Raw genomic sequence first — 144,179 nt, forward strand, 5'->3', positions numbered from 1 at the left:
TTACTCAAGATTCAAAAATATCCCTTAAATATCTTTATAAATTTCTCTGTGTATAGCATCCCTTTCTCCAGTAGTCCTTGAATTTGAAACCATCCCAACTCAGAAAGACCACTGGCCTCTGCTTGAGTTCCTTTGCCTGCATCATACCCTGGAAACTTGACTGCAAGCAATAATAATTGGCATTCCATTCTTTTATTTATTTATTTATTTAATAAATATTCATTGAATGCTCACTCTGTGCCAGGCACTGCTTGATGCTCTAAATATTTCCAGTGAACAAAGCAGAAAAATTTCCCAGTATTTGTGGCTTTTACATTCTATTATTGTATAAGAAAAATGAATTTATTAGAAAGATATCTCTAGGAAGCACAGAAAAATATATATATAGGAGATGTATAAGAAATGCAGAGTCTGGAAAATAAACAAGAGCCAAGGTCATGCACAAAAATAATATGTACTGCACATGCTATTGCTGCTGAGATGAAAAAGCCCTCTAACCATTTTAAAATTCTTCCATTGTTTATTCAAGATTTGATGTTATAGAAGAAAAAATCACATTGGCAAAATGTGATTGCTTACTCCTCAAGTCCTCCAAATCGGGGAGAGAAAAGATCAGGACCCCTTAATTTCCACCGTAGAAGTGAAGCATGATCTCCAGCAAGATGGCACATAATCAAGAATTCCTTAGAAGGAAGATTTGATATGATTAGCAAGGTGGGTAAGGGTAAGATGCCGGGCAGTCAGAACATGACAAAAATTCCCTAAAGTTGCATGGAAAAGTCAAGACCCAGAGAGAGATGACAGTATTAAGAAACCAAAAGAAAGCAGAAGCTGAATTTAAGAGTTAGAGAAACAAAAATAAAGGTCGGTTATTTATTATAGTAGAAAAGAACTAAGCAGCAGAGAGAGAAAAGCTGAGTTCCGCACAGCTAACGTGGTCATTAGGTCAACAGCACTGTTGTGGGCTCCCTAGAGCTAGCTGTGTTCTGGGAAGCAATGACTCATGTTCCCATTGCCCATGAGGACTGGGTTTATGCCAGATATGAGATTTTTCTCTCCCTTTTTATTGCCATATCCATTTACAATGAACTCATGATTAGACACAGACACAGAGTGTGTCTCCTTCTTAACATCTGAAGGAGCAAACCAAACCCTGCTCTGCTAGGTTAATGAGTTATTGAGGAAGTTACATTAAGGACGAGCAAATGCTGAGAGTTCTCCAAACTGTGTGGATTCCTTGGTCTCAGTGGTCAAAGGAATCTCATCCATAATCTTACTTGGAACCTCCACATCTTCCCTTCCTACCCTAGGATTGCGGCTCTGGGACTTCATTTTAAGAGATGCGATAGGGGGGCGCCTGGGTGGCTCAGTCATTGAGCGTCTGCCTTCGGCTCAGGGCATGATCCTATAGTCCTGGGATGGAGCCCCCCATCAGGCTCCTCTCCTGGGACCGTGCTTCTTCCTCTCCCACTCCCCCTGACTGTGTTCCCTCTCTCGCTGGCTGTCTCTATCTCTGTCAAATAAATAAATAAAATCTTAAAAAAAAAAAGAGAGAGATGAGATAGAAGGTAGTAACGATTCGATGACTGTTTCCACCTGTGACTCCCCAGCAGGCATGATTTGTCCTACATAAGTCACTGGGCATGGAAGTTTTTGCCCTAATATTTAGAGAAATTAAATGCCCCACTTTGATTTTTCAAAACGCAGGCAACTTTTGCTGTCTCAGAGAGCTGGACACTGTGGAAGCTTTCTCCAAAGAACAAACTTTCCCCTTAAGCACCATCAGCTGTGAATCAGGAGTTGTAAAGTGGAGAGAACAATTAAAATCACTGACAGCATTTAGTTTCCTGCCAAGAGTATCTTGCCCGGTTCACAGACTGCGCTTAGCTGCCTTCAGTGCACCGAGAACACCCTGGGCTAGCTGGTGGCTCAGCTGGGGACACACTAATTGCTTTTATTAATGAGGAGAGCTCTCTTTTCTCCACTGATGTTTCTTGAACTTCCATCTCATGCTTGGCTGGTGAAGCATCACTACTACAAGCCGAACCACAGTTACAATATTTTTCTCCTAATCGAGATCAGCAGAGCATAATTGGAAGGAGGAAACAGGAAAAAAAAAAACAGTTATATTAGAATTCCTAATAGTTCCTTTCAACCATGAGCATTTTAGAGTATAAAATGCAGTGATTATCAAATGAATTTTAAAAACTACATGTCCCCTCAAGTTCTACACATTAGTACCAGGCGGTTAGATGCTGGCTTCAAAGTAAGGAGCACTGGATTTGGAGTCCAAAGATGAAGGTTCCTGTACCAGTTTCTCGGGCACATTCATAGTATCACTTGATATTACTTTTACTTTCTTTATGGAAAGGGGATAATCCAGGAGCAGGCTGTCTCACAGCTCTCACAATACGAAACAACAACAACAACAACAACTAGAATCTGAAATAGTGGGTACTTACATACATATACTATGCTTATCCTACCAGAAGAGGTTCAAGTACCAATCATTGAGTACACATTCTCCTACCATATGCCCAACATCATGCTGGCCAAAAGTAGTTAGTTCATGTCCCTTCTCTTACCTTTGTCAATGGCTCATTATACAGAAAGACCAGCAGCTTGGTTAATAGAGCCATGGACAATTAGAAAGGAAGATGCTCTCTTGCTCCTGTTTCCAAGAACCAGCATGATCCAGAGTTGAAGAGATTGTCTTGAGGGGGATTATTGTCCCCCTGATAACCTTTTTCCTTCAAAAGAAAATCACTTCTCCCACCACTTGGGTAATAATACAAGAGAAGACCTCAGTGTATCTGGGAAAACATTGCAGACACAGGAGGGAGTGGACAAGGAGGAAGCAGAACAATGGAATGAAGAGGAAAAATAGGTAAAGGGGGACCAAGGAGCGAGAAGGCTGGGGGGGGGGTGGAGAAAAGGCAATAACAAAGAAAATGGCATTTCAGGAGAGAGATGCCAATTTAGTGAGAGAGATCAACAGAGATTGAAATCAACTTAGAAAACCATATCACAAAGATAATTTTTGGAATAAAGGTCAGCCAATACACAGAACTGTGCTAAATTTCTGTTTGGAAAGACATAGTTTAGTCGCAACTCCTATTTATATAGCTTAACATGTAGACCAAGTGATTTAATACCTCTGTAATTATGTATATAATTGACACTCTTATAATGTTTTATTTATTCTTCCAGGGTTGTGTTTATTGCAGACTGTCTCATTTTAGAGTTATTTATGTCCTTGTCTGTCTCCTTTACCACTGAACGGATTCTCCCAGGCCAGAGCCGGGTCTTATTCATTTCTGTGTTATCCTCAACACCCAGCACAGTATCTATCAAGCAATAAAGGTTTAATAAAAGTTTAAATTGAAATGAATTATTTTAAGACTTTATTATCTCGTGTGTGTGTGTGTGTGCGTGTGTGTGTGTGTACACTACATTGTTTTGAAAAATTGCATTTTAGTTTTAACTTCCCAAGTTAGAAATACAACAATAGCGCATTAAAATACCGAGAGGACAAGTCTGATAATCTGGTCACTAAACAATGGCTGGGGAATGATTATCTATTCTTGATGGGATCTATCTGTCCTCAGACTTAGGGAGTAAGGGGAGGAGGTGTGGATTAGAGAATTGATATAGAGGTAATTATCCTTGCCGCAGGTAGAGCAGATCTAAGGAAGTAGCATTGTGTATAGGAAAGAAATACCACACAAGCCACAATCCTTGCTCCTTACCAACTGTAAAATCTATTTGGAGAAGAAGAAAAAGACAACTGAAACAATTCAGCAACTATATAGCAGAAGCAAGTCCTACATATCTTTACATAATGGAAATACCTTGGCAATGAGAGATAGAAGGCATCACAATTGTTCTCCACCACAAAACTAGTTCAGACCCATCCTCTATTTTTTGCTTAGTTATCTTAAGGGAAGGCTTCTAGTCTAAATCTTCCTGAGTAGTTACCTCCAACCTGTTGGTGTTTGAAAACAGCCTCTAGCTCGAGAAGCAGGTGACACGGTAGAAGTGAATAGGGCCATCAGCCAGTGGACGTGGTTCTGCTGGGAGCCTTACGAATATACTGCAGAAGCATTTGAAAGTAACTCATGGTCTCTCTTAGTTGAGAGGAATGTACAACTTCCTGACACACACGATGAAACTGCTTCTCTTCTCTTTCGCTGTATGTGACGATTCTTCACTCAGACGGTGAATGTGTGTAAAGACCAGCGGGTGACACAATTGTGACTTTAGATGAATAGGCTGAAAGCTGAAAGCCCAAGCTGGTCTAATGCACTTTGCATTTTGACTCATGCTGTGTTGGCTTGCTCCTGCTCGTCAGGCTGAGGGAGCCTGGCATCTCCTCTTCATTACAGAGAGTTTCAATTCTCATTATTTTTATGGCAATTTTTGTGTTTTGGACTTAAAAATATCGGAAATTATTTTCATTGGAGGGACAACAGGAGAGACAAGGAAAAAAGGGTTCCTTCACTATATGAACAGGGAAAGCTGTTTATAGGAGGCATTGAAAACTCAGAGGCTTTTAATGTTTTCTTCACTTTTCTAAATTCAAATGAGGATAGTAAAACACCTAAGGATAAAAGGAGAGAGTGTCATACTTTAATGAAGAATAGTCTGTTCCGTGGTTACTCTAGTAAATTGGCTGTGTTCATATTTGAAGTTGCTCATGGTTGTGCTTATGCTACTAGACAAAAGGACTATCATGATAGGGTTTCATACTGAAAACTTGGGGGGCATAGTCCAGTAGTGTGAAGACTGTAAGGAGGATGGAAGGAAGGGAGAGAGAGAAAGTAGGAGGGAGGGAGAGGAAAATAGCTGATTTTGAAATAAAAAAAGACTTTGGAATTCACATGCTTTCTTTTCCAGCTTATTTAAATCTAGGAATACAAATTTTGGAAGAAAACAATTAAATTCACATTGTCAACTACTTACCTGCAGAAGCCTTTGACATCTGGTTCTATCTTTTTCTTCATCCCAAATCTTGCCATCATAACAGTAAACATGAGATAGTAACATAGTAAACATAGATAGAAGCAGGTTTTAGAACCAGCTTCACGGGTTCAAATATTACCATCGTCTTACTTCCTGAGTTAGGGCAAACTGCTAGTCTGTCTGTGTCTGTTACTTCATCGATGCCTCAGTTTCTTCATCTGCAAATCTGGAATGTAACAATAGTGCCTCCTTAGATCGTTGCAAAGATTAAGTGCACTAATACAGCTAAAGCACTTAGAACAGCGACTGACACACAGCAGGTACTCAATGAATTAGACACCCCCATCTCAAGTTGCACTGACCTTTCATTTGACCTTCTCCTATCCGCCTCTCCTTTCAATTTCAGCAACTTACTTCCTGAATCCTTGATCTTCTATTGGATACAGGATGCCTCTGCTTCTAAACACTTAAACTTTCATATTACTGGATCCAACCATGCCTATTATCCTTCCATCTTTCTGACGCCCTGACTTTGGTATCCAAAACTTGGGGATCTACTGTTGACATAAACAAGGTTAAAAGACAAATAACAGATTGAGAGAAGATATTCACAATCTCTACTAACAAAGGAATGGTGTACAGAAATAAAAAGAATTAATATAAGTCATTAACAAAAAGACAAACAACCTAATAGAAAAGTGGTCAAATGAATGGAGAAACAACTTTAAGAAAAAGATGGAATGTCCAAACACATATAAAAAATGCTCAAACTTTGTTAGTAATTTGGAAAAGTGATGAAGTAATGAAACATTCCATATTCCAGAGATTTGTATGAACTCACAGTCTGAATTTACCAACTGTTGGTGAGGATATTTGCTAAGAACTCGCATGTGTCACTGCTGGGATTTAACGGATAGATATTCATTGGAGAACAATTTGGTATTGCCGGACTAGGCTAAGGATGGACATCATTTGTGGATTGGACACCCCTGGATGCTTACCAGGATCCTTCCCCAAGCCTTGCGTTTTTTTACAGAAGCCTGGTTTTGTTTGTCTAGCTATCCCTTTCCCTATGCAGTCATGTGTTCAAGGGAAGAAGGTGCTGCCTCAGTTTCAGGAATGGGCTTGATATTTTCTAAAAAGTAGCCATGTTCCCTTTGATAATGACCCAATTGTAGCCTATAAATTAGAAGAGGAGGTCTGTTGTGAGTATTCTGGGGAAAGATTACAAGTCCTGAGAGATTGCCTTAGGAAAAACAGCCTTCCCTCTTCTGGACACTTGTTTCTCGATGTCATGTTTCCAAACACTGTAACCATTTTGCTACCAGCCTGAGAAGGGACCCACACCCAGAATGGCAGGATGGAAGATGGAAAAGAGTGGCTTCTTAATGTCCTTATTGGGAATCGAATAAACCAAGCCTAAAAAGCCAATACCACCTCAACAACATTTTTTTTAAGTAAAATAATACATGTTTTCATTTCTAAGCCAGATTGAACTGAAGATTTTGCTTCTTATTGTCAAAATCAGCCTATCTATAGCCACAAAACTCCCACTCAGGTGTGTATATGTACAAGAATACATATTGTGGCAATCTTTATAAAATCCCCAAATTGGAAGCAAATTGTCTAGCTTCACTTGAATAGTTCAATACGCTTAGTATAATCATATGATGAAAGACTGAAAACAATTAAAATATATTAAAATGAAAACACTTGATCTGTTACTATAGACATGGTTATGTATCCAAAACAGAATGTAGGGTGAGAAAAGAAAGTTATAGCATAACATTTGTATGAACTACATAAGCTCATAAAACAATACTTTTCTTGGTCCATTTATATGTACATAAGGAGTAAACGTAAAAAACCATGATAAACACACATAAACTCAGAGGAGAAGGGACATGCTAGGGGTATAAAGAGAATTTCAATTTTATGTGTCTTATTTTATTTCCTTTACTAGAGATGCAAACCACATGTGAAGAAACATTAGCATTTGTTAATTCAGATTAACGGCGATAGGGGTATTTCTTACATTACTCTGTAATTGGTAAATTTCTGTATGCTTAAAATTATTCATAATAAATATTTTTAAATAAAATAAATTTTAACATAAAACAAATTGGAAAAAAAGACAGAAAAGAGATACTGGAAATGGAACTGGAGTGGGATCATTTTTCACTATTACATTTTTTAAAAGATTATTTATTTATTTGAGAGAGAGAGAGTGTATGAGCTGGGGGCAGGAGCAGAGGGAGAGAAAGAAGCAGGCTTCCTGCTGAGTGCAGAGCCTGATGCAGGGCTCGATCCAAGGACCTTGAGATCATGACCTGAGCCGAAGGCAGACGCTTAACTGACTGAGCCACCTAGGCACCCATCACTATTAAATTTAAACAGAGTTCTCTTGTTTGAATGTTGTAACAACTGTGAATTTTATTTGCAATCTTGTGAAAAGAGAATTTTGCACAAAATTACACTGCGTCTCTCACTGTATTTCTCTTGTGTTTCAGCTCATCAACTGCCTCAGTGTTACACGATCGTTCCTAGGCAGGATCAACAATATGGTGGATCACTTGGGCCACCTGCACATAAGCATCCCCCATTTCCTGTGTGTCTTTGAGAAGTTCACAATATGTTCAAAATAAATGCCAACATATGAAATTGCTAGAGAACACTGTGCTCCTGGAATTCCTTCACATTCTGCTTGATTATACCCTCCTCAGCTCAAACCAACAATCCACCTTCTCTCTTCCTAAGCACAGCTATTGAGAAGATAATCACCACAATGTTGATTTGTTATGGTCCTTAATCCATCTTGCTAATTTAGTATGGTTCTTAATCCATCTTCGACCTGTCTATGCATGTACTGGGTGATATCCTTCACTCCTGAGGTTTTTATTCTATTAGGGTTTTTTTTTGCATTTATTGTTAATATTCTGAATATTAATTTGTAGTCTGTTTATATGCTGCAAATATATTTTTCTAGTTTATGGCTTGTCTTTTACTTATTAATTTTTTAAAAGATTTTATTTATTTATTTGACAGAGAGAGACAGTGAGAGAGGGAACACAAGCAAGGAGAGTGTGAGAGGGAGAAGCTGGACTGGATTCCAGCACCCTGGGATCATGACCTGAGCCGAAGGCAGATGCTTAATGGCTGAGCCACCCAGGCACCCCTACTTATTAATTTTTTATTCAAAAAATATTTATTGAACATTTATTACCATTTTTCTAGATATATGGAATACAGATGTGAGTTAGACAAAGTCCCACTCTCACGGAATTAATAGTTTAGTGTAAAATATATACAAGGAACAAATATCATGTAGGTATGATGTTATATAAATTTTATAAAGAAAAATGGATTAGGGTAAGGGATATAGAGTGATATAGTGTGCTATTTTAGATAGGGAAGTCAGGAAAGTCATCTGATGACTGACACAAGCTAATATCTGGATTAAAAACATTCCAGTCTGAGGAAATAGAATGTGCAAAGGCCCTGAGGCAGGAGCATACTGGGAGTGCTCCAGAGACTGCAAGAAGGCCAGCGTGGCTGAAGGACTGCACATAAGGAGGAAGATGGTAAGACACCAGCCTAAAGAGACAGCCAGGGCTTAGAAAATTTAGGCCTTGTTAACTATGGACTATGGAGTTCTTTCATTAAAGAATGGAAGCAAGTCAGTATTTTTGATAGGACAGTGATGTAATCTGACTTCCATTTGAAAATGATCAGGTTGGCTACTGTGGAGAACAGACTCTGTGTGTGTGTGTGTGTGTGTGTGTGTGTGTGTGTGTGTGTGTGTGTGTGAGTGAAAGGGGGCGTTGGGAAGAGTGGGAGCAGAAAGATCATGTGGTTGTTAACCGTAGCATGCAGTAAGTAATTTTGGTAGTTTAGGCAAGAGAGGACTGAACCAGGTTTTGGCGACAAGGGTAGAGAGAAGTCACTAGACTAAGGATGTATTTCAAATGTAAAGCTGACAAGAGCATCCGATGGTTAGGATGTGGGATATGAGGAAAAAAGAGAAAGGACAATTCCAAGGTTTTTGGCCTAACCACTAGGTGAATAATGGAGCCCTCTGTTGAGATGGAGAAGACTGGAGGGGAAAGCAAGAAATCACTTTTTTACATGGTAAGTTTGAGAAGACTATTCAATAGCTCACTGCTATGTAGGCAGTGGGTGGAGTCTTGAGTTTAAGGGGGAGGAGGCTGGAGGCAACATGAGTCTGTGAGTCATCAGTGTGTGATGGTATTTAAAGCCATGGGATTCTGTGGAAGTCAGTGTGGGCAGGGAAGTGAAGCTGTCCAAGACCAAGTCCTAAGGCTCCCATATCCACGAGGAAGAGATTGGAGGAGGACCTATCCTGGGAGCTTGAGTGAGGTGTGAGAAAACCCAGGAGCCTGTGGAATCTCAGAAGGCAGGGGAAGCACCTAGAACAGTGCCCAGTGCCCTGTAAATGAGACATAACAATTAGCTGCTATTATCATTTCTCCTTTTGAAGCCCTGTGATTGATTCCCAAGTAGTCCTCTGAGCTCTGATTTCAAATAGGGCTGCATTCCATGACAGTTTTTGTCAGGAAACTATGACAGGATGTATTAGACTCCATGATCAGATTGTAACTGATAGAGAGATGGAATAAGTTAGGATTTAGAAGAAATACTTTATTTGGCAATGTAAAGGTCATTAGTGACTTTGAGAAGAGAGGATTTTAGTGGAGAGACAAAATTCTAAATGGATTGGGCTCTAGAGAGAAGAGCAAGAGGAGAAAAGATGTGCCGACTCCACTGTTGAGGAATTTTGCTTTAAAGAGGAGCGGAGACATAGAGGAGATGTCAGAGGAGGATATAGGATCAAGGGAAGGTTGTTTTATTTTTATAAGATGGGAGATACTTTTCCAGGATGATTTCATGCTGATGGCAATGAGCCAATAGAGGGTCTAAATTAAGAAATCAGAAGAGAGAGGACAATTCTAGAAATAATGTCCTTGAGTGGGTATGAAGCTAGGTTCGACACTGCCTAAGTCTTACCTAACACCCTGGCCCTAGGTAAGAGCACAGATCATTCAACCATTTTTAACAAGATGCAACAAAGCAAAATCAAAAAGTGTAGAGGGAGTAGGCTAGTCGATGTTTCAAAGGGAGCACAAGGAAGTTTGATTCTGACTGATTCCTTTTTCTCAGAGAGATAAGAAGGTCAATAGTGGAGAATGAGGAGGAAGGCGTAGGTATTGGAGATTTCTAAATATAGGAGCACAAGTGAGCTCTTTGGCTTGGGAAATATGGCTTCAGCCCAGAGGGGTCACTGGAGGTGTGTGGTCAGTCTGGTGTTTTTTCATTCAGCCATTGTTACGTATTTTTCTTCACCCACATTGCTTACATTGTTTATGTTGTCTTTGATCATACGTAAGATGTTCTTTTTTCTCTTTGTGTAGGTAACTCAAATTTTCTAATTGTTTTCTCTATAGATTCTGGGATTTGTATATTCTTTTTTGTATATTCTTGAGAAGTCTCCACATCTACCCTAAAATAACTTTTTTAATTCTTCACTATTTCTTCTAATATTTTCATAATAACTATTAACATTTTCTTTTACATAGGTTTTTTTGCGTGTGCATATCTGTCTAACTTCATTTTTCTCAAAACGGATAATAAGGTGTCCCAAAATCGACTTTCAAAAATCCACCTCTTAAATGCCATATTTGCTCATATGCGTGCGTCTATTTTTGGACTTTCATAGTTTCATTTATCACTTGCCTGCTCCTGCATTACTACCACATTGCTTTAATCACTATAGTATATTTAAATATCTGATGGTAAAAGTCACCATTTAAAATTTCTTTCAAAAATTTCATGGCACGCCTTGGGAATTTTTTCCTCCAGATGAAAATTATCTCCCAGATGACTCTAATTCCATACAATAATCGTCTTGTAAAACATCATCTAACATCCTGAAGGGGTTTTGATGGGAATTAAATTGAAGTTAAAGATTAATTTGGGAAGAATTAACATTTACAATCTGAGGACTTTTCACAGAGAAACCTGTGATTCTCAACATTTATTTGGGTCTTTTTTATGTTCTTCAGGATGGTTTTATAGGTTTCTTCAATGAAGAACCTCTGTGGCATCTTAAAGGGCATTTTCTGGCTCTGACACCATAAAACAGAACTCATCTATGATCTTCTACATGGCGCCTTGAACAAATGAATCTCTTGGTGCCATGGTTTCCTTATCTGTTAAGAAAGGATTGTTGTGGGGAATAAACGAGTTAAACCTGTGAAGCACTTAAAACATGCCTGGTGTTGCCATATTGAAGCCCTACAATCTCGAATAGTCCTTTGTGATCTGACCACATCACACCACTGCCTTTCCACAAAGGAGGATGTGTCTGAGCCTTTGCACACATTATTCCACGGTGTCTGAAGAATATAGTTTCCAGACTCTCTGCTTCTGTAACACAGGAGACAGCTTAATAGGGCAGGATGTGGCTTTCAGAAAGATGAGAAAGACTTCTCATGGAAACATAAAAATATGTAAAAGAATTTTTTTTGAAACTGCTCTGTAGTTGGCTATTTGTGTTTGGTACCAGTTTTGGGTTTTTTTTGTTTGTTTGTTTTTTTAGATAATCTAAAAAATCTACATAGAAAAACAGACAAATTTTAAAAAATGTTTTCAAGGTAGAAGGGGACTTTACAATAACTGAGCTGCCTGAATATCAGTGTATTTATATATATAACCAGTAAAGTACATCTTTTGAACCCGCCATGCAAACACATGACATTCATTTCATATTTAACCACCGAAATTTGTACCATACTGTGTTATTTTTCACGTGCATTCAAAATCACAAATAATAGTTAATCACTGAGAAGAGGAGGCTGTGCCAAAACTACTTGGGATTGGTATTTTTTTTTTTTTTTACCTCATGGTTTTTTACCAGAACCAAAGACCTGTGAAACTCTTCATCTGTTAAAATCTATTTTTCTAGGAAGTATTAAATGTTGTTAGTATCAGAAGATCTCTCACAAAAGGCTCTAATAAATGGATACATATATGTTACATGAAAAGTCTTCTTATATATTTTCTTTAAAAACCAGAGTTTTAGACAAAAAGTTTCAGAACATTCTAGGCTGTACTGAGGGAGGTGACACTCTTCCACAGTGGCCATTGGTTGGGGAGGAAGTGAACAGATGGCAAAAAAGAAAACCTACCTCTATATCTCTGACTCTGTTTCTGTTTCTCTCTCTCCACTGAAATAGGGAATATATTTAATTATAGAACCCATGGGTTCTCCTTCATGGAAGTATCTCCTTCATGGAAGTTTCAAACCACTGACTCTAAGAGCCCTGGGATCATTTTTGCTGGCATGTTCTAACTTGCAGGAGTTCAACACATACTACGTGACCAACTGAACTAAGCACTGAAAAGAGAGCCTTGGTCTCTGGAGAATGTCTTTAGAGCATGGTAACTAGGTTACTAGGTCACCACAAAGCTACTTCTGAGAATAAGTAAAACAGACAGAGGAGAAAATAGCCCATGTAATATTAATGCATATTGCGCTGAAGAAAGAAATATGCTCCAGTTGCAGTGTCCTGATGACCTGCTGCCCTAATTTACATGCCCTTGGACTTAACACCCTCCCAAGGCATCAGCCTGTGGTTTCTGCTTCTCTCTGATGTGTTTATTTCTTAAAGTAGTTGAACTTTTTGAAAGAGCAGAATCAACAAGATATATTAGAGTAAAAAACAAAACAAAGTCAAGGCCAAGGGCAGAAACTACTCTGTGATGGTTGCCCGAGGATGGCCAACACCAGAAATCACACTGGGGAGGGAAGAGCACTTCCCTGACCTTCGTTCTGGGTTTTCCAAGGTCTCAGGCATGAAAGGAGTCCCCATCCTTATCTCATGGAGTGGATCCTTTCACTACTCACCAGGAGTGTGGTCTTTGAGGATTCTCAAAGAGCAGAATCTGATGAAGAAAGAGACCTCAGAAAATAGTACCACCACACTTCCATCCCAACAGGGATCCAGAGCCCAGGCACAGTACATAAATGTCTGGTACATTTACTTCTACGAAAACTTAAACATAGTTGTCAAATGGAAAAGTCATTATTGACGTAACCATTGTGAACAGCTTAAGCACCAACCTATGAATGACGATTTAAAGTAAAAATACAGCAGAGGGGGCTTCTAAACCCCTAATAGTGCACCACGTAATGCAATACTCTGCAAAGCCCGAACCCCATACGCTGCTCCAGAAAACTGGTGAGACTCTGAAAAGTAGAACTTACCAAGAAAAAATATTCCATTGAATTTGTTGTTCAACTTATGGTAGTGGACGCCATTTCCTTTCACCCTCTATAATTTCCCTGTCATTTAGTTTCTGAAAGAGCAGTATTCAGCAGATTTTTACAACTGTTTTATTCAGATGGAGAATGCTGGTAAAGGTCACTGTTTCCGGATATCACCTGGTCCTAAAGGAACCTCCTCCAGTAGGGGGCTTCGAGGACGGAACTGGGGAGCCATGGCCTCTTTGGGAGAAAAAGCACGTCCTAAGACAGAGTTCATCATTATAGACATTAAACTGGTTTAGGGTTTGTATTTCCATGTGAATCTAGTCATAAAACATAATTCACACAATTTTAGATTAAATTTGCCCTCTAGTTTGCCAGGAACAAGAACATAAATTATATAATAGGTTATCTCCCTTGCTCAAAGACGTCATCATTTACTATGCCATTACTTTCCTTTTTAGTTAAGCTAATGAAGTTGAACCAAGAGCAATAGTGCCAACAAGAACAGGCACTCGACAAATAGTTGATTGACTGACAGAAATAAGAGGAGGTCCACAGAGAAACTATAGGCACAGTAAAAAACATTGATTAAACCCATCTAGTCAGTTTGGTGTTTGTAGTTTACTTCACAAGTGAATGCAACCCCTGAAATCAATTTCACTACATGGAAAATGTGGGTACACATACTGCACTTGAAAATAAGGATCTATACAATTATGGATAGAGAAACAATTCGAGGGAAATTGAAAGGTTAGTACAGGAAATGGGACAAGATAAAGAGAAGTGGGGAAAATAGGACGTAGGAAGCTCCCCAGCAATGGAGTGAGGCATGAGAGCGAAGAGGTCTGAGGCAGAGAATCGTTTTCCAGTTCATCATTTGCTCTCTTCTTAAGGGTACCATTTTCATTCTGGAAGGGTTTCCTGGATGAGGTGAGTTTTTAAATGAAGGATTTGGAGAAGATGGTGAGACCAGCTGTCAGAGCAGAACATCGTTCTCAGCAGCAGGGGAGAAGGGCTGCATGCTAAAAAGAAACGCAGGGTGGCTGGGAGGGGAGCCTGTGCACCAGGCTGGAAAGAAGCAATGATGGAAATGCCAGCGGATAGGCTGTGGCAGTTAATACGTGGCCGCCTCGGGGGATGGCCGGCCTAACAATAACCACGTCAAAGCACAATTCAGTATCGAGAGGGAAAGACGTTGGGAGGAATTTAAATCAAATAAAAATAAAGACCACCAAAGCATAGAGAGAAGAAGGATATTAAAACAATGAAGGGTGCCCTACCCCTGCCTCCCGCACTGGGTCATCATTAAACTCCCCCTCCCTGCTCCGGATTCTAAAGACACTGTGACCCACAGGACCACTCGCAACCTTCGTTTCCAGAAATAGCAGCAGGTGATGCAAACTTTCCCACCAGGAACCAGATATTTTTATCTCTCTGTCATCCTCAAGGAAAAAATAAAAATAAGCATGGCTTGTGCTGTCGAGTGCGTCCTGTTTGGAAGGCATTCTTCTGAGCACTTCACGGATGAACTTATGCTATCCTCGGAACAACTCTGGGCTATAATTATCCCCATTTTTTGGTTGAGGAAAAGGAGGAACAGAAAAGTAACTCTCCCAGAGTCACACAGCTAGCAAGCAAGGAAGCCTGGATGCCGACCCAGGTGACTGGCTCTGGAGTCCAGCTTCGTGACTCAACCATGCTACTGTCTCCAGAGAATTTCAGCACCAACGCTGACTATGACCTTGGACAAGTTGGCACTGCCTTCCAAAGACCACCCTGTCATACACAGACAGGACACATACATGCAACTCGGGTTGTTTCTACGAGGTGCACGATGTGGGTGCTGGAACGTACACGCTTGCGCCTAGGACCTCAGAATAATCTGGCCCACGTGCCTTTCAAATTTGGTTCATTTATGAGAGCTCTACCCTAGTCCTAGTTCTCAGGGAAATTTTGATTGTCGTCTCCTGTCTCTTTCCAAATTTGAGCACTTGGTAGGCTTTTTATGAATCCTAGTGTGCTATCAGATTTAACTTTTAAAATAAGACCATCTCTTCCAGGTTCCTAAGCTAGATAGCCAAGCACCCGGGCGTACTGCAAAGGTTAGACCTTAAACTTGTCTGGATTTTCTAATTATTGTTGTATTTTCTTCCCCTAAAGCATAGTATTGGGTTTCCGGATTTGCAAAATGTGTAGAATGTGTTCCTCTGTGCCTGTCCTTTTGCAAGCCGTGCCACCCATTGCTGATTTCCAGGGTCGTGTCATCTGAGAGTAGCGGCAGTACAACAGACGAGGGCTGTGAAGGTGGTAGAGAGGAAGAATAATAGGATTTGTGCTAACTGCAAAAAATACATAACTACGTATTCTGAATAGAGAAATGATATCTGAGCAAATCAATTCTAGAAGACCCGAGTCTTTCACGAGAGGGAAAAAGGCTGATGATGAGAAGGGATGCATTTTCCGTTAATAATTTGGTAGAGGTCTTCCCGCTGAAGGCAATATGCACTGCTGAACGGCTTTTCCTATTCTCCAGCCCTCAATCCATCCTTGTGATAATTTTGGAACACAATGTAGCATCTTCTGTCTTGGCTCCAATAAACTGCAGTGTTTGCTGCTCATCTTCTTTAACAAGAGTTCTTATCCTTTTATAAAAATGGACATCGGAGTGTAATAGGCCATCTAAGCCCCTAAAGATATCTGGGGTTGAAGGAAGAGAAAGACTTACAAATGAGGCAATAAAAAATAAATTACACAACATTAAATTTACTAAGTAAGCAAGATAATAGAGTCTGAAAGCCAAAGGTGCTGAGTGAGCAAGCTTCCACTCCGTTCAGATCTCAGTCGGCTCTGATGTGACCTGCATGCTAATCCCGCTGTGCGGAAGATGCATTGGTGAGCTGGCCCTCATTATTGGCATTCGTTATTCAGTTTGTATGAGATCTTTCATTACTAACCTTCTCTTTTCCAAAGCCTATAACCGAGTGGTAAAAATTTATCTCTTCCGTTATTTTTAAAGGACCGAATTTGGCATACAAATCCTAGGGCTTAAAATGGAATTTTATTTGAGGAGAAAATTGGGCTGCATTTGAGCGAGACTCTATTAAATATTACCCAAGGTTACTAGCTTAACTGTTAAATCTAAGGATGAGAAAAACAGCTAATACCATGAGGAATAGTATTTTTATTTCTGAATGCACAATACAAACAGACCAACAACTATGTGAAAACACTGATCTGGCAATTTGGGAGCCCCAGAAGATTCCATTCCTTTTGAGGCACTCAGAGAAGGTATTTCTGGGGATGAGGGATTAGAGTAAAGCCTTACAGTATATTCTTCATGTTTAAAAAAAAAAAAAGCCAGGAGACTTAAAAATGTGAACAGCCCCCAAGCGAAAACAGAGCTGAGGCAGATCTCATGACTTGGTTGGTACCGGAAGGTCTAGGGCAGTGCAGGCGGGCTCATTGCCCATGTGCGTCCGGTGAACAGACTTGTGTGGTATGACTTCTCCCCAGCGAGCTGGGGTCCTCGATGCCATTACTGGACATCAGGTCATTGACCCAAGACAGCATTTCTCAACATTCTAAAGCTCGTGCCCCCTTTAGATGCACTTGGCAATCTTGTCATTCCCCCAAGACTCTTGTTTCCCCCACAGGGCTCCGGGTTGAGTCGTTAAAATGGAAATACAATGGCCAGTCCAGCACAAGACTTCTCATTAATTTACTTCTCACGAAGGAGATTAGACATATGAGATCCTTTTCTAAGAGCAAGTTGTAATTGGAGGAAAAGGAGTTTGAGGGGAAATGACTCTTACTGTGCCAGATACATAGCAGGGTCTCAAAACGTTAGCTCTCCAGCTGGGTTGCTGTGGTAATGATGGAGAAAGGGAAACCAATGTTTCCAACCTTACTGGATTCTGTACATACTGACGATTTTTACTCAGCCGGTATCCGACTCTAAGTCTCCAGCAGTGATGAGGAAATTCCCCCTCAAGAGAAACTCAAGCAAAGAGAAGAAAGCTTATGAAAGACAGTTAGTGGAATTATTGGCTCTAATATTTTGCATGAGGTTATTTTTTTCCTCAGGGTGTTAGTACCCTGAATCTTAATTTATTTTATTATTTTATTTATTTTGCATGGCTGTTTCTTCCTCGGTCCATTTGCATACAAGCTCTTTGAGGACAGAACTGAATCTCCTTCAAGGCATCAAGAACCTACAGCCCAGAGCTCCCAGCCCCCAGGGTTGGTTCATCAGACCCAAGATCAGTCTTTGCTCCATGTGAGAGCGCCTTGCTCCCCTCCCTGTAGTTTCGAGCAATGCCAAGTACACAATTACTTTCCTTAGATTACTTTGGCATAGTTTGGGTATACAATAAATTGGTTCAAGTTGCATTTCAAGTTGAGTGGAAAAGAAATATATACCCTTTCTGGTCCATTTGCCCAGCAGTAGATATTCTTAGAATAACATGAATGACTAATAACACAAATTCTAAATAGAGCACAAGACACTCTATTCAAAGCAATATATGTTGACCATATCACTAATAAGTTTTGAGTGTCTTTAATTTATTGATCTATTAGGAACTGGAGATAAAGGAAATCAATTGCATATGAATTAAAAAATAAAATTACTTTGTTAGATATGATTAATTAGAAAGGAATTCTGGGGACACCTGGGTGGCTCAGTCCGTTAAGTGATCGTGATCTCAGGGTCCCGGGATTGAGTCCCCCATCGGGCTCTCTGCAGTAGAGAGGCTGCTTCTCCCTCTCCCTTTGCCTCTCCCCCCTGCTCATACTCTCTCTCACTCTCTCTCGTGCTCTCTCTCAAATAAATAAAAAATCTCTAAAAAAAGAAAAAAGGAATTCTAGCCAATGTGGGGTGCCTGGGTGACTCAGTCCGTTAAGCATCCAATTCTTAATTTTGGCTCAGGTCATGATCTCAGAGTTGTGAGATCAAGCCCCATTTCAGGCTCCACTCTGGGTGTGGAGAGCAGAGCCTGCTTAAGATTCTCTCTCTCCTTCACCCCAGCTCCACCCCCCACCCACTCACATGTGCTCTCTTTTTCCAAAAAAATAAAATAATAATAATAATAATAATTCTGGCCAGTTTGAAAAGATTTCAGTTGAAGGCCATTTTCTTCATTTCTGCATGTTCTTAGACCCCAGGGACTTACGTGTAAATCTGTTAATGAACAACTTGCATCCCTAAAAGCTTGCTACACCCGAAATAGTAAGCTAGCTATGTGTCTACGACTTATGAACACAGAGCCTAGGTGTGCTCAAATTATTATTTCTTTATACCTCTTTTAGAACCAAAATTCCTAGCCAATGAAATCATTTTATTTCTTCCGCAAAGGAATTTGGAGTGAAAAGAAAACATTATTATAACTGGCCGTCATCACATGCGCATGGCTCCATGGCTGGCATTCCACATTATGCTAGGCTGACCTCAGCCCCCAACCACTCAGCAGAGCTCTGCTTGAAGTACAAAAAGTCACACTGAAAAGGCAAACCTTAGATTCAGAGAGACGGTGGGGCCCAAATACCACATCATTCTCCAGGTGTCAGGAAAGAGACCACGCATCCAGCCTTCCATTCACTGTCACACTGGACCACATCAGTCTCTATCAAGGGTAACCAGAGGCAGCAGTGACATAAAACAAGACTAAGTCACTGAGAGGGCTCTGGAACACCAATATCCCGCCCCCTCGGACAATGCCTCAATGGCCCTCCTTATCTCAGAGGAAGACCAGCGTATTCACCCGTTTATTCAACAAACACTTACTGAGTACTTACTGTGTGACGGGTTCACTGAAGTGCTCAAACAGGGCTCCTTACAGCTAGGAGCTCTTTATTTAGCATAGGAGATTGCCATGGAACCACCGATAAAATATTGACTAAGAGCTATATTAGAGGCTTATTCTGTGTTGAAGACACAGAGAAAGGAATAAGCAAGCAGTGATGTTTTGGAGGAAGAGGAGGGACCGGAGAAGAGCAAGAATAAAGAAACATCGAGAGCAGGGTTGAAAGCAAGGCACATTTTTAGCACATTTTGGCAGGAAGCATAGGAATTTACTAATAAGTTAATTCACACTCTGAGTGATATCATGCTTTTTCTGGATGTCCCTTAAGAGTCTCAAACTGAGGGGCGCCTGGGTGGCTCAGTCAGTTAAGCATCCGACTCTTGATTTTGGTTCAAGTCATGATCCCAGGGTTGTGAGATCGAGCCTGGCATTGGGCTCTGAGCTCAGTGTGGAGTGTGCTTGAGATTCTCTCTCTCACTCTCTCTCTGCTTCTCCCCACACTCATGTGCGAGCTCTCTGAATGAATAAATAAATAAATAAATAAACAAACAAATAAATAAATAAAATATTTAAAAAATAAGACTCTCAAACTGAACTGACTACCCCTAACCACACACTGACCCACACTCTCTGCTTAATTTCCCCACATTGGTTTTGGTGTCATTAATCAGTCATATCAGGTCTTGAAACCGAGACAGTTTTGATTCTGTTTCTCCTGTATACCTCGCATCACAAAGTCTCTAGGATGAACTCACTTTATTTAAGAAATATCAACTTGATCCATCCCCTCTGCTTCTTCTCCATGTCAAGCCCATGTCAACTTTGCCAGGGACCAGGCATGGTAGACTGTCTACTGTAAGTTGCTTCTTAGCAAGGAGCAGCAACATGCTTTCAGCCTCCCACTGTACTGGATGCCCCTCTGTGTAGGCCGTGGTATACCCATGCCGCACCATTATGGTGCCCCCAACCTGCCCTGCACTGCTCATGCCCCTACCTTGCTCCTATGTTCTGTTCGGGGGCGGGGGGGTATGTTTACATGTGTGCTCTGTGCTTGCCACCTGGAAATCCCTCCCTTGTGCTTAAATCAGCCCCCCTGAGCTGCCTTTTCATGTGCAAATTTGCATTCATTACTCTAGTCCATGGTAAATGCCCTGTCTCTGATTTTTCTTACTTCTCTTACCCATGTATTGAATAGAACGCAACACAATGCATTGTAACAAGTTACTTGAACAAGCTGAAAACAGTAGGATACAAGCAGAAAGTAACTTTTTTTTTTTTTTTTTTTTTTGGTCATTACTGCCTTTTAAACTTGTACTTTTGGATAGGTTGCTATCCTTTGTTCCTTTATGTAGTGTTGGGGAGATCCTATAGTTTTCCAGTCATTCTCAGGTATTAACAAATGGTGTACTTGCAGAAATTGAAAGTGTAGACAAATCTACTTCCTAGAATAGATTGTGTCCTGTGGGGGCTTGGAATTCTGCAGCAGGGACATGAGTGATTGGTTTCTTTTCTTCTCTTTGTTCCTCCTCTTTTACTCGCTAGCTACTTGTTTTGGCCCTTCCTTGTTTGGTTGTAGGGAGCACAAGGTAATGCAGGTGACAGTAGTGACTTCAGAAAAAAGTTCCAGTGTTACATGGCTAATGTGGTTGTATCCTGGGGTCAAGGTCAGTCGTGCATGTCCAATGACCAATGTCTCTTTGTTGTGTGGGGATTTGGTAGAATCTTCAGAGAACCACCCTGCCTTTCCTCTGCTACCCGGGGCCATCTCACTGTCATTTCCTGAACAAGCTAATCTTCTTCCAGCTGGCTGCGAACGTCTCTCCTTCATCCCCAGCTCCTGGCCATCCAAGCAACAGGACCTGACGCTGATGGTCACCTTGCTCCGCAGATGACCAACTCAACAGAAGTATTTTGAAAGCACAATTTTAATTTTAGAATAGTTTGAGATTTACAGAAAAGTTGCCAAGATAATACAGAGAGTTCCCATATATCTCCTGTTTAGTTTCACCTATTGTTAACCTCCTACATTACTATGGTACATTCGACACAACTAATGGACCAGTATTTATACTTTACTATTAACCAAAGGCTATCCTTTATTCAGATTTCCTTATTTTTAAAACTCTCATGTCCTTTTCCTGTTCCAGGGTCTCATCCAGGATACCACATTACTTTTAGTCCTCCTGTCTCCTTAGGCCTCCCTTAGCTGTGACAGTTTCTCAGACTTTTCTTGGTTTTGATGAGCTGGACAGATTTTGACAAGTATCGGTCATATCTTTTATTAAAATGTCTTTTGTTAAAACTTCTTGAGGTGTGCCACAAGTATTGGACAGGTATTTTGTAGAATGTCCTTAATTTTGATTTGTCTGATATTCTTTCATGATTATACTGGAGTTATGAGTTTGGGGGAGGAAGACCACAGAGGTAAAGTGCCGTTCTCATCACATTACATCCAGAGTGCATGCTATTACTGGCCTTGATCACCTGGCCGAAGTCGTGTTTGTCAGGTTTCTGCAGTGGAAAGCTACTCTTTGTGTTTCCCCTTTCCACTCTGTACTTTTTGGAAGGAAGTCACTATTCTCAGGCCACACTGAAGGAGTGGGGCTTGGGGGGTCATGTTCCATTACTTTGAGGACAGAGGAGCTACAGAAACTAACTTTCCTCTGCATGGGAGATTTGTCTAGTCCCATCCATGTGTTTATGTATTCAATCATTTACTTATATCACTATGGACTCGTGAATAATTATTTTGTATTTTGGGTTGCAATCCAATGGAATCTTTTTTTTTAATTTTTTTATTTTTTATTTATAATGATTTTTTATTTTATTATGTTAGTCACCATACAGTACATCCCCGGTTTCCGATGTAAGGCTCGATGATTCATTAGTTGTGTATAACACCCAGTGCACCATGCAATACGTGCCCTCCTTACTACCCATCACCGGTCTATCCCATTCCCCCACCCCCTCCCCTCTGAGACCCTCAGTTTGTTTCTCATAGTCCATAGTCTCTCATGTTTCATTCCCCCTTCTGATTACCCCCCCTTTCTTTATCCCTTTCTTCCCCTACCGATCTTCCTAGTTCTTATGTTCCATAGATGAGAGAAATCATATGATAGTTGTCTTTCTCTGCTTGACTTATTTCACTTAGAATTATCTCCTCCAGTATCGTCCATGTTGTAGCAAATGTTGAGAACTCGTTCTTTCTGATAGCTGAGTAATATTCCATTGTATATATGGACCACAACTTCTTAATCCAGTCATCTGTTGAAGGGCATCTTGGCTCCTTCCATGATTTAGCTATTGTGGACATTGCTGCTATGAACATTGGGGTGCATATGGCCCTTCTCTTTACTACGTCTGTATCTTTGGGGTAAACCCCCAGTAGTGCAATGGCTGGATCATAGGGTAGCTCAATTTTTAACTTTTTAAGGGACCTCCACACTGTTTTCCAGAGTGGCTGTACCAACTTGCATTCCCACCAACAATGTAGGAGGGATCCCCTTTCTCCACATCCTCTCCAACAATTGTTGTCTCTTGCCTTGTCTATTTTTGCCATTCTGACTGGCATAAGGTGGTATCTCAGTGTGGTTTTGATTTGAATTTCCTTGATGGCTAACGATTTTGAACATTTTTTCATATGTCTGTTAGCCATTTGTATGTCTTCATTGGAAAAGTGTCTGTTCATATCTTCTGCCCATTTTTTGATTTGTTTATTTGTTTCTCGTGTATTGAGTTTGAGAAGTTCTTTGTAGATCTTGGATACCAGTCCTTTATCTGTAGTGTCATTTGCAAATATATTCTTCCAATGGAATCTTTTTAAGACAACTCCAGGCTAGTAGCCCTTTGCAAATTCATTTGACCCAGAGGAAAATTCACCCATCTTTGCCCCAGCAAGCCGTGGACGTTTAGGCCATCCCAGCATAGCCTTCTACTTCTGCTTGGGTTTCTCCAGCTAGCCTGGGACCTTCAGTGTGTCAGGTATGTAGCCAGGCATCCATTTCTACTTCTCCCACCTCCATGAGACACGTACCAAGTAGATTCTTGCAAGCTCCCTCATTTGGCCAAGGCACTCAGATGATTCTCTCTAAAGTAGCAAATTCTTAGACCCCATCCCAGACCCACTGGATCAGAAACTCTGCGGCCGAGGCTCAGCGGTCTGGATCTTACCGAGTCTGACATCTGATTCTGATGCCAGCTGCAGTGAGGACCACTGTGGTGAGTAGTTCATGTGTTCTTGCCCCGACTTGACTATAAGCTCTGTTAGAGCCACCAACCAGCCAAGCACATAACTTGACACAGAGCAGGAGCTCAAACAATGAGCTGCGATTTTGTTCTACATTTTTCTCTGCTATTAAAATTGCACTGCTTTATTTTCCAAGGGCAGTATTAGCTCCTTGGTGTTGCCGGGTCCTGGGTGCCTCTCCATCCCCTAGAAGTTCCTCCAATTCCCCCATACCTTTTATAAAACTCTCTTCAGTTAAAACTTCTTGAGGTGTGCCATCTGTTTCCTGTCAGAATCCTGATGGATACCATGCCTTAAGAGTATATTCATTTTTGTAAAGGACCACAAAAAGAGTGCCTATTCCAAAGAAGAAAATTGCTGATGCTATACTTTTAGGTTTTGGTTATTTGAGGATAAAGAACTTCCCAATGCTATTCTAAAGAAAGAGCTGAGTTTATTTTCTATGTTCTGTGTGCCAGAACTATCCCAGGCCATTCTACATTGCCTATTTCATTCTCACAGTAATAATTATGAAGTTTCATTATTTCAGTGTTACTGGGAATCCAAGCTCAGAGCAGTTGTGACTTGCATCAGATCACAAAGCTGGACCGTGGGAGCTCCAGGCTGGAGTATCTGTCTGATGACCAAGGCAGGGTCATTAAGCCCCCGGAGGCCCCACGCATTGTCCTTTGCACAGCTGACCCCCTCAAACACTATACAGGAATGGGGCTGCTGGTCAGGCCGGTCAGGAGGCAGAAGATAAAACCCTGGAGATACCTGGAATGTAGCTTCTGCTTTGGAGACAATGGCAGGGAACTCTGGGGGGGGGGGGGGGGGGGGGGAGGTGGCTGACAGGACCACAGGGAAGGATGGGGCAGGAGAGACATAAGAATTCAAGGTGAAGGGCTTGAGTGTCACAAAAAGTGTGTGGTTTTCAAGGATTAGGCTGTGAAGGCAGAAAGAAATTGTACAGTATTGATAGATGAAGAAAAAGGACAAAAACAGAGCATTTTACAACTAAATGTCAGTAAAAAGAAGCAGGTAGGGAGACAAATACAAGGATGGTACAGGTTAACATTCGGAGAGTGAGCTCGATTATGCTAACTTGTCAACTCTCCTGGCCAGGGTCTCTCCTGGCCTTTCTACCCCTGGGTAGAAGGTGGCAGTCACTGGAATGGCCAGGGAAGCGGTGCTTTAACCATTATCATGCGAACTATGACACATCTCCTGAGTATTAATGCCAACCCCCCAAATGGGCACAGTAGATCTCAGATTGAATCTACACTGAACCCAGCAAGCCTTGGCCGTCTGTAAACAGTACCAATAAGAATATGCCTGGGAACGTGCCTTGTAGTGAGTGGTTCATCTAACCATCATAAATAATGCCTGTTGAATAAATGGGAAAGGGAGTTGTAGCTAGAACGAAACACCACCTTCCTCAGCAAGGGGGACAGAAATGGTGACCTTTCACCCCAACTCCGTGCCCCGTGCCAGTCATGCCATGGAACCTAAACCCAGTGGAACTTATCAGACTGTAGCAGAGGGGTCGGACAATATAGAAGCAACTTTTCCAACTGCAGGAAGTGCCGTAAAAGAAGTAAACAAGATAAGAGGGAGAATAATAGGGTGGTCAAAGCACCCTGAGGAAGAAACATTTGAGCATGGGCCTAAAGGATTCCAGAGACAATGACAAAAACTGACCATTCAAACTACATGAGCAAAGCTTTTCAGATGGAGAATGCAGTCAGAGCACAGGCTTTACACTGGGAACTCTCTTGGTACCTTCCAGTGCATGTGCCAAGCATGGAGTGCATGGGGGGTGGCGCGGGGTGGGGGGGGCAGAAGATGAAGCTGGAAAGAAGTGTCAGTCTGAGACCATGTATGAGCCTAAGGGGCACTAGATCTCTCTGCAACCTGATACTATGATTCCATCCAAGCCGTGGGGCTCTGAAGAAGAAGAAGAAGAAGAAGAAGAAGAAGAAGAAGAAGAAGAAGAAGAAGAAGAGGAGGAGGAGGAGGAGGAGGAGGAGGAGGAGGAGGAGGAGAAGAAGAAGGTAGATGCACTTTCCTTTCTTTGCGGGAGTCAGCTCCAGCTCCTGCTCCTGGCAGGCTGTCCAGAGCCTTGGCAGGTGCAGGCTCCCTTGACTTTATAAATGGGCAGCCTGTAGTCAAGAATTTCCAAATGTGATTAAAATGAAACTGCCATTGAAATCAGGTTTGGCTGCCTGTCTCTCTGGTACTCAGAAAGAAGAGCCCCTCCTGGACCTGGCAGGCAAACTCAGTGACATTGTTTGGAATAGATTGGGGAAGGGCTGCCAGGTAGACAGGAGATTTCAATAACCGTGCAGCCAAATTAGTAATTAGAGGGACTGGGGACTGGGGACGCACCATGAAAAACCCTATGACCTCTCCATTGTTGAAGTCATTGAGATAAATGAGCTCTGAAAACAGTGCTTCATTTGAGAAAGCGGACGTACTTTATGATTAACTCCTTATGAGGCTGGCTAAACACTGTTCGTTGAAATCAGAAAATGATAAGTTCTTAATAGTTCTTTTGGCCGGTTCATCCCTTGAACGGTTCAAGAGAGGAAGCACTGGCCCCACATATTCTACCTCAATAGAGAAGTACAGATAAAGTACATTTTCCTGGAGGGTTTCAGTTTGAATCCAAGGCCAGCAGACCGAATCTCTACAATTTCCTCTCTCCGTGGTTCCTTGCGTCGTGGAAGAGATGGTTCCAGAACGATAAACAAAAGTAATGCTTTGAGTAAACGGATTGTACCTGTGCGCGAGAGTAATGAGGAACCACAGCCAACACAGTAGCCGCACGTTTCCTCCGTGGCTTTTTTAATTGAAACTGATGGAGCTGGGGAGCTGACTGGGTTTTGCATAAATCATCATCGGTAATACACTTTCAAGGGTAATCACAACATTAATATACCAAGCAGGAAGTGAAATAATTAAAATTTAGCACATTGCAGTATTGAAGTTTCTAAAATTAATCTAAAGCACCCTTCCTCGGTACAAATGAGCAATCGCTTCAACCCACAGAAAGGGACATTCAAGGAAATACTACGTTACGTACACCGTCCGCAACAAAAAAAATTTCCACTCTTCTTTCTACCTTGCAATCATCTGCGTGTATTTTAATTGCTTTTCCTTCCTTCTCTGGTGGTGCTAGGCTTTTTTAAAAAATTCATTTTACCTGCCTTTAAGCTAAAGACGTGGCATAAACCATCTAAAATAGAAATCCTGTAAATCTGGGGGTGTTGGAGAGAAAAATTGTTCCCCTATGACCCTTAGGAAGATAATTCCAGCGCAGAGAGTGAATATGGATGCGTACAGTGGGGAGAAACCTATGGTGATGAGCATCTCATTTCAATATATCTGTGTAAAACGTAATAAAACATCCAGGCTGGGTACCATAGTGAGCCACAGGGGTGAGATACTCAGTGGCACTAAATGGCTCACTTGTCCTGATAAAGCAAGTATCTATAATGCCTCACATCTGACAAAAGGTAATGAGCAAGAAAGCTCCCTGTTGTAATATATCATCTCATATGCAGACAGGTTGAACACAGCAATATTTTGCAGCCCCCCCCCCCAGTGTGTGCAGACTAGGAACACCTTGACCTAAAAGTACAAAAATAGCAGCCGTGGCACTTGCTTTCACCAGGATGTGGGGAAGGGGCTTCCCCCAATGGGCTAGATTACCAGTACTCAGCATCCCAGGTAAAAGCTACCCTACTCCCAAACTTAGGTAAGGTTGGCTCCGGGGTCTCCTAAGTCACCTTGAGTTTATTTCTTTTCTCCTCGATATCACCCCTTCCACAGGGAGTTAGCCATCTCCCGGTGTCTGGAGAGAAGAGGAGGTAATGGAGTTCCCATCACTGTTGTAAGAGTTACTTGAACAGGGAACTTCATCTGCACTTTGTTAACGAGATGAACCCCAAAGAAGAATTTTGGTTTTGTGCTAACTGGTAGTTCATCCTTTTCCAAGGAAGATTTGGGTTGTTCTTTTCCAAATACACTGATCACATCTGCCACTCCCTTGTACATCCTTCCTAGCAAATGGCCCGTGGCATCTTGGCGTTAAACTACCCAGAAACACTTAGGGTTATCTGCTTCAGAGATTTATTCTTACTTCTTCTTCCAGATCATTCATAAGGGTTGAATTATGTCAGTCCTTACATCTATCCCTGACAGACTTCACTCTGACACTCATCCTGAGAGTTCTTAGTAAAGTTCTTCTGAGAGGTCAGGTTCAAAGAGATAGAGGAATTTCGAATGGTGGTATTTTGGACGCTAGAGAAGGGGTATTGGCAGTGAGAGATGGGATAGTGTCCCCAATGTCTCTTACATCACGCTATTCAAATTGTGCTTCCAATGCTGTGCACCTGGGGAAGCCAATTCTGACGACCATTTGAAGCAGACGCTGCCATTTCCTACCTTGAAAAATCCTCTGGTGGGTTTGGTTACCTTCAAGTGATGGGATATGTGAAAATACAGAGTAAGGAGAGCTGTCAGTTAAAGTTAGGTTTCTAAGGATCACCTGGCCATTGAGAATGCCCAGTAAACCATGACCAAAGAAACTGCTTCATTTGGAAAATAGTAAGAGCCGTCATCAGATTATCTTAATGCTTTTTTGAATGAATACTCTTGCATGTTCTAAGTGCAATTCCTTCTGTTAATACCAGAGCACCCAAATGCAAACAAGTCCCATTTAAATTCGGTAGGCACAATCTAAGCATACATCGATGCCAGTATCCTTCATCAAAACTTCAGTATCTTTAATTATCTCTCCAAGTCTTACCTGGTACATATCCAAAAGCTTTTGTTACTGTTCAATCTGTCTCAACTTCCTAGGATTTTCAGGGAGGAGAAAAATTTGGGTAATATAGGTGCCATCGATTCATATCAAGTCGAAATATACTGATTGAATGTCTACTAAGAGGGAAAAATGGAAAGTGGAAAACAGAGAGGAAAGAGGTGGAGGAAAAGAAGGGAAAAGAGGGAGAAGAGAAACAGAAACACAAGCAAAGGAAGAAGGAGGAGGAGAAAGAGGAGGGAAAAGGGGCAGAGGGAAGAAGAGCAAAGCAGGGAGCGGAAGAAGGGAGAGGGACAAGAACAGGAAGGAGAAGAAATCAAAGTAGAAACTGTGCTCAGCTTCACTAGGCGACACTATTGGGACCATCTTCCCCATCACCTTCCCACACTTGCCTGTTGCCACTCACCCTCCACGCCCGTGATGATGTCCTTTATCACACTCATGAGTACGTTAGAAAAGCTACAGTATTTCTAAAACTTTCATCATTTGGTTCCAAAGGAGTCAACTATCAGAGGGGTTTTAACCAAGGGTCTAGTTACTTCCCTTCCAGGAAATGTACAAAGTGTCCTGTTTGTAAGTTACCGTGATGATACAGGAAGAGTCATTTTCTTCCAGATTTTATTTTGGTTTTGATCATGTTGAATTTTGATAACTTTGCCATCAAGCATAATTTTAAAAATAATGTAATTATGGAGTACATAGCACAGGTGAAATGTAATTATTTGGACTCCTAGGAAATGAGCTCTTACAAGCAATGTAGCAACTTGAAGGAGGATCAGGAAACCATGTGTCATCCTCTGATTGAGTGATGCTGCCATCTGTACTGGGCTGAATCCAAGCAAGCAACCAGCCAGCCAGAAGGCTAAAGGCAGGATCAATGAGTTGCAACCCCAAGGAATATCTGGTTCCTTGATGTTAGGCACAGTAATTCCATAAATGGTTAGAGCCAGAGTGTCTTCAGAGAAAACATAAAAAATGAGTTTACTATTTCCTCCTGCCAGCTGACCTTCTCTACTTTGGCCCTCTCGCACAAGAAAATGTAAGGCATGACCTAAAAATAAAATAGTTGTTATAGACTGTGTCCCCCCAAATTTATGTGTTGAAACCTAATCCCCAGTGTGACAGTATTTGAAGGTGGGTATTGGGAGGTGAGTAGGTTATAAGGGCAGATACCCCATAAATGGACTTAGTGTCCTTGTAAGAGAGACCTGAGAGAGCTCCCTTGACTCTTCCTCCGTGCGAGGACAGAACCCTGTGAGAATCAGGGAACAGGTGCTCACCAGACACCAAGTCTGCCGGCACCTTGACTTTGACCTCCTACCTCCAGAACCGTGAGAAATAAATTGTTGTTAAGCTACTCAGTTGATGATATCTTGATAATTGGGACTAAGGCAATAATAATTTGGGAAGTAAAGTTCTCCGGTAGACAATGTGTAACTTCAGAACAAGAATTGGCACGATGCCTGGCACAAAGCAAGTGTTCAATTCAATAAATGACTTCATTCTGGACCAACTTGGGATTGGAATGGGGACTGACTCCAACCTAGAAACTGGACCCAGAGATGACCAATAGTTCTGAGTTTTTCCTCCCCTAAAGCCAGGGAATTTTAGAAGCTAGTTCAGAGACCTAGTCCTCAGGGGATGCTCCATACTAGGTGGCTGGACTAAGATGGGATGAGTGGGATCTCGGTATGTGTTTGCCATCTGATAAAATTAACCTTTGTGCCCAAATTTTAAGTTATAACTTGCTTTAGTTGACGCAGACAGCAGAAGTACAAGGGATATGGAAAAAGAACAAGCAAACTGCCAATATCTTTAGAGCATTCCTGAAGGCTTCTCATGTATGATGCAAATTCAGTTTTCCTTTGAGCTTCGATCTTAGTTTCACCTAAAAAGGAAAATGCCTTTTTATTTGGCTTGTCTGCAATTTTTAAAACTTATTTTGTAAATATTTTATCATATTAAAACAGTATATAATGAGGACTCTATGCCTCTTGCAGCAGAAAATAATTAATAATACTTGGCACTTAATGGCACTTTTCATCATTAAATCTCTTTGTAGACATTAATTAAGGGAAAGATACTTCATCTCTTTAAAGTTGCTGTTACGCTCCCATCATTGCATTTCATGAATATCAGTTGCAACAGGAAGTGAAATATGTAGAATCCAAAATAAAAATCTGCCAGGGGTTTGCTTGATAAGTAAAAATAAGCCTTTATATGCTTTCTATTGTACTCTGTGCCTTGAATTAGGTTTGTAAATAACTTTTATTCATGGCTCTATCTTAAAATCTATTTTTTCTTTGATTACAACTACTGTGATAATGTATTAAAAAACAAATATTTTATAAAGTACTTTGAATTATTCAAATGTAAAACCTTCACGAATAAAGGCACCCAAAGCACTCCTATTTGTGGAGAGAGAGTTCAGTTGGCAAAGTCAAAGCAGCCTCCTGCTTTTCTATCCTGGAAAGTAGGAGGTTTATTTGGTGAAAGAGACAATCCTTTTGATCTTTCTTCTTCCACCCCTCCAAAGGGACAAAATTTATTCACTTTTGGGGCCACACCTACAGTCTTATTTCAATGGTCCTCTTCTTCCAGAACTCTCCTCCCATTGGTTTCTGATGTCTGGATTTTTTAAGATAATCCTATTATTTTGGAATTTGATATAATAAATTTCGTCTCCTACTTCTCATGTAAAATAGCCTCCAGCAGGCCCAGAGCTCCAACCTCTTCCCACATTTCCATCCTCACTTGTATTTACCTGTCTTGGAGACTCACTGCTCTCTCACCCAAGCTCATTCCTCTGCCAACCCTTGGAGCTTCCCTTTCACTCCTCCAGCAATCAAGATGTTTAACTTTGTCTTTCACTTCTCCCTCCTTACCGACTCCATGCTGGAATCCTTTACGCAAACCATACCAGTTGTATACATCCCCTCTAGGTACTCTCTTGTCTTCCTCTTCCTGTTGGGCTTCTTACAAGAGTAGCCTTCCATATGAGTGGGCTACATCAATGTTTCTGTTTTCTCTCTTTCCATCCATCCTTCAGATGATATCAACTTCTTTCTGCCCTCACAACCCCCTGCACGGTGGCCTCAGCACCCAGCGAATGAAACCAACCATCATCTAACTGCCATGTCCAGTAGGTGTCTTCCACCCACCACCTCCTCCTTTAATATCATTCTCCTCTGGTTCCCCACATACCTGTTGAATGCTCCTTTTCTGTCTTCTTCAGGGTTCTCATCTCCCTGAATGTTAGCATTACTACGAATTTTGCCCTATGAGTTCTAATCATTGCCTTCCCCCTCTCTGAGGGACTTCATCAAGCCTAGACTGTAACGGCCACTTGCAACCACAGTTTGGACATGTTCTACCCCATTCTGCTCTTTTAGCATCCTGTTTCCTCTGCCTGGGGTGTCGTTCAGCCTGGGTAACTCTTTATCAGTCTTCAAGACCAGGTTCGAGAATTCTCAAATGCCCTCTCTTTCTTTTCTCCTGTCCCCCTTCTCCTAACCCTGACAGCAGTGTTTGCTCCCTCCTCAGCCTGCCATAGCTTCTTCTATGTGTGTGTGGGGATGCGTGGATGGAGGTATGTGTGCGTGATATGTCTACACTTGAAGATATCTCGAGGAAAGGGATTCCAGCTTAATTATCTTTGCATTCTTGGCACATAGAGTAGTTGGGATAAGTCAGGCCAAGATGACTATTTTGTGTTAGGGAATGAGAGAGAATAATAATGTGAATTTGGTTCAAGGTTGCTTTTTCTTTGTTTTACTCTCAAAGAGGCTAACGAACAAAGCAAAGGTTATAAATCAGACAAGAGTGTTGGGAGAGAATGTAGCTCCCCATTGCTTCTCTTTGTATCTCACAGAGGTACGCCCACGTCTTGGTGGTGTTGGCAGGCCACACAAGGTGAGGCGTCTGCCAAGTCAGGGAACCTGAACACGTGCATGAATTTGTTTTCTTTTGTATCCACAGCCATGTCTGAATCCAGAAATATCCTTTCCCATTGTATAAGAAAACAGATTTGCAACTAGCTAAGTGAGCAACCTCCAAGTTAATAGTAGGTTCCTAGCCTCCAAATGCTTGCTTTGCCAGTACTGGGTCAAACTTCCCTTACCTATACTTATACTTTAGGGCTGAGGAATTTTACATGTCCATTTAGCTGTTTTTTGTGGTTAGGTAAGGCTAACTTTATAGGAGTTTCATAAATATTAAATGAATGAGTTAGCAAATGAGTAAATGACCATGTGGTTGAAGTAATGCGTTGACTGTGTAATCCATTGCCCTGTAACACACTGGCCGCGGGGATAACTCAGGAGTGCTGGGTATGAGTAGAAACAGCTTCTCATCATGGGTTACTTGAGATAAGCAGCTATCTGAGATAACCTAGGGTCACCAGTCTAATAAGACCAGTTGAGTTTAAGGAATGAGGTTTCCTTTTGTCTATCTCTCACTATAATTCTGATATTACATTCTATCTTCATACTGCTTCCCATTCAGTTGTAAAAGGCCAACTCAACTGTGGTGATGTGAACAATGACTTATCATGAGTCCATTAAGAAATACCCTCGTGAAGGATCTAAGAATGGAGTGGATGAATGTGTATGTTTATGCATATATGTATGTAATTTCATTCATATAAACTCAAAATTCATTCTGTTTAAGTTGAACTTTGTGTCCTAAGAATTCTATTTTAGGTAGTATCGTTTTTGCATGCAAAGTAGCAGCATAGCTACTGGTAACTTCTGCAAGGATTTAATAACAACTTACCAAATGGCTCTAGAGATACAAGAGAAATATGGTTACCTAAATAACAAATTACCTTTAGAAAGCCTTCTACGTACCAAGGACTATGGAAGGCCAGTCTTTGGATTCAAGGACCTTACAAACCGTATTGATAAGGCAAACCGTATCTACATGAAACATTAAGGAAGAGTATATTTAATCATATGTTAAATTATGTGATGCAGGTGAAATGCTATAGACTAGGGATGACGTGGGAGCATATCATCAGCCAGCACATCATTGGGGAGCAGCAGGTCTTTTGAAGTCGGGCAGTTCTAGGTTGAAGTTCAGTACCTGCCAGGTAATTTTAACCTCAGGTAGCACTTTCCTCATCCCTTTAAGTGTCAGTTTCTTTAACTATGGCGGTAATTCATCTATTCTGCTGACTGGCCACTTCTGCACCCTGAGTTTTCTTTCGTGTAACGTCACTGTCAGAACAGGTGAGGCAATATGAATACATTAATATTTTATTTGATTATGATGATTATGACCAAATCAGAGAAAAATGCACATCATCTCTTCCCAGAAGGTGCTGTGCCCTAAGGCTCAACCCAACTCTTACACACAAAATCCAGTCACCCTCTTGACGATCTGATGCTTTGTCTGTCAACCAAACTCTTCCTAAACCTGTCCCTCTGCCTTCTTCCAATGGTGGAGCCAATGTGGCTGCACATTATTGCCCTTTGATTACTATTTATTTTTTACCTGCAAATGTAAAATTATGACTGTTATGTGGAGCCAGTCCAGGAAAGACAGGAGAAATATTTCCTAGCAAAAAGAACAGTAAATTCAAAGCTTTGAGGCAGAAACAAGTGGTACATATTCAAGGGGAGAGGAAAAAAGTCCAGTATATCTGGGACATAGAAAGCAAGGGAGGCAGTGATGGGAAGTGGGGGTGTGAGAAGTAGGCAACAATCTGATCAGGCAGACAAGTTAGGAAATATGGGTTTCTCCTAAGAACAATGCAAAGCCATGGGAGGTTTAAGCAGTGAAGTAACACAATTAGATTCATGATTCAAGGCTCATTCTTACTGTTTGATCTTTATAAGGGAGAGTGAAAACATGTAAACGAGTCAGGATATAGTTTCCATACTCTGAGCTGGAGGTGATGGTGTTTAGGCTAATATTATGGCAATAGAATGCAAACAAAATACAAGATACATTAAATATACATTTCCAACAAATGTAACACATTGACCAATATAAAGGCCAGTATCACTGGGAAGTGAGCAAGAAGAGTGATGGGAGGGTGAGGTCTGAGAGGTAGAGAAGAATCATATCAAAGAGACTAAGTTGGGAAATGTGCTGTGATGTTTGGCAGAATCTATCGTCAAATTGGATGTGGGAGTCAAAGGGAAAGAGATGAACTAAAGATGATTTGTTTCCCAGTCTGTGGCCAGAGCAGCTGAACTGCTAGTGGTATCATTTGTGGTGAAGACAAAGTCCTGGGGAAGAATTGATTTTGGCAGGTGGAATCCAGAGGTCTGTTTTAGACATGATAAGATAAATAATAGTAACTGTCTTGTATGATTGTTGGAGCAACTGAATGACTGAATGTGTATAAAGCACTTGGCCAACAGGACTTAGACACAGTAAGAACTCAAAAACTATTGTTACTTTCATTGTCAACAGTATTATGCATATAACTATCTTCACCAACTGGGAATTTACTAAAAGCAGCTCCATTTTCCCATGACTTCGCTAACCCATCATTTATGGACACCAGCAATGCATGCTGCATTTTGTAGAAAATGTTGGGTTGGCTCCTTTCCCTTATGCGCATGCCACCAATTTTTTTTGTGAATGGAAGGAAGTGAAGCAGTGGTAAATGAAATTTACAAAGCCCCTATGCAGCTGATTTCTTTTCTTTTTTCTTTTCTTTTTTTTCTTATGAAGATTAAAGGTTTTTCACAGATGGATTACATTCTTTCCATCGTTAGTTAAGCCCATCTTAGTGAAAATCCTACACAGAAAAATATCTGAGAAAGGCAGATCAATCTGACTAGGCAAAGAAATCTACTTCATATAAAGTCAGAGGATCAGAAAGGAATTAGAGGTAGAAGAGAAGAACCAGGGATTTCCCACCCCCCTCCACACCTGCCCCCACATCTGCCTCCACCTTACCTCCACCTCCAGATGATAAACAGTCACCCTCCTATGACATGTCCATATACTGAGAACGGAAGAGCAACACAGACAATAATCGCCACCCACAACGACACATAACTTCCACTTGCCTTCAGGATGTGAAAGGCACCAGGACAGCTTCTGTGAGTCAGCTGAGAGGAACCAATGATTCAGACCCATCCTCTTTATCAACATCCCTGAAGCAGAAAGCAAAATGAATAACTAGCAATAGATATCACTTCCAGACAACCTGCCTCTAAAAATAAAAGCTAAAAAGGACAAACATTTATCTTGAATGTGGCCCTGGGTTTGTCAGGGCAGTGTGTAGACAAACGTGGATATAGTTGGCCATTCTTACCAAGGGTCAGGAAGGAAGGACAAACGAGGGAAATATTGCTGCAACTTTCTTAAGGCCAATCGCTCTTCAGAACACCTGAATGCCACGTGCAACATCTCAGATGTTCCGTGGATGACCGTCAGTTCACAGGAACTGCCAGAGGAATTTTTCAGGAGGACTGTGATCCAGTCCAACTCTTAGATCCTTCTAGGGTTCTCACTGGCTGGTTACTTGTCTGCCTTGCAAGAGGCTAAATTTGTCATTTTTAATTGACAAGAAAAGTCTGAAATCCGTCAAAGCCAAATGTAAGAAGGGCTGAGAGTCATTGAAAATGCTACTAGGAAAAGGTCTGTTCCCCCAAAGGGCATTTTGCTCTTAAGGAAGCACAGATGAGGCAGACATGTTTGGAGTGTGTTTCTTTCTGTGGATGTGGCTGTTTCCCACATTACCTGTACATCATGTAAAATGGCATTTCCTCTGGTAATCACGCGTTTTCTTTCAGCTGCAGAGGAACTGTCTGTGTGCAGGGCACATGATTGTCAGCTTGTGAAACAGTGCTTTTCGGGAAGCTTAATCCAGGACCCCTAGGGTCCAAATTTGTTTCCTAAAGGTCATATGTGTTTCTTCTTCAGATGATAATGCATATCCCAGGGATAGCACTCTGTAAGTTGAATCTTCAAAGCTCCAAAGCACAAGTACTGAACATTTAAAACTGGGGTGTCAAAGTAACCATTAGCAAAAGAGAACAGGCAATCCATCCACAACGCTCTGCACCTCTTAATAACAACAGGACAATAAGGGGGCAGGGAGAATTTGCATATTTAATATATATGATCTGAATACGCACATGAGAACAGACTCAAAGATGTAAAGTTGAATACAGTAAGACAACGAGCGGAAGCAAAGAAAGTACATTGAGAAATCATTGTTCCTTCTTTTTAATTAGAGAAAAACTTATTCATCTTAAAGTGTTAACCTGGGTCAAGCCTTTTTCCAGGGAGTTAACTATGCCAATCCTCTTAATTATAATCACACCAATCTGTGTGATAAAATCTCCAGAAAGCCTGCTTAGGCATTGTTCAGTTAAGGAAAATGTATTATGCATGCTTCAGTGTCCCGAACTGAAGGTTTATTTAAAGCTTTAAATAGTTTCACGCTCATATTATCACTTTAAAGAAAGACAAGAAATAGACCAAATAAGCTTCCTGCCTCCGACCTTCTGTGGTGGTGCCGCCCAAAGATTTGTGAGCACAACTCTCCTTTTAAGTTCCAAAACTTTATTCCAGGATCTTCCTCTTTAGCAAGATGGAAACTGTGACAGTCAATGGCACCAGGAATCAAACGAAAGAATGACAGAAACAATGGCCATAACAATTCCTCTAGGTTCTTTTCCTGGCCAGTGACAGTCACTGTTCAGGCTACAATTCAGAACCCAGGTGCGAGGAAGAAACTCTCACGGTTCCAGAATCTTCCAGGTGTTGAATGTTAGAATTTTCTCAAAGATCTTTAGTCCACAAGAGCAACGGCAGGGTAAGCAAAGGCAAAGAATGTGGACACCATGTGAACATTTATACCCTCCTGGGCTCTGCTCATTGTCAACTATGGCCCATGAGGGTCCTATCTTTACCCCCTTGGGAGGGATAGGAATGTGGGGACCCTAGATCCCCGCCCCCGTACACCAGCGTTATCTCCTGGAGATGCAGGGAGTTAGGGAGCTACTGTGTTTTGTTATAATCAAAGTCACATGTTTCTCTGCCATATGCTTGCTCTGTCCTCTTTATTAGTCCCAAAGATCCTGTCAGATGCACTTGGTAGAAGAGGGATTAGCCAATGAGAGCTGACACACTCCATTCCAGAACCAGAGAGACTCTGACAGATTCCTCTAATCCATCTGTCTGCTTTTAGGAAGGGCCCTGGGATGTCACCTGCACTGCTTCCTTAAAATAGGGAGAGTAGTTCTAGGATATGGCTGGTGGCTTGTAGCCCACACGCTCAGTTCTCAATGAGAACTCATTGTGCACAAAGTCTTGCTCTGTGACCAGTATTAATGTTGGCTTCAACTGGAGGATCCCTAGGAAGAGTTGTTTCTTGGATACGTGTCGTATTGAGCCACCAAGATCTTGAGTAACCAGTTTTAAAAAAGAACACGTAACCTGAATCAGTTCCTGTTTTGGAGACATGTTTGAGGTGTTGTAAGAAAACACAAAGGGAATTGTGTATTGAACCAAGTGATTTGGATTTGCTCAGCTTCCTAGAATTGAGGGAATTGCTTGGCTTAAATCAGCTGGTGTCAGCAAAGTGGGGAGTCTTAATGAAACTGGTCTTTGAGATACTGGATTTTAATGACCAAACTAAAATATCACTTTCAAAAGTTAATGTTTCAAATCCATATGGCTTTTGTGGCTGTTCATGTCTCTGCTAAAAGTTAAAACAAAATCACATGTGTAGACCAACAGGGGGCAGACGGGAGCCAGGTGCCAAAGGAGAGACTGAACCTGTTTGTCAGTTGGAGTGGCCAGAGGAAGCAAACAGCCCTGACAGGGATTCTGTTCTAGGCAAGCTGACAGACCACTTCCAAGCGGTTCCACCACATTTGACTTCATCTAGTCCAGATCATCAAGGTGAAGCTGAAACTCTCAGGAGAGGGACCAAACTCTCCCAAGAAGATGTAAGGGGTCAGGAATACACAGGATCCTCCCCACTTGGGTCCCTACTGTTGTGGCTAAAGAGAAGAGGAGCGATAGGGTAATGTGGAGAGGTTATTCCAGAAACTATGTCTGAAGTGGTCACAGGACATAACCATGAAGCATTATTGAGGCTATCAGATATCAATGTCCAGTCTAAGAGGTGTAAGATCAAAGAGGCCTTTATGCACAGATCGGGATACCTGGCTTGGAACCCTTCTGTAAGGCGGGCAGAACCTGCCAATAAGCCAAAGGTCACCTCTGGCTCTTTTCTTACTCTCTATTGCACAGACACATAAAGACCTAGAAGTCATTATAGAGACCACAGCAAAGACATTTTCCTGTTCTTTGAAGGAGTGAAAAGCATTAGGCGGGTAGTATTTACTTGTTGTGCCTTACACATTTTACTCTTGCAGAGGTAAAGAAACTATGAGAAACTAGGGCAGACGGGCTTAACCCCTGTGCTCTAGTGAGTTCACTGGGAGCTTCAAACTCACCTTTCTCTCTTTGTGCAAGCCCATTGGAGAGCAGCCATCGGCCCAAACCAAAGGTTATGAAGAAGTGCTCCAATGGGCATGTGCACCCTAGAGTACCATGAATGCTGGGCAGCAAGGCACCTCATGGGTTGTTTTAAACAAGCCACAACAGGCTATGCCCTGGAAGGCCTAAGAAAGTTCCTCCTTGAATTTGGTCACAAAATATGGAGGACAGGTGAATTGCACTCTACAAAGTCAAGTGTGGTTTTGTCGCACTTACTGGTTTCCAGTGTGATTCATTTGTCTCAGCAATTGGACGTCTGTGCCCACAAAATGGAGGGCACCCAGCCAAGTGTGGGAACGTTCTGATGAAGTTCGGAATTTGTGTGCAACATTTTCCATGCTCGGCTGAATTACTTGTGGAAAGCAAGATGCTGCCTAATGAAAAAAATCCCAGAAAGAAGCATAGGATATATTTTCCTGGGATTACTGGGACTACGCAGTTTACTTTTGCCTGTAGTCACGGCTGAAAAGATAAAGAGATGACATTGCATAAGTTGTATTAGTGCCTTATTTTTTAATTTTATTTTTAATTTTAACCCTCCCATAGCCTCTTTTTCTTCTCCCTCATTTTGCCTTTACAACTTCCGGGTGAAAGGGGAAAACTGATATTACATAACTTTCAATGGAGGAAAATCACACATAAATAGGTTAAAAGACTTGCTTTAGGGTTCCATAACTCCAATTGATTGTGTACCAAAGGGGTCTTGGCAGGAAATTTGGATAATTTAAGGAAAATTTAATGAAGTGAATTATTACAAAGGCGTGACCAAAAGTAGAGAAATAACTGGGGGTTGTGCAAGAGGCTGAGGCTGGTAAAGGCCTGGTAAAGGGGCAAGATGAGGAAGCAAATACCCTAATACCCAGAGGTCCCTAATAGGAGGATGAACTTCAGTCAAGGGAAGCAACCAGGCCAAAGCAAGCCTGAGTGGCAAAATTCAGTTAATAAACACCCAACCCAACTCTCTTCCATAGCCCCTCTGGCATGCTGCTTGTGTCTTCTCCTCTCCTCTCCAACCATTGACCAGACCCCGCTGAAAGCCAAAAGACAAAGAAACCTATCAGGGGAGTCCAAAGAATGGAGTCTTCAGGGAGCACTCCTGGGAAGGGAGACTCTACAAAAGATGGTCTGTTGAGCCAAGCCTTCTGATTGCTCGTTCCAGGATCCCTCAATGCCTCGTCTGCCATTCACTGTTGTTTCCCAGATAACAAAGGATAGGTGTGTTGTAACCAGGGTTATAACCATCCTTGCTGGTGACTGAGTGATTACATTCCCTGGGATAAGCCTGGCAAAGATAGGCTTCTGCTTTCAGTTCAGCCTAATTCAGAAAGCATGCTTGAGTCTTGTAATGTGAGCTACGTGTGGGGTAAACTCTTATGAGAGATCACCAGCTAATACAATTACCATCCCCTCTTACTGTTCTCTAAAGCGCTTTCTATGTTTGGTCTTATCCCCAACACATACACACACCCACACACACGGACACACACACACACATGCACACACAGAGCAAGGCACATGCACTCAAGAGTTCACATAGGAAGACAGCAAGGAAGCACAGCTTCTGTTTCTGGCTCAGATGCTACAAAGTTAATTTTAGTTGGAAAACTCCTTAACAGACTTCCAGGAAAATACCACCCCAAACAGCAGAGCTCCTATTAACATCTGTCTGCTGTTTGCTCAGTGACACTGCATGCCAATCTCTAAGTCCAGATCCTCAAGTCTTTCTCTGAAATTAGTCACTTGATGAGGCTTATGATGATATCAAAGCAGTGGTTACTGAAAGGAATTGTTACATGTGTGGTGGGGGGGTGGTAGTTAGGGAGCAAGTAAATATAAGTACACATGGATGGATGGATGGATGGATGCGATGATTGGATGGATGGAAAGAGGGGTGGATGCATGGGGAGGTAGATAAATGGTATTAGCTGGAAGATGGAAGAATTAATGTGGAGGAAGGATTTACCCAACTCTCCCTTCACTATTCTTGGTGAAAATGAGCATGAGGTCCCTCTAAATCCTGAGAAGAAGGATTCAGAAAATAGGCTCTGGAGTCAGAGTCTTGGCTTTAAATTCTGAGCCAATAAGTGGAGCTTATTGTGAGTGAAGGCACTTATAAGCTGAGGGACCTTGTCTGTGCCTCTGCATGAAACTGTTCCTCCCACTGCACACTTGGCCGGCTCTTCGGCGGGTGGTACAGGAATGCAGTGGCAGTGACAATTACCTTAGGGCGATACAGGGATAAAGATCACCCCGTGACCCTTAAGTCAAAGCCCTCTATTAAAATCAACCTTTTCACTAAAAAAAATAAATAAATAAAAAATGAAATCATGCCTGAACACAAATTTCTCAGACAAAAATATTGAAGTAGAAATTGCACTCAAATATCTGTGACCAGATTGGTTAGAAAATAAAATAATGTTTCAAAGAATTTTCTCATCTATTGATGATGCATATAGAAGGCAGCAAGCTGTATGGAGAAGCTGGAAGTTAGAAGCCCAGCTCAGGCATTCAGTTCTCTGTGAGATCTTAGCCAATCTCCGTAACCTCTCTGAGGCTCTACCAAAGGTGGATGAACTGGCAGCCCTCCGGCCAAAACTGTCTAGCGGATGGGATTCCTTTGGACCACACATCGTTTTAAACACAAGTGAATCAAGATTTTAGAGTTGGGAGATTGCACCAAAACATCTAGATTTCTAATTTCATTTGGTAAGTAAGAAGCTCCGACAACACCGGACCCATATTCCTACACAGCACCCACTCGGTTGCCCCCTTCAGACTGGGGCAACCTTCTCCAGATCTCCTGAGCCCCTATCACTCCCTACTGGCCACCAGCCACCTGCTTTTACTGGCAGTACCCTCTGGCTACCAAAGCCCTAGGAGTGGCAATCTTTGCTCTCCTGTATAAAAATAAAAGTGGTATCTAAGCTGGGATTGTTGGGAAGAATACATAAAATCAAGGGAGTGAAGGGCCCAGCGCACATCTGACATATGATAGTCGTGGGACACAGATCACTCTCTTCTCTCCACTGGGCATTGATTCATTCATCCAATAAACGTGACCTGTTCACTATATGCCTGATAATGTGCTAAGTGCTAAGGATAAGGAGATAAATATAACACACAGCCTACCCTCAAAAGGCTTGCATTCCTGTAAAGGGAGATCAATCCGTACACATATATAACAGCCATTCGAGCAGTCTGTTCCTTCTTTCCAACCTGCAATGCTTCCCTGAGGGCATGAGAAAGTAAAGAAAACTTTGGAGAGTATATAAATGATTCCTTAAAAAATACTGCTCAAGATAGCAAGGGGTGCTCTCAGCCTGGAGTAAGGAAATCTCCGAAGGGAGTTCTCTAAATCTGTTAGTTTTACCAGATTAGACATGTTCTTATAAAGTTTATTTACATTTTATGCTTGAATGGGAAATTGCAAGGTCTTATAAGATCAAAGGACCTTGACAGAACACTTCAGTCCTGCTCTCCCTATTCTTCCTGACTTCAGAGAGATGAAAATAAAACCTCGCTCCCAGTGTGATGGAGGTAGTGAGCGGAAAATGGGAGCATAAAAGCCCAGAGTACTAATTGCACCTCAATCTCAATTTTAATATCAAGCAACTCTGGATTTGGGCTTGCAGAAATCCACCTGCCTGCACCATGTACACTAGAAATCCCCAGACGGCCACAGCCTGCTGCGTGTCTGGAAGGATACGTGCGATGTGCTATGGAGCACGGTCACAAGACACGTGGTAACAGCACGCACGCTGAAGTCCCAATGTGCCCTGAGCACCCTGTCTCTCTGCCCACAGCTTTCTTCTGCTTGCTCCACGCCATGCTCGGCTTTCATTCTCAAAATCAGCTATTTAGTCAATTTCACCCCTTTTCTCTAGACGTCTGAGACCAGTTTGTAAACATTTACAGTTGGCCCCAATAACAAAAGGAAGACTTCTATATTCGCCAGATTTCCAGGACATGAATGTCAGGCCTTGGATCTTATGTTCAAAAGCTCTATTCTTTCTTAAAAAAAAAAAAAAATCATTATGGTGTAAAGAATACGTGTCTTGGAGATCTAATAGATTCAAGGATAAATCCTTGTTCTCCCAATTATTAGCTCAGTAACCGTGGAGAAATGATTCAACCTGTCTAAGCCAAGTTTTCCCCAGTGTTACAGTTTGCAGTAAAGACAATGAGTAAATCACAGCAGACCACCGGAGCGCCTGACAGAGAGCAGGCACTTGGAAGTGGACTTGTCCATTACCATTCAAATAAAGTATATTATTGGTTCTATGTTGTAATAGTGATAGCTCTCCCTCATATGCCTGCCGAAGATGTGCAGGCAATCAGCTGGATGATTTCACATACACTTACTAATCTTTGTAGGAAACTATTGATCGTTTGAGAAACCTTTACTCTGAGATTCAGTCAGTGCTTTGTGTGAATTAACCTTCTCCATTCTTATAACAACCTATTATTATCATCTTTGTTTAGTAAATGAGACTAAGGCACCAAGAGGTCAGGTAACTGGCTCAAGGTCACAGACAGTAAGTGGTGCAAATGGCGTTCAATCCAGTTGGTTCTCTGGGCATGCGTGCTCCTACCTGTCAGACTACCAGCCAGGGAGCAGACCGCCACGTCAGGACTACCTCGCACACACGTGTGCACGGAGTCTCCCCAGTGTATTGAGACAAGGCTCGTACAGCCCAAAGCAAACAGTGTGAATCTCATACTGCGTGAGTCGGGGCCATAATGGTTCAGCGCTCTGTGGAGAACCCCCCTAGGGTTCGAGGCCCGAGACTTTGCGTGGAACTGCCCAAATCCTGGAGTGCGGCGAAGGCTGGACAGGGCTCATAGATCCCACCACGTAAAACGGAAGGAATATGTGCCATACTTACGTATTTCTTATTCTCTCCCCTCCCCCTGATACGCTATTTGTTCACTGGCATCTTAGGGGAAGAGACTTGAAGATAAACACCCAACCCTGTAAATGGTGCTGCGTCTCTGTCCGCTGGTTAATTCACTGGTATTCACCACACCCGTAAGAAGGTCCCAGGACGGCACCAGACGTCCAGGAGTCCCCCTGGAACCTGAGGGACTGGGGGCTCGGGAAGATGGTCCGCTCCGAGAGGAGGGAAACGGTCTGCCCCGGAATTCCGAGGAGACAGAACGCGCCGCAGCAGAAGAGGAGGATGTGGGAGCAAAGAGGGTGGGGATGTGGAAAACAGCTCTTCTCGTTGCTTCTCCCTACGGTCAGCAGCATTTCAGCCCCCGCGCACCATCCCCTGAGAGACACGCAGCACACTCCTCTGCGCCAGATGATCTGAGGAATTCCAAACACACGCACCCACTCACCGTCACCCTGGTTCCAAAGGTCTTTGAGCCCAGGGCTGCCCGCCGCTACCCCTGAGGTCAGACACGCCAGAGCAGCAGCTCACGCACGCACCGCCCTCCCTGCCCCAGCCTGGTCTGGCCTCTCCTGGGCCCTCAGCGTGCTCCTTCCACTTGGCTTGAGCGATCGCATACATGAGGCGGCACCTCCGTTCTGCACCCATTCTGCCCTAGCCTCCAGTCCTTCCTCTGGAAACATCGACACGGGATTACTTGCGCGAAGCGTAACAGAAGACATACCGTGCTCCCATTCTCACCAAAGCATTACTGCAAGGTTGTCTGCCAGGTGAGCCCCAGGAACTGAATGCGGATGGCCAGGTAGTGAGAAGTGGGAGAAGAGGATCCACTCTCCCAGGCCAGGCTTGGGAGCAGTGCCTCAGCATGTCTGAGGGAGCACAGCCATGGGAGGAAGGCCGTGGAGGGAGGGAGAGGAGGCAGCCAGGCAGCCAGGGCCCAGGGGACACCTCTGCCCTTGCAGCCAAAGGAGAAAATGGGCCCATCCGCCTTGGTCCGACTCTGACTAACTACCCAAAGTCCCTCAACAAATAACTGCTGAATTGACTCGAATTGACCTGCATCATAATTCTAGGCACCACACCAGAAATTACTTTCATTTGATTCTGTTTTGTTTTTGGAAGCAGGCTATATAGGGCGGGAGAACATTCTGGTGTTTTTGCTACCTGCCCGGTGAGCCCAGAGATGATCCCTGAGATCTCGAAGGCTGACATCACAGGACTGGCTGGCTCGGTCTGATGCTGCGGCAGGCTGCTCTGAGCAAGGCTGTTTTCTGCCAGCAAGGTGTCGGGGTGTGGACACGCGGGCTGGGGAATGTGATTCATAATCAGCAGTCTGCCTGTCAGGTGCTTCTCTGTTCATCCTGGGAAGGAGCTGAGGAGAGAGGTGTGAGGGCTGCTGAAGGAAAGGGGGGTGTGAGCAGGGCCAGGGGCGCCTCCACAGGATGCAGGCCCCCTGCCATCTGCTCGCAGAGCCCTGAGCTGTGCCAGCCGCAGTGTGCTGGAACACAGAAGCCGTGCTGTCCAGGGTTATTTTCAGCCCCCTCCCCACCCCACCGCTTATCGTGACCTGCTTTTCTGAATTCAGCTGGGAGGCAGTGCAAGAGCATCGGGTAAGCACCGGGGCTCACTGCTGGGGCCGAGCAGCCACAGAAGCCCTGCTTCCCCTGCTCTACCCCAAGCCTCCTTAGCAAAGTTCTCTAAATCCGGGGTGCTCAGACTCCGATCTGTGGACCGGCAGCCTCCAGGTCACCTGGGAACTTGAAATACAGGAGCTCAGACCCCACCCATATCTGCTGACACAGAATGTACCTTTTACAGGATCCCCAAGTGACTGATATGCACATTACATTTGAGAAGCATCAGCTCTAGGTGAGTTCCTGATGTAAACAGGACCAGTTCTTATCACAGGGTTCGAAGAACATCAGGAATGCCAATCCATCCCCAACCGTATCCCAAATTAGCTTTCTCATTTGTCTCGAAATGTCAGAGATTCATTCTCGTAGACTCTCCCTTTCATTTAAGCAGTGCCATTTTTATAAAAGTTCTAACACTGCCCGGGAGGGAGAGTACACGGGATCCCCTCTTCTTAGTCAAAAAATTAAGAAATTTGGGGCACCTGGATGGCTCAGCCGGCTGGGCATCCAACTCTTGATTTTGGGTCAGGTCATGATCTCAGGGTGCTGAGATCGAGCCCGGCCTGTGGCTTCATGCTGAGCAAGGAGTCTGCTTGGGATTCTCTCCCTCTTCCTCTGCTCTTCCCCCCTGCATGCATGCCTGCGCACACGTGTGCACTTTCTCTCTCTCTCTCCAAAATAACCTTTAAAAAAGATAAAGAAATTTTTTTTTATTGAGGCTGTATTAGGTGCAACACATAATACCAGATGCTAGGGATAAATGAGATTAGTGTAAGTTAATCAGTTTTCCTGGATATAAGGAGCTGGTCATTCAGAGAACAGCAGGCTTCTTTCTGGAAGGAAGGATTATTCAAGGGACAGAAGAGTGGGCACTCCTAAGACAAGTGTGACTCTCAACTCTGTCTTGATTTGACCCAAGTTGCCTCTCAGAGCTCATCAAGTTGTTGAACCGACCCTTCCATTTCCATTCAAAACCATCCTTTGTCATTTCAACTTAATGGAAAAACCCAATGGCATTTTGAAGACAAAATGTCCAGGTGCATATTTATTTTTAGAAGGAAAAGGACCACACCACATCCAGTCTGCACAAAAACGAGTGAGCCATGACTGTGTATACTGACGCTGTCAGCAGTACCTCAGAGGCGGACAGAGAAAACTCTCCAGTGAATCGGCAGTGGCCCCAATTTATTCTCTCCCAGATAACACGCAGCCAGTGTACTATGGGTGCAGAATTCGTGCCAACACCAAACATACTGGCAGGAAAAGCAAAACCTCCCCTCAAGGTTTCCGACTTGGTTTGAACATCTAAGAATCAATAACATCTATTTGGATTTTTAAAACATCTGGGATGCATGGTGATTTGTTTACATTTTCTATTAATTGCATCAGTAACTGAATGAAGTCATCTTTTAATGAAGGAGAATCCTCTTTGTGACCTAATGACAGCAATAATCACAGTTCCCGAGTACTAATTCTGTGCCAGAGGCTACTGAAGTGCTTTACAAGTTGGGAGTCAAGTCTCCTTGGGACTCTCATGTTGCTACATGTCTTGGAAGCAGAGGCACCGACTGTTTTCGTTCTAGATAATTTTTTTTCAAGATTTTTGTCCAGCAAACAGCTTTGGAACATGGATATGTGGTCTCCCTCCAGAGCAAGGAGCATCTGTGCTTGCTGTCCAACACACTAACCATAATGTCTCCCTCCGAAATAACGACTGAGCTTGCTACTGCCCACCCTAAAAGATGCAGGCTCCCTGAGCTCAGAGTTCTTCTGGAAGGAGCGCACCATGTGTGTGCGGGTGTTTCTGTCTCGCTCTGTGGAAACTGGGCTTGGAAAACAGCATAAGAGAATGCCATTACTCTGGCTACTGCTTTTGCTGTGAGTCCTAAAATCCTTTGTCTCTGACCCCGGAGTCTCACGTCTTCTACCAGCATCTGTGAAACTGTGGCAGGAGAAGTCCTCAGATTGCAGTAAAATCAGACTCTTCCCAGTTCCTGACGAAGTAATATCTCACTTACTCCTCTGAACAACCTTGAGAAGGCACTATCATTGCCACAATTTCACAAATAAGGAGACTGACTTGGTGTGTATTCTCCTAGGTCGCATGTAATCACTAAATTATATTGACATGTCCACAAGGGATCCCGAAATTGAGATTCTATCCTGAGAGAGACCTGCTTTCCAAGAAGTATTGTCTTTTCCATATCTCTTTTTTAAATACTGCAAGCACTGTGGGGAAGAGTAGTATATTGAGTTAACTAGTATGCTTAGTATACTAAGTTTCTATCCCCGACACCTTGTTACGAGTTAGACATAGCCTCAGATGCAAGATGCTGAAAGGGAGCAGAGGGATACAAAAAGAAAAGATAGAAGACACGATTTTGCTTCCCTATTTTTGACTAGTGCTGGTCCAGTAACTGCCCAATTCTCTCCATCATGGAGAGGAGAAAGAGTTTGAGAAGACCGCAGAGTTCCTCTGCAGGTTTACAGGGGTGAGTGTGGCTGAGAAGCTGATTGATCTACCTCTCTCTGGGAGCGGCTGCGCACTCAGCCACTCCACTGCCATGTTCCCCAGTGCAAAGATGGTATGTCCCTCCATCTGTGACACCTAGAGGCTCAAATCCCTTGAGGTGTTGACGTAAATGGGGCTCTCCCAGGAAGACGTACAATTGGCCACTATTATTTGTTGTCTGAAATAACCTAGATAGTTCAGTGCTCTCCTAAAAATCAGTACAGGAACACTTCTGCATAGATGCAGGGAGGCAAGGCATGATGGTGAACTTGAATATATACTATGTCTGTCATTTCCAAACTATAAACACAAGGCTGAAGGTTAAGGTCCTGCATTCACTCATTCATTCACCAATTATCTACCAAGTACCTTGGTATGGAGTTCAACAGGGGATCCAGAGATGAATGACATATAAGCATTTATCCCACCTAAAAGTTTATAATTTAATACAAAATTAAGACGAGTACTCAAATAATAAAACGTTATAGACTAGGGAATGCATAGCATGAAAATAGACAAACCAAGCCATATCAGAACCCAGACCAGCAAATATTACTGGGGGCATGAAGCTGGGGACAAAATCTGGGTTTTTCTTAGAGGATCGGTAGGATTTTCACAAACAAGGATGAGAAGGCAGAACATTCTATGTTGAGGGGACAATTTCAGCAAGTGATGGGTCTGGGAGAAGCAAGTAGCCTAAATTGGCCAGAGTATAAAGTACAGGAAGGTGATTAGTGAGAGAAGAGGCTGGAAAGAATGTTGGGGTCAGATGGAGAAGAGCCATGATTGCTGGACGGAGGGTTCAAGACTGTATTCCAGCAAGATTCAGGAGCCATTAAGTGTAGGTTGGCCAGGAGTGGAACATAACCAGATGTTATAGAAACTTAAGGCTCACGAGAAGCAAAAGTTCTCATCTGTAAAATCAAAACTTGGGGAGAGGGCTCAGGGCAGACATTAACAAAACAAAGAATTATAATTTGCTAAGCCAGATAAGAGGAGTTACTCTTTTGAGGTGGGGGAGAGGGGGTAACTTTATTTATTTATTTATTTTTAAAGATTTTATTTATTTATTCGACAGAGATAGAGACAGCCAGCGGGAGAGGGAACACAAGCAGGGGGAGTGGGAGAGGAAGAAGCAGGCTCATAGCAGAGGAGCCTGATGTGGGGCTTGATCCCATAACGCTGGGATCACGCCCTGAGCCGAAGGCAGACGCTTAACCGCTTGTGCCACCCAGGCGCCCCGGTAACTTTAGCTTTTAGTGTCATTCACTTGCAGTTTGCCCATTCTCTTAGTGTTCAGTTTCAAATGACATTAACCAAGCACCTGTCATATTTTTATGGGAGTGTTTGGCCCCTTCACAGAAGAATTAATAGTACTTCAATTAACCATCATGTAACAGGGCCAGGCACAAAGTAGGTGCTCAATAAATATTTTAATAAGTTATACTGATGAAGCATAAAAGTAAATTGAACCTCCAAAAAGTCAAGACCAGATGCTAATATTTGCAACAAGTATAAAAATTTAGCAACACCATTCATTCTGTTTCTGGTTGAATGTCTTTATCCAGAGCTAATTATCTTAATAGTCTGGTGATAAATGCAAATAGTATTTTTTTTCCCCAGCAAATGTATATGACTTTTAAAATTGCGAATTTTAATACCAGAAAGCCAAGCTTACTTAACACTTCCGTGTGCCTGAGACATCAATGCCAGGCATATGACCCTATTTAAACAAACAATAATTAACTCGTCACACAAATTGTAGTAAAAAGAACTAAACTTAAACAATCTGATATATTTTTTCTCCCTGCTGCAATGCATTTTAGTATATATATATATATTTTTAATCAAGAGCATATATCTCTATGTAGGTATACAGACCTCCAGAAATAGATAAGCAATATAGTTGTAAAGAAACCAAGGAAATTGTCAAGTCATAAACAAGCCTGTGAATCTATAGCATTCTTCATCATATTGATTAATGCAGACACATCAAGAGTTACGCGTCTTGGAATGCTGAAGCTTGTGTCAATAAAATAGTGAAACTGTTAAACCTTTGCAGACAGGTTGAAAATGTGATTCCTAAAGTAGTGTCTGTTGAAATTTTAAATAGTTTAATGAACTTAAAGGAGAGCAAAGATTCATTCTCAAGAGCATTGAAGTTATTTTATCTGCTGTGGAGGTTTAATTAATGACTTACCTGATTTCCCCAAACTTTTAAAATTGATGTTTTCACCACTGGCTCCAGCAGCAGCTGACCTTGTCGCCTGCAGCAAGCTGACTCCCGGGGTCCCCCACCCCATGGCTCACAGTAAGGCTAGCAAAGACTAAGGCAACCGCAAGCGTCTTTGGCTGTCCTACGGTGTAGTTTAGAGGGCAGGGGATCCCGAAATAAGCTATACGTTTCTTCATGGATGAATAGTCCCTATGAAAATATAGAGAAAGAGGAAGAGGCAGGCCCTTACATAATAATTAGCAATAATTCTCCTAGCACCAGCAGAGTCAGAATCAGGATGGTCCGTAGACAGGTCCTTTGAGCCAGAAAACTCTGCGATTAAATCTTGCTTACCAGCAGTGTGTCTGTGAATAAGGACCCCTGAATCTCAATTTTGTCATCTGTGAAATGCAGAGAATCAAGGGGCATATGTAGCAGATGTCTTGTTCTGGGGTCGGAACGGCCTCAGATCTCGATGCTGACGCACCGTCGAGAACACAGCCTGGCTCTGGATCTTGATGACAGCTGCAAGTCCCTGGAAGCTCGCAAGACTTAGCCCTAACCTATATCACGACGGTTGTTTCAGCTGCTTAATGCAGAGAATCCAGACCTTCGTTTTCACCATTGGCCCTGCGCGCACCTTTATTTGTTACCTTTGGAAAACATTTGACAGCCGAAGCAGACAGAGCAAAGGCGGCGGAGGGCTGTGTGCAGGACAGGCGCAAACCGTAAAAGCCTGCTTGTCTTCTGCGACGAGCTTCATTTGCTCTTCTTTTGAAGGATGTTTATTTTATTTCAGGTACATGAGTTATATGGATTAGGAATGTCATACACAGAATGTATAGGTGATTTAAATGTTGTGTATGAACGCTTATCCATGCACTTCTTTACACATGAGCTGGCAGGTCCTTCAAAATCTAGATGAGTAAAGCTGTACGCTTTTATTGAAGTAACTGTCATTTGCACTGATTTTTGCTTAAGTGAAAAAGGACTTTATCAATAATGTTCATTCCATCATTTCAATATTTTGATTATATATGTCTTTAAAATTTTCTAGAACAAACTTACTAACAAAATTATATTCAATAAAAAGGTATGCTTTATGTGAGCACGACATAAGAATTTTGATAAACCATCATACATCTGGGGTTTTAAATGAACTTTTAGGAGTCTGGTTTTCTCTATAATTGGATTTGATAGAACTGCTTTTTAATAGAAGGTCAATAAACAGAGCTACTCCCTGCTGGGGGCTCTGTGGCTGCATTGTAAGCACAGTGTGTGAGTGTGTGTGTGTGTGTGTGTGTGTGTGTGTGTGTGTGTGTGTTGTGGGTCGGGGTGGGGGTGGGGCTTCCCCAGAGCAAGAAAGGAAAAGGCATTGCTGAGCCAGGCAACAGAACTACAAAGGCCTACCCTGCCATTCAGGGATCCTTGGCTGTCAGAAACTGGGCGAAGTCCAACTTTAAATACCATTTTTAGGAACACTGAACTTGATACTTAGAAGTGGCTGAGATGGTAAACTTTATGTGTATTTTACCACAATAAAAACAATTGAAAAGAATAATAATAATAATAAAAAAGTCCCAGCTTCACTCAGGTATGTAGTTGGAAAAGGGGGGAGTGTTTTAATACTGCCTTTTCCAGATAACCGTGCATATCCTGTCCGCTGAACCCAAACTCAACAAAGTGATTTCCTAAAGGTTAGTTGCAAAGTAGAATCTGAAACCTTATCAATAAAGTTTTTGTATCCTATTATATTTTTTTAAAAAGATCTCTTAAATTGCTCATAAAGGACACAGAAAGCTGTACTGCCCCATTTATGCTAGCCACCAGCCACACCTGGACTTTGAGCACTTGAAATGTGGCCCATGTGACCGAATAATTGAATTTTAAGCGTTATTTCATTTTAATGTATTTAAATAAATTATTCAAAAAAATTTTTTGAAGTTTCTCTAAAGGAACAGCTGAAGGATACCTTATTCAGGTGATTCTTAATTGAAGCAAAGAATTTCCCCAGAGGTCTCTAATTTGTATTTTACCCAGAAAAGAAAGGAACAAGAATCATTCCCATTGGAAAAATGAATCATCAGAGAGTGCACAGCATGTTGGGTGCAGATGTCTGCTTCCCAAGAGAAACATTAGCAATGATCACCCTCAAAAGAAAGGGAAGGGGTAGAAATAACAGCATCAAAAGGAAGATGTCCATTTTCAAAGTGCCCTGCAGATATTAACTCATTTTGCATGGTTACAATACTGTTATAGAAAGATAATCTGCATTTTACTGATGAGACAATAATCAAAATAAGAAAAAAGCCCTGCCATCCATATATGTGTGTGTCCATACATAGATTATAATATCATAGATATATATATCGTGTGTATATATATGTACACATATGTGTATATACGTATATATATGTGTGTGTGTATATATGTGTATATATGTATATATATGTGCGTGTGTGTGTGTGTGTGTGTGTGTGTATATATAGAAGAAGCTCAGAAGTTTCCCCATTCTGGTTTCTTGTTTGTTCGTTAAATCTATTTATGCATGATTTCAGCAAACCTCATTTCAGCCAATGGTTTTAGTTTCTTCCCTCAGCAGATCTCTCACGAAAGCCGCTAAGAGGCTGATTGGAATTATATCCTCTCCACTCTCTGGCGGAAGCGCTAGTGCGTGATGCAATGGCCAAAGCACCGCGCATGGGAGGAGGAGGAGAAGCAAGGGCACTGGGAACCCTCTGACGGCATAAGCGCACCCAGAACAACCCGCAACTGACGGCGGCTCCTCACGCCGACTGCTTGCTGCACTCTCCAGCAAACCCGGCGAAAACCATAAGACCTCCGTGTTCCACACGCTTGTTCTGAAATTGCTCAACAGACTGTATTGGGCGGTTAAATCAAAGCCCGATTTGCCATCGCTGCCAATCAGATTCCCCTGGTAGTCTCAGCTATCTTTAAAACAGATTTCCATGGCAACTAGTTTAAAAACAAACTTGACTAGCCAGCCTCTGCCGTTCTGAGGGCCGGAAGAACCCGAGTGGCCTTTTCTTGCCAGAGATCTTGTCTGCCAGGCGAGGGCCTCTGAAGCCACGCAGAGGAGAGGGAGAGCCCCCCCGCCCCCCTCCCCCCCACCGGGGCACAGGACAATCATGGAGCCTCCCGGGGCCTGCGCCCCGCAGCGTTCACGTTGCTGCCAAGTGAGCAGGTTGGATTTACCATCGTCACTGCTTCTTTCCATGAGGCCAATCTCCTCCACCTTCTTCCTGAGCTTTTGCAAACCCAGCCCTGTAGCTGGAAATCCCACCTCCTGCCCCTCTAGTTTTTTCAGCTCTGCGCTAGATCCTAAGACCAGTCAGAATATGATTGTTTCAGAAGTGAGGGACAAAAGCGTGTTGGCTCTATGGGAAAAAAAGGAGGAACGAATTTCTCAGGTATGCTGTATTTCACAACTATCTGGCCTTTTCATAATTTACGTGTCAGTTTGGGTTGAGGCTTAATCCAAGGACTCTGGCACTCCTGAATTCTTAACCTTTTATTAAGAGAATTTTCTGTAGATCTGGCGGTTAGGAGGAGACCACAGCGATCCTCTCTCAGGGCCAAGGAGACACATTAACGGTTCTGAGCTAGTTCTTCACTTCCAAGACACTCAGCACATTCCCAGGTACTCTCTGTAATCTCCCCAGGATGTAGACCCAAGTATCATTAAGTCTAGTTTTCTCAGATAGGGGTGGGGATGGGGGTGGGGGTGGGGGTGGGAAACGACTTGTAAACTTCGGAGCAGAGCTAGGTCTCTCCGTGCATGGCGCCGACAGCTGGGGCCTACAGTGCGGTGAATGGGGACCACTGCACAAATGTATCATGTCCTCTACCACTGAGAGGCTGTGGACTCCCACTCCTTCAGTTTGAGATAAATGAAATGTGTATCTTCAATCATAAAACCCTTTTTTGAATTAAGGCGAGATAGGTATAAAACAATTGATAAAAACAATACTGAAAAGAATAAAAAAATACATCAGTAGATCAAGAAACTCACCTTGGAAGTCAGATGTAGGCCCTAGGATGTTGGGGCAAGAATATTTTACTGAAAGGGAAGTGGGAGAAAAAATGATCTAGGATTTAAGAGAACAGGTCCAGGTTGGGTCCTCACACAGCAGGTTGGGAGGGAGACTCCACAATGGCCGAAAAGGATGAAATGTGACCTCAAATGCTCTGCTCAGGACTCCGCTTGCATGGGTTTTCAATATACTCTCTCTGATTTAGGGCCCATCAATATGTGGCTGGTGTCCATTTCAGCTATCTCCATGATGAATATTGATCACCATCATAGACCACTCATTCATTCAGCAATCCTCATTGATCATTAAATGGCTGGAATTAATAGATTAGCCAATGGAAGGTCTATTCATTTAATGCATAGGCGGAGACAGTGAGTCTATGGGGAACCTGAGTCTTGGATCTCTCACTACTGTGTAGTGCCTCATGACTCCCGGTGAGTATTTTTATATGCGACTGTATATACTTCTGTATATACATATATGTATATACATACATACAAGACTAGTATATATATGTTCATATATATGAAAAGTGAAATATAAGGTATCTAGAAAACTTGCATTAATTTGAACATCAATCTGGAAATTGATGTAACTCAAAGGGGGCCACAGTGAGACCTGTTTTTGGATTACCTAAAAGCCTTTATTAATTGTATAAACAGAAATTCAGGAAGAATGTGTAACGTGTTTGTAAGAGGAAAATAGTTTAAAGTAATTCAGGATTCCAATTTCAAATTATTGATATACCAGTTAAAAAGCATTTCCTCTTTTGCAAACAAGCTATTCCTATTAGTTTATCAACATAAATCTCCTAAGAACACTGTTTATCTGGATTCTAGTATAATGTGTTCTTGGATAGTAGGAAACCCAGCTTAATGCTAACCGAAGCCTGGTACTTGGACTGGGAACTGTGGACGCGTGAGCTGGGCTGATGGGGGGGAGGGGCTACCAATCTGTTTACCTGGGTTGACTCTTTGGGGGCATCTTAGTTGAACAGGATCCACAATGGAGCAGTGGGTGATGAGGAGGACAGAGACACGTGTCTTTAAGAACCTACTTCTCTGGAAGCCTAATGGATAGTATCTAAAACCTGAGGAGGGCAGAGTGGTAGAAGGAACCTGAAAGACCTATTTCCAGCAGTGACTCCATGAGGCATCTGGCTTTGATCTCCTTAGACGGTGCATTGGGTGATGAAAAGGAAGGAATGGTAAGGAAAAAATTCTTCACCCTTGCTCATGAAGCGCCCATGATTTCATATCATTGGTGATTCTGGAGAGAACAAGGTGGCTACCATTTGGAGGTACTGAGGATGTGTTCATGAGTACATGGCTCTCATAAATATGAGAGTCCCAGATATAATCATGGGTCGGGGACAATGTGGAGACTAGAGAAGGTACTTGAGGATAAAGAGGGGTATGGCTTAATGATTCAGCCAAATATGGCTTCTTACAATTGAAGTGGCATTTTTTATATACATAATTGATATTTCACAGAAAATGTGAGCTATCCCTGAAAATAATAAAACTAAATTTCTTTTAAAAACTATTTGGAAGGGGTACAATATAGTGAAAAAAGGCATAGGCTTTGGATCAAAACTGAATTCAAGCTCAGACTGTCTATGATTATCTGCATGACTTTGGGCAGGTTGCTTAATGTGACTGACTGCTAAAACCCATTTCATCTCCCTAGTGAGCACACACCTCAATGATGTCTCCCAGCCTCTCTAGCAGCCAAGAGTGTCCATATAACTGAGCTCTGGCAAATGTACCACAGATTGAACTAATATATGGCACTTCCAGGTTTGGGCCATTAAAACTTCTTGTGCCCAGGAAGCTTGTATTAACTTGAACATCAGTCTGAAACTGATACAACTCAGAAGAAGTCAGACTGAAATCCAATTTGGGGTTACCTATAAAGCTCTTATTAATTGTGTGAATAGTATTTCTAACAGGAGCTTATTGGCCCAATATGGGCATCACTTATAATATATGTGACCTTAGGTACCATTCTTAAGATTTCTGAGCCTCAGTTTCCTTATTTGTAAAGCATGTATAACAGCCTATGCCTCGGAATGCCAGGGTGGCTCAGTTGGTTAAGTGTCTGCCTTTGGCTCAGGTCATGATTTCAGGGTCCTGGGATTGAGCCCCACCTCGGCTCCTTGCAGAGTGGGAAGTCTACTTCTCCCTCTCCCTCTGCCCCTGCCTTGTGTTCTCTCTCTCCCTCTCAAATAAATAAATGAAATCTTAAAAAAAAAAAAGAAAGGAAAAAAAAAGAAAAAGAGCCCATGCCTCACAAGGCATATGTGAGGAAAAAATGCAACAACAAATGTAAAAGTATTCTTTCATATTTGGAGTTCCATAAAAATCTGTGGTTTGTTATTACAGATTACCATTTTTAAACCCACAAAAATAAGCAGGTTTAATGCAAACATTATCATCCCAAACGGTATTTGATTTTCCACTCCACTAGCAAAGTTGCTGCTTTTTATTGTACTTGTTTATTATTATGCTTTTAATGTGGGTGAGTACAGGTGACTGACATTACTTTTCCGCATTCTCGTGTTTTTAAGTTGATGAACTAACTGTAGTCATGTATTTGACGTGTCCCATTTTCTTTTTATTTTAAATGAAGAAAAAAGACATTGCTAGCAGTAAATCACGTATGCCCAAATTGAACTTGGCGGGTCAAGAAAAAGTAAGAGCCTCACCTTCCTGTTGTCAGTGAAATATCCTTTGGAGAGAAACGCATTTGGGACCTGGGGTTTCATTAGGATCAAACCAAATCTTGGCAGATGTCAGTTAAGCAAGCTCTGTGGTGAATCTATGATCCACTTTAAATTTTTCAATATATTCTCTTAATTTTACAATTTATAATGTCTGAAAACTCCTCAAATGAATTTTATTACCGCGAATTGGAAGTTATCAAAAAGTAAGGCCTTCCTGGAGTTGCATTTGGTATGTTCCTCACATCACCATACCATGGCAGGCATGGAGGTGCCTATTTTTCTCTGGATAGGGAGCTAAAACTCTGAATATTTAAAATACTTATGCTTAGGTCCTGAGGAAGAAAATTGCAGTCCTTAATATCTTAGAGGAGATCAATGAAACTATTCAATAGACGATATTCTGGAGTTGTGTAAAGGAGAGTGGAAGGAAAATTTTCACTTAATCATTCAACAAATTATTAAGGTATGGAACCCTAACCACGTGGCCAGAACCAACATCACCATTAATGTCATGTTGATATCATGTACCCCCAAGTATGATGTGGTAAGAAGGCCACTCCGCCCTCTGTGGTATTTTTGGCAAAGAACCAATCTATTAATGAGAAAAACATCGGACAAAACAGACTGAACAACAATCCACAAAAATCTCTGACCAGCACTTACAAAACTGTTCAGGACATGAAAAATAAGGAGGGACTGAGGAATTGTCATAGATCAGAGGAGAACAAGAAAACGCGACAAGGAAATACAACGCGGTATCCTGGACTGGATCTTGGAACAGAAGAAAAGGTCATCAGTGGAAAAACTGATGAAATCTAGAGTTTGATTAAGAGTAATGCACACTGGTGGTTGCTTAGTCTTGACAAATATACCACAGCAATGTGAAATGATTACATTAAGGGAAAGTAGACCCAGGTAAGAGGTATATGGGAGCTCTCTGCACTATCATTGTTGTACTTCTATACGTTTAAAATTTTTGAAAATAAAAAGTTTATTAAAATAATGTCTATAATTTTAATAAATAAAAATAAAACATTTAAATACATCTCAGAAATAAATATTTAATTAGGATTTTATTTTTAGTTAAAACATTAAAATAAAATTTTAATAAATAAGTGTACATTTATTGTTTTTTAATAAATAAATTTCTCTTTCTCTCAGTGAGAACTTGCTCAATTTTGATTTCCATCCTAGAAGTTTTCCTCACTAAATGGTCTAACCACGGAAGAGAGCTCCGGTGTGTCTGTCTGGGACATTCATCAGGACACTGATGCTCAAGACTCTTTATACCTTACTGAGGGGTCCTTGTACTCACCCCCTATTATATTGGGCACAACGTCTCCCAGTTTCAGGTGTTTTCTCAGATTTGCTGGTCATGAGCAAGTTAGGGACATAAAGATGAAAGAAAAAGAAGATCCAGATAAAAGTAAGAAGAGAAAATAGAGCCAAAAAATCTCAGAAAGAAAGCTGCTCTACTTTTTAATACTATATGACAACATCAACAACAAACCAAAGTAGGGTATTTTAAGAAGTTCAAAAAGTTATTTTGTTCCAGAAATTCCTTTAAAACTTCAAAAAGTTAATTTCTCAAAAGTGAGCAACAGAAACCAATCAAAATCGAATCCCAAACTGAGCTATTAGGAGATAAATAAGAAAGAAGAGAATAACATCTATCTGGACCTGCCAGAAAGTCATGCTGACCAAACAGATAAAATCTGTGCCTACTATTCCAATACAAATTAAAGGACTGAGTAACTGACATAAGACGTGAAAGAACAGCATAAATTAACATTAGAAAAATTCTGAACTGAAGTGACATAACTCAATAAAGAATTAGAAATAAAAGAAAATCATTTCAGACGGTTAAACTCATGGTTTTATCAGGTTATTAAAAAGAATAAAAGAGGAAATAAGGATAATAAATTATACCTGAAGAGAAACAGAAGGTGAAAAGAAGTATTTAAATATCAGGAAAAAAAATGAAGAAAGAAAAAAATTCAAGAAAAAGTGATAAATATTGACAATAAGCAAAAACCGAAGCAAAACAAAAAGGATAATAGAAATCTCTGAAGAAGAAAATGAAAATGAAGAAATACTAAAAATTAGAATTCAAGAAAACTCAAATTAAAAATAGATGAAAGTATGTATTGAATAAGCCCGTTATGCACCTGATATCAACCCAGAATGATCAATAAGACACATTCTTTTACAATTCCCAGACTTTAAGGATGAAAAAAAGAAGGTGTTTTGGACATCTAGTCTGACAGAATAAGTGACTTATTAGGGAAATTAGACTGTCATTAGACTTTTAACAGTGATGTTCTATACAAGAAAATGGAGGAACATATTTGATACACTCAAAGAAAGAAATGTGAATGTTTTATGTCCAGTTGAACTGACTTTCAGATATACATTGTACAATGCATTATAAATATGTGGAATATCGTTTTCAAGAGATCTTGAAGAATCTTCTAGATAGCAAGCTCAACGAAATGAAGATAAATTGAGACATGGACATAATGACTGGTGATAAACAATATACTTACTTGAATAATTAAGATTAAATGAGGGCTAAGAAGAAGACACTGTCTAATGGCTATATGCTTTGACAACTATTATAATTATAAAAATATGAGAGGGAGGAAATTAGGACTAAAAATGCAAAAAAATGGTAACTCTTTTATTGATGAGAGTAGTATTGATGTTTTCATTCTGGATTGTTCTGTGGATAACATGGGATGAGGTAGATGAGTACTTCACAGGATGCTTTGTCATTCTCTAGTCCTTGAGAAGCGAAATTCTCTATATTGAACAGTAAAAATCCTATAGCTTAAATTTTAATTGAAAATGTCAGAATGAACAAATGAAGTATTTCATTTTTAAAATTTTTCCTATCTTCTAACTCTGCCCGCTAAAAAGGCATAGAAAAATAACAAACCCAGTGGCAATGAGTATCTCTTGGTGCACAGATTGTGATCATGAAATACCATTTCTCACTAAAAGGAACCAAGCATTTTTGGATAATGGCTGATTTGGAGAATGATCCTAACACATCTTTTCATAGATGATAACAAGGAAACTACCAAAAAACTACTATTTATCTAAAGGATCCAGGCACTAACTTGAATAGGCTTACACTGGAAAAAGAGGGGCCAATTTAGGCTTCAAAAAAGATAATAGTTAGATGGATTGAACCTGTCAAGTATATTTAAATTTGTAAGTTCATAATAATACAGAAAAGTTAGCCTTCGAAGAATATTAAGAAATAAGTTCATTTTCTTGTAAACTGGTAAATAAAGGCATAGTATCAACCATTTACCCTTCCTTTCCTATACTTTCCTATACAAACTGGTGATGGGAAACCAAATCATAGATGAAGTGAAGTGTCTCTTCATAGATTATTTCACTGTTAAAATGAAGTGAAAAATCTGAAAATCACTATTTTGCAACCTTCAATGAATTAGTGGATTCATTAATAGACACTGAGCATCATCAAAAGGAGGATGAATAGATATTTTGTGCCTCAGGAGGAAAGAACATACTACTATCTATAATCTTGATAACAATTGTTGAAATTGGGCTATGTGTACACAGAATAATGACCCCCAGAGGTTCACCTTTTTTTAAAAAAATGATTTTATTTATTGACTCACTTGAGAGAGAAAGAGAGACAGAAAGCTGGATCGGGGGAGGCGCACAGGGGGAGGGACAAGCAGACTCTGTGCTGAGCATGGAGCTGAACTCTGGGCTCAATCCCATGACCCTGAGATCATGAACAGAGCCAAAATCAGGAGGCTTAATGGACTGAGCCACCCCCAAAGATTCACCTTCTAATTCCCTGGATCTGTGAATGCATTACCTTTATATGGCAAAAGGGACTTTGCAGTTGCCAATAAGTTAAGGATAGTGAGACAGGGAGATGGGAATATGCTGAAAGATAGAATGTTGTTGTCAGAGATAGAATGAAACCCAAAATTAGGATTATAAAGAATCACAATGTACATACCAAAGTGGAATGCCCTAGAGATAAAAAGCTTCCAGGACAAACAGAAACTAAAAGCATTTGTGATCGCTAAACCAAGCCCTGCAAGAAATATTAAAGGGAATCCTTTAAGCAAAGAGAGAGCCCAAAAGTAACATAGACAAGAAAGGAACAGAGACAATATACAGAAACAGTGAATTTATAGGTAATACAGTGGCACTAAATTCATATCTTTCAGTAGTTTCTCTGAATGGGCTAAATGCCCCAACCAAAAGACAGGGCATCAGATTGGATAAAAAAGAAGACCCATTGATATGCTGTCTGCAAGAGACTCATTTTAGACCCAAAGATCCAAAGAGACTCTGGATGGAAAGTGAGGGGGTAGAAACCATTTATCATGCTAATGGACATCAAAAGAAAGCTGGGATAGCAATCCTTATATCAGACAAATTAGATTTTAAACCAGAGACTGTAGTAAGAGATGAGGAAGGAAACTATATCATAATTAAAGGGTCTATCCAAGAAGAAGATCTAACAATTATAAATATTTATGCTCCTATTATGGGAGCAGCCAATTATATAAACCAATTAATAATAAAATTAAAGAAACTCATTGAAAATAATATAATAGTAGTAGGGGACTTTAACACCCCACTCACTGCAATGGACAGATCATCTAAGTAGAAGATCAACAAAGAAACAAGGGCTTTAAATGACACACTGGACCAGATGGACTTCACAGATATATTCAGAGCATTCCATCCTAAAGCAACAGAACACACATTCTTCTCAAGTGCACATGGAACATTCTTCAGAATAGATCACATACTGGGTCACACATTGGGTCTCAATCGGTTCCAAAAGATTGGGATCATTCTGCATATTTTCAGACCACAATGCTTTGAAACTTGAACTCAATCACAAGAGGAAATTTGGAAAGAACTCACATACATGGAAGCCAAAGAGCATCCTACTAAAGAATGAATGGGTCAACCAGGAAATTAAAGAAGAATTAACAAAATTCATGGAAACAAATGAAAATGAAAACACAACTGTTCAAAACCGTTGGGATGCAGCAAAAGCGGTCCTAAGAGGAAAGTATATAGTATAGTGATACAAGCCTTTCTCAAGAAACAAGAAAGTTCTCAAATACACAAGCTAAACTTATACCTAAAGGAGCTGGAGGAAAGAAAAGCAAATAAAGCCTAAATTCAGCAGAAGAGAATGAATAAAGATTAGAGCAGAAATCAATGAAGTACAAACCAAAAGAACAGTAGAGCAAATCAACGAAACTAGGAGCTGGTTCTTTGAAAGAATTAGTAAGATTGATAAACCCCTGGCCAGACTTACCAAAAGAAAAGAGAATGCAAATAAAATCATGAATGAAAGGGGAGAGATCAAAACCAGCACCAAAGAAATACAAGCAATTATAAGAATATATTATGAGCAATTATGTGCCAACAAATTAGGCAATCTGGAAGAAATGGATGCATTCCTGGAGACATATAAACTACCAAAACTGAAACAGGAAGAAATAGAAACCTGAACAGACTCAAAACCAGCAAGGAAATTGAAGCAGTAATCAAAAATCTCCCAACAAACAAGAGTCCAGGGCCAGATGGCTTCCCAGAGGAATTCTACCAAACACTTAAAGAAAAATGAATACCTATTCTTCTGAAGCTGTTTCAAAAAATATAAATGGAAGGAAAACTTCTAAACTCTTTCTATGAGGCCAGGATTACCTTGATCCCCAAATCAAACAAAGACCCCACCAAACAGGAGAATTATAGACCAATATCCCTGATGAACATGGATGCAAAAATTCTCAACAAGATACTAGCCAATAGGATCCAACAGTACATAAAAAAGATTATTCACCATGACCAAGTGGGATTTATTCCTGAGCTGCAAGTGTGGTTCAACATCCACAAATCAATCAATGTGATACACTACACAAATTAAAAAAAAAAAAAGGACAAGAACCATATGATCCTCTCGATGCAGAAAAAGCATTTGACAAAATACAGCATCCTTTCCTGATTAAAACTTCACAGTATTAATATCATAAAGGCCATATATGAAAAGCCCACAGCAAATATCAATTTTAATGTAGAAAAACTAAAAGCTTTTACCCTAAGTTCAGGAACATGGCAGGGATGTCTGCTATCACCACTGCTCTTCAACACAGTACTGGAAGTCTTGGCCTCTGCAATCGGACAACAAAAAGAAATAAAAGGCATCTGAATCAGCAAAGAAGAAGTCAAACTCTTACTCTTTGCAGACGACACGATACTCTATGTGGAAAATCCAAAGGACTCCACCCCAAAATTGCTAGAACTCAAGCTCGAATTCAGCGAAGTGGCAGGATATAAAATAAATGCAGAGAAATCAGTTGCATTTCTATACACTAACAATGAGACAGAAGAAAGAGAAATTAAGAAGTCGATCCCATTTACAATTGCACCAAAACCCATAAGATACCTAGGAATAAACCTAACTAAAGAGGCAAAGTATCTGTATTCAGAAAACTGTAGAACACTCATGAAAGAAATTGAGGAAGACACAAAGAAATTGAAAAACATTCCATGCTCATGCATTGGAAGAACAAATATTGTTAAAATGTCTATGCTATACCTAGAGCAATCTACAGATTCAGTGCAATCCCTATCAAAATACCATCAACATTTTTCACAGAGCTGGAACAAACAATCCCAAAATTTGTATGAAACCAGAAAAGACCCCGAATCATCAGGGGAATGTTCAAAAAGAAAACCAAAGCTGGTGGCATCACGATGTCTGACTTCAAGCTCTATTACAAAGCTGTGATCATCAAGACAGTATGGTACTGGCACAAAAACAGACACATAGATCAATGGAGCATAATAGAGAACCCAGAAATGGACCCTCAACTCTATGGCCAACTAATATTCAACAAAGCAGGAAAGAATATCCAATGGAAAAAAGACAGACTCCTCAACAAATGATATTGGGAAAATTGGACAGCCACATGCAGAAGAATGAAACTGGACCATTTTCCTAAACAAAAATAGACTCAAAATGGATGAAAGACCCAAATTTGGGACAGAAATCCATCAATATCCTAGAAGATAACACAAACAGCAATTTCTGTGACCTTGGCCACAACAACTTCTTGCTAGACACATCTCCAAAGGCAAGGGAAACAAAGGCAAAAATGAACTATCGGGACTTTATCAAGATAAAAAGCTTTTGCACAGCAAAGGAAACAGTTGACAAAACCAAAAGACAGCAGACAGAATCAGCGAAGATATTTGCAAATGTCTTATCAGATAAAAGGTTAGTATCCAAAATCTATAAAGAACTCATCAAACTCAGCACCCAAACAAATAATCCAATCAAGAAATGGGCCGAAGACATGAACAGACATTTCTCCAAATAATACATACAAATGGACAACAGACACATGAAGAAATGCTCAACATCACTTGGCATCAGGGATATACAAATCAAAACCACAATGAGATACCACCTCACACCCATCAGCATGGCTAAAATTAATAAATCATGAAATGACAGATGTTGGTGAGGATGCAGAGAAAGGGGAACCCTCTTACACTGTTGATGGGAATGCAAGCTGGTGCAGCCACTCTGGAAAACTGTATGGGGGTTTCTCAAAAAGTTGAACATAGAGCTACCCTACAACCCAGCAACTGTATTACTAGGTATTTACCCCAAAGATACAAACGTAGTGATCCGAAGGGGTACCTGCAACCCAGTGTTTATAGCTGCAATATCCAATAGCCAAATGATGGAAAGAGCCCAGATGGCCATCGACAAATGAATAGATAGAGAAGATGTGATATATATATACAATGGAATACTACTCAGCCATCACCCCCCCCAACAAATGAACTCTTGCCATTTGCACCAACATGAATGGAACTAGAGGGTATAATGCTAAATGAAATAAGTCAATCAGAGAAAGACAATTATATGATCTCACTCATGTAGAATTTAAGAAACGAAACAGGATCATAGGAGAAGGGAGGAAAAAATAAAACAAGACAAAATCGGAGAGGGAGACAAACCGTAAGAGACTCGTAATCATAGAAAACGGACTGAGGATTGCTGGGGGAATGGAGTAACTTGGTGATGGACATTAAGGAGGGCACATGATGTAATGAGCACTGGATATATATAAGACTAATGAACCACTGACCTCTACCTCTGAAACCAATAATACATTATATGTTAATTGATTGAATTTAAATTTAAAAAATCTAAAAATATTTAAAAAAAAGAATCACAATCATTGATGCAGACTTTCTCTCTCAATCTGGGTTCCCCAAGAGAATGAGGCTTTAAAACCCTCAGATATCTAAAACAAGGGATGCATTAACTTCACTGCTATGTATCTAGAATGGTATTAGTTATGTACCGTCCTTACAGGTTTTGAGAACATAGTCTCTCGAATCATCCATAACATTCTGTGGCTCACATAAGGAAACTCTCTTGAGAAAGGCTGGAGGTATGGCCATGGGAATAATTGTCTGAAGTAGAGGATAGGATTATTTAAAAAGTTCAAGGGACAGAGGGACCAGGGTATTGACATGATCATCTACATGTATTTTGAATTCACTGGGAGTTAAGACAAGAATAGTATTGGAGCTGAAATTATTGAAAAGGAGAGAGGTGACCCAGGAGCAGATAGATAACAACAACAATGGAAGGTACAGGGCAGTGTGATTTCATGATGGGAATACAAAATGAGTTTTCAGGGAGAAGGCAGAGGAAATAATCAGAATGCCGCCACAAGGACAAAGGAGGCGTTGGAGCCTCTCCCTCCCCCGGGCCCAGAGGCAGGAGAACTGTAGACGGTAAGACAGCCACGACTTTAGGGGCTTCAGGAAAGCAGGGTCCTGGGGATTGGGGGAGAGAGTTGGGTCTTTAGCCAAGGGTGGAGAAAACATTCAGAAAATAGAGGAAATAGAGCATTTTACTGACAATGGACTGTGATTTCCAGAGAGCACAGCGGAAGGGATCAAGAATTGAGGAGGGCGGGGAGAAGCCAGCGGCATAAAGCAGATCCAGAGTCTTACAGGGATTACAGTGTGGGAGACGCTAGGTGAGCTGGTGTCAGGGGCTGTGGTGGCTGACATAGACGGGAGTAGAGGGCTCGGTAAGATTAGGCAAGCGGATCCAAGGCAGTTCATGAGGGCGAGTGCTGGGGAAGAGGGACACGTGGGTTTCAAGAGCCCCCTGATTCCAGGAAGGCCTAAGTGGTCTTGGATCCAGACTGTATTGCTAGCTTATGTAATTATAGGTTTAAATTTTGGAGCATTGAACACCTTTTCAAGAGTCTTATGAAAATGATAGATAATCTACTCAGGAAAAATGTAGATAAACTCAAAATCGTGAACAGAGTTTCAGGGTAGGGTTTTCAGACCTAAACACGTCCATACATCTGTCTCACCCATTCTCGTTTTACATCTGTGAATTCAAGTTAGGAAGAGATGAGTTAGACTCTGCTTTTTTCTGTGACATGATTAAATGACATATGCTAAATTTAAAGGGAGAACACTTTGTTATCCCTCTAGAGAAACTTATTTGCATTTGAACACAGACATGCTAAAGACAAAAGTTAATCCAAAGGCACTGTGTTGGGACAGGAAGACAGCTAGGCTGACAGATGAGGAGGGTCTCTTAAAAGTCCAGCAGGGAGGCAGTGATCCACTTTGCTCCCACCAAGGCATAGCCTCATCACTTAAGAGAAGCCTATGTGGGTGGGGGGTGCTTTATAAGAACCATACAATACAAAGCAGGGCCCATGGGTGGCTCAGTTGGTTAACTAACTGCCTTCGGTTCAGGTCATGATCCTGGAGTCCTAGGATCGAGTCCGGCATAGGGCTCCCTGCTCAGCAGGAGTCTGCTTCTCCCTCTGACCCTCCACCCTCTCATGCTCTCTCTCTCATTCTCTCTCTCTCAAAGAAATAAATAAAATCTTTAAAAAAAAAAAAAAGAACCATAAAAGCAGCAGAAACAAACACAGTTCCCGCCCTTGAGAAATAGAAAACTCAAGACCCTGGTGTCAGCCTGAATATGTACCTTCTAGTCTTCCTCTGCCTCTCCATTATGATCTTGGCTTGGTCACTTAATCTCTCTATATTTTGGTTTTAAGAGCTGTAAGATGGGAATCACAGTTTCTGCCTCCAGGAAATTCAGGGAAAGTGGTAATCTTGGAGATGTTAGTGTTAATTCCAATCAGAGTGGCTTATCCAAGAAGCACCTGTTTTCTTTCCTAGACTCCTTGGCTGAGTGCAAGAGCACAAGAGCAGGGAGAACAAAGCCCCTTGGGAAAAGAGTCACAGAAAATTGCTGGTGCCCCAAATCACATTCACCTGAGAAGAGGGGATGAGGAAGGAGCTTCTCTCCTGTGGGACTCACTCTAGCTGGGCTTGACAATTCAGAAGATAAATTCTTTGTGGACAGCTGAGAGCCAGGAAAGCCAGTTCTCATGTTTTAAAGGCAAGTGTTGGTGTAGCAATCTGTGAAATGAAATGTTACATATAAATAAGAAATGGAGTAGTTCCTGGGAAGAGAGAAAGCTAGAGTAAGATATCTCAAAAAATGCTGGCTTCTAGGTCATTGAAATTAAACAGACATTCTGTATTTTAAGTTATTTGCATACTTTAGAATCCAAGCAAAAGATTAAAAATGCTTTTCCTAAAATGGAATGTGCAATTTATTCAGATCCTCAATTAATATTTGGATTACTTGAATTAAAAATTATAACATCTACTCATACTAATTTTGCCCTTTTAATATCAAATGAGATCATATTTTAATTCTATAAACTCCAAACAGACGAAGAATTCAAACGTCATTGGTAGCTCACCTAATTTTTAAATGACATGATTGATAGTTGTTTTCTAATTTGGAAAAATACGATTTGCATTTCTTCGTAAGCATTAAGGTTGGAGAGGCCTTTTATTTGTCAGAATGATAAACTCTGCATGCAAAAGGTTACAAAGGAAGTAGCAAATTGGTGGATTGACATTTTCATCTAATTTAACACAAACATAATTGCAGGTATAAAAATCTGAAATGGAAATAAATTAGAATTATGCTCCTGCCATTTTGTATTGTCTTTCCGTGGGGGAAAAATAAAACCACATTAAAAATTAATCCATTGACTTGAAAGAGCAGATATAATTGGGCTTGGAGGCCAATAAATGAAAAGCAAAGCTTTGAGACTTTTTGTGTTTTTACTAACCTATCTAGATTCAGGCTTTCCGATTCTTGCATGAGAGTTGATTTGGCATAATAAACACAACAAACCAAAACCTTTCGTCTTCCTCTGATTTTCTTCTTTAATTGGATTTCTTTGTTTTTCAAAAGGCTCATACTTCACGTAGATGGAGTTTGTTGGCCTTTGGCACCAACAATCTGTCACACAGATTCCAGATCAACCTGGGAAATTTGTCTTAGAGGTCAGAGGGGGATTGCTGCTGAACGGTTATCTCTTCTGTTGACATCCTTTTTAGGAGGGTGGGATATTTATTTCAAGTCAGAGATCATACATTTCCTCAAATCAAATTTTCAAAAAGCCAGGAAACTCAATATCTAGTAAAGAAAAAAATTTCTAATTACAGATGGAATCATCTTATGAGGTAAGAGTAGACCTCGAAGTTCTTTAAAAGTTAATAGTGAACTAGAAATGGCAGAGCTGAGATTCTAAACTTGGTGTATTAGACTTGAATAAGCAGCTAAGAAAATCTAATGAACTGTCTGATATCTATTATCTAGACTTTGTATCAATCACTTATATATACACCATTAAACAAACCACCTATATTACATACACACCATATGGTTTTTTCACATGGCATGTATTTTTATATTATATAGCCACATGTATAGCCAAGATGAACCTTAAAAATTAACAACAATAGCAAAAAACACAGGAGGTGCAACTATTCAACATCAGCTAACTGGATTTAAAATAGAAGCCATGTAACTTCACCTTAAGGCTCTACTCTCTGGGCACGATTTTGACGTTAGCTTGCACGTGGCTTGGGACAGAACAGAGCAGAGATGGCAGAGTGGGGACAGACACAAGGCACCAGTGGGAAGGGGAAGAGCAATGGAAGCAGCTCCAGAGAGTAGCTGTGGGGAACACGGAGCACTCCCCGCTTGCACTCACGTTCCAGCTCCCACGAAGGGAAAGGAGTCGTGGCTGGAGGGACACGGTGGGATTTACATCCTGGTTTACACCTTGACACCTTGTTAAGCTGAATCAACTCTAGTCAACTTGGGACTTCATCTGCGCACTGACTCACTTTCTTATTAAATTCCTATGCTCTCTAGGAACTGCTTGGCTTCCTGGCAATCATTTGCACGCACCTTTCCCTGAAGATGATGTGCATGCAGGAGAGAGTTCTTCGAGGCCCCCTCCGTGGCCTCCCTGCTGCCCGGCACCACTCGGGCTTGCTGACCGGGAGCAGCGGTGACCTCTGTGGCTGGCTGGCCCTGCCACAACTGTGGAAGGAGGACAACCTTCCCTCTTGTAATATTGCCTCATGGCTCCTGCGCAGCGTCTCGAGTCAGGCTGCCTGGACTCCAGTCCCAGCTCTGACCTGGAGCGGCTGTGACGTTGAGCATGTTGCATGAATACTGTGTCGCGGTTTCCGTATCTATAAAACAATGGGGGGAAGTAACAGAACCTGCTTCTTAAGCTGTTATGAGAATTAAGATAACAAACGTAAATCCTTAGAAGAGTATGTAATAAGCCCTCAAAATATGTACCTGGTTAATACGTGCAAGCTTTAGAGAATGTTCCTTCTAAAACTCACAATATCCTACACTTTGTCTGGTAGCATGAAGACTCTCACATCCTCTTAAGTAAATTCCAGATGCTATTTTCCAAAAAATTCAAGAATCTTGACAAAATCCTAATACCACTGTCAAATAAAATACAAGTATTTTATTTGTGGCAGAGTGGTATTACCTCTCTGCTCAAAATATTTAGTGTCTGTTGGCATTTTCATAATTAGGATAAGTAAATGGTCCTCTCTGTCACTTACCCTGAAGGGGTGGGACCAACATAACAACTGTGATTCTATAAGCCACATACACAACATTTTGGGACACACATTGGCTGTAAAAAAGTCATCCTTGCATGTATCATTTCTCATGATATGCCCCAAATTTCAGTCATGACACTTTTAAGCTCCTACGAAGGAGAAGAACTGTATTCAAAGAGTGACAAGCTAAATGATAACATAAGACAGTAGTTCAACAGATGTTAGATTTCAAGAAATATTTCATGAGCATCTCTCCGCAAGACATAACTTAGAGGAACTGCAGGGGACACAGTCCAGAACAAATAAATAGCAGGATATGTGCTCCAAGAACTCAGACTGGTGAAGGGTACCGACATATATATGGATAGTTCTAATTCAAGAAGCCTCTGGGGAGCACTAAAATAGAAGCAACTGCCAAATGCAAGAGGAGCAGTAAGACTCTTGAGGACAAGAGAAGGATGTGTCGAAGAGAGAGGAGTGTTTGGGAAAGAAGAAAGAATGCAAACAAGGACACAGAAACAGGGATGCCCAGGGATGCCCCAGGGCGGATGGGGACGCCTCCATGAGAGAAGGGCGTGGGGGAAGAGTATTAACGATAGATGGAGCCGCCACACTGATGGCTGGCTGTGTGCAGAGGCTGAGGAGGGCTGACATGAGTCAGAATGAAGCAGGAAATCATTGACGATTTTTAGTAAGAACAAGGGCATAATCAGAATGTTTGTGGGAGTGCAGCTCAAGTGCAGGGTGTAGCAAAGAAGACTAACATATGAGTCAGAACATTTGAGTTCTGGCTTGGTTTGAACATTCTCGTTCACACCCCGGCTCCCATCTCTCTAAACCTCAATGGGGTAATAAGCTCTGCCTTCCTCCCAGGGCTCTTCTTGTGAACGGGAGCTTGGAATGAAGTAGGGTAGGAGGGTTATGAGGGTTACTTGGTGGTGGGAGAGACTGCAGGCAGAAGGACCCCTGAGGACCCTATTTACCAAATCCAGATGAGCAGTGAGAACCCAGGCTAAGCCACGCAGAATAACATAGGATGTCAAAGGACTGGACTAGTTGTTTGGTTTTTTTCCCCCCCTATTCTCAGATAAGTTATTCGTGCATTGTGTTTTCGTATTTACCCATTCTTAGAGTTTTCTGTTTGGGAGGTGTTAACATTGCCTCAAGAATAGCGTGTTTATACTTGCCACCACTTCCTCCTATCTTTGTGAGCAGCTGTGATGTGAAAACAGGTATCACATAAGTAGTTTTATGCTTAAGTTCCCCTCCTGCACTTTCATTAGAAATCAAATAAAGTATATTCACTTTATTAAAAGTGAGAATAGGGGCACCTGGATGGCTCAGTCAGTTGAGCATCTGACTCTTGGTTTCGGCTCAGGTTGTGATCTCAGGGTCATGGGATTGAGTCTTGTGTGGGGCTCCCCACTCAGTGGGGAGTCTGCATCTCCCTCTGCCTATGCCCCTCTCCCCTCTTGCACATACTGTCTTTCTAAAATAAATAAATAAGTCTTTTAAAAAATAAGAAAAAATATGATTAAATTTTACCATATTGTGAAATACCATTATTTGAATTTTTTATCCTGAATCTCCCTATACAGAAAAAATATATATGTATATATAAAATTATATAGCATATCGGGGCGCCTGGGTGGCACAGCGGTTGGGCATCTGCCTTCGGCTCAGGGCGTGATCCCGGCGTTATGGGATCGAGCCCCACGTCAGGCTCCTCCGCTCTGAGCCTGCTTCTTCCTCTCCCACTCCCCCTGCTTGTGTTCCCTCTCTCGCTGGCTGTCTCTCTGTCTGTCGAATAAATAAATAAAAAATCTTTAAAAAAATTATATAACATATGTATATATAAAATGTATATGCATATACATAAACTATATATGCACTGGTGTTTTTATATACTCGACTTGTTTATGTTGCTTTCATTTTGAATTCAATTTCTTTGGACTCCCTTTCTATCAGTTGGGCATTGTCTACTTCCTATTAGGATGCACAGAAGTCCTTCCGCACCTCTATTTTCTCTCTCCTTTTACAACTCCTAGGCCCTGCCACAGGCCTTTATTAATGGTCCTTCAGAGGGGAATCCATCTCTAGTGGCGAGCTCCGGATCTCACACACAATGCCGGTCTGTGCTGCTTGCATATGCTAACAAACAAGCCCTTTCTTCCCAGTGGAACCTGTCACAGAAATATACATCTCCGAAGCGGAACTAGGAAGCTGGCTTTCTAAGCTGAGGCTGTAGATTTCTAGGTGCCTCTGTATTTTATAGTGATCCTATTTTTACTCCAAAAGGGGAGGGCTTGTCCTGTATCACCTGACTCATTGTACAACAATCCACCAACCGCAGTCTTCGGCAGCCTGTCTCAGGGCTTTCAAGCACCCTGTAAGGAACGTTTGGGCATGTCTTCTTCCATATCTTGGGGAGAAAAGAAACACTCAGGACTTATTTCGCCTAGAATATATGCAAAAATAAAAGACTCCTCGGGCTTCCGACAACTTAAATCAACATAGGCTTCATGGCTTTTAAAATGTAGAGTCTGAAAATATTAATAGATGTCACCAGCAGAGACATATCCTTCATTTTCCAATCTCTGTACATTACTTTATTACAATGTAAATTGGCAGCTGATTATTACCACGTTATTACTCAGATCACATACAAGTTGGCAGCTAATTATTGTGTGAGCTCCTGGGATGTGGGGAGAGGAAGTCTAGCATACAACCCCATGCAATTTGTATCCCCACCCTTGACCCCACTCATTCCTTTATCTAGCTCCATTTAATCTCCCATCTGCACAAACACTGTCACACACGGGGATGCAGGCCTGAGCACATACAGAAGAAGCAAGTTGGAAATGGTACCCTCTCAGAGATTAGGAAAAGTACCCCGAAGCCCCCAACTCTCAGTCCCTTCTCTGCAAGCAATAAAAACTTGGGCCAGGAGATGTGAGGAGGTTTTCTAAGTTTTAGTCTAAGATCTTATGTTGGCAAAGTTAAGTCTCTCATATTATGTCCACCCTCAATTGTGTGATAAAGCGAGGAAGAAGTGTGTCTATATATGGAATGTGCCAATTACTACTTTCTTCATTCAATACTTTCTTTGTCAATATCAAATACAACACTCATCTTTTCTAGTCTTAAAAACTGATTGTAATGTTTCTCATGAAACCTCTGATGGTCTTCCAAAATTGTTCCTATTCTCTAGACCCAAATGCAGTATTATCTTTCCCTGTTCACTGAACACTCATTACCCATGTTGTCACTTCAGACATCTTTCATAATTATTAAATATGGCCAGAAGAAACTTTGGTTCCAGATTGATGAAGAACAAGTGAAGTCTAGATCTTTCCAATTTCAGAGAAGATTATATTTTCCAACAGAACCATCTTGATCAACCCTATCAGTATGTACACCTCTACCTGATTAAAACTCTGCTTATCTTCCATGTCTTATTTCAAGCCTCATTTATCCTCAAAGACCTCAGTAAAAACACTTTAATCCACAGAGATTATGTCATTTTCTGAAAATGTGTTCCTTGGGCCACCATTTGGAACCTAATAGACTTAACTTGGCAGATACCTGTCTTTGCACTAAGATGGTAACTTTCCCAGAAAGGAACTGATTTATTTTTTCAGTGCTCCAGAGAACCAAGAAAACTTCTCTTTCTCTCTCTCTGGTGTGTGTGTGTATGTGTGTGTGTGTGTGTATGTAATGGCTCAGGAAGAGACAGACAAATAATTGCTCCCACAATATCTAATCTACCCTTCTTCTTCATTAATAGAACCCTCAGGTAATATTTAGCTGGGCATATGGCTCCATGGGTAGAGGTAGAGACTGTATTTCCCAGCCTTCCATACTTCTGGCTATGAAATGTGACTAATTTCTCTCCAACTGGATAGAAATGGTGTGGTAGGCTGATAACAGCTCCCCCAAATACGTCTTTGTCCTTATCTCCAGAGCCTTGGATTGTTACTCTTATTTGGAAAAAGAGTCTTTGCAGATGTGACTAGGAATCTCGAGGTGGGGAGATGATCTTGGATTATCTGAGTGAGCTCTAACTCCAGTCACAAGCGTGCTGATAAGAGAGAAGCAGGGCAAGATTTAATACACATAGAGGAGAAGTTAACGTGACAAACTTTTGCTGGATGACATTTTGCTGGTGCTAAAGACATTAGGTGTGTGACTTCATGGAGTCACACAACCATCCTAGCTGAAGCCGGAAATGGAGATGCGATTATCCAAGGAAAATATGTAGAGGACCTAGTTGTCATTAATGTGAATTTAAGTGGCAGACATAGCAGACCCACAAGGTGTTAAAGAATGTTATACCACCGGAAACACTGCCATCTTGGGCTGAAATGTACAGAGACAGAATGAAGCGTAGTAAAGTTGTTAGACTTGATCCAATAAACCATGGCCAGGGTAGAAAGACCACATGGTGATTTGTATGTATGAGACCCTTTCAGAAGAGGGTTGTTGGGGTACCAGTCATTCCCTCCAGATGGGATAAGAAAATCACCCTGTGTGGTCTGGCCAATATGCTATCCTAACATAAATGCTATCTTATTCCACCAACATTTACTATGTGCATTATGTTGCTGGAATTTTGTTAGCTCCTCCGAATATGGTGATAAATAGGTCAAGGGACTTTCCTTTTAAGAGCTCTCACTTTTGAGGTGGGAGATACACAAATTAAAATAAAAAATGACTCATCTTGCAATATTAGTTAACAGCTATTGATATGGTGCCCTGGAGACCCATAGGTCAGAATGATTAAGGAAAATGTTACTGAAATCATCACAGGGGAGGCCACAAAATAAATGACATAAATAAAGTCTTTTAAGAAATAAATAGTCTTTACTGGGTGGAGAACAGCGTTTCAGGAGAAGGGAACAGTATGGGCATTATGTTATCCATGCAAAAGCATATGGTTATTTGGGAACAAAGAGTATATCAGGGGAATACCTGTATATCAGTACAACAGGGAGGTGGAGAGTGAAGAAGAAAAGACTGTAATGTAATTCAGACTCCAAATAATCTAGATTTTGTCTTGTAGCTGCAATCTTTTCTACTGGAAATAAGTTATTTCTCTGAATCCCCTTACAGACCATATGGTACTGGCTACACCTTAGGTATGAAGTCATCTGCTGGCCTTATCTATTCTAAAGAATATAAACAAATAAAGGGAAAAATCTATTGATTATTTTCTGTATCTTTATTGTATTTAGCACAGTGCTGTAAATATAATAGACAGTCAAGAATTAAGTATGTCAGATAATAGTGTTCCTTGCTTCTGGATTATAGAGATAACGTCTTGATAATTCCCCTAGAATACCTATAACCTCCATTGTTTATTCTAAGGAAGATAGGAAAAGTGTCAATTTATTAGTTCAAGATGACACTGCAGGCAAAGGCCAAAGAGGAATGGGAGCCATGTCTCAAAAATGCTGACCCATGGTTAGCGTTATCGAGCACGCTGTCTTTTTATTGAATCCTGAAAGAAATCTGAAGTTTCTAGCAGTTATAAAAATCTGTCTCACTGAGATAAAGAATTATTTTTTTGCCTTAAAAGGTTTACTGAGAAGAATAAGGTTAAATATAACCACAACTAAACCTAAATGTGGTTTGGCAATGCACATGCAGAAATGGCACTAAATCAACAATAGAATAATATCACCGCTGACTTACCTAATGCTGATAAACGCATCGGCTGACATTGAACGTTAGAACTGATGGCAGCAGAAGACGCTGAACTTGTAAGCCCTACCACATCAGAGGGGAGATGGCTCTATGCCAGATGTGCGTTCCTTTGGAGGAAGTATTTTCAAGTTTCAGTTCACCCGGGCCATTCGAGGTAATCAAGGTCTTAACTTGCCATTAAAGTGAGAAGAAATATAGCCAAATTAAGAACAATGAGGAGTAAGTCATGAGGTGCTTCCGGGGTGACTGGATAACTCACCCCATGCTATTCTTTTTTTTTTTTTTTAAGATTTTATTTATTTATTCGACAGAGATAGAGACAGCCAGCGAGAGAGGGAACACAAGCAGGGGGAGTGGGAGAGGAAGAAGCAGGCTCATAGCAGAAGAGCCTGATGTGGGGCTCCATCCCATAACACCGGGATCACGCCCTGAGCCGAAGGCAGATGCTTAACCGCTGTGCCACCAGGCGCCCCCCGTGCAATTCTTTAATAAAAGGCAGATACACCTTCAAATCTTTGTCTACATGGTTCAGTCATCTCAATGACACGCTATTGGAGCCTTCCTTCTTCGTCTACTTTAGGCATGTTTCTCCAGTTCTTGGCCAGTCATTCTAATGACGAAGAATAAACAAAGCATCTGGGTTTTTAATTAAGATTTTTCCATTTCTAACTCAACAAGTATGACCATTATTTTAATCCAATTATGACATCCTGATAATAAGAGATTGGCTTTACTCCCTCTTTTCTTTACATATTTTCTTATTTTCTTATTTTCTTTCTTTCTTTCTTTCTTTCTTTCTTTCTTTCTTTCTTTCTTTCTTTCTTTCTTCTTCTTCTTTTCTTTCTTTCTTTCTTTCTTTCTTTCTTTCTTTCTTTCTTTCTTTCTTTCTTTCTTTCTCCTTCCTTCCTTCCTTCCTTCCTTCCTTCCTTCCTTCCTTCCTTCCTTCCTTTCTTCCTTTCTTATAACTTTTTCATTAACAGATGTTCCAGCTGACTTTAAAACAACAATGACAACATTTAGAGATGAAACAAGGAACAAAAAAATACCATTCTTTGCCTTTATTCTCATTTAATATCTAATTTGTGCCAGTAACAAATAAGGTTTCGGCACTGCTCTCACAAAGTGTGCTGGGTATGACATCCTCTTACCACAGGCATCCTATTTTCTTAAAATAGCAGATCAGCCACTATGAACTAGTTTTCCCTTCTAAACATCAGTGACCAATATTTTACTTTACTTCTCCATGGCACCAAAAATGGTTGTCTGTTCCTTTCTCAAAATACTTTCTTCTCTTGACTTCTATTCTGTTCTTGGCTAAATCTACCTTTGGGGACTTGTCTTCTTCATCTAAGCTCTAAATGCTGCAGTTCTCAGAAACTGCATTTTGATACTCTCTCATCTTACTCCTAAGACTCAAATTATCATCATGTATTTCTCAATTTTTATTTCTAGAGCGAGCCTTTCTTTTAGACACGTAAATGCAACTTCTGTATTTCTGTGTTTCCTCATAGCTGTCTCACAAGTATTTTAATTTAACCTGAGTCCAAATATGTGACTTTTGTCTCCAGATCTGCTGCAGTTCCATAGTTTCTTGTGTCCTTTAACAGCACCTTCTGCCCAGCCGCTCCTGACAGCAGTCAAGGTGTGACACTACTCCCCTCAGCCCATATGTGATCAAGTACCAAGTTCCCAATTTACAAACACTTCGAAAACAATCAGAGGTTATTTTTCTCACTTAAAACATCTGGAGATAGGGACGGTTAGCATTGGATCAATGGCTTGACACCATCAGAATCCTTCATTCCTGTTACCTCTTTGTTGCAAGATAATTATCCATATGGTGAGCATTAAAAGCAGGAATAAGAGGGAAACACAAAATTTATAATACATAGTGTATAAAATGTATTTTTTAAAAGCAGGAGTAAAAGGGAATGACATCACTACCCTATCTGTAACTTTTATCTGTAGCTTTCCCAGAACTTTCACAGTAGCTTTCTGCTAATGGTCTCCCAGCCAGAACTCATCACACCCCTCCTTCCCTGCAGCTACAAGGGGGATACAGATAAGCAGTAAAGGAGAAGGTATGGTCAGCCAATTTCTATACACAGAGGAGGACACAATGGAGCAAATGTCAAGTTTGCACTGAAGCAAGGTCTGCTTGATTTTCCTGGTTTTAGGTATCTTTCGGCTGTGCAGGATATTCTCCATTTGTCTTCCAGATTCACTTTCCACCCTTCTCACTCTGCTCTCAGCCCTGGGAGTTTGACCACGGGAGTTTATAGTGACAGGGAGAGGTGAACCAGGAAGATTTCTTGGGGCAGCAAGAGAGAGTCTGCCCTGGCTCCCTCCCTGCCAGACCAGGGCTAAACCATTGCTATTCTCTGCTCTGGTTTCTGCCAGGCAGTCCTCTCCTACAGCTGAGCTCTCCTTGGGTTTTGGTCATGACACACCTGCTAGTTTCTGGCTCTGGTGCACTTAGCATCACCTGTTGCTTTTCCTTACCCGTGCCTGCACCTTTGTAAATAGCCCTTCATTAAACCCTTTTCAGTCATCCCTGGGAGTGTGCCATCTGTTTCCTGCCCGGTAGAGTAATCAATACTGTAACATTGCATTATTCATATTCTTAATGATAACACCACATCCCGATATACAGAATGAGATGGAAACTCTGGCTGAACGTGGGTGTGGGAAAGGGAACGGCTGATATCCCTGCTGTTCGGCAGTGAGAGAAAACCTTTGAAATTCCCTTTCCTCCCACCAGATTCTTCACAGCCACTGAATGGGTGGAAAATGTGTCCTCCCGATAATTTTTCTTCAATTTAGAACATTATCAATTTTTCTTATTCTTCAGCCCAGCTGAAGAAGAAGGAAAACAGCACATTATCTCATAGGAGAAGAAGGAAAACAAGGGATTTAGCTTGATGTGGGAAGCCACAAACCAGAAACTGTGGCTGACCGGCTATTCCTTTCTAAAGAGCAAATAAACGTCTTGAACGCGTGTGCAGAGAGCGAGTACTCCTTTGGAAGTGCATACTTTCCGATATTTCTAAAATCTTTATGACATTCCTTTTGACTCCTCCCTATCCTGTCTCTACTAGTGGATTTGTCTCCAAAATTTGGTTTCTTTCTTGTTCACATCCTTTAACAATCTCTTGGTGGGGGGTGGGGGGAATGGAGGGTTGATCCTTGTAATCCCAATATGAATGTGCTAGAAACAGAGGAGACCAGGAATACTAATCCATTTGCATAATATTATTTTTTTCTACACACACGACTCCTGCCAGCTATTAATTAGATCTAGGTTTTCTGTTTTCTTTTTCCCCCATGCTTTGTATATTATTGTTAATGCCTACATTTAATAGGAATAAATAAGTACATTTCTGGAACTTTAATGCCTCATCCTCTGGCTACTATAAACCAGCCCCTCCTGTTTCTTATATGCTCCTCTTTCCCCAGCTAGAGTTTTAGACCGTAATGTAAATGTCTATATCTTTGGACAATCCGAGATATAGTAGTAGACAGGGTGTTTTCTGGGGAGGAGGGAGGAATAAAATAATTCCTTGGGAATAATATAAATGTTATGATGAGAATTTTTAAAACATAAATATTATAAAGAATTTTCATGGTTTTCTCTGCCAATGAATAAATAAATCATATTTCTTTAGGCATTTATCAGTATGCTAATGAAAATGTTAGGATACAGTCCGGACAGTCATAATAATGAAGTATATAAGACCAATTATACTGTAGCATTCTTACAGTATCTGAGATTTAATTTCAATGACTCATAGGCACAAATATACTGGTATGATAAAAACACAGCTTTTAAAAGTGGAAAGGATTTTAGTATGGTAGTTTAACTATTATTTATGAATAAAAGAGGGTTATCTTTTAATAACCGTATCCCATGATCAGGGAGGAGTTGACTTTTCTGTCCTGATTTATTTGCCATTGAGTATGACAGATAAGGAAGGCTAGAACCTTGTGGAACTGGAAGAAATGGTCAGGTACACCTAACCAACCCTCTCATTTTGTGATGAGGAAAGCAGGACTGGGGAGGTCAATGGCTTGACTCAGGTCATGCATTTTTTTGGGACCAAAACCTGGGACAGTTTTGTTCAAAGTCTAGTCCAAAGCTTATTTATGTTAGGCAATTTCACTTTTTTGCCTATTGGATAAAATGCAGATTCCTAGGACCCACTGCCAGATTTTCTAATGAATCTTTAAGTATGAAAATATTAAAAATGGCATTGTGCCTCTGTCTGTGTCCTTTTTGTTTTAACAATGGTAGATATATTCACTACACATGGGCAAATCCTGCTTCATCACATTGCCGTAAGTACTTGAAAGGAAAATTTGTAGTTTAATGTATTTGTTTTAAGGTTTTACTATCTAAATTTCTATGCTTCACCTTTATGGGGCCCATCCTCTAATGAAATGTTGATCATTTCAGACTGGGTCTAAGAATTGTATTAGAGTTCGCCAGAGAAACAGAGGCTGAGAAGTCCCATGGCTCTATAAGCTGGACTGTATATCTCTATCTATCTATCTACCTATCTATCTATCCATCCATCTATCTATCTAGACTATATATCTATAAGCAGGACACCAAAGAAAGCCAATTGTGTAGTTCAAAAGGCTGAGAGTCAGAGAGTAAATGCAAATTCCAGTCCAAGTCTGAAGTCCTGAAAACCAGGGTGCTGAGAACAGAAGATTGATGCCCAGCTCAAGTAGTCAGGCACAGAGAGAATCCTCTCTTCCCCCTCCTTTTTGTTTTATCCAGGCCCAGTTAATTAGATGATGACCACCCACATTGGGAAGGACAATCCACTTTACTCAGGCTACCCATTCAAATGCTAATCTCTTCCAGAAACCCCTCACAGGCACACCATATTCAACTACATTGACGTATAAAATGAACTATCACAAGAATCAAGGATCATATTTTATAAGTTAGGATATCAATATTTCTGGAGGGAGGATAGTAACTAATCACTAAGATTTACACTTACATGTCTGAAATTAAATGCCCAGCACACCCACTAGCCTATGAGATTTTTGAAAGTAAAGGCCATATTTTAGACTTACGTCTCCAGAATCTGGGTGAATGTCTGGCACATATTGAATGTATAATTACTATATTTTCTGAAAATATATATCAGTCTATTAATTTAGAAACTCAGTGTAAACAATTACTTTACTCTGGTACTTGGATACGTAGCCAAATTAAAACTGCTAAAACAAAATGATAATTGGTCCTCACACATACAGCACTTAGCTCTTCAAAGGTTAATTGAATTAAACTGGAATAACTAAGTGTTGCACTTTAGATTTCAAATAATAATAATTATTGTTATTACATCCACATTTGACATCAAATTAACAGGTGTTTTGACATCTTAAATGATAATCACATTTTCAAATCTACCGTTCAATAAACTGAACTGCTACTAGTGACCTGAAATATCAGAAAGATTTTTCTCTATCTTAGTTTCATTTGTTACATAATATTATCTTGTTTGGGGTATGCAAAACTGTGGGCCACATAGTTTAAATATTTTACAACAAATTTGAAAACCACCTTGTTGACCATACAAAGGAATGCCCATGTTTCAACTTAACTATTTGATGATTTTTCCAAGTATCTATCTCTTCTAAAATTATTTTTTGAAGAAGCTATTTGACACAAACCAATTTATTATAGTACAAATGGTCTCAAAATATATCTTAAATTGATTTATTGTTTGAAACGGAAACTTGAATGGGATGGCAAACAACACAATTTTAAATGGGAATGTTACCTATGTTTTTTTAGCTTGAATGACATGTGATATATAAGCAAAAAGCATGAAGTTAATATTAAATAATAACAACAGTATAAACAAAAGCAATTTAAATTTTAGTTGCTATTTGTTGAGTGGTTACTATATGTCAGGTAGTGGCCTAAGAACTGTATGTGCAATATCTCATTATCTCATTTTGATCTATTCAACTATATAAATTAGGTACCAATTTACCCTCATTTGGCAGAATCTTGAAAAGCTTCACAGCCCTTCCAAAGTCACTCAGGCTTTAAATGATATAATCAGAAATATTAAATGGAATTTACAGGTTGAGTAACCTCAGATAGAAGCACAGGCCTACAGAAAGGAATGAAAAACATTAAAAATGGTAATTATGTAGGTAAAACTAAGTGAATATTGACTATAAAATAATAGCATGTAGTGAAGTTTTATATACACAGGATTAAAATGAACAATGATAATGCTAAATGGGGAAAGGAGATAAATGGAGTTAAAGTGTTTTCAGAGCCTTGTGTTGTCCAGAAAAATATAAAAGTATACATACATTTATACGAGGTTTTAAAAACCGAGCATGGGGTCCTAAGTGATGCGTTGTTGAGCATCCAACTCTTGATTTAGGCTCGGGTCATGATCTCAGGTTGTGGGACTGAGCCTTGTGTCAGGCTGTGTTAAGCACGGAGTCTGCTTTGCTCCCTCTCCCTCTGCCCCTCCCCTCACTCTTTCTCTCTCTCAAATAAATAAATAAATCTTTTTAAAAAACCAAGCATGCATGTTTTAATCTCATTGCAATTAAAAGAAGAATAAAAATAAATTCTGTAACTAGAAAGCTAATCGAGCAGTGAAATTACCTTATTAAGGAAAAAAAACAGCACGTGAAACAAAAATAAAACAAACGATAAGTGGCATATTTTATGCCAATATAACAGTAATTACATTAAAGATAAACTGACTAAATTGGCCAATTAGATGACAATGATTGTCAGATGAAATGAAAAACAAAACAAAGCAAAACCTTTACATTGCTTACAAAAGACACATCTTAAATATAAGAGCACATAAAGGATGAGAGTAGAAGAATAAATAAGGTTATATCGTGCAAAAATGAATCAAAAGAATGCTGCTATAGCTATACTAATATAAAAAGACAGAGTTTTGGTGAATAAGTAGAAAATAGAATAAAGTATATGTAATTTTTTAATAATGAAAGAGGAAATTGTAAAAAAAGAAAATGAGGAAATAGTAATACTTTAAAATTAATGTGCTACTATTCACCTAATTCCAGAATATACTATAAAGCTGTTGGCAGAATATAGAGGAAAAAGACAAATTCAAAATCATAGTGGGCAATTTTAACATATTTCTTACCATAATTAAAAAGAACAAAGAAAATATTACTAAGGATAGAGAAGGTTTGGAGCATAATTATCAAATCTAACCTCAATTTATTTTGCATCCCTCACCTACAGATTTCATATCCATTTGGAGTGCATTGTACATGCAGTATTTAACAAAATAAACCATAAGTTGGGCCCAAATGCAAATCTCAAATTTCAAGGACTGAAATCATACAAAAAATGTCCTCTGAACCTGCTGGAATTAAGTTAGAAACCAATTTATAAAGAGATTCTATGGGGAAAACTAGCAAATGTTTCCTAATTAAACAATTCATTTCTGAATGACTCATTCAGATTCAGCGAAAAAATAATTTTAATCTAAATAACACTGAAGTGCATCAAAATTAGTGGGATGCATCTAAAACCATACTTCGAGAAAATTTTATAGCCTTAATTGTACCTATTAGAAAAGAACACGTTGAAAATTCATGATCTAAATATCCACAATAAAAAGTGAGAAAAAGGATGACAAAAACAAAAGTTGAGCAGTGAAATAAAGATACTTGCAAGCATTAACGTGTTAGAAGGGGAAATACAATAGTAATAATAATAATAATAATAATAAATAATGAAGCCAAAAGTCAATTCTTCTAAAAAACTAATAAAATAGGCAAATTTCCAGCAAGTTTAAACAGGAAAAAAAAAGGAAAGCATAATTTAGCAATAATATTAATGAAAAAAGGTATATCATTAGAGATCCCACATTTATTGACAGAACAATAAAAAGGTACTAAACAAAATTTCATGTCAATAAATTTGAAAATTTAGATGAAATAGACAAATTAATTGAAAAATACAATTGAAAAAACAAATCAAGAAAAAAATGAAAATTTGAATAATCCCACATTTGTCAAATTAAATTGAATATCTAATTTAAAACCTTTACTTCCACCCCACTGAAACAATTTTTTTAAGCTTTAGGCTTAGATAGTTTTACTGATGAATTTTGTCAAATATTTAGGAGGAAATAGTACCAAATAACACAAATTTCTCCAAAGAATAGGGGGAAAGGGAATATTTTTTAATCCATTTTACAATGCCAGTATAACCTTGATACCAAACCTGCCAAAAGAAAGTTCAAACTGATATCACTCATGAACAAAATTGCAAAAAACCCTAAGCGAGATACATAATAGCAAATCAGATCCAATTATATATAAAAAGGAGGGGCACTTGGCTCAGTCAGTTAAGCGTCAGACTCTTGGTTTCAACTCAGGTCCTGATCTCATGGGTCCTGAGATCAAGCCCCACATCAGGCTCTGCTCTCAGTGTGAGTCTGCTAGGATATTCTCTCCCTGGGCTCCTTCCCTCACCCCCCCCCCACCAATAAATAAATAAATAAATAAATAAATAAATAAATAAATAAATAAATCTTTTTTTTAAAAAAAAGGATAATACATCATAATCAAGTAAGATTTATTACAATAATGCAAGGTTGGCTTAATAGTAGAAAATCAATCAATATAATTGATTATGTTTTAAAGGAGAAAAACATAATCATCTTAATATATGGAGATAAGTCATTTGATAAAATTCCATTTCTTTTCAATATAAAATCTCTCATCAAAGTAGGAACAGAGGAGGAATTTCTTAATTTGATCAGTGATATCTAAAAACCCTACATCTAACTTCAGTATAAAGGTAAAGTATTGACTGCTTCTTCCTTGAAGCTGGCAAAAAAATAATTATGTCAAAATTGTACTTGAGTACTGGCCAGTGCAGGAAAGTAAGAACAAGAAATCAACATTATAGAGATCGGTGGGGCGCCTGGGTGGCTCAGTCATTAGGCGTCTGCCTTCGGCTCAGGGCGTGATCCTGGCATTCTGGGATTGAGCCCCGCATCAGGCTCCTCTGCTAGGAGCCTGCTTCTTCCTCTCCCACTCCCCCTGCTTGTGTTCCCTCTCTCGCTGGCTGTCTCTCTGTCTGTCAAATAAATAAATAAAATCTTTAAAAAAAAACCAAAAAAACATTATAGAGATCGGAAAGGTGGAGAAAAGTCATTATTCTCTGAACACATGATTATGTATGTAAAAAAAAAAACCTCAAAAGACTCTATAAAAATAATAAGCGAATTAACAAAGTCTCAGAATACAACATCAATTACCAAATCACCTGTATTTCACTGAAGTCATTATGTGATTGGGGCAAAAAACAACAAATTGACCAATAAAATAGAAAAAGACCCAGATATATAGTCTCTTGATACATAACAATGTTCTGTTGCATTTCAATAAAGAGTGACCTTTTCGATAAATGGTGCTGGGTCATTTGGACATCTGCATGAAAAAGAAATAAACTATAACTTCTATCTCACATCATACATAAAAATTAATTTGAGGTGGATCATAGACCTAAAAGAAAAACAGTAAAATTTCTAGAGAAAATGAGAGAGCATATTCAAGACTTTGTGGCAGGCAAAAATTTCTGATGTAAGACACAAAAACAGTAACAATAAAGAAAAGATTTATAAGATGGACTTCATTAAAATTAAGAACTTTTGTGCATCAAGAAAAAAAAACATTAAAATAGTAGAAAGGCAAATCACAGAATGGGAAAACGTACTTATAATAAATGTACCTGACAAATGACTCATATCCAGAGTATATGTAAAGATCTCCAAAAAAGAATGAACCAATTTTTTCAATATGCAAAAGAGATATCAGTCACTTCATAAAAGGGGATACCCAAATGGTCAATAAATATATGAAAAGATGTTCAACATCATTAGTCATCAGGAAAATGCAAATTAAAATTACAGTGAGATACCAACATACATCACCAGAATGGCTAATCTTAATAAGACTTGTAATATATTTTGAGAAAGATGTAGAGCACCAGGCACTTTATACATTGCTTTTAGGAGTGTTCACAGGTACTTTGGAAAACACTTTGGTAGTCGCTACTAAAGCTAAACATTAATATCTCTTATGATCTAGCAATTCTCCTCTTTGGTACTCACCCAAGAAAATTAGAGTTTATGGTTACAAAAATGACATATATAACAATGTTCATTGCAGGGTAAATAGTCTCACTTCAGGCCGCTTCTCCTTCCATACAAAGGATATGATCAGATGCACTGCCAACCTTTCTATCCATTGGGAAGAGTATCCCTCCCTTCTGCCTTTCAAGGCAATTCCAGGGTGACTATAATATGGCCACCATCTATTTTGGGCTTGTATCTATTTGTAAGCCAAGATTGAGATTTTTTTCCTTTTCCGTTAGTTTTATAGGGTTTGTCATTCAGCTATAGATGCAAGGCTGAGGGAGCTACATTTACTTTGGACGCCTACAAACTTTACTAAAATGGTATATCTGTGAATCTTTCTAGGATTTATTTTCCACCTTCTGGACTCATATGTCTTACTATGACTTCAAGCCATCTCTTGCTTGTTCTGCCAGATCAACATGATGTCATCCATCTAATGATGACATCATTATATTCAGGATACTCACATGGTTTAGATCTCTTCAGACTGCATTATGATACAGGGTGGGAGAGTTAATATAGTTCTAGAGCTAAACTCTAAATGAATGTTTAATCCATGAGAATAAGCACTGTTTCTGAAGGAGAAGGCATTCCAGTCTGTACACGTTCACTAATGCACAGGTTCACTAAAGAACACATTCATTCACTTAATCAATGGCACCTTATCATGTACTAATATTATTAATATAACTTAGCAACAATACCATCTAGCATGGCGGCCATGATCAGTGCTACTAGTTGGTTGAACTTGCAGTTCTCCAAGATCTATCTTTTTTCTGCAGGAGGCAGACCAGGTAAATTAAATGAAGATGATAGGGACCACAACCCTTACATCCCTCAGACTTTAATGGGGTTGCTCATCACCACCATTCACCCTGGGATGCTAGACTGATTTTTATTTGCCATCTTGACTGGGGTTTGGGACAGGTTCAGAGGCTTCCATTTTGCTTTCACCAATATGACAGTACTTAACCCACAAAACAAAGAGTTACCCAATATCAGGGTATATACTGCCCAGGTATATATATTGATATATTGACAAGTCTATCAATCACAATGATTACTTGGGGACTGGGAGAAATTATAGTCAGTGGATTTGTGGACCTAGCAGTCCCATTGTAAGTCAAACATCAGCTAGGATTCCACTTTTTACCTAGCCACTATATGCTTCCCCTCTAACAAGGGACCGTGATAGCACATCACATCTCTGGGTATCAATGTCAATTCATACTTTTTGTTCAGTAGTCCTTGAAATATCTGGGTATCCCCCTTTTCCCCGTGTAAAATCACCCAAGTAAAGCGGCACAGTTACCTTTGGGAAAGAACGGCAGGAATCATCACAGTCTATATTTACGATACAATGGCAGTGTCCTTCCTCCTGGGGACCTGGGCATCCCTTCAGTCAATAGATTCCAGACCTTCTTACCCTCCAGTCTTTCCTCTGATTATAGATGTGAAGCAGATTTCTCAGTAGCTTCCAATCTCCTTTGCCTCTAGAAACACCATTTTTTTTAACCATCTCCATAACTCCCTACAGTTCATGAACATTTTAGAGATGCTGGTGTCTCTCTCATCCATGCATTCCTGATGGCCTTGGTGAATGGTATGTCCTCTGGGTCTTTTTGTAAGAAGAATCCTCTGGTCTTTCAGCCTCACATATTCCCTCAATGTATATTCTAGTGTGCCAACATCCCTGAGCTTTTTATCCCTTTCTACGTCATCTGCCATGGCACTCAGGCATTTCATCTTCAACAACAAAGGCCAGCACTCTCTCTATCCTTCTTAGACCCACCCTAGAATTAAATCTTTCCTACCTTCTGGTGTCCTTGCCGGAATGTTAAATCCTATATTTCAAAAAAGTGTCCCCAAATCAACGAATTCTTGCTTATCAAATCTTACTCTCCAGGCCCCTTGGTCAAACACCCTCAACATCCAGGCCCAAGGGTACTCCCCTGGTTCCTGCTAGTATATGCTACCTAATTCTTGCTGCTCCTTTGGGGTACAACATCCTTCTTCACTTTCCATGTCCAGCATATCCCAGCAGGTTACCCTGGAATTTAACCCTGCTTTTTGGCCTGACATCCAGGACAGGTGGTGAGAAAATTCCTGGGGTGGTGGCGGGGAGAAGGGGCACCTGTTGTCTTGTTGAGAAGCTTCTGCAATGTCCTCCCACATTGGGAAAGTGCAAGTTCTTAGAAGAGATGAAGACCATTTCTGTAAACAGTGCAGGTCCAGGGGAGTCTACAGAGACACAGTCATCAGGGACATCCATTCAGATGTCCCCAATTCATATTTCAGAGTCTCAAGTTTTTAAACCAGTAACCCGGGCTTCATGTGACACAACTCTAACTAAGTCCTATGTTTACTCTTCTGCTATAGGACACGAGGGCCTTTTTGTAAGCTATCAGATTGTCACATATCTTTTAACTTTTCATGAACCATCTCAGCTCGTTAACCCTCTACAAGCCATCAATACAACTTAGTAGTAACCAGCCAACTCCACTGTCCTTTTGCATTGTTCCCCCAGTGTCTTTCAAATGTTGGAATCACTGCAGTGGTGAGGGTATTCCCTTCCACCAGGATGTTTCTCTCGGTTTTCACTGGTAAAAACCTTAAGAGCTGGCTCACCACATTGTGTCAGGAACTATCTGTGCCCCATATATCAGTCCCAATGAGGTCTCCACCAAGCTTCTTCCTTGCAGACTAGATGGTGAGTGATCTGGTCCTCAAACTCTATCTTTCTATCTCTTTTCCTGGTACCAACTCTCTCTATTAGGGCCTTCTGGGAAGGAGACACCATGATAGAATTAGAAGCATGAGAGATTTATTAGAGAAATGCCTGTGAAGGTAAAAGGGGGAGAGAGCAAAAGTCGGTGGGAGAGCCTCAACCACAATGCAGGTCAGACCCCCACGAAGAGAGAGAGGCACAGATGAGAATTTGGTTCGAAGAGTCTCAGACTACAGGGTAGCTCTTAGAAGATCTTGGCCAAACCTGTGGGGGGCCCCCAGAGCAGAGACTGGCCATGAGAGGAGTCCTGGATAGTGCAGGAATGGCCTGCTCTAGAGTTTGGGCCTTGTGTGGTCATTGGCTGGGAGCAGCCCAGGGAGGGAGTTGTCCTAGCATGGACACTATGGTAGATAGCAAAAGTATGGCAGCTGGAGACTGTTGCTAACTCCACTCCTTCTAATGTGCGCTCCTGAACGGGATTTGAGTGAATAGAGCATTTGAGTGCTTAGAATCGTCCATATTCTGACCTAGGAGGTGGTGAGGTAGGTGTGTGTACTTTGTGATAATTAGTAATGTACATAGGACTTGAGTACTTTTTAATGCATTTTATACAAGTATGTATGTTATGCAAATAAATTTAAAGACGTCAAGTAAAAAATTGACGCTACCATTCTGAATATTCTTCCTTGATATTCTAGAAATAAACTTACCCCTAGAAGCAACCATCTAGTGAATTACAAGTAGTTTTGTTTTTATGTGTGTTATTTAGAGATTGCCTCATTTCTCCCACCACCCTGTACATTCTCAAAATAATGAGTTATCTCTGCATGCTTTATAGTAACTGAAAACAAGGGCTTCCTTTTTGAACTGCAAAATTCTTAGAACATCTAAACTTCTGAAATATCAATTTTCTTCATGCAAGATTTTAGTCTATATTGAAGCACCAGGCTTAATGCATTCTTCTGGAGTTTCTGCCCAGGCCTAAGGTCTGATTGCTGCTGGGATGGAAAGAGAGTAGCTGAGATTTGAAGTCCTGTTGTGCAAAATCTATAACAGCTCCAATGCCTTAGACAAAACTTGGATCAGTAGCCTAGAATATTGGCCAAGGTAATGTTCCCAGTCCTCTGACATAATCTCATTATCTGCCTGCTCTGATAGCCACAACACAGAGTCTTTATCTCAAAAAAAAAAAAAAATCATAGTAATAAATGGAAACATGAATAGCATGGTGTGAATTCAGAAAGCAGTGACTATATTTGGATGTAGGATCCTTTAGTTTTACCACTTTGGCACTAGGACCTCTGCTTTAGGTCTCAGAAGACACTCTATTGTTCTGGTCGCAGCTCCCTCTCTCCAAAAGGAAAATCAAGACATACTTTAAAAAGCAAGAAAATTTTTCCCTCTTCAAAAAAGAGGATGTAAGAAGTACTTTTCGAACTTTCCAACTATAACTCCAAGTGAATGTTTTAGAAAAATAAAATGTAGAAAACCAAGATGGAACGAGAATAATTGTCTTTTTAGTACTATTGGATATTCCATCCTTCTCTTTTCCAAATTTCACAAATGCCTCTTAAGTAATGAGTCTCTTGTTAATACAAAATCAAAAGTAATACAGAATTAAACTTGTTGTATCTTGAACAATGACCCTGAAATCCCATAAAATGAAATTATAAGAATCATCCCTCGAAAGTGTGTTTTGATGGAACTATTTTTCAAAATGCAATTAGAAAGTTATAGCTAACTTAATAGTTATGACATAAATTCAACACAAGATTTTTAGAGGGATATTTTTTTCTTTCTATCAAAGCCATGTTATTTAAGATTAATATGACAAAAAAACGTGCTCTATTTCTGTCCTGCCTCTGTCAGCGAGAAGTTTTAAAGCTGGCTGCAGTGGCTTTTCTAAGACAGATGCCAGACGCATGTTTTGAGGCATTTGTTAAATAAAGCTGCACGTCATGATCTGGCCCCAGTGGAAAGTGATGTAAGGGAACTTTTTGCTGTTGACAAGAGAAGAAAAATTTGGAAGAAAATTTGTAATATCCTAAGAGAAATTTCATACATCATTGGAAACGAAGGAGAGTAAAGCTAAAATAGATTGGGCTTGAGCTCTTTTTTTAATCATGTCAATCCAAAGCATTCCAGCCAGTAGTCTGAACACACCACAGATGAGGGCAGATTTACCACCTGACTTCACTGAATAACAATCTCGAAGCTTAAAGGAATCTTTGTAAAAGGGAAATAGTGAAGCTTAATGCATTCTGGTTTTTTTCTAAAGGCAGTATGTTGCTTAAACATGAATTCTCAGAATGTAAAATGTAAAGATAAAGAAGACTATCTTGAATATACAATGCATTAGCAAACAGGAAAAAAAAAATCTGAAATAGTGCCTGAAAAAGCCATGGAGTCTCTCTACAAGGAGAATGCAGAATGAAAGAAACGCCTGGGGCTTTGGCCTGAAGCTATGTCTATATAACAAGACTGATTCAATTATTCTGTGGCTGTTTTCTTTTTTGTTTAAAATAATCCAATAGCTGCAAAATCAATCAGAGACTTTCATGGTTTATGTGATCCAGTTTTCAAGATAGAAAAGGAAATGATAACCAAACTGCATTTGCTGATAAACCATTTCTCTAACCAGAATTTCCATGATGAAGGTAAGTGGGGAAATACTTGTTCTTTTTAAAACTCTTTTCCTATCCAATTTACCCGGAGTGCCTGCGAACCAAGTTAATAAACAAACGACACCCTTTTCTGTTTTCAGGCACAGGTCTAGAGAAACTGTCATCTTCGATGGACTGCTGTAAAGCTAACTGCTTCCTGGAACCCGTGCTTCATTCTCCATGAACACTTGGGGCATAATCTATAGAGAAGAAGAATGAAATCATTGAGTTGTACTTCTTCCTTTTAATGGAGAATATCAACCTCATATAATCTGGGAGTGTGGAGGAGAAGGGCGTTTGTGCGATGGAGAATCAACCATAGACGAAAGGGTCATGTCCCCAGTCGATTTTAGGAATTCCTGAGCACGCTCGTTGTCTTGCATTCTGGTCTCATCATTTAAGCTTCTGAAAGCAGGTTTTGTGAGTCAGTCATCTCCGCTCCACGGGTGCTACTATATTCTATAAAAATGGACTCCAGCAGACACAGCTGGCACCTCCACCTTTGGAAGACCTTTCAGACTGAGGTTGCAGTTATGCGTTCTACACAGAAATGGAAAGAACATTTTTCTCCTAAACTCTGTGTGATATTGTGTTACCCGGGCCTAAATGCAGTATTGTGTGTGCCAGGAGTTATTCTAGGCCTCTTGTTAAATCGTCCCCATAGTCTTTCAGGAATCAGGTCTCATCTCGTGGGCCAGCTAAGGAAGAGAAACAGCCTAGCTCTCATCTTCCCACTCAGCGTTTCTTTCTGTTTCCTCGCCCTTTGCCCTATCCTCCCCACCGCCAAATGCCTCTTTCAGCCAAAATGGAAAAAAAACAAAAAAACAAAACCCAATCAACCAACCAACCAAACAAACAAAAACAGGAAAAACCATCGTGCATGGCAAGGGCAACTCATGAGGAGGGATGAAAGGCCACTGACCTGACAAATCCAAGTCCTACGTGGTTGTTTATGCTGTGATGTGCTGTAAGAAATTGCCCTGAAAAAGATGACTCCTGCTGGGAACTAGCCTCCATGCCATTGTGTGGGCACTCCAGCCACGCAAAGACACCAAAGTCAGCTTGGTTGCTCATCAGCTCAACTGAACTTTATAAACGTCTAGCATCTCTGGAAATCTTGATTCCTTGTGTGGGTGGAAAGTGGATGGTGAAGGATACAAGGAGTTGGTACCCAAAGCCTTTTCCAAGACAGAGGGCAAATGGAATAAAGTTGAATTGAAATCAAGTGTCAGTTTTAGTGTTTTCATTTTCTTTGGGTGAATACCCAGTTGTGGAATTACTGGATCATATAGCACTTCTCTTTTTAGTTTTTTGAGTATAATGTATAAACTTGCCAAATCCCTGTGTAACTAATGTAACATTGGGTGTCAACTATATTCAAATGAATTTTTTTATTCAAGTGTCACTGTCTGTTTTGCAGATTATAAGCTATGAATGGGCAACCAATAATGAAAAATAATAATAGAGACAGAGACAATGAGGCTGTATTTTGAAAATAATGAATGAGAATTTTTCTTTTGTTTTTCTAAGTTCATGGTCTTCATCTATGTTGGTCCAAGACAACCATCTGTGTGGGAAATCAAGATTTGTTCCAGAGAGAATGAACAGAGAAAGATTGAGGTTATACTTTGCTCCTGACACTCAAGATATGAACTTTGAGCAACAGAGTGCCTTACTGATACTCTAAATCCCTTTATTCCGTATACTGGAGGATTGTACTCATTTTCTTCCCTGATGGTATAAAGAAAATAATCCTTTTAGCTAAGTTCTGACCAGGTAGCAAGTCAACAAGGCTTATAACAAGGCTTATAGTTCTATGGCAGACCAAAGACAGAAGAAATGGGAGATAGGAGCCCAGAGGATAAAAGAGACCAGAGAAAAAGAAAGTGAGAAGGGGAAGGCCCTTACAGGGTATGACTCTTACATTGTGTGATAGACATTGCCTGTCCTCTCATGGCTTCGGCCTGGATCTGGTGTGTATATCAAGCATCAGATAATTGACTTGATGTTCAGACTGAGGGCAGATGGGAGCTCCTGGGACTCCCATACATAAGAATGATGTTTTATAGCTGTCCTCTGCTAGCCTTGTTCACAGCCACATCAAAATCATCTTGGTTGTTTGGCAGAGTTAGGCTGAGGCAGGCCTGAGTTTTTAGCTTCCCTGAGCCACCCTTGGTTCCAAGCAACACAGACAGGACCTAGGTGTACCTGAGAATCTGGACATGGCAGAGAGCAGCACCTTCCCCAGGGCTAGGCAGCTTTGCAGCAAGGACCATAATGTGGCCCAGAGAGGAACACACAAGGATTCATAGCACCCGTAAGAGAGTGTTTGGGGGACAGGTCATCTACAGAGGACAACATATACGGACCAGGAAGAGAGAAGAAACAGCAGCTAGAATGCAGCACAAAGGTATACAGGACAAGAGACATCACTCCAGAAGTCAGGGAGCCAGGGAACATCATGCCTGGTTTTGCCTCCGCCATGAGATCTTGTAGGTCTCACCATGCCCACCGCATACCCAGGTGACCTACCTCACACCAGGTAGAAAGTCAATGAAATGAAGCTAGGTGCTTAGCAGTGCTAAGCACTGACAAAAGGGAGGGAGAAATAACTTGTGTCTTTTTCCCCCCAAAGGACTGAACTCAAAATGCATTCTAGGTTTGCAAATCAGATTATGTTTTAACCAAAGTATTAAAGTCAGTTGTCAATTGCTTCAGTTGGTTTGTTCCCAGGTGATCAATGGCAGGAAAACTAGACTGGTAGTAGAAAAAATAAAAGAGCTATATGTTCTCTGTACATGTAGCTGAAATGTGAGTGAAAATTGCAGTCCTACTCTGTAGCTTGATCGTATGAGAACTGGGAAAAGATGGACAAACATGCAGAAGGACTGGGCATTTTTTGCCTCATCAAGATGAACCCCTGAATGAAGTGATTCATGACAATAATGAGGAATGACAATGTTGAATCGGTTCCAATATGCATTTTTCGAAAGAATACGTAAAAATGGAATGAATGTCACTAATTAGCTCACTCGAAGAGGCAAAGCCAATAGCACTAAAAAATTGCTCATGCTGAAGTCCTAGTCAGTGACTAAGCAGTAAATATATCTACTTCCTGAATCATGGGCTCAAATCAGGAAGTGACATTCATTAGTGCTTCTCAGTATTTAGTCATATCTAGGCTCCTGCCTCAGATCTCTGTAGCTGCATAACTACTCTAAAATTGGCAAGCATTTATTATCTTACAGTTTCTGAGGGTCCGGAATCCCAGAGTGGCTTAGTTGGGTGGTTGGGAAGTCTAGCTCAGAGCCTCCATGACATGGCGATGTAAGCTGTTGGACAGGGTCTGCAATCATCTAAAGGCTGGGGCTGGAGGATCTGCCTCCAAGATGGCGCACTCCATGGCTGTTGGCAGAAGGCCTTAATACCATATCATTGAAGCCTCTCCACAGGACAGCCAGAGGGTCTTTCTGTCATGGCAGCTGGCTTCCCCAGAGTGAGTGATCTGAGGAAGTGAGAGAGAGAGAAGCAGAAGCCACAGTGTATTTTATGGCTTGACCTCAGAAATAATCTACCACCAATTCTGCAACGTTCCATTGGTCACAGAGACCAACAGGAACACACTTAGGGAGGTGATCACACCGGATGTGAGAACCGGGAGCTGGGATCATTGGGGAGGGGAGGCTGCCTACCATGACTCCTTTAAAAGGGAAAATAAATTCAACAAAGCACCAGTGTTGTATAAATTATTTATATTACTTGAACTTGCAAAAACAGGAAACTATGTAGAGACCCCTTTGACATAAATACGTTGTATAAACATGGGCTATAACTTTTTAAAGCTTTGTTTGTTGGTTCAGAATAATCAGGCCTCATAAAGCCCCACACTTTCTCAATCCTGGGATATAAATTTTAATAAGGTGTCCCTTGATATCTCTACAACTGTCTTGTTTGTTCACTTGAAGATAAGTTTCACATTGCAGTGTTATTGAAACCTGCATTAAGTAGATGTCTAATCCACTTACTGCTAGAATCAACAGAAAATTCTGCACTGCTTTTTTACTGCTATGCTTTTTGCTGATGAATGGCTGCAAGTTTGCCTGTGCAAAAATGCAATCTGCATAATACATCTGCTCCCAACAGAAATAGGGCGCTGGCTGCTACAGCACACATTCTTTGGATTTTGGCATGCCTATATTCTGTAGGGCCCCAAAATGATTCATTTCTCCTATCCCCTTCCTGATTCGAACCACTCTATAATCTTCCTTTTCAGGATGTTATGATATCATTTGCCTCCCCTCAGCACACGAGAGAGCATAAATGAAAAGTGCAAAGCAGTCACTGAAATCACGGGGCAGGGCACAGTTTTCAGGCGGATCTCAAGATGGTACCCAACATGCTTGTGTTTGTTACTTAGAATCAGAGAAATAAAAAGGGGACCACGACTCAAGACATACCTATATGACTGTTTTCTCCACATGCAGCTGCATCCTAAGGTCTCCATTTATACTGAGATGCACGAGCAAATGAAAAAGTAGTGGTGTTTACCTATAGACCCATCAGGCATGTTACCCCAAGAGAGAGGCACACGAAGGTCTCCCTGGAGAGCCCCGCTGTGTCGCCACCTCCAGTCCACGTCTGCCTTGGTCCTGCTGGTGGGAGGATCCTGCCAGTACCCAGAGGCTTTCTGTTCTTAGTCTCTCGTTCGTATGTTCATCCTGCTGGCTAGACCGAGGCCCCCAGTTCCAGCCAGATGGCAAGTCAGCATTTCAAAGGCATAACTGAAGGGCCGAACCACAGTAGATATTAGAATCTGTTGCCGCCATAAAGTTGGCTTGGCTTTGGAAAATAGTATCCATATGTTTGAGGAGATTTCTGAACCACTTGGCTCTTCATTTCCTTCCACCATCCAGAAAATACCCTCCGGGCCCCGAGGCCGTCTTCACAAAGGATTCCTTGGCTTTGACACTCCGCGTGGCTTTTAAGGATGATCTGGAGCCTCTGACCCAGACATCTGGACGGTCGGCCACAATCTGTGCCGATCTAACAGCCTCTCAGAAATCGGGGCCCGTCTGGGCAGAGAAAAGAAGCCTCACAAAATGGCTTCCTCTGGGTGCCGAAGGCCCCTCGGCTCTCACCTCACGCAAACCCGGGAGAAGGAGCCCTGGCGTTCGTGTCTCCAGCTCTGTCTGCTGGGTGTATGCACTGCAACGGACACCCGTGCCATACCGGACAGACACAGCGCATGGGGTCTTCCGGCTCATCCCCGCTGCTGTCTGCTCCTGTCTGCTGTTAGGAGATGAATGGCCACTTACTCATTGAAAGGGACAGACAAACAAAATCTCTCACACACACTGCTGAATGGGCACCCATTTTTGGCATCTGTCAAAGTGATGCAGCAGACAGAGAAAGCCCCCACCCCCCAACCCCGCTCTGCTCTCAGCTCATCCGGATGTGGCCTGGGGTACTTTCCACAAGGACTAGAGAGCGAGCCGTGGGAAGCAGCGTGTGCAAGGTGCTGCTGTTGACTTTGCCCCAGTGCCTCTGCTTTTTAAAAACATCCCTTCAAAACACTGAAGCCTTGAGGGCATAAATGGCTGGAGACAAAGAGAAACTGCTTTGTGAAGACATCCCTTGGGACCATTGTCTGACGTACTCAGCTTCCGTGTGGGTGCGGAAGTTCCTAGAAATCCATTTTCCGGAGGGTCCTGCTCCTTCTTTACCGTTGAGCTGCTGCAGGGCATCTGCTCTAAAGCAGAACGGGGAGGATGAGGAAAGCCTCGCAGCAGCGGAGCCACAACGGAAGCGCCCACAGCAAAAGCCAATCTGCCAGCAATAATCGTGGATCCCCTGGGCAAAAAGCCCAAGCAGCTCGGTGACAGTCAGACTCCCCTCTCGCTGCGAATGCAAATACATCCTAGAGATATCACCGAAAGGGATCATTAAAAGTGAGCTGCGAGGCTCTCCCGTCAGCTGCTTGCCGACAGGGCTGGGAGGAGGAGCCGGTGCTGTCTAAAATCTCATTAGACCCGCCACTGGGAAGTAGTTGAAAGCATTACGTCATAAGGTTGTCAAGGTAACTGGCCAGGCTGCCTCTTGGCCTCCTGTGGTCCATGATGACGTGTTCTCCAGACGAGGTGAGGAGTAGAGGGGTGGCCTGCGGCCTGCAGCAGCCCAGCTAGCATCCCAGGCTCAGAAAGGGGACAGGTATACTGGGATGTTGCTTCCACACTGGATCCTGAGACGGGGCCCAGCCGTCTTGCAATGTTTCCTATCCACTGGGTGCTAGGGAGAACTATTCCTGGTGTAGCCTACTGCCCAGAGCTCCAAAAGAGTGCCTCCTGCCCATCACCAGCCTGACAGCTGCAAGAGGCTACAAAGCTCAAGGACAGCAGGAAAGGCCCTCCCAGGGGGCTCAGGCCCCGGCTTCCTGTTGCCTCTAGAAGAGGACCTGCAGAGTGCCACAACCGGAGTCTCCTTAGACAACAGCAATTTATTCTCTTCTAGATGTGGAGGCTTGAAGCTTGAGGTTAAGTTTACCAGCAGGGCCGTGCTTCCTCTGAAGCCTGCAGGGCAGGATCCTTCCTTGCCCCTTGCAGCTTCTCACTGCCCCAGCTGTTCCTTGGTCTGCAGCAGCCTCCAGCCTCACGGCGCTGCCTTCCCTCTGTGCATGTGTGTCTCTCCACGATGGTCTTCTCTCTGTGTCTGTCTCCATTTCCCTCTCTTATAAGGACACCAGTCATATTGAGTTGATCTCAGATTGATTATGTATTCAAAGACCCTGTATCTGAATAAGGTCACATTCACAGGTGCTGGGGGTGAGGACTTCAACCTGTCTTTCTGGAGGACACGATTCAATCTCTAACAGGCCCACTCTTTACTTTGCGCAAAGACAGGTGCATACATCGCATTCCCGGGCCCATGGTAGGCCAGACCCCCACCTGGCTGCCTACCAGACTCACTGAACACCAGGTAGAAGGTCAAGCCAAAGTCAAGCTGTTAAAATGGAGCCACTGAAGAAATGAAGCACAACACTGTGGCCTTGGAAACCAAGGTCGCTTCATGATTCTGAACTTGCCAACAGCTTCCATACATCGTTGTTCCTGTCTCCCTTCCTGCGGCTCTGAGGGAAAGTGTTTGGGACAAGGCGCTCTCAATAAAATCAACTGGGAAGGGTTTCCCTTTGTGTAATCACCAGAAGAACATACAGGATGGTTATCCTGGCTTTCTGGTCTGTAATAGTCTCCATGATCTCTAGACCGGGCCAAGTTTCCTCAACCTTATGAATCATCCATCCTTAGCCATCCAGAGTCGCTTTTCTGGTGAGATATGCTTGTCTTTTCTCTCTTGATAGAGGCCGTTCTTTTAAGATCAGCAAAGTGCTTTTGCATTGTCTTAATGTCAGAAGCCTGCCAGAACTCTTTAGAATGGTGGTTTTCTCCTGAATTGGAGCAACAGGGAAGCATCCCCAGTTGCACTCCCAGAAACATCAAAGACCTGGAGACTATGCCACTCCCCTCGTGTGCTTTCTCCAAGGCCTGCAGAGAGGGAAGCTCCCAAGATTTTCGGCAGTAGCTAATGCTGTGTGGTTTGAAACAGTGCTCCTAACAATTGGATTAAGGCCACAGATGGAAATAGCAATTTTCTTTCTGCAGATGAGGATATGGTTAATTTCAGGTGAGCAAAGGTTAATGGCCGAATGTAGCAGAGTTTGAACATCCTTCTCACAGCCAAGGGCCGGACAAAGATGCACGGAGAGATTTGGTGTGCATCTGAAAGTTCTTTCCCGCATTCTGGGATTATTTCTCCCACATCCTGAAGCCAACTTGGTCCTAGAAAAATTGTGTCATTTTACCACTTGCTGGCTACTTTATATATATTACCTCACGGACCCTTAAGGAGATGGCATAGCATAATGGCAAATTAACTCAGGCCCCAGAGTCAAATGGCCAGACTCAAGTTCATACTGCTGCCTTTCACCTCCCCATATGACCATAGGCAAGTCAGTGAGTCTCTTTGTGCTATGAAAAGGGAGGTCCAAATTCCGACGTGATAGAGTGGCTGTAGAGATTAAAAGAAATAACCAATAGGAACACTCAATAAATGTTAATTCCTATTATTGGGTACTGTCATTTTCCCCACTTTATATATTACATCCCACTTTTAAAAGAAACCTGAGATTCAGAAGAGCTAAATAACACTTTCCAGTCACACAACTAATTGTGGGGAAGAGGTTCCAGTCCAAGCTTTGGCCAGTGGAAGCCCCCTCATACACAATTTGGCTAACAATTGTTGCCTGCCTAACAATTTGAAGCGACATTGTTTTAGGGGTTCCTTGACCTCCGTTTTCAGTCCAGACTTCTGCCTTTCAGTTTCCTTCCAGAAATACAGTATCCTCCTAAGTTCCCCTTCTGCCCAGAGCCCAGAGCTCCCCTTTAAAACCCATCTTCCCCAGAGAGCACCACATAGCTCAGACCCAACCTCTTCCCTCAGCTCCTCCCCTGGCTGTCTAACGCAAGAGGGGCCACGCCTGTCTGCTCAAGTGTCAACAGCCCAGTGGTGGCTTAATGCCTTGTCTTACATTTATTCAACGATAGCATAAAAGACAGACTTTCAAGCACTGTAACCCAGGCACTATGTTGGCACTGCTGATACAACCCCAGTTTATGGCCCCAGTCCTCACAGAGTCTCTTATCTGGAATGGAAGAAAGACACATAGATCATGAACTGTTACCCTCCAGGCAAAGTGAGCTGCTGTCGATGAACTGCGACTTGTGGGAATGCCAAGGTGGGGCTGCTTTAGCTAGGTCTGGAAGACAGTCTGATTTTGCCAAGAGGACATGTGGCAAAAGCATCCTGGCAAAGAAGAAAGAGCCACCAATGACGAAATTGGTATAAACTTAAGTAGCCGTGGGGGATGGGCCAGTGTGGCTGGTGTATGCTGAGCCTGAGGGAGAGTGGTGGGATGTGGCTGGAGACAGAGGTAGAGCCCAGATGGGGAGGTTTTGAATGCCTACTGCCCTAGTGCTTTGGTTTTTCTCCTGCATGCCACGGATTCTCAAACTTTACCCTCCATCAGAGTCACCAGAGGGCTTGATTTAAAAAAAAAAAAAAAAAAAAAAAAAAGCATATTTCCACCCACCCCGCAAAATGTTTTGATTCAGTACGTCTGGGATGGGGCCCGCACGCTGACGTTTCTAACATTCTCAGGTAACACTGAGTCGGCCGCTTCTAGGACCGTGCTTTGAAGATTATTGCAGCAGACAGCGGGTTAATGGAGAACTCTCTGGAAACATTTGCATTTTAAGTTGAGGCACCTTGGTTTCTCCTTAGGGAAAGCTATCCGGGAACCAGTGGGCATGCTTAGCTCCTCCTTCCTGTCTGTTTTCTCCTCTACTTTTGCCTGGGCTGGGCCACCACAGATTGGGGTGTCAGCACAGCACCCCACTTTGCCCAGCAGCAATGCCTTGAAAAAGCCAGAGTCATTTCTGGTGTTTGTCTTTCCTGAGCAAGGTTCCTCCCACCCATGCCAGAACACCACTTGCTGGCTGAGGGTCACTGGCTCCCCCTGCTGTCCCACCCATACCCCAAAGTGGTGGCTAATGGTTTCTGCAGGGTTGGTTGTTGTTGCTGCTGCCTGTGAATCGGAATGCCTCAGTTCAGCCTTTCCTTATATAGCTGCTGGGATCAAAATCTCCTTCGATGCCTCTTTCCAATGGGAAATAATCCACGTTCCACCTAGGGTATTAAAACTCCCTCGCAAAAGCAAACAAAATGTCATCTTGAAAAAGATAAGTCATTGAGGAGTTGGAAATCAAACTTTAATGACCTCTGTGTACCTCTTTGAGCTCATATCTTTCCTTTCCCCTCTCATTCTTCCCAGGCTAGCCGCCATGCTATTCATCTGACATCCCAAGCAAGCTTGGGGCTTTGTATTGGCTACTCCTTCTGTCTGGAATGTTCTTCCCCCTATGTCCACGTGGCTCACTCTTGAGGTTTTTGGGTCTTTCCTCATTGAAATCTGCTCTGACAATCTGGTTAAAACACCGAGCCCCTTACACACACACACACGCACACTGACACACACACACTGACAGACACACACACATATACTAGGCCCCCTAATTCTACTTCATTTTTCTCCATAGCGCATATCACTACCTCCCATACTATGTATTTTACTGATCTATTTGTTCACAGTCTGTGTCGTACCCACTAGACTCTAAGCTTCATGAACACAGGACTTCTAGTCTAGTTTGTTCACTATGGGTACCTCACACCTAGAACAATACTTGGAACACACAATAATAGAAACAGGATATATTTTTTTAAGATTTTATTTATTTATGTGACAGAGAGAGACAGCCAGCGAGAGAGGGAACACAAGCAGGGGGAGTGGGAGAGGAAGAAGCAGACTCATAGCGGAGGAGCCTGATGTGGGGCTTGATCCCATAACGCCGGGATCACGCCCTGAGCCGAAGGCAGACGCTTAACCGCTGTGCCACCCAGGCGCCCCAGAAACATGATATTTCTTGGATGACTCAGACTGGTTCTCCTACACCCTAGTTTCAAGACCTGGGCTTGTTCAGTAACTGCCTTGCCCAGAATGGCTAATCAAGCTACTCTAGATCTCTTATTATTAAAATGAGAATTACATGTGCCTTACGCAGATTTCAGAGCTTGGGGAAGATAAGCCAATATCTAAATTATGAAAAGGCTGTGAAACATGAACTGTACTACCAATGCAAGTTATTTTTAATTATTTTCCAATTTCCTCAAAAGGATATAACAAATATATTCAAAGAAGCCATTACTCTGACTCATATTTTTTTTCAGGCATACTTGAATAGGCACTTTCTTTGTTTTACTGCGTTCATAAATAACTCTTTGTATGTGTTAGAGAAATAGAGATGTGAAAGCTTCTAACAGTGAAAAAATAAATAGAAATAAATCAAGTGTAAGATTATGCAATTGAGTATGTTTGGTTAATGTATAAACACTAATGAGTGGCATTAAGTTACAAGGCAATTCAGGGGTTGTTCGCTCAGTATCATCTGAGTAAAATAATGGGAAAAAAGTAAATGTTCATCAATTTTATTAATATATATAGCTCAACTGCCCCGGGCCACCCAAACTACAAGTTTAATGGTGATCACGTTGACATGAATTCATAGAGTCTGCTGGCCTACGTGATTACAGGCTCCCTACGTCACTTCAGGCCATCTGCAAAGACTGTCCCAATTAGTCTGAGGATGTCTGCCGTATTTCACATTTGCTCATGGTTATTTCTCGCAGGGTGTTCTACTGCACGCTGCTTGTTGATGTCCACACCTTCGGCCCCTAAAGAAGATGCTGCGGGAGCAATGCTTTAGGGCCTGGAGAACCAGATCTCAGTGCTCCAGAGTTTTCATAACCCCCGAAGAACCCCTGGTCTTACCCGAACTGGAGTCAGATTTCAGAGTGACAGGTTGGCCCCTCTCCTTCGGTCTTACACCTAGACCCTGGGGATGTGCTAGGAAATGACAACTGAAAAGCCGATAGCCTCTTCCCTTGCTTCACGTCATTCATTTTAAGGCATGTCTTGTAAAACGGCCGTTATCAGAAAGCATGCCTTCATATGAGCACCGAGAAATCCTTACTGATTTACAAGCCATAAATAGACTCGATCTCAGATTTCTTGAAAGCTTTATTGTACTTTTAGTGGTGACTCTGGTGAACTAACTTCTCTAACAAACGGACAGACCATTGAAAAGCAGGAAGCAGGTAAAATACATTCCCCGGCTTCAACACCACCAGCCACGATTACACCTGGATTGTCATCAGTGGTGCTGCACACGTGCGTGTTTTCCAAAGCGTTCCTGGCTTCCCCACAGCCCGCTCTGCACTCTGGGCAAGTGTGGCCCAGCTGGGCTTATTTTCTGCTTCCTTTTCTCTGGCAAAGAAACGTTTGTGCAATTCGCCATTCAAGCAGTAAAGAATGACTCTCAATCTTTTCACGTTTGATGGGAAATCAAGATCAGGGCGCCCTGTCTCCTAGAGAAACACAATGGAGGGAACATCCCAGGTAACAGTCCTCGTGACTATTGTTCCTCAGAGGAATGCTGCCCCCACCCCGTTTCTCACCATACAGGCCACAATGCCTCCACTCCACGCCCAAGCGGAGTGTCCGTGGGCTTTGTGTATACGCTCGTGGGGCGGAGTCCACCCGCTAATAAATGCATATTCTCTTCTCGACCAACGCATCGGAGGGATCCTCAAATTCAAATACCGTAGAACCTCTCTTGAAAATGTATAGCATTTTATTTCATTTTTCTTGGTTTTCACGCGCGCACACACACACACAAGCACACACAAGCACACCATAAATTTACCTATAAACAATGATTTGTATGATACCTGTGAACTGCATATTCAGTGCTGAAAAGACCAAGTGGGGGCGCCTGGGTGGCACAGCGGTTAAGCGTCTGCCTTCGGCTCAGGGCGTGATCCCGGCGATCTGGGATCGAGCCCCACATCAGGCTCCTCTGCTATGAGCCTGCTTCTTCCTCTCCCACTCCCCCTGCTTGTGTTCCCTCTCTCGTTGGCTGTCTCTATCTCTGTCGAATAAATAAATAAAATCTTTTAAAAAAAAAAATGAAAAGACCAAGTGTTATCAGCCCAGACTGGAAGTCACTATGAGATTCAGCCGCACGCTGCAGGCACGTGAGTTGGTAGAGTCATGAGAGTCATTTTGAGTTAACGGGAGTTTTCTCTTTCTACCATACATTTAAGGAGAAAACATAATGCCACCAGCATTATTTAACTCCAGGCTTAAATTCAAAATCTCGCTGTTGTGTCTTGTGAATAATTTAACAACTTTACATCTTATAAATTAAAAAAAAAAAAGGTGGTAAAACAAGAAAAGGAAATGACAGAAAACTGAATTCAAGTTACCTTCTTTGATTTCTATTTTGTTTTTTTTTTTAAGATTTTATTTATTTATTTGAGAGAGAGAGAAGGAGCAGGGGGAGGGGCAGAGGGAGAAGAGGTAGCAGACTCCCCACTGAGCAGGAAGCCTGATGTGGGGCTCCATCTCAGGACCCCAGGATCATGACCTGAGCCACGCAGGCGCCCCTTATTTTGTCTCGTAGTTAAAAGCAAACCGACTGGGCTTGAAGGAGATGTTGGATCTAGGATTGAAAATGACAACAAAATGGAGAAGACAGAAGTGGGGAGATAACATGTGTAAGGAAACTTTACTACTCACAGTTTTGTCTTTCCCTGGGTACTATTATTATAACCTACTTGTTTGCTCAAAGGTCCAGCACCTTGTCTGGAGCCCGAGACTGATTTGAGAAAAACTGTAAGCCATATTCCTGCTCAATTACAGTCTGATATTAGGGGTTTGGAGAAAAAACAAGGCACATATAATTGGATTCAACTCTTGCAGGACATCAAAAAAAGGAATTTTCAAGTCATTTCTTGTATCTGTTCAAATTAGCATACGATCATGTCAGCCTTTTTAAATAAAAGTTTTTTTAACCTTTAGAACAAACAAACAAAAAATAGGTTCGTGGATAATTTAGAACTTTTTGTGAAAGTGTAACATTGGTGTGTATTCTTTGATTTAGTTCCTTAAAACTCATGGGAGGGGACACCTGGGTGGCTCAGTCGGTTAAGCGTGTGCCTTTGGCTCAGGTCATGATCCCAGGGTCCTGGGATTGAGCCCCCATCAGGCTCCCTGCTCATCAGAGAGTCTGCTTCTCCCTCTTTCTCTGCCCCTCCCCTCCACTCCTGCTCTCTCTCAAATAAATAAAATCTTAAAAAAAAAAAACAACCTCAGTAAATTGAAAAAAAAAACCCCATGGAAATTAATGTTTACCTTGTTAATTCCTTTTATATCTTGAAATTTCCTTTTAATATAAAATTATTTAATTGCAAAGTAATAAACAATTATTCTTTAAATCCTTCCATTTACCTTAATTCTCTTAAAAGTAAAAAATGTGTCAATAAATGTTTAATTTTTTGATATTTTTATTTACATACTTTCTTTGTTTATAAGAACTTTCATCAGAAGTAATTCCAAAGTCAATACAAGTTGAAAGACATTCCTGAAATGAGAATAAAACAGTTTAAAATTTGGCAAAAATGAGCATAACATCTCAGTTCTAAAAAAATAATACAAGTGGCTAAGTATTGTTTTCCTGTTAGAGTTATCCAGAGAAACAGAACCAACCCGATTCTGTTGACCCTTGAACAGTTGACCCTTGAACAACACAGGTTTGAACTGCACAGATCCACTTCTATATGGATTTTGCGCAGTGCTGCAAACGTATTTGCTCTCTTTCTCATTTTCTTACCAACATTTTCTTTCCTATAGCTCCCTGCATTGTAAGAATACACTATATAATACATGTACAAAATACGTGTAAGTCAACTACTGGTGTGGTCAGTAAGGCTTCTGGTCAACAGCAGGCTATTGGTAGTTAAGTTCTGGGGGAGGCAAAAATTATGCACAGACTTTCGACTGTGCAGAGGGTTGACACTCCTAACCCCCAAGTTGTTCAAGGGTCAACTGTACAGAGAAAGAGAGATCTTAAGGAGCCGGCTCACAGGATTGTGGAGGCTAATAAGTCTAAACTGGTTACGTTAGGCCAGCAAGCTGAAGACTCATTTTAGAGTAGGTATGGCAGCCTTGACTTTGAAATCTGTAGGGCCAGCGATCAGGCTGAAAACTCAGGCAGGGTTTCTATGTTGCAATCTTCATACAAAGTTCCTTTTTGTTGGGGCTCATAGGTTTGGGCCCCATGTTGGGCTCCACATTTGGGCGTGGAGCCTACTTTAAAAAAAAAATTCTTTTTTCTTCCCAAAACTTCAGACTTGCTCGTAGGGTCTTCAACTGATTAGGCGAGGCCCACCCACATTGTGGATGGTAAAATGCTTTACTTAAAGCCTGATTGTAAATGTTAATCACACTTAGAAAACATCTTTATAGCAACATCTATATTGGTGTTTGACCAGAGAACTGGACACCATAACCTAGCTGAGTTGACACACAAAATTAACCATCACAGTCCTAAAAGCAGCTTGTGTGCTAAGAGTAAAGGTAAGAGTTGGAATTCCCTTAACAACTACTTTCCCACAAGAAGCACTATCCATTATTAATTATCCAATATAGAGCTCATAGAAATAGACTTCTGTCTTCAAGAATAAGTGTGTGTGTGTGTGTGTGTGTGTGTAAAAAAGGGAGTTAGTGAAATGATTAATAATGACTTTGAGCTACAATTTCCATTAGATTATAAATTTTAAAGGAAGTATCTTTTATTCACTTGTTCTTCTTAGTCTAGGGGACTTGATGTATAAATAAATTTATATTACTGTTAAAACTAAAAAAAATCATTGTTAAAAACTGTAAAAAAAATATTTTTTAAATTAAATGGCTGCCTGATAATGGTGGCTTACCTTGTAATAAGCTAACCTCTATACAGATAATTATTACAAATTCTGTTTAAAACAAAAAATGATTTCAAGGCACAGAGACCCCCTACAGCAGACGCAGGCTGCAGGTGGAGAGGAGGTGGCTTGTGAAGAACGGGACTGCACTGATCGAGCCACATTTATATAACTTCTCTACCAAGGACACTCCTTTCCCTGGGAAGCACAGATGCTTAGAACTCAAGCAGAAAGTAGCATTCTTATGAAGTGCTTCAATTCTTAATGAATTGCCACTGGAAATTAAAGGGGAAATCCTGGAAAGGTGACAGAGAAATGGGAGGCAGACAATCTGGAATCTACTTATAAACTACCAGCAGGTGCGCCTCGGTCGTGCAGTCAGTTAGGCATCCTATGCTTGGTTTCAGCTCAAGTCATGATCTCAGGGTCATGGAATTGAGTCCTGCGTGGGGCTCCATACTCAGCGTGGAGTCTGCTTGTGATTCTCTCCTTCTCCCTCTGCCCCCCCCCCACTCCTGCTCTCTCTAAAGTATATAAAACTTTAAAAAATTGTAAAATAAAATAAAAATAAACTGTGGACAAATAGTTAGCTGACCCTGGAACTGTACATGCCCAGAGAAGACTGCAGACGGTCCTGCAGAAAGCAGCAACTAGAAGGCTAAAAGGACTGGGTGAATGTTCCAGCTGTTCCCTAGCACAGAAAAGGAAGAACTTAGAGTTTGAGTCCTGCCAATAACCTTGTAGACTAGAAGGAAAAACCTGAACTATTAAAAGATTGCAATCTACCACAGCCAATATGACGTGTCTGTGGTTTTGGTTTTGTCCCAGAAGACCAGATCAGTAATAAAGTGGGTAAATGTGGTCTAGACCACATCCGTGTGAGATTGATGTATCACCATTTGGTGAACCATGATGAAGAATAATTGTCAGTGGAGTCTGAGCCATGATCAATCTGTGCCAAGGGTAATAAGGTATTTTCATTAAGATGCTATCCAGTAAAATAGGGAGCAGCTCCTTGCTTTTACAGTGTGACCAAATGGGAGAAAGAGATATAGTGAATCTCTAATCATAAAGATCCAGATTCAAATGGCCTTGATAAATTGAGGAAGTGGTTAGAATTTAATAGAATACGATTCCATGGACAAATGCTTAGGAAAGTGGACCAGAAAGTATAAAAACACAATAAAGCAAGTGAGAGACTAGGAGAGTGGTTCTTAAAATTTTAGTCTCAGAACCCCTTCATTCCCTAAAAAAAACTATTGTGAACTTCAAAGAGTCTTATTTGTATGAATTATAGATATTAGAAATTAAAATTGAGGAAATTTGAAACACATTTAATCATTTCAAAATAACAGACATTTCATTGTATATTAACACAAATAACTTTTTTTAACACAAAAAAAACATTTTTATGCAAAATAAAGTAGTGGCTGGCAAACATGGCATTATTTTACATTTTTGCAAGTCTTTTAATATCTGACCTACTAGAAGACAGCTGGAGTCTTGTATCTGATTTTATAGTCATATGTTGAAATATCACATACCATGGAGCTTCTGGAAAATTCCACTCTCTCCTCATGAAAGACTGAGTGAAAACTACAAATAACATCTCAGTATTATTATGAATGTAGTTTTGAATTTGTAGACCATCTGAAATCGTCTCAGAGACTCCTGGAAATCACCTTCACAGAGAGTTCACATGGAACGTGGATATTCTCACACTCTTGGTCACTTGCGAGACTGTCTTTGATGTATTTTTTTCTAGGCCTCCTTATCACCAGTCTTTCAATCTTCTTTCTTACAAATTTCAGGCCATCCCACAGAATCAGTTATAACTTTCCAGGAATCTATATATCTTCACACCTCTGGCCATCTCCCTTTCTTAGCAAAGTGAACAACCAGATAGACATATCACTTGAGGGGCGCCTGGGTGGCGCAGTCGTTAAGTGTCTGCCTTCGGCTCAGGGCGTGATCCTGGCGTTATGGGATCGAGCCCCACATCAGGCTCCTCCACTGGGAGCCTGCTTCTTCCTCTCCCACTCCCCCTGCTTGTGTTCCCTCTCTTTCTGGCTCTCTATCTCTGTCAAATAAATAAATAAAATCTTTAAAAAAAAAAAAAAAAAGACATTCACTTGAAGTTCTGACCACTGGGAGAATTTCCCTCTGGGTCACCTCTTAGTCACAGGCGTAAAACCGCAGTATCCCACTTTGGACTGACTTCAATGTATTGCACAGAAATATCTCAAAAATAGACCAAATATTCTCCTCAGCTCTCACGGGGTCATAGCTTCAGGAGGAAGGAGAAGTAGGTAATGCAGCAAAAATAGATGCACTGGCAGTATGAGCCACTGGATCCTGCAACATACTGGTGCCTTCAACACCTACTCAAAGTTAATTTTATAATTGATGATGATCAACTACCCGAATTTACGGCTCAGTGTGTCATATGATATCCTGCTTATGATAGAAACTCTATTTGCATGGTCACGTGGTATCTCTAGGGCCCAATAGCAAACCAAGTGTTTTTTTCTTTAAAAGAGAATAAATGTTTTCTGAAAAAAGTGCAGTTCTGCTCCAAAACTCGAGGGATTGCACTGTGATTCTCCTAATGGATCTTTCCACAAGATCCCCAGAGTACCCCAATCTATCATAGTGGATTTCGAACAATGTTAGATTCACTGTGATATAAAGTCCAAGTAGTAGGGCTGCTTACAATGCAGCTGGGTTTGCTTGCTCCCAAATGTAATAAATAGTTGCCTTCAAAACCCCCAAAGCTCCTTTCTTCAGTGGTGGGAGTTTTACAAACTTGCTTTTCACTTTGGATGGAATATCCTAACATGTCCTGTACTACAGGAGTAACCAGAACTTTCTCTGAGATGACAGGCACCTTCATTTTCATTGGGTTTATATTCCACCCTAGACAGGAATCTACCTTACCAGGTGTAGGAGCCTATGGTGACGTAACAAATCGCTCCAAAATGTAGTGACTTAAGTCAACAATAACCATTTTACTCTTTCAAGCTTTTGGTGAGTCACAAATGTGGGAAAAGTTTGGCTGGCCAGTTCTAGCTCCGAATCTCTCATGGAGTTGCAGTCAGATTATGGCTGGAATTGGAACGGATGTGTGGTGAAGCAGCTGGGGGAAGGCCAGCATCTCTCTCTTCACGCAGTCTCAGGTCTGTCCGGATTGTCTTTCCATTTCCTTGTAGCACCGAGTCCTTTGGCTTCTACTGCAGGTGAAGGCTTGAAGCACAAATACTCTACTAACTAAGGTGGAAATTGTTTCATATTTTATGACCTAGCCTAATAGGACACATAGCACCACATCTGGATAATGCAACTAGAAAATGCCACCCAGCTTCAGGGAAGGGAACATAGACTCCACCTCTAAGTGGGAAGACTGTCAGAATCCCATCATAAGAAAAGCAGGTGGGGCTGGAGATAATGCTGCAGCCATTTTGGGAAAATACAATCTGTCAAACCAGGAATCAAGGGTATGTGCTAATTCCTGTTGAAAAGGTGCTGTAACATGGTATTATTAATACAGGAGACCAGAGTGATGTGGACTGATGAGATGATCACAGTTTAAATTACGGCAGTCAGGGAGAGACCTGCACTGTTTTGAGGTAACATGGCAAAAGTGTACTGCTGTGCCTTTCAGGTGAAAGTAGATCGCTTCTGATATTCTCTGTTTATTAGAATACTTTCAGAAAAGCATTTTCCAGAAAAATAGCTGCATCGCAAATGTTGGGAAGTAATGATTTGTTATATATATTTTTTAAAGATTTTATTTATTTTCTGACAGAGAGAGCACACACAACTAGGGGGAGTGGCCGGCAGAGGGTGAGGAAGAAGCAGGCTCCCCACTGAGCAGGGAGCCTGATGTGGGACTCCATCTTGGGGCCCTGGGATCATGACCTGAGCCGAAGACAGATGCTTAACCAACTGAGCTACCCAGGTGCCCCAATGATTTGTTTTAGAAGAAAGACTTCATCTAGAACAATAGATATAATTTCAGTCACCACCTGATTGGTTTATAATAGTGTCTGCTCATTCTCCTCGACCCTTTCATATTTTCCATGGAGAAATAGGTGACTTGTTTGGGAATAAAATAGACATCTCTGAATATTTTATGTCTTTGGATGTGGTGCTAATGTCTGTTAAAGTTTACCTTGGGGTGCAGTACTGCTTGTATTTGACTTTTTCAGTTTTAAAAAAATTTTTAATTTATTATTTTTTTTTCAGGGGGAGAAGGGTAGAGGGAAAGGAGAGAGAGAATCTTAAGCAGGCTCCATGCCCGTCATGGAGCCCGACACAGGGCTCAATCTCACAGCCCTGAGATCAAGACCTGAGCTGAAATCAAGAGTTGAACCCTTGGGGCGCCTGGGTGGCTCAGTCATTAAGCATCTGCCTTCGGCTCAGGGCGTGATCCCAGAGCTCTGGGATCGAGCCCCACATCAGGCTCCTCCACTAGAAGCCTGCTTCTTCCTCTCCCACTCCCTCTACTTGTGTTCCCTCTCTCGCTGGCTGTCTCTCTCTGTCAAATAAATAAATAAAATCTTTTTTAAAAAAAAAGAGTTGAACCCTTAACCAACTGTGTCACCTAGGCACCCCTATATTACGCTTTTTTAGAGGTGCAGTTATGGAGTCTTACATTTGCTTCCCCTCCCATAATCGCCTTCACTCCTTTTATCAGAGAGTTACCGTGGGGAATTTTCCAGCAGCCAAGTTTGTCTTTGCAACTATGCCTTCAGGAACCAAAGAAATAACTATGGAATCCAAATGTACGTGGACATTGGAATCCACTGCGAGACAGACTTGGGCCCAAACTCCACTTAACCCCTAACCTCCAAAAGTTTGCACCTCCGAAAGCTTTCACAATGACTTTCTGTGTCTTAAAGGATTCACATAATTCAAAGCCAGTGGTCAATAATCCCCACAGTTCTTGATATTTATTTCCCCAATTCAGAGTTTTTCTGGCAAGTATCTATAAATCTCTAAGGATAAGTAGAAAAAAACTTGTATAGTATATCATGATTTCCATGTCTTAGGGTCTTTATGCATGGATTTGTGCATTGGTTCATATCTGGGAATTGAGTGACCATGACTCTCACTCACGTGCCTCAAATCACACCTTTATTTCCAGATTTACATTTGTTTGTTTGTTCGTTTTGGGTTTTATAAATTAAGCAAGACTTTACAAGCCTGCCCATGTTCTAGAGTCCTAGGGATTCCATGATCAATTAACCACCAACAAATATCCTTATGGGTCAAATAATTGTGATTACTGCACTAGCCTACTATTTATTTCAGTAACAGATAGTTGTTTTCTAGTGATTAATTACTGCCACTGGAACTCGGCCAACTGGAGATTCCATCAAACTCCAAGTCAGAGAATCTGTTTCAAAGCCAGGATCTTTTGAAGTTTTCACCTGGGCCTATCAGAGACATTTGTTCCCGAGCATTCTTCGAAAATATTTGTTTTTACATAGTTAATACATATTTTAGTCCTTAGTAAAGGAAATGTCCTTGGGGCCCTATCTGGATACATGGTAAAGGGGAAGATGAAAAATCAAACTCATTTAAACTCAATTAAAAATTGAGCAAAACTCAATTAAAAATTCTTATCTCCCTAAGCCTTTGGATTCCTCCTCTTCGTTATCTAAGGAATTTCTGGTATCACAACCTCATTTTGTATAGGCATCGTTGAAACCAGCTGGAAACAGAAAAAAGTGGCGCTTTGGTCCAATACTGTCTCACAGTGGGCTGTCCGTGTCCAATAACCCCATGATTATTTCTTGAGTGTATTGTATTGTACTGCAAAACCCAGCAAACTAAGAATTACTTTTTCCATATTACTTTGAGGTTAAGGTTTCGAATACTAATCAAATACACTTGTGCTGACTAGAAACACCTAGGGAAGATGTGAAGGAAGAGAGAATAAAAGTAGATCACTAACTATATACGATATAAAAGCCATTAAAGGTTGAAAAGCAAGTATCAAAATAAATTGAGCTGACACCCAGACCTTTGAAAATTTTTATCATAAAGTATAAAACTGAGATTTTTCTAAATTTTCAAATCACCCAGAGCAAAAAAGTGAGGGTTTTCTGGAGTGTTAATAAAATGAAATAAACTTTGCTATGTTTTTTTATTTTTCTGTATACTTGGTAATATACATATTAGCATAGTAGTACAAATAATTTACAAAATAAACATAAAGAGAAAGGGTATTTGCTTTAAAAAATTTACTGATGGAGTATATTTCCAAAAAATTTGAATACTACTGATCTAGAAGAGAGAGCACTATACCAGAAGGCATCATGTACAGTACTTCAGTTTAAAAAGCAAGCAAAATGCATATATATATATTTATGAACTCATATATGCATTCACATGTATATTTCTGTAAGTGTTGTCATTGTTAGAAAATCCTGTGCCAATGGCCCAACTTTAAAGTCCTCACCAGATATGAACATATAGCTCCTTACTTAAATATTTTGAAAGTCATTTATTTTCATTCACTGAATCTATGATTTTGGCAACCACTGCCATAACAATGGTATACGTTAAGAAAAAAATTTATCAATGTTCTCCTTCAAAAGAGATTTGAATAATATATGTAACAGTTATGATAAACAGTGGACCAGAAGGACCAGGTAAATCCTATCAGACACTTCAAATCCTGAATTGGGTTTTCAGCCACATTCCTAAGTAGGCAAAACCCTTCTTATTAAACAAAAGGGCTTAATCTCAAAGATGAATGCTTCTAACTTTCATTCCTCATCATATGGTCTTGTGATGGGTAGAATAGCAGTTCTGAAGATTATTTCTGTAAAAATAATTCTGGAAAACATGTAAGAAAAGACTGCAGATCTTTTATATTAATTCAATTACATCAATGAATATTAGGCAAATTCAGATAGTTTTCCTAAGAAATATAAATCACCTAATAGTAATGCATTAAGACAATGCACATAATACAAAAAATATAATACCCTGTACAGTACTTTTCAATAACCTTTCTTATTTTCTTAAAAATGTAATTGGAATTGCTGAATAGCTAGAGCAAATCTATTTTTGCCTCAGCCACATTTTTTTAAAGTCACAATTTAATAGAGATACTTTACCCTCAATCCCCCTATTCCTCAAAAGTTTTATACTTTTTCCTTGACATTTTCATCACCCTACCAGAGTAGAGATGATAAAACTTGGAACATAAAATCATCAGACAAAATGACTTCATGAAGAGATACTCAAATCATAATAGGATATGGATATTGAATGATTAGGATTTATAAATATCTAATATATTTTAACAGACTCTTCCCAATTTTTTTCCCAACTCTAGATTGATTCTTAAAAATGTAATTAAAAAAACTAAAATAAAGTGCAGCACTGCATCTGCTAACCCAAAATAAATCAGATACATTGAAAACTTAGACTAGAGGAAGACCACCTAAGGGGTAAATGTGTCTCCTCAGAGATAATTCACTGTATAGAAACCGACAGAAACAAGTTTAAGACATTTGTTGTGCAGAAGCCAATAACCACCTCTACCCATCTGAATATTGCTCACTCTGAGATATGCTACTTTGAACTGATGTGAAAAATTTGCAAACTGTGTATTTCAGTCAGATTGGCTAGCCTCTAGACTTATTTTTATTGCTCCAATACTATCTTTTATACCATGCAATATTAATTACATAAATAGCATATATCTGAGTAACAAGGGGCTTTACTGAGAGTAACTAGATAGTACCTTATTATGAGTACTGTCATTCATAATAAATAATCAACTACTCTTCTCTGCCAGGGATCACAAGTTTCTAGTCCTAGAAGGCGAAGGACTCTGTTTCCTCCTATATTTTCCTACGGTTTCCCTTATGTTCTTCCAGGGACAATAATGATAACAAAGCAAGAGCAACCCAACACTCTTACTCAATTCTTGCTAGGGGGTGCCAGAATTTTAGCAATTTCATGTAGTACTTACTCCCAGAACAACTCAAGGAGGTAGGTCTTATTCCAGGGCTCTCGTACAGGTGAGGAAATGAAGCCCAAGAGGAAGTTAAGCAGATTACGCAAGGTCAAACAGCTGTCAGTGTCAAACACCCACTTTGAGCTATCTGATCCCAAAGGTCATGCTCCTAACCACTACACTGTATTGCGCATCCTGGAAATTCAATGCCATAGCTGATACCAAGGGGAGAAGGGCTTTTACCGAGTCTGATGTTCATCTCTGATTCATTTTCTCTTCTGTACAATTCTAATAAGGACATGAACCGTCCTGGGCTGAGTTCTTTCCAGACCTCTCATGCTGCCCAGAATCCAGACCCTCTCTCCAAGGCTCATGCAAGCCCAGGATGGAAGAAATTTTGGGGATGGTTAGGAGAGTATGATTGAGGAAAATAAAAATTTATACAGTACATTTTCTCTCAGGTAAAAGTGGACAGATATATAGTCTTTAGTACTTTATAAAACATACATTAGTTAAGCAAATTTGATCTATAAAAATAATGAATTATAAAAATAAAGTGATATTTATAAAGAAAGCTTCATTAAAATTTCCCTTTGAACATCTAAAATAGTATCTACCTATGGCTATTATTCAATGAACAGATTTTTGTAGCATTTTTTAAGACACAGCATATTATTTGTTTACCAATGTCAGGAACACATTTATTTCATAAATATTTCCTATTTACTAAATGAACTCAAGTACACTTTTTTTATTACCAGTTTAAGATATTTAACAATTAAAAGATGAGAGAATGTTTTAAATTGCATTTTTCTCAGTGATTTGCAAGAAATTCAGCTAGAGATGGCTATGAAAAATGGGTTAGTTTTCAGTGCACTATATATAAGTAAAATTAAACAAGAGGCGGCTGGGGCTCAGTTGGCTAAGTGTCTGATTTTGGCTCAGGCCATGATCTCAGGGTCCTGGGATGGAACCTTGCGTTGGGCTCCCCGCTCAGCAGGAAGTCTTCTTCTCCCTCTCCCTCTGCCCTACCCCCTGTTCATGCTCTCTCTTTCTCTCTCAAATAAACAAATAACATCTTTTGGAAAAAAATAAATAATATTAAACTTGTCAACAGATAAGACTAGTACTAAATACTAGAATGGAAAAGAAATATTAATCTTTCTTAAATATTTATTTATTTATTTAAGAGAGAGAATGAGAGAGAGAGAGAGAGAGAGGGAGAGAGAGCACAAGCTAAAGGGAGAGACGGAGGGAGAAGCAGACTCCCCACTGAGCAGGGAGAGTCCTATGCGGGACTCGATCCCAGGACCCCAGAATCAGGACCCCAGCCGAAGGCAGTCGTTTAACTGGCTAAGCCACCCAGGCACCCAAGAAATATTAAATAGTTTTGCATCAAAATAATGCTGTTTGGTAAATGATGTCAATTAAAAATTACTGTTTTACTTCATACATTTGTTGAATTTCTCAAATGCATATACCATATCTAACGACATCTTTTCACACAAGTCTTTTCTTCCTTATCAAACTTCACATGAGCAGCAAGTTCAGGTATCTGATATTCTAGAATAACAACTTGATCTTTTCTGAACCCAAAACAGGACCAGAGTTGGGACTTTCCCGTGAATGGAGTCCTCAGTGGGATATAGAAAAAAAATCCCGCATATTTGATCTTTTTCTTCTTTTTCAGTACAATATAATCCTAGAATAGCAATCCTGGCCAGGATCTCAACTTTCTGTAGGTATATGACTGTCCATGTGTCATAAAAGCAAGGGTTCAGTTAAACTTTCACAGTTCCAAATACGTGTGTTCTTCAGGAAAAGTGACAGTAGGCCTTAGCAAACTCAATCTCATTGAAAATTATTTTATAAGACACCTAATAAAAATGTGTTGATGTGAAAACTTGTGCAGAATGGACAGAAATACAAACTAATCCAGTGAGCAGACAAATTCTGGGCTATAGAATGCAAGGTGTTTAGATCCATGGTGAGTAAAATATGGCTAGATACCCCTCTCTTTGGTTCATCCAGTATGCACATTTTCATTCCAACAGTTCATGTTACATTGGTACTGTTTTGTTATTTTCCTCATTACTGGTCTGATCATCACTAAGAAAGGCAACAATAGCCAGGTCGTAGGTATGGATTTTAGCATAAGAAAATTTATTTGGGGGGTGCCTGGGTGGCTCAGTGGTTAACCGTCTGCCTTTGGCTAAGGGCATGATCCCAGAGTCCTGGGATCGAGCCCCACATCAGGCTCCTCGGCTGGAAGCCTGCTTCTTCCTCTCCCACTCCCCCTGCCTGTGTTCCCTCTCTCACTGGCTGTCTCTTTCTCTATCAAATAAATAAATAAAATCTTTTAAAAAAATTTAAAAAATTAAAAAAAATTATTTGGAACAGAAAATCTTAAAAATTGCAAGTATAAAAGTGTTTTTAATCAATATGAAATTCAAATGGAAAGCCATCTTTTAACTGAATTTCCTTAGGATATAGCAAAATATTCCCAAACCACGCCATAACCTTACGAAGTCCAAACAGCTGGGGCCCAATGTGTAACTGGTGATGGCAAAGGATGGTGGTGTGGACATTTATTTCAATGGGGAGCATTTTTCAAAACAAGGGCTGAACCCACATTTCTTCCCACTATGGTCTCCTATCTCTTGAATTTCTTTTAAGTTACATAAACAGCTCATCTATATTACCAAGAATGTCTCTAAAATAAGACATCGGTTAAATCTCTTTCATCCATCACTGCCGAAGTGATTGTCTCATTTCGGCTGCCCTGCCAAAGAAAGTTGAGCAGATTCCTCTCCATTTTCTGCAAGACATGCTCTGCCTCATGACCCAGTTTGAGTTCTCCCAGTTAGTCCACTGACGGTAGGCTCTTCTCCATAATACTCAATGAAAAAGATGTGCTTTAAGACTGAAAAACAAAATATTATCGGCATTAACCAGGGTACCTATCACACACCAGACGACATTCTCAGTCTCTCACCGTTCTTAAAGTTTTGTTGAAATACTCTACCGGAGAGGGCCTTGAAATTGGGTTCTGTGACTGGATAAGTGTCTAAATCGTGCTGAGTCTTGGTTTCCACGCAAAGATAGGGGCAAGTAATAATAGAATATGATAAGTAATCCATGGTCATTTAGGGGAGCAAGTACTATGTGTAAAATTTTAGAACATTGTGACGCGAGTCAAGTTACTATAAAGTGCTATTACTGCAGGTGATGCTTGTGGAACGAAGTCCACGCTGCAGGGAAAACAAGCACGTGTCTGCTCGCGTTTGTGGACGACGGAGGGGCTGTGCAGTTCACATTCCGAAGAACACAAATTCTTACTGCAGAATTAAGTTTAAAAGAGGAAAATTATTCCTGGGTACTTAGAAAAAGACACTCATCTGGTTGTACGTTCTCATGAGTATAAACACTCCCTACTGACTTTGATTCAATTCAATGGTTCTTCACCCCCCGTGCAGAAGGGGCTCTCCGCCAGGTGCTAAGGGCACCCACAGGAATCACCACTCGGGCCCGTTCTTCCTATTGCCCATGTTCTTCTCTAAGAGCTCACAAGTTTCTACTTCTTCATTTAGATGCAGTGTCAGCAAAATTATGAAAGTCAGAGGACACTTAAAAATAAAACCAAAATAGGCATTAATCTGGCAGAAATGCGGGTGTGAAGAGAACTTTAATGCAAACCAAAGCCTGTATTTTGGCCAGATTTAAGCAGGTCGTGAAGTTCCTCCCCACAGAGAAAGGAACAAAGTCTGAGGGAGTACTGTTCTCTGCAAAGTTGCTGAAATCCATGAACTGTGTATGGCTTGGAAGGGCTTCCACTATTAAAAATGGCTCAGTCAGTAGAGTGTGCAACATTTGATCTCGGGGTTGTAAGTTTGAGTCCCATGTTGGGCACAGAGATTACTTAAAACTAAAATCTTAAAAATGCCTTCCACAGTGTATCAGTTGTCTAGGGCTGCCATAACAACTAAATACAAAATGGGGGGCTTAAAACAACAAAAATGTACTCTTTCAGAGTTCTGGACACTCAAACCCAAGGCATTGGTAGGCTCATATTCCCACTAATGGGTTTAGGGAAGAGTGCTTCCTCCTTCTACCTAGTTTCTGGCGGCTCCTGGCAATCCCTGGCTTGTAAGTGCATCACTTCAATCTGCCTCCACCTTCACGTGGCCTTCTTCCCCTGTGTCTTCTCGGTATCTCTGCATGCAAATCCCCCTCCCCTTTCTCTTATAAATGTACCAGCCCTCAGTTTTAGGCCCCATTCTAATCCAGGTTGACCTTAACTTGATCACATCTTGTTGGTTCAAAAACTCCTCAGAATGGGGCGCCTGGGTGCCTCAGTCGTCAAGTGTCTGCCTTCGGCTCAGGTCATGATCTCAGGGTCCTGGGGTCGAGCCCCACACTGGACTTTCTGCTCCGCTGAGAGCCTGCTTCTTCCTCTCCCACTCCCCCTGCTTGTGTTCCCTCTCTCGCTGGTTGTCTCTCTCTCCGTCAAATAAATAAATAAAATCTTAAACAAAAAAACAAAAACAAAAACAAACTCCTCAGAAGCTTCTCAGGCATGATCTGAAACCAGGCCCCATGCCCCCAGGTCAGAGAGAGACCAAAGAAAGAGGCAGACCTCTCCAAACTGGTAAACGGTGTGCTTACTAAACACGGGAACTTACATATGAAGCTTGCCTTCGGCAGCTGCAAGATGAGATCTCTGCACCCACCTGCCAAATCTTAAAAGTATATATAGAGGTCTTAACATAAACTGTGCAGATGATCTCAGTGTCACATTGGTCTCACAAGGCTGTGTCCTTGATAGGCTTCTGGCAGCAGAGAAGTTCAGCAGAATTCAAGGACAGGGGAAGTGGTAAAGGGCCTCTGATTGCCAGGTTTGGGCTCACAGGTCAACTGGAGGTCACGTCCTCTGGATGACCTCTCCCCCAACACATCTGCCAAGACCCCATTCCCAAATATGGTCACATTCACAGGTACTGGGGACTAAACACTTAAATGTATATTTTGGGGGGGACATAATTCAAACCATGGGACCTAGTGAAAGAAGGAGTTCATTCAAGCCTGAAATATTAGAAGGGTCATAGATAAAACAATGTGAATTGTTTAAGGGTGATTAAAGTACTAAATCAGACCTATGTGTATTTCTTGAAAATTGGCTTTAATCTAAGTATACAATCTTTAAAGGGTAGTATACATTGGGACACCTGCTCCCTCCCTCTCCCTCTCTGTCAAATAAATAAATAAATCCTAAAATAATTAATATATATTATTCACTTTTATACCCACAGAAAAGAGTAAAAAGTTGAGAGAAAACATTAGACATCAGCGAAATAACAGTTGAAATAAAGAATACAATAAACGAGTTCAATAGTCACGTAAATTCCATGAAAAAAAAAAGAATGTTTGAATCAGAAAGTATAGTACCATCCCAGAAATCACCAGGAAATGATAAAGAGATAAAATACGAAGGGAAAGCTAGGAGATACAGAATATAAAAATAAAGTGTCAATATCCAGAAGATAGAATTCCCTAAAGAAAAGAAAAATAAAAAGAGTGCAGGAAATATCTGACAAATAATGAAAATAAATTTCCTAGAATCAAAGGAAGATGAAAGGTCAGGTTGAAAGGGTTCACAGAGTACCAACCAGGAAAACAATACATGGACACATTATCGTGAGGTTTAAAAATATCAAAGACAGAGGGAAAACTCAAAAATATTTCAGAGAGAAGTAGAGGACCAACAAAGAAATGAGAATCCTATGGACATCAGACTTGCTCTCCTGAATTAGATTCCTTCTGTTTTAAATGTAGGAATTTAACTGAGAAAATAAGAGAGCCACAAATGTTGACATACTTGGAAAGCTCATAGCAAATTCTGCTGATAGAAAATATTCTCAATTCTTTTTTTTTTTAAATATTTTATTTATTTATTTGACAGAGATAGAGACAACCAGAGAGAGAGAGGGAACACAAGCAGGGGGAGTGGGAGAGGAAGAAGCAGGCTCATAGCAGAGGAGCCTGATGTGGGGCTCGATCCCGTAACGCCGGGATCACGCCCTGAGACAAAGGCAGATGCTTAACCGCTGTGCCACCCAGGCGCCCCTCAATTCTTTTTTTTTTAATCATGAAACATGTTAATAGTGTAGCCCAAGTATTTTTATACATTCCCTCTTTTTGTCCCATCCCACAGGCTTTTCTTTGATAAATATTTTTATAAAACAAAATTTTATTCTTTTGAATGTTTTGCCAGACATAAACGCTGCAAAGCCATAGTCATCCCCAATTTCATTCCATTGTGGCCTAGAATATAAATTTATCCAATTAAAAATAGGAACGCCAACAAAAAATTCTTCCTGTAAGTCAAGAAATTCAAAATGACCACTGTTTAATTTGAAATTGTTTGCTTTGAAAATTGAAACTAACTTTTTGCTCTTTCGTGATTTGATTTATGCGGTTCTTCCTCTGCTTCTGTGGTAATAATTTTAACTTCCTCTTGTTTATGATCTATGTTTTCAATGATTGCAATTAACCAAAAGTCTTGAAACATTAAATTTTGCCATGTTCAGTATGTTGAATACTTTGATCAAAAGTTTCCAAGTAATTTTGAACAAGACGCAATCAAAATTTAATAAACTCATTTACAAAATAGAAGTTCTATTTTTGTGTGTGTGAGTGGCACACTAAGTTTCTAAGAAGTTGACAAAGTCATTCTTCATATTCAATACTTTTACAAGTGAACTGATGATGGGCCATAAAGAGAGAAAGCAAGTATTGTCATGTTAAAGCGTTTCTCCTAATTTCAGCATTAGCGTCTTCACAAATAGGTTGTAGCTCGTGTATTCCACCCGCGTATACATAAAAATATTTGTAAATTTTGACGAGTCTTGACTTCAACCTCACCTGGTAGACTACCAGAGATTGTACTGGCATCTGTGAGTTATGTGTGCATGACAACCAATTCCAGGTCTGATTCCGCTCAGTCTCTTAATTTAGTCAGCTTTTCTTCTTTATATCGTGACACTGCACTACACCGAAAATTTTTTTTTTTAAAGATTTTTTATTTATTTATGTGACAGAGATAGAGACAGCCAGCGAGAGAGGGAACACAGCAGGGGGAGTGGGAGAGGAAGAAGCAGGCTTCCAGCGGAGCAGCCTGATGTGGGGCTCGATCCCAGAATGCCGGGATCACGCCCTGAGCTGAAGGCAGATGCTTAACGACTGAGCCACCCAGGCGCCCCTACACCAAAATTTATACTCAAATAATTTCATCTTCAATGTTGAAAGTTTTAACTAAATTTATAATAAAATTTACAATAATTGCAGGTATGTCCTCTTCTTTTTAGTGAACATTTGAAGCTTTATTTTGATGGCATAAATTGAAAATATTGCACTATGACTGGATTAATTTGACAGATTTTTCTATTTGTATCATTTGATGACACTGATAAAACTCACATCCTTCAATTGTTTGCCATATTCTTCTAATAACACGTTCAACTTACTAAACAGCTGTCTTTCACTTCTCAGACATGCACAGGAAACCACAGAGTCTAAAATGAGTAAAATAAATTCAGATGAACAATCATTTGATCTAAATGAATAATCATGTAATAAACATTAAACACACTTCCTGCTACTATTCCTGTTAAACTATTGTCCTTGGACATTTCTTTAATAACTACCAATTTTTGACATGTACATCGTTGCTTCTGTAGCAAATTTGTATCTTCTGGTTCTCTTGTAGTTAGTGGTATCATTACAACACCCATAACGGATGGCAAATGTTCATAAATATTTTCTGCAAGTCACACAGTTATTATCACTTTCTTGGGAAATAGAAAATCAGTACTTAATTTTAGCTAAACATGCACTTTCATTTTTCTTTTAGCTTGTTGCTGTCAAAAAGGTTTACTGGGGGAAAATGTATTATGAAATAAAAAGAAGCAGTTACAGAATTATACCTTGAAATTATTGACAAAACCATGCGAAGCAAGGGTGTTCAGATTGTTATTGATACACCCTACTGCAGAACTTATCAGCCTTTATTTCCCAGACATATTTCACGAACATCTAAATTATGATTTCCTGTGTTTCCTACAGACTTCAACTGACTCTACCAACAGGCTGCCTCGTGTCTTCATGTGTCTCACAGCCCAGAGCGTAACTTGCTTCTCCCAGCACCATCCATGTAATTACCAATGTCCAAGAACACTTCATTTTATCAGTAAGAGCCCCACTCACTGTTTGCAAAATGGAGGGGTTAATTGAGTGCTTCTGGAAAGGACTGAGAAAGAACATGGATCATGTTCCCAATTTAACCGTGTATTAAAATGAGAATTCTGTTCATTGCATATACATTCCACATGCGACAAGAAGACACCAGCTGGAAAGACAAAGTGAGGGTTTATCAAAACCATCCAGCTTTATTCTAATACAACTGTAAATAATAATGCCATATATAAAAATAATAAATTCATGATGAATGCTAGACAGAATGCAAGGCACCAGATTCCAATCCATGATTAGAGGCTGTCTAGTCACTCTATGTTTAAGGTTTATATAATAATTTAATACTAAAGATGCCAAAAAGGCTTCAAGATCTAACATATAATTGAACAATAAAGCTATTCATATCATCAACTCTTTCTGATGGAAGATGAGAGGAGTCCCAGCTGCCCCCTGGGTACATTTTATTTCATTGCAGGAAAAGTTTGTAAAAAGAAGGAGCAGTTACTTGAAACTACAAACTCAAAAATGGCAAATCTCAGAGTGCCAAGAACTAATTTTAAAATAATCTCTTGAAATAAAAGAACCCTTATTTTAGGATAGCAGGTTGAGAACAGAAGTATTAACCATCTAGTGGTTTTAAGTTATCCAAAATTAGACATGTTTCAAATTGGCTATAGGTTTTGTTAAAAATGGGACGGGAGATTTTCTGCATAACTCAGAGTTCATATGGGGAGATCTGCGGTACAAAGATCCTTTTTTGCCAATTCTTCTCCAAGATGTTACAGTTGCAGTTACCTGGCAGCTTTTATGATCCAAAACATCACAATTCTTCACTTAAAATGTCCTGATTCACTATCGCGAGCACGCAGGAAGGAACATGTGCCATTATTACAATAAATCTGTTTACTAACTGAAGGTAGAAGAGAACAAAAGCGAATTTACTAAGATTAATAGTTGACCAGTTTTTAAACCCAGACCATTTTGAGGTCATCAGATTTGTTTCTATATGTCTCTTGTTACCCGACTTTCTGGGACCAGGACCTACCCATAAGTGCCTGAGAGGATTCGAGACTCAAAGGTGACCTTTTGGTGGGATAAGTCTACAGAGGGGACAATTAAGCCATGTAAAGCTGAGACCATAGTAGTTTCTCCCAGATCTTTAAAATTTTTATTTCTTTTTGAGCAATCCTTGATGACTTGCTTGGTTCCATTATTAAAAAGGTCCTCCTTAGATTAAGGTGATCTAGCTCCCAAAAGCTATGTAGCATCATCTAAAAAAAGATTAACTTGAGTCGAGAAATAATGGGTTTCTCCCTTTGAAGTTAAAGGTTACTCAGAAGATCCTGTTTTCTTACTCAGAAGCCATTCTTCACAAAATTATCACGTTTTCGCCATACGTTTTAAATGCCACAAACTTTGCAAAGTGCTATGTAGCACTGCAGGGATTCCATCCTGTTACTCACAGCTTCGCTTTGTGAGCTCGTAGTCAAAACCATGGAGACAAGCAGTGGGCTTGAACGTATGACCTCATCCTCCCAAGTTCCAAACTTGACCCCAGCCAGACATATGCAAAATGATGTCAGAAATGAAGTTTGCACCTGGGACCTACATGGCCTATTTCCTTTTCTTTCCTTTTCCCACTCAGCCATGTTAATGCTTTTTCCAGAAAAGTCCATGAAGTCTTCTACAGTGAGGGCTTGCTTATGCCCCAAGAGGAAATACATCAAACTCTGCTGACACCTGTGAAAGAGACATATTTGTAAGAAACTCTTAGACTCTTTATTCATGCTCAATCACATCTCAAGAGACGATGGGTGGGAGAGTTTCTCTCTCACTCAAGGGAAAAGATGGTAACATTGGGCTTATTACTAATCCCCTCTAATGGCTTAGAAGAGGAAGAACAGGCACGCACTGGCTGCTCCTCTATTATGTGTAACAAATCTCTCTATGGCTGAGATTGGTCATTTGAAGGACCTCACACAAAGTTTTAGGCCTTTTGCAGAGCAGCCAGATCTGTGCAAAGAACCAGAGAAGCAATAGCCCTCAATGTGTGACCAGGAAAAGATGCTGAAAAACAGAGGGAGTTTTCTGACTTAAGGCATGCCGAAATGACTCACTTGACTGGTAGAACGAAACTTTATCCTTTCTTTAAGTATCTAGACAAGCAGTGGGCAGCTGTATGTGGCTCTTAATATTTCTTACCCTATGTCCAGGCATAAACACACTGAGGAGTTTCCTTGGAAGAATGGAAGGGGCGTTTAGGAGTATGGGCAGCCCATACCCTGCAGAGTTCAAAAAAAGAATAATTAGACCCATCAGAAATAGGAAGCCCACTTGCCTCCCCCCTCACATTGGCTTACTTTTCTCGTACCAACATGGAAAGTGCCTTTTAAAGCAAAGTAATTTACAAACAAAGTGTACAATTTCTCCCCAAGATAATCTTTGATACCCAATCATGGGTGGACACTCTATCCTATTTGATTTTTTGAAAACTGTACTGTCAAACACAAGAGAACAGCCAAAGCAACTATAAATATCACAGAGGCCTAGAACAAAATCACATGGAACTCCAAATGCCATTATCTTTAAAGAACAACCTGTCCAGCAATTCACTCTGGAAGCCTGACGTGAGGGCTCCACCAGGTTAGCCTGAACAGAGAGTTGTACATTGCCAAAGTCATGGATATCAAGCTTGAACAAGATGGCCCTGGAGCATGGGGAAAAAAGACTATCCATATCTATGAGAGAGATTGATGAGTTTAAAGCAATGGGTTTAAAGGAGGCAGAAAGGAATTGAAATTTTAAATCACAGTGTTGAGTATCTATTTATTATTATTATTATTGTTATTATTATTATTATTATTTTTTGAGTAATTATCGAGTTGACTTCCTTGCAAAGGGATCATCATTCTGCAAGGCACTGTGCTCTGGAGTCTTCTGAAGGAAACGAAGCAAACCAGCTTCCACTGAGCATAAGCCATTTGACAAGCCTTCAACATCCACTTTTCCTGTAATCCCCATGATAATTTCATGAGGTTCATTAGAGGCACTCTTAACACGTCTTCACTTACCAGACACTGAAATGACGGATGTTCTTCATTCTCTCCATATGCCAATGGATGTCTGTAGCCAGCTGGGAGGCTGTTCTGTATGCTTCCTGGCTTCTGCTCTCACCCTTTGAGTTGTTTGCTTGCCAAACACCAGTTGCATCAGCTTACAAACCAGTTGCAATTATAATGAGGTAATCCAATGAAATAGTTAACATATCAATGCAAAAGAGTGAAAATGAAAGAAAGCTGTTGTTTCTATGAAAACTAAGTTGAGTGATCTAAAAGGACTCATTTTAAAGGCAAGTCAACTAAAACAAAACAAAACAAAAACTGTAATCAAATTTGTCACAGGCCAGACAACTGTAAAAAACTGAAAAATAAATAAAGAGTAGAGATAATGTGAGTGGGAATAAAGATCTAGAATGATTGCGTACTTCAAATGAACTCTAAGATTTCAGTACATTTAAAAACAAAAACACAAGATCGTTGATAATTCATCATAGGTGTTGCTTTTGCAAGAAAGGAAAGACTCCAACTTTATTCAGAAAAATGCCTTAACACTGCACTAAAATATTGGGTAATAAATGCACTTTTCTGTGGTTTAAAAAATATCCCAAGTATAATGCCTATTACTGCTTAAAGCTCCACACTTGAGCTGGCCTTTTTTTTTTTTTTCTTTTTTGATTAACCAACCAAGTACAGGCCCTAATTGTGTCAGACATGAGGACTTCCACTAAATTCTGAGCCCCATTTTATAATGAAACTAAGGATCAGAAAGAATAAGTCAACTTCTCAAAAAGCCACAGTTGGTTAATGGCAGAGCTAGACTTGGCTTTTTACTATCTCTAAAATGGAATTAGTTAATTTTCTGGTTACAACTTTCAAATCCCATTTATTCTATCTTTGTCATTTCAGTCCTCTGAACCAGCTCAGAGCCTTGAAGGCTTCATACAGCCTAGGGCTGAGGTCAGATGGACTCTGACCAGATGGACTCTGGCTGAGGTCAAGTGCCTGAGGGAGATGAGCACAGAGAGCCTGGGCTGAGGCTCCCCCTCTGTGCTCCGCCTGAGCCCTGGGTCCTGGAATCTGCCCTTCTCCCCAGCCTAACCAGGCTGCCTTCTTTGGGCAGGTTTGCTGAGCTCTTGTTCGATCTCTATTATGTTATGCTCTGTAGCTGGTAGACTAATCCTACCTTCTTCTCTAAATATTTTCATAGCCTCCATCTTAATCTTGTCTGTTACTGGACCCTTGCGAGAGCTTTCCGTACCCTGTGAAGATACAAAGTGATCAGCCACTAACTCTTCCTTCACCCTATTCTTGATTCTCTGTTCTTACTGTTTTTGGACTTAGGGCATTCTCAGTCAAAACCTAAAAGGAGATCTTAGGGAGGCCTCAGTGACCCATATCTCAGGCTATTTGATTAATCTGAATTCACAGCAAAGATGAGTGAATGTTCTCTAGGACTCTCCATGTACCACACCACCAATTCACCACTCTTAGGGGAAAAATAATTGTAACTGAGCAGAACGGAGCAGCTTTTTCCTTTCTTTAAAGGATAATTTTGAGTAGGATATCAAACAATGGAATGTCAGGGGCTTATCCATTTATTTGGGGAGGGCATCAATAAGCAGCTAAAACAGGAATTCATAATGGATGGCCCAGCTTAACCCTAATATTTCACTGCCCCCACATTGTCATGACACAGCTGTACAGAACAGTGTGAAATCATCAGAAATAATGAGTTGTCTGTGAAAATGTTGCAGGCTGAAATCCTAATGAGCTATTTAGGCTGAAAAACTTAAATATTTTCATTCCTATAGTGGGAGCTTATACAAATGAATTTATGGATATAAATATAATTTTAAAAAACCTGGAAAATGGTAAAAGGAATATTAAGTGAAGCTTCCTCTTCCATGTATAGTTCTGATTTGAGTGGTCATACCTAAACCCGAACCTTTGATAAAGAAATAACTTCAGCCCATTGCCAAGAGCATTTGCTTCTACTAATTTCATATCCATGATAAATGATCTCTAGATTCTCATGAAAATATTCTGGAAGATAGAATATGTTTTCATTTGGGATGAATCTACGCTTGTAAGAGAGGGGAAAGAAGCTTCTCTTGTGCTGAGCTATTACACTTTGAATCTATTTCTCACAGTTGGTCTATCCCACCTAACACTAATGATAATAGATGGGTTGGGAGGGAAAGGCAGGGCTGGTAAGCTGGATAAGGTGAAGCAGCCTAAGCAATCCTTCTACCATTGAATACTGTCTCCCGCCATGACACTGCCCCTCCAGGAAGCTTCGTACTCTGTTCCCTCCCAGCCCCAGCCAAGCCTGGGGAATCAAATTGGAGAGGCCAAAGGAGCAACAAGTTACTCCAGCTCTGGGTGAGCTCCCAGAAGGTTTAGATCCTCAAGCCACTGGGGGCCCTTTCCAAATATTTGACTCTAGCCAAATAATAACCTGAATTAGTTTGGACCAAATTGGGATTTTCCAGTGCCCCAAATGTATCATAAAAGCCAGCAGTTTCATAACTAATCTGCTTACCTCTAGAGTTTCTAGGGACTCCTGTAGCAACAGAGCCACCAGGGGCTTAGAGAGGGATATCTAAATAAAGGGGTTTCACCAGAGCCTGCCAGGGTTCACCTGTGCAGCAAGCACTTTGTTTTATAGGAAAATGTTTTTTTTCCCTACTGGTGACTGTACAAAAAAGAACAGATGTATGATATTTAGGTGTGGTGATGAACACCTATGGTGCAGATGAGGATATTTGCATCCTAAACACAAACCTAGAGTTAGCAGAGGGAAGGCAAAAGAAATGGATAATGATCCAGAGATTTTGGATACCTGCCATATGTCAGATGGAGTACTAAAACTATCATGGGACATCAAGACCAGTAAGCACACTTAACATATCACAAACATTTAGGAATCATGCCCTGAAAACAACTTTAATCAGTCTTTTCGAAAAACTTTTAAGTGTATCTGTTAGATCATATCAGAGTTCAGATTCTCCGATATAGCATAATAGCTTCCTAAATACTGTCTGAGACACCTGGGGAGTTAATTGGAGAATTTAGTAATGTTTGCTAAGTTCTTGTGAACCTTTGTGATTCTCAAATGCCATCATGAGTACAAAAGTGTGGACAATGTTTCTTTTCTTCAATGCCTCCCAATGTAAATGGCGGATGCCTACTTAACCACAAACAGAGATGTCAGTCATAATTTAATACCGACTCTCTAGGCTCTTCAGCTTATGCCTACAAAGGATAGCAGCTCAAAGATCTAAATCTAAGAGCCAAGACTATAAAAGTCTTGGGGAAAAAAAATAGGGGAAAAATCTTCCTGACATTGGATTTGGTCATTTCTTCTACGTGACACCAAAAGCAGAGGTAACAAAAGAAAAAAAATAGATAAATTGGACTGTATCACAATTTAAAGTGGAGACTGTTAACAGAGTGAAAAGGCAACCCACAGAATGGGAGATAATGTCTGCAAATCATACATCTAATAAAGGGTTAGTATCCAGAATATATAAAGAACTCCTACAACTCAACAACAACAACAAAACAGGCAAATTAAAATGAACAAAGGACTTGACTAGACATTTCTCCAAAGATATACGAACGGCCAATCGATACATGAAAAGATGCTCAACATCCTTAATCATTAGAGAAATGCATATCAAAACCACAATGAGATACCACTTTTCATCCTGAAGATGCCTATTATCAAAACAAAAACAAAAAACAGAAAATAAGTATTTGTAAGTATATAGAGAAATCAGAATCTTTGTGCTGTGCTAGTGGGAGTGTAAAATGGTGCAGCTTCTATGGGAAACAGGATGGCAATTCCTCAAAAGGTCAAAAATAGAATTACTGTGATTCAGTAATTTCACATCTGAGCATATACCCCAAGGAACTGAAAGCAGGGACTTGAAGAGAAATTTGCGTACCAGTGCTCTTAGTAGTAGTATTCACAACAGCCAAAAGGTGGAACAACCCAAGTGTCTGTCCATCAGTGGATGAATGGATAAAGAAAACGTAGTGTACAGATACAATGGAAGATTATTAAGCTATAAAGAGGAAGACAATTTTGCCACATGCTACCAAATGGATGACCTTGAGACATTATTCTAAGTAAAATAAGCCAGTCACAAAAGGACAAGTACTATATGATTCCATTCATTTGAATTTCCTAGAGTGGTCAAATTCATAGAGACAGAAAGTAGAATGGTGATCGCCACAGGCTAAGAGGCAAGGGAAATGTGAAGTTAATATGTTTAATGAGTGTAAAGTTTCCGTTTTAGAAGATGAAAAAAGTTCTCGAGATGGATGGTGGTAATGGTTGTACAACACTGTGAGTATACCTAATGCCACTGAACTATCCAGCTAAGAATGGTTAAAATGTGAAATTATGTGTTATATATATTTTATCACAATTTAATAAACAAAAACAAATTAAAAAGGATAATAGCACATATTATGAATTATTTAAAAAGCACATTAGCCTTAGTTACATATATAATGTAGCATTAAGAGCTTCAAGAATCTGAATTATTCAGAAAATCTGTATGCACAGAACTAGCCTTTTGGGAGATGAATAATCTGCAGGAAAGTTTTTATTTCCATTAGGAAAGAAAGGTGAAGTACGTTTGTTGTGATATTTTGGAGTGTTTTACTCAGGTTCAAACCCTTTAACTCCCTTCCTTGTCTGTCTTGTACGACTACTACTACCGCCATGCATGCCATGTATACCTGCCATGTATACCAGGAGTCTACACTCCCACCAGAGCTAATTGGAACAACAATAGTCATCTGACCCAAGTTGGGTCAGTGAGAGGTTTTGCCAATGAATTTGGAATTAGGAGACAAAGACTGAGGATGTGATAGCCATCCTCTATTAAGGCCCCCAGTGTTCTCTATGTACTGGAATTTATGCCCTCTCTCCTTGAGTGTGGACTGAACCTACTGTCTCACCTGTAACAAATAGAGTAGGAAAAAGTGATGGTACGACACTTCTGAGTTTGGTTCTAAAAAGACAGCAACCACACTTGCTCTCCCTTTCTTGCTCATTCTGATAGAAACCAGCTGCCACATTGTGAGTCGCCCTAAGGAAAGGCCCATGTTGCAAGGAATTATAAGAAGTCCATAGCCACGGTGCCCAGCAACCTCCAAGGAACAGAATCTTGCCAACAGCCATGTGGGTGAATTTAGGAGCAGATCCTCCTGCAGTGAAACCTTCGGATAAGACTGCAGCCCAAATCAACGTTTCAATTGCAGCCTCCTGTGAGATTTTGAAGAGGAGGCACCCAGCTTAAGCACACCTTGTTTCCTGCCCCTACAAAAACTATAGGGTAATCAATGTAATAAATAAATAAATAACATAAGTAAGATCATAAAAGTCACTAAACTTTAAGGTAACTTGTTATTCAGCAATAGACGACTAATACAGAAAAACAGATGTCATCACCCTTTGGGAAGCAAAAATTAAAATATATAAACATGCCAGTTGAGGATGACCATATGGGTCTAAAGAGAAAGACAACAATTTAGGGATAGGCATGAAAAGAAACAGAGACCAGAATCTGAGTGAGGCTCTGTCTAGGTTCCCAGTGGCCTGCCAGTTCCCCCATTCCTTCCTGAGGCCTGGCTGCATTCCTGTTCTGCATTTGTGTCCTCTGAGGTCTCTGCTTCTATACAATAAATTGCTCATAATTTCTTTCTCTCAGTTGATTTTTATAACTCGTAATCAGAATCCTAAAATCCTCGGATGTATCGCATTGTATAGTTGTATAGGATGTATCAAGTCTCAGGCAAGGCAGACTTTTTAAGGTCTTTGGGTACTTGACAATGAGTTTGGTTGTTTAAAGAGGCTCTTGGCCTGAGAGGCACCCAGATATTCGAAGCCACTTGACTTTGGGTCAAAAGAAATTGAGCCAAATTCAAGAGCGACTAGCTCTCAACCTACTGCTTTAATCAATGATCAACCATGGCAACATCTATCCGGTATTAGGTGGCTTGGATACTGTTTGTGCAGAACTTGGAGATCTCCGCTGAAAGCTGTTTTGAAATAGACAACGTTGCTGTTGATACAGAACAAATTGTTGCCCTTTCTTGCAAAGAACATAGTGATATTTTTGGAGCTCTCTTATTATGTTACATGATGCAAATACATATCCAGAGGAGGCATATTTTAATTCTTAGAAACAGAGTAACTACATAAAATGTACTATCCTTCTCTCTTAATCCAGTTAAATCTTTTTGTTGCTTTCTGCTTTAAAGTCATGTCCCTGTCTAATCACTCACTATCTTCACAAAATTCAACGCAGTTTATGTATCACAAGCTTGGCAATAAAATGGAGACTTAAAAGCAATAAACATCTTTGAAACAATTCATTAAGTCCTAAAAAGGTGCCAGAATGAGTTTGGGAATGATAAGTTGGAACTTAAAAATCAAAATTTGTTCTCCGGCTGGGACTTAAAATGTCACAAATACATTTTTATAGCCCAGTTATAAACCTTGAAAAATAGCCTAGACCTCCTGGCAAACGCAGACGTGGCTCTTCCACACTGCCGACACCCCGTTCTGGTTCCATGCCCGTGTGTGAACTCTCTGGGTGTCTGCCTTATGACTCGTTGCCACAGGTCCTGCATTCATTCCTACGTTGAGAGGTGTAGGTTTCGCATGATCGAAAGCGTCATGCCAGTGTATCCTGGGTCTGCAGCCCCACTACCGCTGCTTGCAAAACCAATACACACTTGACCTAAAGGCATTCTAACTCAATTTTTTAAACACATTCAACAGTGTATTAGCTGCTATTATCCTCGGGCCAAACAAAGCATCCTCAAAACAAGCCCTCAGGCCTAGAGCTGTCAACCACAAGTAACACTTTTCTTTCCTCCTGATTCAACCTTGAACTCCCCTGGTCTGGTGTCCGGTCCCTCCAGGACCCTGCCATGCACGCTCAGCTGCGTGTCACCCCCATCTGTGGGCAAGTTCTTCCGACCTTTCCAGATGATCCTATTTGCCTCGTTAGTGTGACTGGGCCCCGGATGCCAGGATCATGACTGGCAATTGTCAGTGGGTTTTCCCATGTTCAGCTATCTCTTTTGAGTAATAGCACAAAGGGTTTTTTTTCAGTTCTGACATTTAGGATGTCAGTAACATTGAGGCTATCTGGGGGAAATGTTAAACTGTATGCGGTTTACCAAGTTGTTTACTTTGGAAAAATACGCTCCTGGGCAGGTATTCATTGAATGCATGCAAGTCTCCTCGACAACACCCGCCGGCCTGTCCTTGGGCTTTGGCATTCTCTGCTCTCTCTTCATGGGTGGTCTTCCTCCAGAAACTCAGCTCAGTCCATTCTCTTCTTTGGTCTCTGCTCAGATGTTGCCTATCACGAAGGCTTTCCTTGACTGTCCTGTCTCAAACAGCACTCCTGCCCTCCTGCCGCACACACACACACACCCTTGTCCTGCTTTACTGTTTTTCGTGGCACTTACCGCCCTCTGACATGCTACTGTCTGTCTTCCTCCCCTGGAATCTAAGTGCCAACAGGGCAGAAACTGCTGTGTGGCCAGAGCCTAGACTAGAACCTGGCCTTCAGTTGGTTCTCACTAAATATCTGTTGCATGAATAAATATAGCTTTCTATAGAGATACCAAAAAAATCCATCCAACATTTCAATGAATTGTGGCTGTAAGGCCCGATGAAGCCTGATCAGCTCTAGAATCATCTTATCTTGCTCTTTGGGATCTTTTTCTCTGCATCACTCGTTCATCTTCCCTGCATTCTTGTCCCTGTCACATAAAGTTGCTCCTTTGTATCGTGTCTGAAACACTGCTTTGCAGAAAAATCTTACTCTCTCTGCGGCAGCTGCTGAAAGTGGTCATTATAGGTCAAGTTTTGATCAACTCTATACCTCTAATTATTTCCATTACTGTTGGCTTCACACAGCTCTCCGCAGTGTGAGAACCAGAAACGTCCTCCCTTCTCAAAACGGCACTCGGCAAAAGTGGCAGCAGAAATGATCTAAAGTGGCTTTCTTCTAGGCTCTGTTTTATTGTGTATGGTTTGGGCCTCACCCCAGACCCGCACACTTGCCTTGGTGTTGCTTAGAGTCACGGAGCTTAGCTGCTGCTGCTCTTACTTCTGCAGACCCAGGGTCCTGAGTTGCATCCCTGGTGTGGTGGCTGCCTCTTCCTACACCCAGGCCATGCAAGCGCCTGAACGCTCCCCTGTTGCTGCAAAGTGCATACAGTTATGGGTCCCAAACCTATAGCGTCTTAGGGTATTAATATACTACAGAGGCAAGTTTCCATCAACAGGACTTGGAAGCCAGTGAAATAATTCTTCTCCCTTTCTTCCCCTGGAGAGATGGGTGAGGGGGGAGCAGCATGACGTGTTCTTTCTAGAGCTGCCTACAGCACTGAGCCATTAATGCATCATGGCGGGCAGGCACCTCAGAACACGCTCCCTTCGCCTTGCTCACCCTCCTTCCTTCCTCACTCCACTTCTTCCTCACTCTTGTTTTCCTGGGATTCACTCCTCAATAAAGGGTCATCACGTAAGTTTTGTTTTAGGTTCTGTTTTCTAGAAAATTCAGGCCATGGGTATATACACACATACACGTATATATCCCTAGCTTTTAAAGGACAGAACGTAACTTTTAGGCTGAGAGCTACCAAAACAAACAAATAAACAAACAAACAAAAAGTAAAACAAGCAAAAACAAAGACAAAACAATCACCAAAACTGTTCTATTGCCTGGAAGTTATTATCATTGTTATTTCCTATGCCGTGCGATAAGAAATTCTCCCTGCATAGAGTGGCTTGAGTTTGCTGTTTAATTATTTGCTCTCCAAAGATGTGTGGGCTTTAAAAACACTTTAAAATATACAACATTTGGGGCGCCTGGTTGGCGCAGTCGTTAAGCGTCAGGGCGTGATCCCAGTGTTCTGGGTTCGAGCCCCACCTCAGGCTCTTCCGCTATGAGCCTGCTTCTTCCTCTCCCACTCCCCCTGCCTGTGTTCCCTCTCTCACTGGCTGTCTCTCTCTCTGTCAAATAAATAAATAAATAAATATTTTAAAAAAATATACAACATTTATTCATATATATCATCTGATTTCCGCCCTAGTTAGGAGGACAGGCACTGGTGGCCATGTTATATTAAAGAGTAAATTCAGCTCCTCCCATACCGCCTAAGCACCCTTTGGCAATAAAACGCCTTTAACCTAAGAATGAAGGGGTAATGATGATTTCTGCAGTGTGGGTAGAGAAGGTCGGCGAGATCTGTGGGTCACAGAAGCCTGGTGGGCCCCTCAGATCGGACCACACTGGCAATTAAGATTTTAGCTTAAGTGTATTTCTGCCTCTAGTGAAAAATTAATCCAAATTGTTTGTTAATTCTCTATAATTATATCATTCAGATTTGTTTCTCAAAATATGGATACTTTATGATTTTGGTAAAATAAAGAGCTTTTCTTAAAAATCAACATAGAAATGTCAATATAAACAGTTTATAGTGAGCTTAGCACCACAAAATGAGAAAGGATAAAAAATGTGCTTAACGAAGTGGGGAGTCTAGACATGATCACAGTCATGAACGTTCACAGCCTGAATGCTTATATTTAGTTATGTGTTCTGCTACAAGTTACTTCTGGGGCAAGGAACCTACGACTTTGAGGAGTGGCATCTCTAAGTCGGTCATTTGGAAGTTGGAACATTTTTCCCATGGGAACGATATCCCACACGGTGATTAAATTCCCAAACCTATTCCTCAATGCCGATTTAACCCATAATGCAGTTGAATACTACTTCTGGGGCTATTTGGGTGAAAGGAAGAAGAACAAAATAAGAAAATGAACTTCTGGTTTCCCTGGCTTAGGGCCATCCTGCAACAACGTTTGAAAAAGAACATATTTCACTTTAGCCTCATCTCAATGATCTTCAGCCCTTTCCTACTTCTCAGCATTCCTCCTAAAGGATCTCATCAGCAGGGAGCCCATGTATCCCCCCAGGGCATGCTACCCACCTTTCCATCAAGGCTGGCACCCCTGGGTTCTGCCTGTGATCCAGAATATGGGCACCTGCTCTGTGCCGCTCNNTGCTTGGGATGAACACTGTCTGCCTGACTAATTGACATGAATGTGGGACCGGCCAGTGACTGACCAATCATCACTAACCCTCCTGTAAGTGCAGACCTGCTTAAATAGCTTGGATTCATATACATGGTTGTCAATGTAAGAGCATTTGTGCATAGATCAGATAACCTAAGGAGATAGTCCAGGGCCTGACACAGCTGTGGTGACCGGCTCCTCCAGACCAGACCCTCTCATGATACCTTTCATTCCAGTGATGCAGGGATTTGAGAGCACCAGTCCAAGGCTTTCTCCAGCTCCTCATTCTATAGCAAATGGTGGCTATGTCACATAGGCTAGTTTTCTAGGATTCTGTCCTCTGCCTCAACTCCCCTGAGATGATCCTACTTTCATAGTTTCTTTTTTTTAAATAACATTTTCTATTTTTTTAAAACAGTTTTAGTCTTACAATAAAATCGAGAGGAAGTACAGTGATTGCCTATATACCCCCTGCCCCTACGCATTCATGACTTCTCCCATAATCAACATCACTCCCCAGAATTGTACATTTTTATGAAGGATGAGCCTACAGGACACATCATAACCACTCAAGTCCATAGTTCACATTAGCGCTCACCCTTGGTGTTACGTTCTGTGGGTTCGGACAAGCGTATGATGACGTGTATCTCCATCATCATACAGAGTATTTTCACTGCCCTAAAAATCCTCTGTGCTCTACTTATTTATCTCCCCTCTCCCTCACCCCTGGCAGCCATTGATGTTTTTATTATCTCTGTAGTTTTGCCTATTCCAGAAGGCCATGTAGTTGGAATCACCATATGGAGTCCTTTCCGATTGGCTTCTTTCACTTAGTAATATGCACGTGAGTTTCCTCCATGTCTTTCCATGGTTGAATAGCCTTTACCAGGCAATAGTGTTTCATTTTCAAGATATACTGCAGTTTTCCTTAACCATTCACTTACTGAAGGACATCTTGGTTGCTTCCAAGTTTTGGCAATTATGAATAAAGCGGCTGTAAGCATCTGTGTGCAGGTTTTTGTGTGGACATCAGTTTTCCACCCGTCGGGGTAAATACCAAAAAGCATGATTGCTGGGTGGTATGGGAAGAGTATGTTTGGTTTTGTAAGAAACTGTCAAGCTGTCTTGCAAAGTAGTGGTACGAGTTTACTCTCTGGCATTCCTAGCAGCAGTGAATGGGGGTGCCTCTTGCTCCACATCCTCAACGGCATTTGGTGGTGTCAGTGTTCTAGGTCTTAGTCATTCTAATAGGTATGTAGTGCTATCTCATTATTGTTTTAATTTGTTTTTCCCTGATGACGTATGATGTAAGGCACTTTTTCATATGTTTATTTGCCATTTGTTGCTTCTTTATTTCTGAAATTATGGGTGTCTTTAAAAAACAAATGAGTTTTGATGTGCTTTGCCTGCTTCCCATGGTAGTGACAGGGGCTCCAATGGAAAGAAGAGAAGACAAACAGCAGGCCTAGATGATGGTTGTCATTTGGACATATGAGTGATTGGTAAATTGGGGATTAATTATTAAGTACACAAAAGAAAAATCTGGACATCTGAGAGTAATTTCTGTTTTAGACAAAAATATGAACATTTTTATTTACCAAAATGATTGAGGTAAAAAATGTTTGGTCTTTTGTAATAAATTCAAGGACTAAGAGTCCTTCTTTCTCACTCTCCCTCTCTCTCTCTCTTTTTTTTTTTAAGAGAGAGAGAAAGGGGGAAGGGAGGAGCAGAGGAAGAGGGAGAGAGAGAATCTCAAGCAGGCTCCATGCTCAGCAGAGAGCCTGATGCAGGGCTCGATCTCACAACCCTGAGATCATGACCTGAGCTAAAATGAGGAGTCGGATGTTTAACTGAGCCACCCAGACGCCCTAAGTCAGTCCTTCTCTAAATCAGCACAGTGAGCTCAGGAGCCGGTGAGGGTGAGGATAGGAACCTTCCAGACCCTGCCAGCCTCCATCCATACTTCCCTACCTCTAGGACCTACAGCACTGCTTTAAAGATAAAAGATGTTCAACAAGTGAGTTTCATTAAAATTCAACTTGCTGAAACTTCTACTTATTCCTCTAAAAGCCAGTAAATTTGTCCAAAGGTGGGAAGAAGCAGAGTCATTGACACAGCCTTTTCTCCTTCAGCCTGGAAAAGGAAAAGAAAAGAAACAGAACCAAGAACCGTGCCTCCAGCTCATCAGCTGTCTAACCTGCCAGTCCTTGGACCAAAACCAAATAAATCAGAACCCAGGAAGTTTCCGGCCCCCACCACATGATGAAAAAAGTAGCCCGCAGGAAGGGTAGAAGGAGGACGAAGGCTCGCACTCTCCTGGGAGCCTGGTCAGAATGCTGTAAATGAGCATGTTAGAGGATCACAGGCCCTGCAGAAAGGTGAGGAACAAACCAGAATCAAAGGAGTCAGACAGTGGCCAGAAGCTGGCATCAGGATTAGCAGCTTGGATGGGTTGGGGAGCACTCTGAGTACCAGAGGAACCAGCTGTGAACAGCCTGGAAGGAAGGACCGAGATGCTAAGGACAATAGAGCCCCAGGAGACAGCAGGCAAGGCCCCGAAGAGCAATCCTTATTCACTAGGAGTCCTTGGCTTTGAGTTAGCAACTGGGTTTCCTTGGAATGCTTCAAGTCTGCCTTTTCTGTAGGATGGAAGGTACCTCCCACCCGTACCCACACCCACTCCCCCAAACCTCCAGGCTCTCACTCTTGTTGCATGGAGGATATATTTAATATTAAAATAAAAGTCGTCATTAAATGTGTACTGAGCACTCTTGTCTTCTGTTTCTCCTCTGTCCTGCTCTCAGTATTTGTTCAAGCCTTGAGGAAAGCTGTCTCAGTGAGACGAGAGGGGTGAGGTACGGGTTGGGAGACCTCCACCGGAGCCTGGTCCCTAACAGCCAGAACAGCAGCGAGATGCTCGGGAGGAAATGGCACCTCCGCCACTGTGGGTCCTCCTACCAGCCCCAGCCTGGGAGCAGCTGCGTTTGTCTGACAAAGGGACCACCCAACCTCACGGCCCCTGCCTGCCCTATTATCCTGCTATGGAATTTTACCTTCTTGTGTCTTTGATACACAATCAAAAGATTGGAAGGAGTAGCGTTTATACCTTCTTTTTATTGATGAGGAAACTCACACTGAAAGAAAATAAATCTTATAAAGTCAAGCCAGGAGAAGAGCTGAATTTGGCATTTGCCCCTAAAAATGGCCTAATGCAATTGCTTTAAGCAAAAGTTAACCTAGTTTAAGAAATCACCTTGTCCAAAGAACACCTGTTGGAGATACTCGTCTCAAGAATTTCAACTTGATTGAGTCAACATTACTGTTATGAGCTGGGCTTTGGACTAGGCAGAGGGGCCCAGTGAGCAAAACCAGACACAGCCTTTGTCTCCTGATTTGCAGAAGATGCCTCCTAATTGGCAGAAACGTGGGGACCGCATTTCTCTTAGGTCATGTAAGGGAGTATTATCTTTCTAAGTAAAGACTTTGTCCTTCTTTGAGATGAGGCCTGACTTGCTTGGAAAGGAGCTCGCTCTTACACTAGAAGAAGAACAATGGGTCCCCAGTGAGTTTGGGCTAACCGTGAAATGACTAATTGCCAGTTGATCTGTGGGCAGATTAAGTCCCATAAAAAATCACCAAATGGAAATTCTGGAGCCAACTGACGTTGCCTTCAACCCGGCTCCGCGGGAGCGTCACCGTTCAGGGTGCTACTTTGTCAGAGTGCTGCCGTGCCATTCATGCTCCATTCCCTTGCTCGGTGGCTTTCCTGCAGGTACACGAACCTGAAGACCCATCCGGAGACACAAGGGAAGCTGCCCTCTGATCTGGTCGTTTCGATGGCCTCACTGAGCAGTGCAGATTGACGTAGGCAAAGCTGTCGGGATCAATTGCAATGATTGGCCCTTCTATTGCCTGGTTTATTCACTTGCTCCGTCTAGACTCCAATTTCTGGAGTGTTTAGTGACTCATTTTTCAACAAAATGCAAGTAATTTCACTTTGCTTTGCCTTAAGCACTATATAACCTAATATTTAATGTGCACCGACTAATACTATGTGTACCCCAGCAAAAAGCAGTCTGCAGATATTCCAGAATATTCTATCACTTGGACTGATCATAATTACACATTAACCCTTTTACTGAAATCTTTGTCTTGTGAAAACTTGCAGCCTAGAACCCTACTCAAAGCTACAGCATTGACCTGAATACCATAATGCCTTTTATATCTCGTGTTTGGTTTACAGTTTCTTAAAATGCCATAACTTTACTTTAGGTTGCCTTTGAGGTAAATGCTGTATGTTCCTCTAAAACGTAACACGCTGGCTTAAAAGACTAGAATAGTCAAACCATAATGAGTGATGGTTCAGAGTGCCTTAAATGGTCAGAATGCAGAGCCAGTAGCAAAATGCTGGGGATTGTTCTAAAAGCAGCCAACTGCGAGCTTACAGACACATCATCACGGGACTTGACTATGTCATGCTTTCAAAAAAGCATATGTTGGTACAGGGGCAAAACCCTTGTTTGAGATTCTATATCTCTGGGGCCCTTGGGAGAAAATCTATCCTTTTTCTGCCTATAGATTATCAGAGAACTGGAGTCAGAGGCAGAAAGCAATCCGGTGGTCATTTTGTTGACTCCCTACATATCCCTACAACATTAACCGCTCTCTAGCAAGAACGGCCCCTGATCTTCACTGCGGAACATTGTTCCACAGACTAATAGGGTGTGATGTCAAAATGACACCCTGAGATAACGCTTTCCTTCAAGACTGTTATTTCTGCTAATTCTAAATAATCATTTGAAACATGTCTGCCCTGCCCTGCCCTGGAGTTTATCTTTTCACATACATGTTTCCTGTTACCTAACCAGAATTTTCTTAATTTTTTTCTCATAAACCAATCTTTTCAATATATTGTTTTCTTTCGAGTTCCTTGTTTCTATCCATCTTACTCTTTTTTAAAAATCATTATTTCAAAGCATGTTTGTTGAGAGTCCATTATGAGTGAGATAGATCTTTTTATTCATCATATATATGTAATATATATAATATATGTAATATATAATATATATAATATATATGTAATATACATATATGATATATATGTATATCTATTATATCTTTTAGGCCAAAGCATGGCAATGCATGGGACAAAGTCCCCGTTCTCATGGAGTTTATAGACAAGGGGATAATAATAGCTACAATCGTCAAATGCTAAAACCTTTATACCCGTCACCTTCTTGAATTCTCTTGTCAGTTTTATAAGGCGGGCATTATTATCCTTGCTTTGCAGGTGAGAAGAGCAAAGCTCTGGAAGTCATGCCCAAGGCCCCTCAGCAAAAAGACCTGAATTCTGACCTGCTTCTGCATCCAGCCCACCGTTGCAGGTTATCAACATCTAAGGGGAGAGCCCTGCGTTACCTTTCCTCCAGTATCCGCACTCCTGCATGCCCGTGGGCCTTCTCCTCTTCCTCTGCTCACTAGCACACGTCTCGGTTGCTTTCTTTTATCGTCTGTGGGTCTCCTCCGCAGTTCCCATTCATACCAAACAGCTACTGTATCTATATTCATGATTACTTTCACCACATGATTACCAAATGGGAAAACATCTGTAACATTACGGGTCTCCTTCCTCCCTTAATTATGGGTTTAGCAATCAGAGGAACTTTAATATTTAATAGCTAAGCAAAACACTTAATGATTACAAAGTGATGTTCCGCTTTTGATGTAAAATCAGAGCTAAAGTGAACTCTAAGCAAATCGAGTCTGTGTGCCCGACACACAGGCAGGCCAGCGGCTGGAAGAAAGAACACATTTAAACTCATTACCGATGACCGGCATAACCAACTCAGGCCTCCGCTCGCGTCCCTGCTTTGCATTTTGCTCGTGAATTACACAGGCAACTTAAATCACGAAGAAAAGCAAGGCCTTGCCTTGTCAATACCCTTTCACACACCACATGACTCGGATAAGTTGATACACAGACTGCTAATTATATTAACACTTTGCAACGTATGATTCAGTGTTGTTCACGGTAAAAACCAACCTCCTTTTCTGAGAATATTTACCTTCTTCCCCGATTGTGCTTTGCCTCGGGTAAGTTTTGGAGGATAGCCAATATTATTCTCCTATGATAGGTGACAGATTTCAGGAATTATCAAAGTATATCACTAAGTGAACTTTTTTACGTTAAAATGAAATACCAGGACTGCCTAACAGATGACAACTTGAAACTAAGGGGGAATAATTTCTTTTCATAATAAACTATCAGAAAGAACCCTGCTTGTGAATATTTATAGAGGGTCACTGAGAGTAGCTTGACTGTGCCAAACCTCTTTTAAAATGAGCCCCCTAAGGGCTGATGGGGTTCAGTTTTTGCTGGGGCCATAACCATGTGGGGGCGGGTGGATTTCAAGATTTCTGGTTAGGCTCTAGAGGATTACTCGGGGCAACAGAAGCTGGTAAAGCCCGAAAAAACTCACACTTCCTCAAAAGATGGTGTCGAATAAAAATGATGGCAAACTCCAGGTTTCATGCGAGGGAAGGAAAGAGATCGGCAGCTCTAAGGTTGGAGACTGCCAAGGTGGCTTCAGATGAAAAATTGGAACCAAAGCTAGGAATACTGCAGTGCTTTGGGGGCACATCGGGGGCACATTTGTACACATTGCTGGGATAATTGTGCAAAGCTGCATAGCTTTACCTTGGCACAACAATGGAATTTATTTACTTTTCACTGGGTGCCAGGAGACTTGGCTTAGAATATTGGTTCTCTAACTAACTAGATGGCCTGAGGCCAATAAGCTAACTTTTCTAAGTATGTCTTCTACCACTTACATGTCAGAGCTGTTCAAGGATAGAGTCTATGTGACTTAGCGTCTCATCCATGGAGATGCCCACTTGCGGGTTTTATTATTCACTTATAATTTATTATTACCGGTGTTATTATTATTGCCACTAGTATTTATTTCCTGAGGTGAGGTAGTTTATATGAGTTTTCTTAATCATTCTCTTCCCTCCCTTTGGGAAGATTGAATTTCTTTGCCCTTTTTGACATTAGGCTTGGCCATGTGAATTCTTTTAGACTGTGAAATGGAAGAGAAAGTGATTTGTGCCTCTGTAGGGTGGAAGCTTAAAAAGTTATCATGTAACATTTTCATGACTCTTTTTCTACCGCCCAAGGCCAGAGTTTCCCAGGTGGGCTGAGTCTTTCAAGGATCCCACAAGGAAGACACATAGAGCAGAGCTATGGTTGACCTGCACCTGGCAGGTTAGGTGAGTTAAAGCTAAATGTGCATCAAAAGTCACTAAGAGTTGTTTTTAACTGCGACATAACCAAGCAGAACTGACTAACACATGGGGTTTCCAGTCCTGGGATAATGGGAAAGCGGCCAAGTTTTCATCTATGATCCCATCTACCTCTAAAGAGTCTACCCCAAGCTTCTCATGATACTAGCTGTGGTTCCGAATGTTGAGGATGCCACTGTGATAAAATAATAGAATTTCTTCACAAGCTATTTTTATTTCTTGGTCACTTCCATTACTCACAGCTCACCCCATGCTGAAACCCCTATCCATCCTTTCTATAGAACATCTAAACTGTACACTTTCACGTGTAGTGATGAATTCATACTAAGAATTATTAAGACAAATTGTTGAGAAAGCAGAAAGAATCCTAAGAAATATTTGTGGTAAATGTATTGGAGCAGAAAATATGGCATTTGTCTCCAGTGAGCAACCTGTAAACCCTTGTCAGGCTCCCACTGTTGCAGGAGTTGTAGAAAATCCAAACGTGATTAAGACCTAACACCTTGTCCTCCATGAGGATATGGGTGAAGGAGAATGAGATACTGCACAAGTAACCACAACTGAAAGTGAATGTGCTAAATCCCACAGAGAGGTGATAACTTCTCCAATACGCTGTGAGATCACAGAGGAGCAAGAGAGGGCAACTGGCTGAGGTCAGAGAAAACTCATCAAAGTAGCTGGTCTCTTTCTTTTTTTTTTAAGATTTTATTTATTTATTTGACAGAGAGAGACAGCGAGAGAGGGAACACAAGCAAAGGGAGTGTGAGAGGGAGAAGCAGGTTTCCCGCCGAGCAGGGAGCCCCATGTGGGGCTTGATCCCAGGACCCTGGGATCATGACCTGAGCCGAAGGCAGACACTTAACGGCTGAGCCACTCAGGCGCCCCAAAGTAGCTGGTCTTTGACTTGCACTTCTGCAGGTTAGATAGTGTCTAGAGGGGCAGATATTGGGGTGAGGAAGCATTCCATGGGGTGGCAGGATGACAACAGAACAAAAGTGTAAAAGTAGGAAATTCAAGTTATTTTGAGGAAATTGTGAGCAGTTCAGTTTGACTGGAGCAAGGGGTACGTGTGGAAGTAGTGGGAGGCAAGGTTATAGTCAT

The sequence above is a fragment of the Ursus maritimus genome, unplaced genomic scaffold, assembly GCF_017311325.1.
Source record: "Ursus maritimus isolate PB19 unplaced genomic scaffold, ASM1731132v1 scaffold_10, whole genome shotgun sequence".
NCBI classification, from domain to species: domain Eukaryota; kingdom Metazoa; phylum Chordata; class Mammalia; order Carnivora; family Ursidae; genus Ursus; species Ursus maritimus.